Source organism: Cebidichthys violaceus, unplaced genomic scaffold (genome assembly GCF_023349555.1).
Source record: "Cebidichthys violaceus isolate CVI_PGR_0920_01 unplaced genomic scaffold, fCebVio1.0.p SCAF_32, whole genome shotgun sequence".
Classification (NCBI taxonomy): Eukaryota; Metazoa; Chordata; class Actinopteri; order Perciformes; family Stichaeidae; genus Cebidichthys; species Cebidichthys violaceus.
The window spans coordinates 2,855,970-3,000,148 of NW_027176506.1; the positions used below are offsets into that span (position 1 = coordinate 2,855,970).

General features: G+C 42.5%; 2 protein-coding genes across 4 annotated transcripts; one reads left to right on the top strand and one right to left on the bottom strand.

Moving 5' to 3' along the window:
* Positions 1-13,623: 13,623 nt before the first annotated feature.
* Positions 13,624-68,908, top strand: septin12 (septin 12). Of its 3 annotated transcripts, XM_068724755.1 has the most exons (11): positions 13,624-13,802; positions 32,250-33,815; positions 53,034-53,408; positions 54,878-55,006; positions 58,831-58,912; positions 59,170-59,307; positions 60,916-61,033; positions 61,263-61,358; positions 62,300-62,396; positions 63,536-63,587; positions 65,205-68,908. In XM_068724755.1, the coding sequence occupies exons 1-11, from the start codon at positions 13,748-13,750 to the stop codon at positions 65,368-65,370; spliced, it is 2,874 nt and encodes a 957-aa protein (XP_068580856.1). In that variant the 5' UTR covers positions 13,624-13,747; the 3' UTR covers positions 65,371-68,908. The 3 variants fall into 3 exon arrangements, with proteins under 3 accessions (XP_068580856.1, XP_068580859.1, XP_068580858.1); XM_068724758.1 differs by lacking the exons at positions 13,624-13,802; positions 32,250-33,815 and adding an exon at positions 45,836-45,935; XM_068724757.1 differs by lacking the exons at positions 13,624-13,802; positions 32,250-33,815 and adding an exon at positions 48,319-48,477.
* A 5,686-nt stretch (positions 68,909-74,594) lies between these two features.
* On the bottom strand, positions 74,595-110,621 carry fbxl16 (F-box and leucine-rich repeat protein 16). Its single transcript, XM_068724807.1, has 7 exons — positions 110,253-110,621; positions 94,739-95,453; positions 88,667-88,909; positions 85,787-86,052; positions 83,329-83,413; positions 81,925-81,988; positions 74,595-81,076 (listed from the first exon to the last, which is right to left on the bottom strand). Exons 2-7 carry the CDS (start codon positions 95,444-95,446, stop codon positions 80,928-80,930), a joined length of 1,515 nt encoding a protein of 504 aa, XP_068580908.1. The 5' UTR covers positions 95,447-95,453; positions 110,253-110,621; the 3' UTR covers positions 74,595-80,927.
* Between the last annotated feature and the right edge of the window lie 33,558 nt (positions 110,622-144,179).

A 144,179-nucleotide genomic window follows, 5' to 3' on the forward strand; every position in this document is an offset into this window, starting at 1 on the left:
CAAAATAAAACTGTAAATATAAAAAAGTGAAATTAAATAGAGTTCATGTGAGTCGTCACAATAACAAGCAGACAGACGGAAGAGAGGGGAAAAGAACACCCAACAGAGTAAGCCAACGTAAAACAACTACAGAGAAACCCAAAAACGTAACACAATTGGTTGTTTTATGTTCTTACTTGCTAAATTATAACAAATGGTAAATGGACTGTACTTGTATTGAACTCAACCACTCAAAGCAGTTTCACACTACTTGTCATCATTCACCCATTCACACACTGATGGAAGTGGCTACCATGCCACCTGTCCGTCACACACCGAAAGCACAGCTACACCGTAGGCACAACAAGAGTATAACACGTTTTCAGATCAAACCCAAGGCGCATTTTAGAGATGGCACAATTGCGTACAAGTTCAAGAAAATCAACATGGACTACAAAAGTGGTGCATTGGTCAAAGTATTGTGAATAAAACAAAAACTTTTGTGTTTGAACCCATCTACAATCAGTTCAGTTGGGATGTACTATGGGATGTACTATGGGATGGCCTATGGGATGGCCTTTCACTAAGGATGCGGTTAGCACGGCTCTCGCCGCTGGGATCAGCGCACATCATGGTGCACTGCGCCCTAACCAGATTTGCTCGACGCAGCGAAAAGCCATCTTGGCACCTAGGAGCCATCGAATATGATATTAGCATGTTATAATAGCATGTTAGCATGCTAACATTTGCTAATTATCACTAAGCACAAGATACAGTTAAGGCTGATGGGAATGTCACTAGTTTTGCAGGGTTTTTTTTCCAAATTCCATAATCAGTGGTACAACATTTTATGTCTTTCATATCATGTGAGAGTTGAGTTTAACAAGTGAATATTTAATCTGCTGGTAGCTCCAGAATAAATTTAAGGGATCACAAAAGTCTTAAGGATACTTAAAAATAGTGTAGGAGTGTTGAGGAAGCATGCTGCACAGGCAAACGGCACCAAATTCAAGTAAACTTCCAGAATATATTCTTCTATTCAAAATGTGATTCTGCAAATCTTTGCCATGAACCTCTGATGAGGTACAGTCGAGAACTGCCTTTTTTGCTTGGCTATAGATATAATTTACAAGCTCTTCCATTGACCTTACCATTGCTTGGCCAGTGCTCTCAGCAACACCTGATGCTTGTAGTTGTGCTACAACAAAAGCACACGTTTTAACACATGATGCTTGACAGGTAGAGCTGGTGGAGCATCTCCGGGACTGAACTGCAGTGTTGGCTGGACGATCTTTATCCTCCAGGCACAAAAACACATTTTAAGCACCACGGTGCAATGCAGAATAATTTAAGAACATACACATACTAAAATAATCCAATTGTAATCCACGCCATTCATTTACAAACTTTCATATCCATTTGTGGAGTATGGGTCTCTGAAGTGGGGAAATAGAGTGATGATGCCAAGAGCATATTTTGTCCGCACGTAGGTTGGTGGAATCCTTTTTAAAAGTGGAAAATATAATATTTTTATGTTTCAAAAGTACACAAGCCATTTATATTGTACTATTGCAATATTAGACTACAATAATCCATTTGCTTTTAACAATTGAACGATCCTCTGTGAGAAGTACACACCCTTTTCCTTCTTTGAAAAACTGTTTTCAAAGTGGAGACCTGCATCCCCTAATAAGGTAGAATTTGTTAGCATCAAGGGGAACATTCACTGCTTACCCATGAACTTCAATCACGTCAGCAACCAGAAGGTTTACCATCTGTCGCCGTGGAACTTCCATCAATTTCTTCGTTTTGTCATATAAGATTTTTTCTCCCCCTAGCTTTGACAATAGGAAACCTCTCACCATCTAAACAAAAAAAAGAATATATCAGAAAGCTATTCATCATGTTATCCTTTCCTGCAACAAAACCACAGCTCGTCTACACATTATCTGTGTTTGCGGATTAATATCTTTCATAGGTAGATGTATACCTCTTTTGCTGGGTCCCAATCAGTGTGGCTTCTTTTCATTTCACTTTCTCTCAAAAATCACTGTTGCATCTGATGAATCAGACAGCACAGAGGATGAGGTGTTTGACACATGCAACTCCAAAGAAGTGTTTGCTAGATCTTGATGAAGCACAACTGCAAGACAGTTAGAAGAAATACAGTATATCCTTAATATAATATACACATACATAGTTGAACAAAATAATGGTTGCTCAAGGCCGCCTGTAGGAGCTATTTATTTGACACTGTTTTGACAAATGGCCACTACATCCCCTATAGACCTCTTTTTGGCTAGACAACCAAATCGTCTATCACAGAAAGGCACAAGCTAGCCCCCAGTGACTGCGCTTTGTGATGTAGAAGAAAATTGTATATCTTCAAATTGTAATAACTGTATTAACTCTTCTTAGAATTACTGGTATTTGGATCCCAGTAAAATGCATTCAATATTTTGTGACCTTGTCTAGGCCTTTTCGTAATTGCCAATAGGGGTGTCTATGGGACACATCATCCCAAATGCTTCAACGCCTCACAAAAAATGCTGGTGATGAGCCAATGCTTACTGTATCTGTACAAATGTGAAAATATGCCGGCTCTAAACATTTTTCCCCCACCGTCTCTCTCTCTCTGCCCGCTGAGCGGTTCTTGTGCTTGGGAGGCAAACCAAATTAAATTAAACGTTAGCAAAATAAGATTATAAATATTACAAGAAAAAGCCCAATTGGTATAATAGTCAGACATTTAGCTCCACCTAACGTTAGCCCCCTGTATTATCAACCCTGTATATATCAACTACAACAAAATTAACTTAAAAACGACAATAATATAAAATACATACATCCTGAGCAATGCATTTACAATAGGTCCGAACAATATTGATACAGCAATACCCTAATGTTTCCCACCCAAATACAACATGCAGCTACGAACACCTGCACCTATGTTGTATTTAGCTAGCTAGCTTTATGCTAGTGTTAAGCGTAAAGTGTTAAGCTAGCTTGCTTGAAGTTTCGAAACCTCACAGAAAACTTGCTTGATCTGTTAACATCTATAGCCTACTATATTCATTGGGTATTGGAAGTTTCTAATGCATATATCTATACCAAGCAAATTATGCATATTCATGTATATTTCTGGGTCATTATTAGATATTTACTTCAAGAGGCCATGAATATGCAGCTAACGTTAGCTGTCCTCAACCTGAAAGTAACATTACTGTCCCACCTGGATTTAATTTAATTTCCACCGTAACAGTCAAGTGTTACATTACTGCTTATTCTAAATTTGCACCGATTCAGTTAGCAAAAAAAATATTACTGTGTTTATCCCACTAGCCACACATATATGACATTAGGCGTATCATTTTAAAATAAGTAGCTAGGCAATACATATGCTAAGGGACTAACTTTAGCCCACACTAGCTAACGTTACCAACTAAAAGTTTGGATATTTAGCGTTTGCTACCTACAGAAATAAATACTAATGTTACTGGGTAGAAAATAAAATTAAATACACATACTGGGTTAGATTTACTTTCACATGAATGCTGCTTGTCACAGTGATGATCCAGTCATGTCTAGTCAAAAGAAGAGAGCTGGCTGGTCTCCCAGCTCTTTTAGGCAAACAAAGACAGGACGGTTGGACTTCTAGGAGTTATGTTGTGAAATCAACACTGTAGAGTTGTTTGCAGAATTTGACTTTTCTCTGTATCAACACCAACTCTGTATGAGGAATATCAATATTGTAGTTAGACTAAACAAGAGTTGAAATTACTATATTTTTAATCTCAGCTCTAACACTGAAAATCTAACACTTTTGATTTTGCTGTGTACAGTGAAGTCATGTTTCTCTATGAGCTGGTTGCTGCTTTGCAGATTGTAAGACTGAGATTTAGTATAGCTAGTAATGTTACATGATTACGAATGGCTTTTGTGTAGTGTCTCTATGCGCTCAAAACATCCCCCTGCCTAAAGCTGCAGTACCAGTATCAACATGTTGTGTGCTGGAGAGGTTCCCCCATAAAAAAACAAAAAACATGTATTTGCCCTCAAGAGTTTAGTAGATATTTGGCAAACATTTGCTTATTGAGAGCTAATTAATTAACAATTGTAGTGTGTCTACTAGTTAGTAAGCAAAAAATCTGTCTGTCTGTCTGTTTGTGTGTGTCCCTTGCATATCCCAAGAACCGGTCATCCGCTCTACTTCACACTTGTTTATTGTATTGGTGGGTAACCGAAAACATGGAGTGTCAAAGTTGGTTCAATTAGGACAATGTCTTTAATGGCTTTGGTGACTCCTCTGGGATTTCAGCACCAGTGATACAAAATGTCTTATTTATTTTCTCCTTGTTCCTCAGTTTCTCAACACATTTTCTTCTGGAAAAGTGAGTCAGATATGACGTTACAGACAAAAGCTAAACATCGCTAATACTGCTTATATAACTGCTGATTTGTGGAAGCCTGGGTTTGTGTGTGTGTTGTCCATGTGTGTTTGCAGGAAAACAGGTCAGCGTCTTGTGGTCTACTGTGTGTCTCAAGTCTGATTGAGGTGGCAGATGGCACAGGCCTGAAGGCACACACACACACACACACACACACACACACACACACACACACACACATACACACACACACACACACACGCACACACACACACCGCTTTTACAGTACATCTACAGTATAAGAGTTGATCAAGCTGCCCTAATGTTTCAGAGAAAATGAGAATTATGACTCTCTTTCTTTATGTGTGTGTGTGTGTGTGTGTGTGTGTGTGTGTGTATGTGTGTGTGTGTGTGTGTGTTGGTGGATATGGTATATTTGGACTTTCACCTGACTACACACCAACATTATGAGGACATATATGGTATATACAGACCATGCCGAGGTCCTCATAGAACAAAGAGTGTAAACACCTTATAAGTGTCTAAATAACATACCCTCTCCTTTTTTACCACCTGACCTGATTTCTATGTATCCCAGTGTATAGAACAGCGCGGCGCAGTGGCGTGACCATGCTGGTGCAGTTTCATACATATTTTATTAAAATTTTGCGGGCTGCCTTGTGATTGGCTGGTTTTCCCGTAGGGGCAGGACTTCGGAGGGACGTACTGACATCAAGTCCAAGGTGCGTCCGATTGGCCGGTTTACACCTGTGGGAGGTAGCTACTTGAGAAGTCAAGTCCACGCCTCCCTCAGCTCTTTAAACATAGAGACAGGCATGGAACGCAAGTGAATGGACTCATGGACTAATGGAGGATTAAACACCATCAGGTAAGTATTTATATTTGTAAGTATTAAACGGAGCTAGCTGCAGGTGATTCCGTTAAGACTGGAGGAGATGAGACAGTGTGAGGTGAGCTATGATGGCATGCTTTGTGATTTTTAAGGGCAGTTTCTCAAGTCATACAAGCTAAACTGCTGCAATCTCCCATGGATATAGCAGCACCTGGCAAGATCGGCCTAAAATTATTAAAGAAGCACTGTTTTGCATTTTGCTGAGATAATTACAGGCTCAAAAACATTCAGCAAATGATCACTTTGATGAGGTACATTTCACAGATCACTTCAAACATTTGGGGCAGGATCGATTGGTTCAGTGATGAGCGAGAACCTGAGCTGGGGTCAGAGGTAAAGGGTCAGCAAGACAGCCAGGAAGAAGCAGTTAGACTGCACGGCGGCTGGATCCTCGCGATGTCACCAGATGTCACGAAAATCCATCTTGTCACCCACTATATGCTATATGCTATATGCTAGCTAGCTGGTAAACATAGGGGCATATTTAAGTTTTAGAAAGCTAAAAAAGTTAGATATTTTTCTCTGGAGGCAGAGGAGAGCTAAAGGGAGAGTGAATATTGGACTTACATTCAACAAGTTGACACAAACATACATCCAAATAAATGCTAATGGTGCTTGTTGTTTGCTCGAAGTGTAAAAAGGCAAATGTTTGCGAGCATGTTAGCCATATTACAACTTTATAAGAAGATAATGTGTAGATGTTTTGTTTACAGCTTGTTCTGCTGCCCCCAGTTGGACAATTAAAATCAATTAATGCAAAAAGTAGTGCACATGGGGCAAAGATTAGATATGTAGTAGAAGAAACGCCCACAAAGATAAAATGTTATCTTTCATTCCCCAATCATTCAGAACCTAATACATGAGTCCAAAGCTTCGACAGTTATGAAAGCAGTTGGAAACCAGGATGCCACATACAGATGAACATATCTTGGCTTGGGTAGTAATCAGTAATCTTGATGTGACAGATACATTTAAACACACAAACCGTAACAACTGATGGGTTTGGCGAATGTTATCGACAGTGTTGGAGTGGCGATGGCAAGCCTCAGCCTCATACGCTGCCATGGAATCTCTGTGCGCTGCGATATCACGAGCTGTCTGGTCAACTGACCCATTGAAGGAAACACAGGCCGAACACCACACATACAGCCATATGGCACTGTTCAGTGTGTGTGTGTGTGTGTGTGTGTGTGTGTGTGTGTGTGTGTGTGTGTGTGTGTGCATTGACAACCAGTGTGCCACTGTCAACAACAACAGCAAACAGTCCACTGGGTGTGAAGGTTTATGGGAGGACTTTGGCAATAAGGCTTGAACACGTAGGAAACAGATGGACATTAAGGTCTAACGGGCTGCTTTTGGTAAGACCCGGCGTTTCTCATGCTGCTGTCTTCACAGCTACAATGCAACATCCAGGCCAAGTCCAGCAGGAAGTCAGAGGAAACCATAGTTCATTTATAGGATACTACATAAAAAAACACCATTTTGATTGGAAATGAATGTAAGACAAAATACTCAATGTATGTCTTGTGTGTATAGTGATGCTGCTTATATTATGCACTTGTATACTGTATACATGCACACAATAATCCAATGAGCTTACCTACTGCACATTATCTATAGGCAATCATGTGGTCACAGGTTTTGAAGAAATGAGTCATTTCACTGTATTTGGGACTAGCAGATGAGAAGAAAACATGGATACATGGCCGTTTTCAAATCTGCCTTTGATTCTGAGACCCATTTGCATGGCTATTATCCATATGTTTATATCATGTCGATAACTCAGTGTCTACAGCTTGTTTCCGCTGCCTCAACGTTTCTATAAAATTAGTAAATCCAGGTTTTAGTTCTTAAAGCTTATCTGAACAATTTGAGGTCATAAACTTCATGAATGTAGAAACAACTTGCTCTTTCTGCAGATTGCAGACTGCGGCTCAATTTAACCAGGTTTGGCCCCATGGGAACGGGCCGGTACATTTACTGCAGGTCTACACAAGAGTTACTGCAGGACAGGACGGAGTGGCAGGTTCTGAAAGGACAGGGGAGTTGGTATATGGCAGGGAGGAGAGCAGATGGGAAATGTGGAACTAGATTCAAGTTGATGTTGTGACAGAATCAATGAACAGCAAGAGTTGTTGGTGTTGTTTTCGTCTTACAACTTACATTTGTTTTCAGTGTTTTTTCAGTTTATGAATGTAACATTTTGGCCTCCTAAAAATGTCTTGTTCAGCAATCGGTTGTACTTAGCTCCACCGCCACGTGTCACTTATGGTTCCAAAAAAATCAACATGGTGACGGCCAAAAACAAAGGCGAGGTGCCGAACTCAAGGCTTCAAAACAGTAGTCCACAAACCAATGGGTGACGTTCTGGCTTCTACGTCCACTTCTTATATAAACTGTATACATACAGGAGGAGAAGGAACTCAACCCTATATGATGCCCCTCTGGTAGCAGTGGCATGAGGTAGTTATGATGGGCCCCAGTGCACACTACGACGGGCCCTAGTGTGGGCTATTATGAAGCATAAACACAGATCGTATTGAACTGCTTTAGACAAGATAATGAGGATAAATAGTGGATAGTCTTTTCAGGAAAACACAAGTCTAAATGGTTCGAAATCTTCTGTAGATTCACTACATTGGTCCTTGGCCAGTGTTCGTGAAAGGACCCCAAGCTGCCTCGCACCGTGGCAAATGAGGCGCGTGACTCATCAGACCAAACGCCGGATTAGCTGGTAATGATCTGGTAATGATCTGGCAAATGGTTTTGAAATAATAATGATCTGCCCCTGTGCTGGCTCTGCACGAAGAGAGGAAGAAGTGGGTAGAGTGACAAAAGAGAGGAAGAAGAAGAGGTAGAATACAAGAGAAGACAGGGGGGGTATTGGTAGAATACAGCACTATTGGGGGCGACTGTGGCTCAGTGGTAGAGCAGAGTCGTCCTTCAATCAGAGGATCGGATATGTTAATTAGTCCTGATAGGCAGGTGGCACCTTGCATGGTAGCTCTTCCCATCAGTGTATGAACGGGTGAATGATGACATAGTGTTAAAGAGCTTTGAGTGGTCGGAAGACTAGAAAAGAGATATACAAGTACAGTCCATTTACCATTTACCACGAAACTTTAAGATGCACTAGTCACCTCACTGGCAGAGCATAGAGCTCAAATGAGTAGAGTCTAGAACACAGTCCTCTATGTGAGTAATGTCTAACAGTAACATAACTCAGAGCTGCCTCGTGTCACGTTATGGAGACAACAAAACATTGATTCAAAGCAACAAAACCATTGAATCATGTTGTTGATCTTTGCTGCCACCTGCAGGACACTGCGCAGAAGAACATGTTGCTCTCTGTGCGGTGGATAGACAATCTCTGGGGGATTGTAGCACAGAACAGAGACGGTGACCAACGATGTCTGTAGAGATCTAGAAGTAGAATCAGAGAAAGTTAGGAGCTCCCGTGTAGGGATATTTATTTCTGCCACAGTTCCAGAAAGCAAAGAACTAATACATAAAATGTAATAGAATACTATAGAATAGAATATTTAAAAATAAACAGTAAAACAATATAGTCCTGCGATACTCCTGGCTGTAGCTACTGCTACCATAAAACAATCAAAAGAAATCAAATATCTTTCTCTGCCATATCTGTGTTGACCTGTGAATAAGGGATACTAATATTAATAAATGATAACTTACACTAACTTTGATTGAAGTCCATCATATTACAAAGAGCTTGGGACATCATACTAAGTACATGAGTTGAAGTTGTTACACTGTTTCCATTGTTTTATCCAAATATTGTGTATAGCAGCAAACTAATGAGACAAAACGGAGAAAAGAAAGAAAAGTAGAGAATAGCACACACACACACACACACACACACACACACACACACACACACACACACACACACTGACTGGATGATGTTAACTGGTCTGTAGTCTCTGTTCTTGTCCTCTTCTTGTTCTCTTGTCTTTTGTCTTGCAAGAAATAAGAGATTCTTCTTTCAAAGGTTGTTGTCACTTTGTCATGGAGGTGTAAAGCATCATGAACGTTGAACTTATTAAACATTATGTCCACCACTTTTAATTCTTCAGAACCCTTAAAAAGACTTTCAGAAGCCTGACGAATATCAAACAAAGAAACAACTCCACCTCATCAAACTGCTGCTGGAACTGGAGGAGGACAGCACGCACACACACACACACACACACACACACACACACACACACACACACGTTCACGTCATCAATCTCTGTTTATTTCAACAGCATTGGGCTGAATCAAAGCCCAGTGTCCCCCTACAGCCTCAAACCCTGGACCCTCAAGGACTCACTGACGTCACCTGCTAAGTGGTTGAGTGTGAGAGGCTGTGAGGGCTTGAAATGGTGTAAATATGAATGGGACAGCACTCTGCTGCAACATATCACGTTACCATGACAACAACAACAAATAAGATGTATAATTGTGAGTATTTATTTTATACTTTGTACTTTCTGATTTGAACGTCTTCCAGACTCTTTCCTCACAAGATGAGAGGTGATTTCATTACATCTATTTACTTGTTTTAAAACATTTTTGATGACAAAATCAAATATTTGATGAAATGAAAGTTTATTTTTTGTTCCATCTTTAACCCTTAATGTTTCTGAGTAAATATAATAAGACAGGCTGAACATACTGAGCCGTCCTCTTTGTTCACCTTTTTTTTACTGCTCCATGATTCCACTGGTTACCCGTGTTTAACATCATGTTGCTATGATTTGTGGGTAATTCCCTTAGGCAAAGTCTGCATCTAATGCTGACTTACGGAAAGGGTTCATAAAGGGCTCAAAATGTCTGCCAGAGAGACGATCTGACAGTTGGACAGAACTAGACCCTCACGGACGTTGCGGACGCTCCCGCAAAGTTTGTAAGGGTGGGGATTGGGATTGGGCCTTCTTCTTCTTCTTCTTCTTCTTCTTCTTCTTCTTCTTCATCTTCGTCGTTGGGGTTTAACAGCATCCTTTACATTGCTTTGCTGCCTCCTCCTGGATCTAGATCATTACTGTGCTGTCTGCATACTACAACCTTTTTTTAATAAGACAGCGTCTCTCAAGAAGTGAAACAGCCATAATATTAATTTCCCTTTACTTCCACACTCTATACTTCTACTGATATTTCTGTCAATCCAATTCTCTTCATTCCAGTTAGCATGGCTTCTCTTTCTGCCCCACACCTCCCACATGACATAAGTACATGCTGCAGTGTGTCTGTCTGCTGGCTCTGCTCTCTGTTGGAACCCACGATGAATAGAGTGCTGTCCCACTTTCATTCTGGACAATTTCACCTGTTCCCTCCTTTTCCCTTCAGATTCTGATAGTTTTACATTGACCCGTATGTCTCTCTTTTTAACAGCTTCCTTTGCCAACTTGTCCACCTTTTTCGTTGCCCTGAATGCCAATATGTGCTGGGATCCATAAGAAGGTACCCTCACTGCCCCTTCTTGTTAAACTGCTGGCTGATTTCATGGACCAAGACAGGTCCACCCTGGGATGTACAGCGGCCTCGGTGCTCTGGATCGCAGACAGCGGGACAGTGCATACCGACACTTTACGAGGTTGAATCTGTTCAATCCACTGGACTGCCATCAACATAGCAGACAGCTCTACTGAATACACAGTCAGGTAGTTGGATGTTCTTTTGTAAAGACTAACACTAACCCTAACCCTACATCAACAAACCCGGAGTGACGATTGACTGCATACAGTTCTGTGTGAGGATGAAGCCATTCCAAATGACCGCCCCATCACCCAGTTATCTGAATTATCTAGAAGCTCTAACACCCAACCTGCTAACAATGAAACGAAAAGCAGTCTTACCACCTGGACTGTTTGAAAAGAGCGACCTCAGTACAGTACATCTCCGACCTTTTTTTGGAAGCGCTGGCTAAAAGAATACTTGCCTTTGCTACAGGAGCACCAAAGCTGCAGAGAAGAGAGACAAAGTTTTGTTCCAGATGCTAGAGCTCCAAGTGGTTCCTGGTTCTGAAGAGTTCTGGAGACACATCCAGACAGGAAAGGACCGATGCGATCTGCACGAGTGCAAACCAAGACTAGCACGCTAGACAGGCCAGTGACCAAACGTTTGTCTTCTCCAAGAAGCTGAAACACAAGTTATTAGTGATCTCTCCTACACATAGAGGAATGTTTAGTTAGTTTGTTTATTATCACATAGATGTATTCACTCCATTATGAATATGTATTGAATTGTTTATGCCCTCCTGCCGTTAACAACTAGGGGCCGGTGTGTTGGAGCCATAACGTAGTTTGTTTTATTTTATCTTTGAGGGAAACACAAGGTGAATTTCCATATGCAATTCTGACATTGAACACAGGGCGGAGCGTTAATGTAAAAGTGCATAGGTAAGTGCATGTCGTGTGGTATCTTGTAACTTGTTAGTGTACATGTAAGATTGAACAATGCTGATTTAATGCTATTCACTGGAGAATGAATTGTTTGTAGCCTAGAACACGCGTCCCGTCAGTGACACACATGAATGTATGTTTCATGTCTGTGTTACGATCATATTAGGAGCATGATCAGAAGTATAAGAAACCTTCTTATTCATATCCCTCGCTGTATTTGCCTTCTGCCTGGGTTTTCCCTTTTGTTATGATTATTACTACGTATCTGGGCATCAAAGTGTGGGGGTCAGCGTTGCAGGGTGTGCAGCCAGTTCTGGTCATTCAGGTCTGCTCGGCATCTGAGTTGTGGGTATATTTTTATTTTGCTTCATTATGTATCACTTTTGTATCCACATCTTTTTGCCTCATGATGGAGAGCAGTGTATACTCATGCTCTGAAGATAAACTGTTATCATATTCAATAGACAAGATAGACAGAAGGGTAACAATTACACCCAGGTTCCCTAAAGCTAATGATATGCTTCATGTATCATATTCCCACATGTCTATGAACCTTTCTGTCTTAATTGCTCTGGTCTGTGGTGCCTGAATTCTTTGGCCCTGACAAACCACTGCAGATATCAAGCGCTGTACGAGGAGATTCCTGCAGGCGAGTCGTAGCACGAGCAAACCCCCCCCCCCCCCCCCCCCACACACACACACACACACACACACACACACACACACACACACACACACACACGCGGTTGTAGTCACACTCACACATGTTTACACACACATATATGCACCGTCTGGAACTATCAAGCATATCAAGAAGCAGGGCGATCAAGCAGCCTGAGAGAGAGAGAGATAAGTCAAACCCATGTGACTAAATTCCCACAGCCACCACAACATTCACACTCTGACTGGGGGTCGGGGGGGGGGGCTCTCATTAACCCTGTGAGTCTGAACCAGGGAGGATTAATGCCACAGTGGCTTTTCATGATCTGCACAGAGGCTGGTGTGTGTGTGTGTGTGTGTCCTTCAGTTGAGATTTAGTAGGCTAACTGAATGCAACCCCCCCCCCAGATGTGCTGGAGAGCTGCTTTGAGTCTAGTTGTTGGTTGAAATACAGCGACAGTCACTAAAGAAACAATGTTGCACAGATTGAATGTGCATTATCGCTTCTGTATTACCTTCTTACTGTAGAAGCTGGGTACTGTATATGTTACTGAAGATTCACATTGCATTGTGGGAAAATATTACCTTAAATGATACAGTAACACTAATTGGCTTCAAATGAGAAACTGTCCTTGATTTGAGTGCGATATTCAGTTTTGACATCGGAGCTCGGGACATTTACCTAGTGACTTCAGATTAATAGAGGTTCAATAGAAACGGCTTGTTTTATATTATTATTACATATTATTTTATTATACTGAACTGCCTGTGAGGGTGACAAAAATAAGATGTCCTGGCGTGTTTGTTAAAGTGTGATTCATGACTTTTTTTCGTGTTAAATGTTAAATATTGAACTGCAAATGCGTTTTTTGATCGCCTAAATTGCCCGTAGGTGAATGTGAGCGTGACCTCTCTGTCAGCCCTGTGACAGCCTGGCGACCTGTCCACGTGACTTGTTACAGCGTGGAGCCACCTCAACGTAAAGGCTGATCAATGTGTAGGACTCTGAGCAGACAGGAACCTCTCGGTCCACCGGATGCCTTTGGCAGGAGGGGGAGGACAGACCAACGGAGACAGGACAGGACTTCTTTCCAGGTGTTGCATGCGGCTCCGCCCACCAGCCTTCCGCCCCGCAGACTGGACTCTGGGGGGGGGGGCGCGGGGGGCTGGGCCACCGACACGACACGCAGACGCTCTCCAGAGTGGACAGCGAGGACACTCGGCACGCGGAGAGAACAGCGGGGGCGCAGCAGCTCAGCTCACTCGGTCCCCTGCCTTCACGCAACCAGCGCGCACGAGCGTCCTTCTCTTCGACGGGGAATCCGTGTTCTTCAGAGTTCGGCTTTCTTTTCTCCTCCGGGCTCAGAGCGGCGTCGCGGAGCTCCTGCACTCCGGACAGGATGTCGGAACTTTCCGTCAACGACCACCTCGAAGGGATTTTATCCGATTTTGAAGGTATGTAGGCTGGTGCACGCAGCTCCGGGCTGGATACCGCAGCCTGGAGCGAGACTAGTGCAACTATGGTAGAAAGCAATACAAAGCATGTCCTTTTGGGTTGTTTCCCGTTAATACCGGAGCCGTTTATACACTTTGATCAACACACAAAGAATGTTGATCCAGTATCCGGAGGGTCCGGGCTGTGATTGGTCACCTCGGGACATGTTTCGCTCTTAACTGTCATTTTATTGAGCAGTCATTTAAAGTAGCTGGGTTGATCGTCAGTATGGGCTCACATCAGGCTGGTACTGTGATCCGAGAAGAACCGGTGTCTTTGTCACAGCGCGAGGTCACTTGATAACGTTTGGTTCTGTGCGCCTTTGAGTGAGACTTCCAGTATAATTACCGCAGTCAGATGGAAAAGGGCCCGGACAGGTAAGAGAGAAGCTCTAATAACATAGTGTAAGCAAAGCCCCTCTATCTCTCTCTCTCTCTCTCTCTCTCTCTCTCTCTCTCTCTCTCTCTCTCTCTCTCTCTCTGTGTCTCTCTCTCTCTCTCCCTCTCTCTCTGTGTCTCTCACTCTCTGTCTCTCTCTCTCTCTCTCTCTCTCTCTCTCTCTCTCTGTGTGTCTCTCTCTCTCGCTGTCTCTATCTCTCTCTGTCTCTATCTCTCTCTGTCTCTATCTCTCTCTCGCTGTCTCTCTCTCTCTCTCTCTCTCTCTCTCTCTCTCTCTCTCTCTCTCTCTCTCTCTCTCTCTCTCTTAGTCTCTGTAAGACTCCTGCTCTTTTCTGACTTGGCTGAATGCACACATTTATTTTGTATCGTTCTCATAAAAACATTCTAGTGATGTATGAATACTTCTATGAAAAGGTAAAAATGGGAAACATTCTACAGAATGAACTAACATCGCTAACATTACCCGGGTCTGGAGGTTGCATGTGGTAGTTACTAGCGATAGCTTGACAAGCTATCGCACTCAGCTGTACTTCCTCATGTCATCACTGTTTGTGAATTGTAAAAGGGTCCATCTGTCTAATCAACGAGGCTCAGTAAGAAATGATTTAACTCTATACTGGATTCTTGAAGCCAATACCAAAATTCATATTTTATAGTTAAAACATTTGACACACACACAACACAAAGAAGTCATTCATGATGAAGATTGTGGTGAGCAGGACATTGGACAGTGAACGAGCAGGTTCCCCAAAACAGCATGTGGGGGTCACCAAAATATCTTTATCACAGCTGACTGCTGGTCATTCCACCTGACAGCAAAGCGCTCTGGACCGTGACATAGTTCCTAAACCTTGAACCCATGTTTATTATTATAAGCAAAGGCTTTTTATTCCGTCTCATTCTGAAGTCAGCTAAATATTCAGCCGTGACATGAATGTCTTAGATAACAACGAGCTACACTTTCTGTACTCCAACACGACAAACTGTGACAACAACTCCAAAGGTTGAGAAAAAGCTTTTGTTTCTCCGTCACTCCCTCAATACTGGACCTGTTTCATAAAGCGATGTCCTCATTAGTCACTTAGACACAACAACATGAGGAAATAGAGTCCAGGTTGCAACAATTAGCCAATCAACGCCCGGGGTGGTTTGTCCTACTGCTACGAGATGGTGGGTAGCGACTCGGACACAGTTGTTTTTCTGTTGGTGTATCACCAACCCCCCCTCCTCTGCTCATCTCCAGCTGTTCTCATTTCTCAGCGCAGCCGTAACAGTAAGAGTAGTTTAAACTTTCAGCACCAGAAAATGACGTAATCACGGCCTGCGCGTCGTGTGCGAAGGGTCCGCAAGTGGTGCTTGGTTGTTTTTAGAAGTTTTAGAAACAGGAGGTCTTAAAATCTTTATATGACTTCATATTTTGCAGCCAAATTAAATTGTTTACAGAATGTCAACCTTTGTTTCCTTATCATGCATGTAATACGTGACTTTGTTTTTACCGGGCTTGTATAAAGACAATACAGTAGTCCATGAATATGAGATATATGAGTTTACAGATAATTACAATCTCTCCTCGTCATTGTGGAGCTTGGTTTATGCCGGTTACACCTACAGTCTGTGGGCATATCTCTGGGTTACACTCGTCTTTTTGATGCTTTACGTTTCATTTTGTTTTATATCTCTTTCGGAGAATAATGCAACTACCAGCACATTGAGCATAGACACCTCCGTTTGTTCTGGTTTGTTTTGTGTGTGTGTGTGTGAGAGCTGTAAATATGTCAGCGCAAACCCAGATGATCGGATTGTCATGTGATCAACCTTTCACAAGCATACGTCGTCCGACTTGAGCTTACTCTGACTCTGTCGTCTGTCTTCTAGCCGTGTTCATGACATTGTTTGAAACACTGAATCAGGCAATGATTGAGACAACATGAAAGAGGAGCTTCAATAACTATGAATGTCTTCAGAGAGAGGACGGTGAAGGAGGAATCAACCGATTGGTTCTTCCTCATGGTGATCCATCATGTCCCGGGACCCTGCAGGGACAGTAGAACAAAAGCCCCCCCCCCCCCCCCTTCTGCATTACTTTCCACATTCTTCTGTTTAGACAGGTGTTGATCTGTGCCTCTAAACAAATTAGTGTAGCCTTTGGCCAAAGACCGCCACTGTTGCTGCATTTTCATTGCATTTGACACTAAATCCGGCCAAAGGACAGTACGGTACCTGTACTCGTAAAGATGCAGAGTAGCTAAAGAAATGGAGGGGGGTCAGCTTGGATAACTTGATCTTCTGTGCCACAGACACAATTCACTTTGTCCTCTACAATTACAGAGGGAGTCAAACTTCTCTGTCTGACCTGTGTTACTTCCCAGAGTTACCCTCTGGCAGTGAACCCGGTTCCTCCAGCAGCTGGGTTTGAGCCCAGAGCCCCTCGGGGAGGAAGATCATCGCATGTGACGGATCTCAATTTGATTTTAACAGGGGAGCGATTGTTGATGCTGGGCTGGCCAGTCAGCTGTGGAATGCGGGTGAAAGATGGTGCCTCATTTCCAGTGGCCGCTTGTGTTTTGAATCAGATGGACGGGAGCCACCATCTAAAGGCTCCAGATGTAAGGAACACAACTCTGAAGAGAAGATTCATTCCATCCGCCGTGAACCATGAGATAATGCTGGCATTCAGAACTTTCAGGGTTTTGCAGAATCGTCCAACATAAATGTTCTGTTTGAGGAACGGAACATAATTACTTCTGGAAACGCCGTGAGTCAGAGCCTCGACTTTTATTAATGATAAAATATAGTGACTCTTACTGCGTGTAAATTGCTGACTTAAAGGTGCAAGATACCAGATTGGGAGCATTTTGATTGCCTCTCAACATGTAAACGGCGAGTCGGAGGATCACAGTGCAATAGCTCGTCAGACTCTCTGCTCAATGCTTTGCTGATAAACAGTATTTGTCTAGATCTATTCACTCAGTGTGCATTTTATCAGGTACACCTCCTGTACAGTCCAATCCAATCCAGCTGTTTATCTGCTCACAAAAAGATAAAAGGCCGTCTGTTGTTGATGTTCCCCTCAATGATGTGTCCTACTCATGAGTGAAACTTTGCCTTCATGGGAAGGCTGTAAGTGATGTCACGGACCTCACATTTAGGAATGTCACGATACCAGAAATGTATTAGTTGATACCAAAAACCAAATACCAGGATTCTCCAAACCCAATTTGATCCCACGGTAACGTTCAATATATAAAATACATCTCAACATACGCTCCGTATGGCCTTTTGCAAACACATTTTGTATGAATTTATTCTTAATCCCTGAAGATCCGCCTCAAGTTTCTCACCAAAAGTGAAATTTTACACATTTCAACAGATCATTTTATAATTGACCATCACCCAATACTCCTTTTTGCTGAATAGAGCTTTTACACTTCATGAGATAACTCAAAGCGACCTCTGTACGTTAGCTGTTAGCTCTGTTATTTAACCGCTGCCAAACCGGCCAACAGCTAACGTGACTAGCTCTCCTGCTAACCTAAACATGGATTTGTTGTTCACAAGGTAGCATCATCCGCTCAGTCTTCTATCGGCCCCGGGGCGAGGGCACGCCGTCCGCCTCCGGCACTGATCCCTGCTACCTGCGTTATTGAAGCGAGTAGCCTCATATTCTCAGAATTTAGGCATCTCGACACACATTAACATTCCAAGCGTCAACGTGTGTCAACTCTCCAGAGAAACAGCGCTTCATCACGCACACTCCCTCATCGGCTGCCGTGCCTGGAACGCTATGTCGCATGTGCTCCACTTAAGGATGGGAATCGAAAACCGGTTTCTAGTTGTCGCCGTAAATAGCGATTCTACTTATCGATGCTCTCCAGCAGCATATCCACAATGACCTAACATTTTTGGTTTTAAATGAAGATACTATTCCTTTGAGTCATTTTACGTGGTGATGCCAATGTGACGATTTCCTCTATTCATTGATATTCAGATGTTTACTGTGTTGATAACATGGACACCCAGTCAGGTCCTAGAACTTTGTATTACCACTGACTTGCTCAATGAAGGCATTTTGAGTAGCCCAACGTATCCTGGAGTTAACACTAAATGGTATTTGTGTGTAAAGATTTATATTTTGGGATTACATCTTTAGAGGAGAGGACAGACCTTGTGTGAATCAGCAGCATGAGAGAAGGCAGTGGAAGGTTTGTGTGCTAGATTTGGAGGGAGAGTCAGGAGGGCGTTGGGGCCTTTGGGTGACATGGGAGATTAGAGGAGGTCAGGGGGGCTAAGAGCTACCCCTCCCAGCCCTGTCACATCCTGGTACTGCAGTCCAGCAGGGCGCAGACCCTGCAAGGATCAGAAGGGTCCCATGACTTACTGACCCAGCGACCACACACACACACACACACACACACACACACACACACACACACACACACACACACACACACACACACACACACACACTAACAGCGCGCTGTCTTTGCTCATGAAAAGTGGTACATTCCAACCTGCATTAACGCAGTGGAGCACACACACGCGTTGGAAACAACAGTTGGTATGAGATTTCTGAAGAATGTCATTAATACAGAATCAATTCCATATAGAGATGCACCATCTCTCATTATTTTTTTAATTCTGACCAGCTGATTCAGATTTTCTTTCACAGAACTATAATTGACAGCAAGGCTTCAGACTAACTTTTTTACCACTAAACATCCCAAAAAATTAATTTCAGTCTTCCCCAAATCAGTGTTAACCGTCAACAATTGTATCCTTTTACTTAGTCATCTATAGCGGTTATTCATTTCCAACATCTATTTTAAACTGCTGTGAAAACATCTACATAAAAAAAACCCGATTTATTCAAGTTTCTCACCAACACTACATTTCACAAGATTGCTTTTGAACACGTAACGTGATCATTTACTTTCGTACAATACAAATGTTCGCCGTGTGTGTGTGTGTGTGTGTGTGTGTGTGTGTGTGTGTGTGCGTGTGCGTGTGTGTGGCTGAGACGTTAAAACTCATGCAGCACACACGTGTAAATGACACTGTCTCTGAATACATATAGGTTGTACTGCACATGAACAGGCATATACACACTTTCCCCTGATCTGTAATGGTACATTTCTACTCAGTATATCTTTCTACTTAAGTGCATTGTGTTCTACTTTTGCTCTGAACTCTTCACCCTTTGTGTTAACATACGTGCTCAAATGTATCTTGCTGTTTGTGTAATAGAAACGTGATATTCTTATGAGTATTTCATATTCTTATCAGTAGAACTGTTTTATATACTTGTTGTGAAGTTGTAATCCATGCAGCAGCTGACTGCCTGCACCCATATCCTCTTCTTCGTGTTGGAGAACAAATACCTATTGTTTATTCACATGTTCTATACCTAGAGGATAAAATGTATATGTCCGTGTCTGTTGTTACACAGATAAAGCAGCTCTTATACTCTAACTATGCCTGAAACAGACAGGATGTTCGATGTAAACAGGCTTCCACCCTAGATCCCTCTTGTATATCATCTGACTTCTGTGGTGCACACTTGTAGAGTCTGAGTGCCTCTTCTCTGCGCAGAGAATAAATACTTTTAAAAGACAAATTCTGTTTGACGATATTCTTCATTTCAGATCTCATTTCAGTTCTCACTAACAAGTGTTTCCACCTAATTAGCCTAAATCCCACTCTGCCCTGAGCCCATGATCGCGCACGCACACACACACACACACACACACACACACACACACACACACACACACACACACACACACACACAGGTAGTACTTGACTTGTCTTGTAGCCATATTAGATCAGAATTTGGCATGACATCAGTGCAGGCTGTCTGTACTCAGACATGTCTGGAGTTGTCAGGCCGTTAAGACACTGGATCCGTTCTAATGAACCACAGAGAGAGCCGAGACAAAACCATTACTGCACAGAAGGTATGAAGAAACAGATCAGAACCGTCTGAATTCAGTCATGAGTTTAGACTCATTGTTGTTTTCACTTAGCACACCTCTATTCCTTGGTGATCTAATTGCATGTGCAGACTTCTTTGTTTCAAATATTTACCAAATATATCTGGTTCTCCAGTGTGACAATGTGAATGAGTTGAATACATGCACACCAGTCTACGTTTCCGCATACAGTTTGCAGGATGTCTTGCAAAAAGTTATTTTTAGATTCTTCTCACATTCACCTGCAAATGTCCAGCAACACCAGCGACTTATGCAACGAATGTACCTAGCAGGGTTTAGGAAAAGATCATGGTTTGGGTTGAAAGAAGTGTTTGTTTTCTAAAATAACTGTTGTGTAACTCACATACTGTAGGTGCCGCTAAGTACGTCAATTACGTAATACAATTAAGTAAAAACTTGACTTTTTAAATGGAACACGAACAGTGGTGTCCAGGGTTTGTCCGTTCACTCTGACCTCCTCCTTCTTCTTACGACATCATCTGACTTTCTTAGAGGCAGCCCTGCACACCCTGGCTCCCAGTTATGGGGGTTATTTACTAATGACATTACATTACATTACATCACATCACATCACAGTCATTTAGCAGACGCTTTTATCCAAAGTGACTTACAATAAGTGCATTCAACATAGGTATTCAAGAGAACTGCTAGTCACCAGAAGACATAAGTACATCTCCTTTAAACAAGCATCTAAGAGCATGAAGCAGAGCATAACTCAGAGCCAAAGTACAGAAACAAACTAATATGAATATAATAAGTGCTACTATGTTTTGTAGGTATAAGCATGAACAGTGAGTGGTTAAAAAGTGTCCTTCACCGCCCCAAAACCTCTCACCTGTACAAGTTCATGTAGCTGCTTGTACTCTTTTAACTGGTTGACTGGTTCTTGGAAGGAAAAAAAACGATTTCTAGATTAAATTTGACCACAACTTCGTGGAAAATTAGACAAAAAGCTCTAACGACACCGGTGGAACAAACCATGAAATCATCCGTTAATGAATTGAAATGTATTGTCCTCGCCCTGCAGCTTTAAATTCAGTTCATTCAGATGTGAAGTGATGTCACCCAAAAAAGACACAATATCCATATTATTGTCATCTTCTAAAAAGAGAAGATTGTCGGTGTGTTTCCTGGACCGCCGGTTACAATAGAAGTGCTCCGGTTATAGGTCCGGGTCAGGACTGAACAGCATCTGGGTCCGGACCCGGACCGTGGTCTGACTATTAGTGACCCCTACAGAATGATTTTTGGAAATGACAACTGGATTCACTTTTGAGGGTCAGTGTGTTGTATTACTGCAGATAGTGGCGCCAAGGATCCTAAAAGTAATAAGTATCAAAGTATAATTTGTCTCTAATATCTATTTATATTGACTGGATTTATTCAAGTTTCTCACCAACACTACATTTGACCAGATTACATGTCAACACCAACAACTGTATGGTAACAAATATCATAGATGGCAACAGCTATAGCCTCAATAATATGAAGAGAAGCATTAACAATTCCTGGCAAACATAAGACTAAACTAGTTATGAAAACAGAGCAAAACTAACAATAATTAACGGACTACAATGTTATTTGAACTAACGTGCTCATCTGGAACGGGACGGTTGCGTGGCTCGGGTTTTGCCGCTTGCAACGTTGTTTGGTGGCAGTTGGTACCTCGTGGTATGGAACAGGTGGCCGTTTAGAGCCGGCCGACTGCTTGGTCCCCAGAAGTGCTCATTGCTCATTACTCGCTCGGGAGATGAAGAAGAGTTTTGGTTGTTTGATTGCAGCCCAAGTGAACTTCAGCAAATGAGACACGTGTCCAAATGGCACCGGCATTACAATCGCCAAGTGTAAAGTAAGTGTTTCCTAGAGCATACTGGTTATAATTCACCATACGATAATCATTTTCATATAATGCCGTCCTGAATAATGGTTGTGAAGAGCCTTAAGCCAAGAAGCCTATGAGCGCATTGAGACCCTAATAACTGCGTTCCCTTCTCACTCGTGGTTAGAACGTTGTTACACAATTAACAACCCACAAGTAACTCTCTTTAAAAGCATACAACACCATGGCACACATCAATTTGTAAACCTAATGAGTGTACAATTACAAAATGACATTACGGCATTCTGGGTAATGTTATAATTGACAGCTTGTTGCATAACAGGTGGGAGAGGCTCTGTCGACACGATGCATTCATAAATTTTTTGGTTTTAAAATAATCCAACATAGCCACTGTTGTTGCCAGTGGTGCTAACACTAGCCACGTCCTTCCCCTCGGCACGAAACATGTTGGAAGACGAAGAGTGCGATTACGGTCGTCGGGTTCGAGGCCGTCAGTAGCACCAGTGAAACGGCAAAGTCAAAGGTCAGACATTTGCCCGAGGCATCGCATATGCAGCGGTGGAGCGACATTACCAACGCAACAATAATCCACCTATGAAGGACATGGTCCTGCTAGAGATCAGATTGATGATTAAATCACCGGATTCAAGGTAACATTTATCTATCCTGACATTATACCAACAACACCGACGTACAGTCGCTCACTTTTCTACTATAACAGACCTGTGGTCAGTTTATACAGCGCTTATACAACGATTTTAAAATATCCTAACGAATGTTTTGTTAATATCCATGTTGATATTATGGTGTTTTTTGTTACTTTCATGCCAACAAAGCCACATTTAATTGCATTTTTGGCATATTTAATTCAGTTATTTTTAAGTGCTGATATTTACTACGTTCCAGTTTGCACAATATTCATTATTTAACATTCTGCAACTGTTTCATGCATTCCGATTTCTTGGTATATTGTATAATTGTGTGTGGCCAAGCAAACCCTATTGTAATTGAAGCCTTCACTTTAAACATGAATTTTAAAAGTTTTTTTTAATGTTCAATTTACTCCTGACTGCAGAATAAGCCACCATACACCTATATAAAAGGCCCAGTCATGCAAAAAAAATGGCCGTGAATGCGTCAGATTAAAATAAAAAACTACTGCTCATACCGCCATGCACTACATCTGCCTGTAACCACCATGCTGTTCTTTCCTCTCTCTTGTTAAAAAGGGATGAAGCACTGTCAGTAAAACTTGGGACGCACTGTCCCTTTAATAGACTCCGGCTTCTAATATTTTTCTGGCAACAGGTGCTTATGAGGCAAATGGTAGCAGACACCTCTCCCGCTGTGTGTGTGTGTGTGTGTGTGTGTGTGTGTGTGTGTGTGTGTGTGTGTGTGTTTGAGTCCTCAGGCACTGTGTGATTTTCAGTGTTAAGACATTGCAAGTGGCTGCTTGGAATGTATCTTCCAGATGTGCTTTTAGTAAGTGGAAGTTGTTAATGTGTTTGTCTGTGTGTGTGTGTGTGTGTGTGTGTGTGTGTGTGTGTGTGTGTGTGTGTGTGTGTGTGTGTGTGTGTGTGTGTGTGTGTAGGTGTAGGTGTGTGTTTGCACGGTGTTGTGGTTGCGGTTGCGGTTGGTTGGAATATGCATTTTACTTAACATAACTCTTTGTGGGTTTGCATGTGTGTGTTCACACATGCCAATGCACATGGTGTCTTGTCTGTCAGAGAGATTCTACCTGTGTGGAATGTGCAGACATGGGGGGGGGTTGGACATGCCCAGACTCAGCATCCCCTCATTGTGTGTCCACAGGACAGCCTCCAGTGCTCCCAGTGCTTACAAGTTCCCAAATCAAGCCATCTCACTGGTCTGTAGCTGGTTAATCATCAGAGGGGTTTGCTTTGTAAAGGATGGAGGGGATACTTTCCTTATTTCTCCGCCCCACCCATACTACAACATAACATACTTTTTATATATATATATATATAAAAGTGGACGTAGTCATCATGATGTCACCCATTGGTTTAAGGATAGCCATTGGTCTGTACATTAGCTGTTAGCTCCAGTGCTGCTAACGTTACTAGCTCGCCTGTCAATTTTACCTCAGATCAGCAACTAGAAAGCAGTAATGCTGATCTCCCGATCGCATATTTTACTGAATAAAACGACGATCGCCGATACAACTTCATTTCACACTACGATGTTATACTGTGTAATTAATATGCGGTTCACATGTGTGCCGAACCGTTAGTTTATACTCGCCGTAGTGAAGCCAGCACGAGGTGCGCTCACCAAAAAATCTATGTAATCACATCGTGTGTGAAGGTGCTGCAAGTGGTCGGGGACCTCAGTGCACTTCAGAACTTTTGTAACGTGAACAATCGGAGCTTTTCAGACACGGCTGTCACAAGCGTGAGTGTCGAGAAGTGGGCCTTCTTGTGTTTACTGAGACCTGGCTACAGGTGGATGGCTGCGAGTTGCTCGTTGCCCCAGACGGATTCTCTCTGGTGCACTCCAGGAACGACGAGGCGGGCAAGAGAAAGGCAGGAGGCGTCTGTGTCTTTGTCAAGCAAAAGTGGATCAGGGCTAGACTCACGCCGTCCTGGAGATTACAAACCTCCCTGATCATGCTACATAGTGAACAACAAACCTGTGATGAAATCCGCAGGAGGAGAGCTAGTAAAGCTAGCTGTTAGCGGCCGGTGAGCAGCTCAGTCCTGCTGGCTAAGTGAACGGGTTGCACAACGCTAGTGTTTGAGTGTGCTGTTGAATGGTAAATGGACTTGTACTTGTAAAGCGCTTTTCTAGTCTTACGACCACTCAAAGTGCTTTAACGATACATTTCATCATCCACCCATTCACATCCATGCATCAGTCCATGCAGGTGTCCCCTGCTCATCGGGACTAATCGTTCATGCACTGCAGGCGCAGCCTACAGGAGTTATTTGGGGTTAAGTGTCTTGCCCAAGGACATGTCGACATGGCCTAGCGGAGCCGGGGATCGAAATGCGGATCCTCTGATCGAAGGACCACCCTGAGCCACAGTCGCCATCTTCTCTTGAACAAGTCACGTAAAGAGCTGCAAAAATGTCAACAAGGAAGGTAATGACATTCCAGCCTTATGTCCACCAGAAAAAGGGCCTTTATGGTTTCTACAAAATGACCAGGGAGTTCTTTAAGCATTAGAAGATGGTCAAAAAGTGATGTAAAGGTTTCCAACTCTTCAACTATGTTCCAACATCTTAAAGATAATCATCTAGTCCAAGTCAAGGTACAACAACTTTACTATCTAATGTACTGAGCTGAAGCAAAAGAGTTTAAACTCTGCCGGGAGAGTAGTTGACTTTGGGAGTTTACGCACACACACACACACACACACACACGCACACACATAGCATTGATTTCCTCTTGGACACTATGTGATTCTGACCAGCTGAACTAGAGGCCAGTTGTTCCATGTTTTCCTTCTTCTGGGGTTCTGGCCTTTTGCCAAAAGCTGCAACAACTGCAGCTCTTTCCTTGCCAGTGTTTACAGACTTCAGAGCAAGAAGACACATGAGCTCCTTTCAGACATGTCACATGAAGGCCACAGGAACGTAAAGGCTCCATGGCTTAGTAATTGTGCCCGTCTTGTTTGGTTTCTGAAAGAATGTTTCACACCTCGTCGTCTCTTATGCACAAAGAAAATGAAACCCGTTAAGCGTAAACTAGGACACACTGTGGATGAGCTGGGTTGAATGTGAGCAGCGCTTCTCTGTAGTTTCAGCATTCATGGATGAGCATTCATGGATGGCGTTTGAATAACCAGCAAAACGATTTACATATAGCGGTAATTAATTAATAGGCTTTAAATGAGAATCCCAACTTAACATCGTAACATTCTATGTGCTACGTCAGACTTTTTAACATGCAGCAGAATTCTCTAATAAATGATCAAATTGATGAGAAGTTTGATTATGATTATGGTCCATTCACTGCCGATAACGTTGGTCATTAATTGGGACTTAAAGGGACATTTAAGCAGGCTACACTTTAGGGCGGAGCTAGCTTGTGATTGACAGGTTGATTACATGGAGTTATTGAGGCTGGGAGTTGTCCTTGTCAGCCAAAAACCAAGATGACAACGGCCTACATGCCAAACTCGAGGCTTCAGTACCGTAGTCCATGAGCCAATGAGTGAAGTCCAGGTGACCACGCCCACTTCCTATAAACAAGCAACATTTTAAATTCCATGTTTAAAAAGAAAGTTGCAGGCGGGTCACCATGCGCTGATGATGTCACGGCTTGCATGACTGGTGACTGTCTTGGTGTATGTGAAGTGACAAAAACACAACATTTTTTGTCACACAACTCATCTTTCGAGAGAATAGAGCCTTTGTTTCTTTAATACACTGATAATGTTTTACCAACTGAACTCTGTTGAAAAGGAAAATCACAAAAGAAGCATAATGAAAGTAGAGAAGCACAAAGCATGAGCATGTGCACATGCAAGACTGCTTCTACACGAAGTAAGCTCTCATCACATGCACACACCCACACACTTTCCCAGTTAACTGATCACACATCTACACACCGGCTACACACACTTTCCCAGTTAACTGATCACACATCTACACACCGGCTACACACACTTTCCCAGTTAACTGATCACACATCTACACACCGGCTACACACACTTTCCCAGAAACTCTGACATAGCTGTGAGTTATTTAGCATGGTGTGAGAGAGAGTATGAGCATCTCTCTTTATCCGATTGTGTAAGAGGAGAGGATTAGTGAGACCAGAGGGAGTGGGGCCAAACGTAGACTACATACACACACACACACACACACACACACACACACACACACACACAGGTGGAACAGAGCAGAGACGGAGTGCACCACTGCCACCGTAATTATTTCCCCACTGTTTGACAGGTTGCCAGCAATTACCTGATACCAGGACTCCTTATCTTTTGTATGGAGGGCATGTTCACACTTGTAGCCTCAGCTAACCCGTTCGGGTCCACACAACCCTCCCCCCAACACACACACACACACACACACACACACACACACACACACACACCCCTCCCCAGCCTGCCTGGAGCCTTCAGAGGCTGTGAGCCACTAGGTGCTCAGGTAGGACCTGAAACAAATGAGCTGTGTGGAATAAGGCTGGCCTAAGGATTTTTTCTGTCTGCATTTTTTTTTCTTCTTTTTTTTTTCGATTAAAGTAGCGAGAGACAAGTTTTTTGCTCTACCTTATCATTATCAAGTAATGTTCATTGCATGTAATGGCTGTAGAATAAGGACACCTCCTGTGTTTAGGCTGGTTCCCTATAAGCCTTTTCACAATGCAGTTCTGTCTGCCACTGGGAATGATCTCCATACACAGCACAAAGAACGAGCAAAGCACTGATACTGATACTGAGGTAATGAATAATAGGACAGAGAGCCGGTAGTCTGAACCAAGACAGTAAACTCTTTATTGCCAAAGAGCCTGGAGGAGGAGTGAGAGTGATAAAAGCAGCTCTCGGTTCTTAGCAGAAGTTACTCTTCATCATGGCACTGACATCTCGGTGTCCAGTTCAAATTAGGGTTCTTACTTTTGTTTCCATGCTTTGCACAGTATACCAGGCTGCTAGCGGTTGCCATGTTGCTAATTGTGTTGTTGGTAGTATCTCGGCTCTGAAGTGATCCAGTTGTTATCAACTGGTCTGTTTGACTCTAAATGGAGCATAATGTACTAAATGAACATCATGCTGTATTGAAGAAGACTTGAAACTAGAGACCATAAACTCATGTTTACAATGTTTACTGAGGGAATAAATCAAGAGAGAAGTAGAGTCATTTTAGACTAGACTTCTATACAACCAGAGGAGTCGCCCCCTGGTGGACACTAGAGAGAATGCAAGATTATGACACTGGCATCAATTTCCGTCATGCTTGTGTCAACCTGGTCAATGTAAGTCCTATATTCACTCTCCTTTAGCTCTGTTTTTGGTCTCCACCAAGTCTCCATCACGGAGATGGATGAAAGAATGTGTGCTGTAATAGGCGATGTTGCACTTTCAGGCATCGCAAGATGCATGTGAAGAACCATCCATCTGTCTGCCAATATCAGGCCGCCGTCTAAAGACAGCGCTCTTCTGATGCGCTAAGGCATCTAAAATAAGTAAGTCAGCCATGAATTTTGTCTTGCTGACAAATTGCTAACAATGATCCCAACACTTCCTGCAGATGCATCATGTGAAAAAAACACTATTTAACAGGTAAATAATAAGCAATTTTGGTTGTTTTGAATGAGATAGATAGATACTTAGGCTTGTGTGTGTGTGTGTGTGTGTGTGTGTGTGTGTGTGTGTGTGTGTGTGTGTGTGTGTGTGTGTGTGTGTGTGTCTCTCTAAGAGGTCATTGGTCCGGTCATACAGCAAATAGAGACCATGTTTAAGTCTTAATGACATGAGACGGGTCCTGTAATTACAGCTTAGCTCTCCAAGCTGAGCAGTAGGGATGCACACACTCACTCTCTCCTCATCTTCACAAGAGGGAAGGCCCTGCCTTGTGTGAAGCAGTGCTGCTCACCTTCTCTGTAGTTTCTCTGTATATCATTGTTTTTTGTTTTTTTTGGGGGGGGGTCTATATTGGCTTATTCTACTGTCAGGAGGACATAGAATAAGAGGAGAGCTTTGGTAGCGTCTGATTGCTATGATATGGAATGTCCCTAGAAGTCGAGATGTAGGCACAAGGAAGAGGACTTGCTGAAGGGAAGGCTGAAGCACATTGGGATAGAGGACACACCCACCGGTCCATGTGGGTTCATGAGATTCAGTGGGCATTTTGGCAAGCAGGCTACCATCGTTTGGTTCAAGAGCTGAAGTTGGAATGAGCCCGGTTCAATGAGTAGACTACTTTTATGGTATTTGTCCTGCCCCTCCTCTACTGTGATTTGACGGCCAGAATGAAACGCCAAACATGCAGTGCAGATCAGACGCTCAGCACTTCAAGCCACTGGTGTTTGTGGTATAGTATAAAAACGAGGAGCTCCCACTGCAAAGACTTGTAGGAAAAACGCTTTGGACTGTACTGGTGACCCGTGTTGTTCTCTATAATGAGCCTACAGGCGACTCAGAGTCTCCCTGCGGGCGACCAGGAGCTCACAGGCACTGTGTTGGCGACCCTTACTGTAGGGTTTACTGGGCCCACACCATCATCCTACATATGAAGGAATCGGAATGCATGAAACAGTTGCAGTATGTAACATAATGTTGTGTTTGTCGTGGGTTATGGTGAGAAGGGTGAGCAGTTATGAAATGAAAACTGGTATACCGGGCCAGCACCACTGGTTGGTTTGTGGTGTGAAAGACAATGATCCAACAACAGGATTTTATGATAGCAAACATGTGATTCTAACTACAAATACATCCATCTGCTGATTGTGAAGTCTGTTCAGGAAGTGATCTTATAATTGATGTAGATATGATAATGTATATAACCTATTTATGCAAATCAACACAAACGCTCCTCAGCTTGTTTTGCTTCTCTGATTAACAGGTCAAATGCTGTTAAAACTGCTGCGCTCGTATCTGACTCTGTGTACTTTGTCAGTTCAAGTACTGCATAAACCAAATGGTATTGCTAAATTTAGGTCCAACAGACAATTGAACAGTTTGTAGAGCAGCTGTAAAACTGTCCTTTGTAGTTTTATTGAAACTATTATGATCTTACAGATGGATAACCAATGGAAACAAATAATTGTGCTCTCAAAAAATGTTGTTTTATTGTTGTGATTTTCAGTTTTGCAGCCCTAATTTACAAATAATAATGTAAAAAAACAAAACATGTTCAAATAGTTTTGTCAACTTTGATGAATTGGTATCAAAGAGGAGCAGTTTTCACAGTCAGCTGTGGATGACATCTCAGCTTTCTCTTTGGAATTATAATTATGTCTCCCTCCTCCTGTGAACCACTCACCCTCTCCTTCTCATGGTATGTCACGTTGCAGTGGTTGGTTTTTGTAACAAAAAACCAACCACTGGATGCCCTGACTCCAGTTCCGACCTCAATCCACCCTTTGTGTTTGCAGCTTGCAGGAAGGTGTGTGTGTGTGTGTGTGTGTGTGTGTGTGTGTGTGTGTCTGTGTGTGTGTGTGTGTGTGTGTGTGTGTGTGTGTGTGTGTGTGTGTGTGTGTGTGTCTGTGTGTCTGTGTATGTGTGTGCGCGGGCTAAACAAAGGAAGGGGACACTGTTCCCATGCAACTGGCTAACATCATTCAGGACCTAGAAACCAAAAGAGACAGATAGATTTAATATGATTTTCTGAGCAGAGACACACATTCACATACTGTAGTCCACACTCAGAGCATTCCTGAGCTGGATCAGGAAGAACATCATCTGCTGGGCCTTTTTCCTGATGGTGTCTATGTTGCAAGTCCACGTGAGGTTCTGGGAGATGGTTGATCTCAGAAACCTGAAGGCTTCCACAGCAGACACAGTGTTGTTCAGGATGGTGAAGGGAGGCAGTGTATTGGGCTCCTTCTGAAGATTACTGTGGTCTCCACAGTTTCAGCATTCAGCTCCAAGTTGTTCTGACTACACCAGAGGGCTGCATACAGACCCGTCTCTGTCCCCAATGGGGCTGTTGTTTTTTAGGAGTTTAACAGATGTGTCTCTTCTGGGTGACTGTGAGGGAGCGGGTCGTCCTGCAATCAGAGGATCGGCGGTTCGATCCCCGGCTCCGCTCCATGTCAGTGTGTCCATGGGCAAGACACTTAACCCCAAACCCAAAATGTCTCCGGTGTTTAAATGGGTATGAATGTTGCATCTTGCATGGTAGTGTAAAAGTGCTTTGAGTAGTCGGAAGATCTAGTGGTCTAGAAAGTGCTATGCAAGTACAGTATTTACTCATGTGCACAAACTGACAGACTGAAAGGTGGAAGCTGGGACAGTGAGCTGGGTGAGTTTGGAGCTGTGATGAGGGTGTTGAATGCCGAGCTGAAGTCCACAAACAGGATCCTTGCATTTGTCCCTGCAGAGTCGAGGTATTTTCAGGATGTAGCTTTTTGCCTGGTAGGCAAACTTCAGGGGATCAAACAGGGGTCCTGCGTTGTCCTTAAGGTGGGTCAAGTAATCTGTTGAAGAGCTATGTGAAGATGGCGATGGGAGGGGGTGACATGAGGGAGACACGTTGTCTGGACCCGGCCCCGGTTCCACTACTAAGGATGTAGTGACCCACGGGTGACCGTGGATAAGTGGAGAACAGAGCCGCCTTTCAATCATAAGGTCGATGGTTCGATCCCTGGCTCCTTCTCTGCTAGTCTCATGTCAATGTGTCCTTGAGCAAGACACTTAACCCCAAAATTGCTCCTGTAGCTGCGTCTACGGTGTGTAGATAGATACTGAATTGTAAGTCGCTTTGGATAAAAGCGTCTGCTAAATGACTGTAATGTAATGGATGTGCACGATTACTCGACTAGTGGATTAAACGTCACCTTCGCTAGTCGGCAACAGAAATACTAATCGGTTAAACTTGTAATTTTATTAATGTACACATTTGAATGACACATTGACATATGCTGCCTCAGCTGTTGCTGTGGGGAGCCGCCGCTGCAGCAGGAGTAATGCTCCGCTCTGATCTGAAATCATCAGCTGCCCCTGGCTAACTTCCTCCCTGCCATGTTCTCCCAGCCCCCACCTGCCACCACAGCCTCTTTCCGATATAGCAGCTGGGTTCAGCAGTCAGTTTGGTTCTCTCCTGATCTACGGGAGGACATTGAAACTAGCGAGCACGAAAGCTACAGTTAGCAATCTAGCATCCTATGAATCAATATCGCCAGGTAGCTCAATTAATCAAACTTAGATATTCATGATATAAGTAATGCCAAACCATGACTCTTCTTAGACCACAGTCCCTGCAACTGGTCGATCAAATATTACAATACACACCAGGTTTGTGAGGCAATCTGTGTTCAGTTCTGACTGTTTTTTGAGTGTTTTCTTACTTTTAGACGAGTCGACTAGTCTAAGTGTTAACTTCCATCTAAACATCCCTAACATATACCTTTCTATTTCAACCGATGGACAGTGTGAGTCCCCACTGACTCCAAGAGCATTTGACATGTGTCAAGACTCACTGGTTAGATAATAGTTAGACATTCTATTAACGACTCATGTATATTTTGTCTTCCCACCTGCAGCTCTGAAGAGATCCTTCGACATTGAAGATGTGGATGACATACCATCCTTCTCCTCAGCTTCACCCATCTCCACCCCCATTTCTCCCTCATCCTCCCATTTCTTCCTCCACCACAACAAAGCCAGTGACGAGCTGGGAGGAGGTGGCCAGTCCCCATCATTAGCCTACAACAACAACAACAACAACAGCCTGGGCTCACCAGCTCACCACTCCCGCATCAGCCTCAGTTCCATTCCCAGCCCAGGGCTCAAGTCCCGTGGTGTAGTCAGCAGCCGGTCTTTCAACCGAGGAACCATGAACAAGTCGGCCATCCACAACAACGGATCCGCTGTGACCAGAGCTGCATCCTTCCAGAACAGGTTAAACCCCAACGGTTACTCCATTTTGTCTGGGCCAGGCAGTGACAACGACAGCCTTCACAGCTCCACGTCCAGCCTGGAGTACTCTGGGGGAGGTGGGAGTGCCCTCCCTCTTACTAAGCTGGGGTCATATCGCAGCCCTCCACCTCAGGGGGAGTACCACCGAACCCAGCCCCAGCTCCCACAACAGCACCGAGAGGGAGGTGCCAACTTGGGAAACAACCCTAACTTGAAGAAGTTTTCCTCCCATGGGAGTGTTTTCCACTCCGAAATGGACCAGGGGCCAGGGATGATGCTGGGTGTACCAGAGCATCGGGGGGTGAACCATGGCTCCATGCCCAGCCTAGATCTCCAAAGTTGTGATGGAGGGGGAGGAATGGTCAGTATGCAAAGAGGCGGAGGTGGAGGCAGGATGTCTCCGGGGTTAAGGTATGCCAATGCTAATGCAAACTGGAATGCTCGTCTTCATAATGCCAGTTCCTTTGGGGAGGAGGACTACTGTGGCCCCAAAAACCACTACCAACCTCTAGGGACCCAGGTCCTCAAGGCTCCTCTGCCCAAGGCCAAAGAGACTTTACGTCTCAACAAGTTTCCCTTGGATCTGGACAGCTTGGTAAGCAGCCCCTCAACCAATTCCCCAACCAAGACTCAAGGAGGATCCCTAAACCCCAACCCTCCCAAGCCTCCACCAAGGAGCACAGAAGGCTTTCAACACCACACCAGTTCAACATCCACCTCGGCCAGCCCTTCAGCCTCTCTAAGCAGCCTGGACGGTGCCTCTGACACCCCTCCCCTCTCCCTCCACCATCCCTTTTTGCCTTTCTCCCCAAGTTCCGTAACTCTTTTTGAGGGTTCCAGCCATGTCCCAGAGACGATTTGTTCCCCAGTGCCCCTTTCTCCTGCCCGGAGCCCCCAGCAGAAGATTTTCTCTGGGCCCCAAGTTGTTCAGGTGGTCTCCAATCTGCCTAACCCATCCAGCCCCTCAAGCCCCAGAGCCATTTGGTCTGTGGAGGATGGCCCTGGTGATGCCAGAGATAGTGTGGGCTCAATCTTACAGAGGATTGCTTCCTTCTCCCAGCATGCTGTTACTGATACCACCCCAGCAGCTGTGACCCAGTCCCCTACTGCCCAAAGCAATGGTGGGTTGTCATCTGAATTTGGGTGTCCAGCTGTGACCACATGGAAAGAGGGAAAGAAGAAACAAAAAGGTAAGATGTTTTAATTAAGTGCTTAAATTGGTAACCATAAATGATTGCAGGCAGAGGTGTCTGTCATCAGAAACAGAGGGTAGGAAGGTGGTGGCTAAATATCAAAACAGTGAAATAGGATCAGGGGCATTCACGAGGCCTCTGTGTGTGTGTGTGTGTGTGTGTGTGTGTGTGTGTGTGTGTGTGTGTTTGTGTGTGTGTGTTTTTGTTGTGTAGTCTGTATTTGCATGTTGTAAACATTGCAACATGCAACATCGGCCCACAGTCATGACAAGACCACTACACGCATTGAAACACTGATTTAATTCATGTAAGCTGCCATCATATTAACCAGATCACAGTGAGATCCGTGCTGTGAGAATATGTTCACACTCTAGTCTGTTCATTGTGGTAAACTCTTGTCGGCAGTAGAAACCACTGTGTGCAATCAGTGTGTTTACATGCACTTCAGGAAACGGGTTACTTCTAGCTTTCTGCTGTATCTTTCTTAAAAGTCGTGTAATTACAGGTACATCAGAATCCATGATATATGACATATAGATATTATTCCTACATTTGTGAGAATAACATTCTGTTATTCAATTCAATTTATTTTGTATAGCCCCAAATCACAAATTTGCCTCAGAGGGCTCTACAATCTGTACACATGTGACATCCTCTGACCTTTGACCCTCACATCGGAACAGGAAAAGCTCCACCAAAAGTCCCTTTAACGGGGAGAAAAGAGGAAGAAACCTTAGGGAGAGCACCAGAGGAGGATCCTCTATCAGGATGGACAGAAGTGCAGTACAATACAACGAATATTGTCACAACAGAGATATTTTACTTTGAAGGAAATGTGATGGTGACTACATTATGTTTTCTGTGTGAGTGTGTGTGTGTGTGTGTGTGTGTGTGTGTGTGTGTGTATATATATATATATATATATATATATATATATATATATATATGTGTGTGTTCTAACGTAATGAGGAAAAGTTGTGAATCAATGTATGTGGCTCGGAAAGTCGGAAAAAATGTTGCTACTGGATGTAGCAGTACAACGTTGACGCAGTATGCTAGAAGCTCATCTCAGACCCTGGTCACATGGCATCAACATGCCTCTGGACTGATCTGAAGTGGACTGCTCTAAGAGCACATAGAGGTCTGATCACTCTGGTCACATTCAGAGGTGGTCTGAGCAGCATATGGCCTCATTCCTTCAGAAGTGGAGTTCAAGCACCAGACGGACGGATTGGGATCACCCAAGACGCATGTTAATACCAGTGTGGGCAGGGCCCTTGTGGTAATCCTCAGTGTTTACAGTATTTATACTCCTGTTATTATGCTACTACAGTTTTTACTGATATGAAATACTGCACATAGAAAGTATCCATCTGTCAGAACATTTTACAGCCTTGGTAGCAAAACACTGATACACATTCTAGGTTCTGTTTTGTGAGATGGTACGTGTGTGTGTGTGTGTGTGTGTGTGTGTGTGTGTGTGTGTGTGTGTGTGTGTGTGTGTACACACAATGGTCTGTTTAACAAATGATGACAGGGAACTTCTGTAGGAAGACAAGTCAAGGTTAGCAGATGAGCCTTGCAGCCACACCCGTTGAAATGGTTTCCTGTTGTATTGAGCTTCATCACACACACACACACACACACACACACACAGCAATACACAAACCAACACGAACATTATATTTTTACCACTACACCTGCATATTTTCCCTATTTCCATTGTGTTTGTTGCTCCTGATGCAGAACAAACTTGTGTCCATGCGTTGTGTGTCTTTGTGTTGAAAGCCACTCTGACTTTTTCAACGAGCTATTTTTAGTCCGCCTCCTCTCAGCCGGCGTCCTGCTTCTTATAAAAACAAAGTCTGTGTCTCAGCACCACATTTACAGAAAACATGTTACAATGAACACCATTATGTTTGGAGGTCAAAAGCCTCCCTATTCATTGGTACTCGTGTTTTATTGGACAGCTTCTAGGTGGCGTGGGAGCTGGGAGCTCAGAGGATGATCAGTGAACACCATTTTGTCAACTAAACTACAGCTTGTTAGTTTGTGATTAAGGACTTATGTCACTAAGTGTAAAAGGGTGATGAATTTAGACTTTGAATGTATACATATTTCACAGTCTCCTTGGACAAGACACTGAACCCCAAATGATTCCCCCGAATGCCCGTTGTTGTACAGCACGTAAACCATATAAGACCTCCTTGACTCCCATGCAAATCATTTGTACTTCTTTAACATGTCAGTTACATGGATGTGATGTCTTGTCTTGTTCCAGTCCCAGTTTGATTAAGTCTGACGAGGCACCTGGGTGTTTACACCAGAATCTTGTCCAGTGCAGATTCAAAAAACCCGAGCGTGAGAGTTTGAACACACAGGAGACATCTGTTTCAAGGCACCTGGTGGGATTTCCCCCTCGCCTCTACTCTCATCAGAGAATTAGTCAACGGCAGCGACACAGTGTGCCGATCCAGCGGGATGTCGGGGCAGTGTCCCAGGTTCAGAGCTCCAGTGCTGGAGTCTGCACTGGCTGAATGCAAGCTAACCGCTAACAAGCTAAGGTCCGTACCTCTTCTAGCTCTTGTCCTGGCGAAGTAGTCTCCTGGTGGCGGTGAGGATGAAATGGAAACATGCAGTGTTTCCTGGTTTCTGCCACTTTAATTGAATTTAATCCAAACGTTTGAAAGGTACACCCTGAACCTTCAACGTGACGGGGCAGCTCTCTACGTCCTCTCGTGTTGGACTGAGGACAGACTGGACGCTACAGTGACTCACTATCGTCTCTCCAGGTGCAAGTGGTACAAGACAAGACAGGGTGGGGCGGGGCTAGCTGGTTAGCGTGCTCATATCAGTAGGTAGCTCTGCAACCCAATACAAAACTGTAAACTTTTCACAAACCGTTGATAATCTTAGCTCAGACCTGCACCCTTAAGGCTCCAGAACAAATCATAATGCCGTAGAATGGAAATGGGCCTTCACTCTATTCATAGAGAGCATCTGCTGGTGTCAATAAATGGGGGTTCCAAACAAAATACAACCTCCACTTTTCAATACATATTGAAAGAAATATCTGTTTGTATATTTGGGCCAGTTTGCAGCTCCGAGCCCATGTGAACCTCCCTGCTGTCATCAGCGTTACCGCTGTAAATACCAGGCTTATGAGTAGGCGTTCACAGTGAAATGATTGTTTTGCTCTATCCTTTACTCAGATCCTTTGTTTACCATAGAAAGATGGAAAACAACTCGACCTTCCTCTGCTCTCAGAGAAACCCACAGAGGAGAAGTACTCAGAGACACAACTCACACTGAAGTGTTCTGAAGTGTGAAGTCCTGTGTTTGATCGTATCGGTGGATGCTGTTCCTCATGGTGTGCTGAATAAAGGCCGCTGTTGTTCCCCCATAGATTATCTCCCTGCTCATATCTCTCACATCTGCTCCACCTTGGGAAAGCACCGTGATAAATACGCACGATGGTGTCCAAACAGCACAACCAGCCTGGCATTCCTCGTTGTCTCTTTCTACTCCATTCTGCCTAATTCAGTAATTCCTCTCTGCTCTTTGGATCCTTCCGTCTCCTCTGACCTCCTGTCTGTCTGCAGCCGTCATGTCCAGGCTTGTCCCCCCCATCCCTCTCTGTCTCTGATTCAAGCCTTAATGACAGTGATTTAGGGAATGAATTCCTCCCCAGCAGATGTCTAAGCCATCATCCTGTTTCACTCTCCTCCCTGTATGCTCTCTGTCTGAAGGACTTTTATTCATGGTGCAATTGTTTATGAAAAACAACAACAAAGTTGTCATGATTCATTTATCATTCAGATTTTACACACCAGTGATTACTCGTCTCCTCTGAAGCTTCCTCTTTCCTCGTCTCCTCTGAAGCTTCCTCCCTCCCCGTCTCCTCTGAAGCTTCCTCTTTCCTCGTCTCCTCTGAAGCCTGTTCTCGCCTCTCCTCTTCCTCTCTCCTCTGAAGCCTCCTCTCTTGTTTCCTCTGAAGCCTCCTCTCTCTCGTCTCCTCCCAAGCCTCCTCTCTCCTCCTTATCTCCTCTGAAGCCTGCTCTCTCCTCGTTTCCTCTGCCGCCTCCTCTCTCCTAATATTTTCCTCATTAATAATCCACCATCTGCTATTAATCAGAATATACATTTTTATGACCTGTGGATAACTGCATTCCACCGGTTGCCACAGCTGATCTCGTAAAGTAGGCCTGTTTACTTGTTTCCGTAGTGATACCTATATTTAGTGTTTTTCCAGCCTTCGTTCTTGCCTGTTGTCCTGTTATCATATTTCCCGGGCAACAGGAAATAGTTTGGATGTGTTTCCTGGGAATCCTGTCAACAGTAGACTTTAGGGTGCTCCGGCAGAGATCTGAAGGGGTCAGTGCGTTATGCCTCACACTGTTTGGTTAGAATCAGTTTTTTTCCAATCCACTTCGTGGCTCCCTGACAGGTTGGGTGATCCAGCACACACGAATAGATGAAAGATCCGGCCAATGGGACCCTTTCATCAGGGAACCTCCTCTCTGCTGCTGTTTGTTGCTGTTTCAGCCGGCTGGTTTGTCCTTCCCTTCAGCTCAGATTGGAGCCCCGCTTCCTGTCCAGTTGTTTGGTTCAAGGCCCTGAAATGTGTTTCCTGCACCGAATAAGATTAGCTCACCACACACACACACACACACACACACACACACACACACACACACACACACACACACACACACACACACACACACACACACTCTAACCCAAAACATGCCCCTTGTACAAGTAAGGGTCAGTCAGAATGACCCCACTTTGTAAAGTGTCCTCAGAAGAAGTTCCATTGTAAATACAGGAATACACTGAGAGGAATCAGGAAAGATGGCCGAATGAGGCCTGTGGCTCAAACGTGTGAGACAGCAGTGAGAGGACAGGGAATCAACAGATGCTGGATCAGAGGCTGTCCACATGTGTTTTTATGAACATTGTGTACTGTATGCTTCACGAATGGATGCGGCTCGATCATGACGTATGACGTCTTTGTGTTCGGATCTGACTGATGATCATGATGCCAGTTTGAGGCAAACTGTTTAAGTTGAACTGGGAAAGCTAGCGAAAAATGTTTTGTATGTGTTGAGCTATTCATATCTGGTTCCATACTTTCATATTGATTTTGGATGTGTTGACGGTTGGTTTGTACAGGAAAACAGTGGTGTTCAGGGAGATGACGGGGTCCTCGCTGTCTGGTGCAGTCCTTTACGTTAGTCATGTCAGTCCAGCGGAGGAGTTGAACTAATTTGTCGTCACGTCATGCAGTCTCAGTTATATCTCAATATGTAATCCCTCATCCAGACGCTCCATGTTAAATGTGTGGCCTTCAGCATTGACACTGATATCGGCCCGATACCGACTCAGATAACTGGAACGGGTATTGGGACAATGGGGCCGATCTATTCAATTCAGTTCTATGTTCATGTGTGATTATATGTCGGCTGTTTGGAAGTATTTCACACCCGCTACGGCAACAAGTTCTACGGCTACTTGTGAAGCCAATGTTTGGAGCGGTGGCAGCAAGTTATAACACAACCGACAGTTTTGACCAAGTTGTTAATAATCAATAGCAATTCAGTACATTATCAAACGTTATGTAAAACGCCAATTACAAAGCTAGGAAAGGAATGTGTAAGTCAATGGTAATGTCTCCTTACAGATAAAAGAATGATCCCAAAACACAATGTTTCAGGAAACACGTCACTATTTAAACAACATTTCAGAATAACCTGCAGCACTTTCACTCAGTTTCACACACACATCAACTGCAAACAGTCCTGCACAACTGATCGTATTTGCCTATAGATGGCACTATAGGAGCCTACATTCCAAGGGCCACTACTCAGTGGTCATGGCGATGACTCATTTATTTTGCACAGTTCATAGCTTGTACAAAAGCCTAACGTGCACATTCGAAAGAAAAAAAATCAAAAGGGTTGTGCAACCTAGACGGAGCTGTGTCCTGAGTGCCTTCAGTGATCCTAACTGCAAACTGTGTGGAAGTCATCCAGCTGTGTGTGTGTGAGTGTGTGTGTGTGTGTGTGTGTGTGTGTGTGTGTGTGTGTGTGTGTGTGTGCGTGCGTGCGTGCGTGCGTGTGTGTGTGCGTACTTATCTTCACATCAACAGGAAACTGTAAAGCTTCAAGGAGCACTCTGAGCACAGCTTTAGAGCCTGACTCATCTTTAATAGACACTTGTTTGTGAGACAACCTCTTTGGTATAATAATGGCTTTTAAGTTCAATCTGTACAGAGACATTTACAGGTCAAGCTGGCCCCGCTAAGACGTCCACAGCAAACTTAAAGGCATGATATGCGACATTCAGAACATTAATACCTCATCAAACAAGGGTCATCTCTGTAAAGATCTGGAGGAGTAAAGTCTCCCTTTACCACAGGATGAAGTCTCTCTCTCTCTCTCTGTGTGTGTGTGGGTGTCTGTGTGTTGTTATCAGAGCTACTCCTCTCTTTGGTCACATAGCCGGCGGGCTGTATGTCTTTTAGTGCATGTGAGAGTGTCTGCTAGTGCATGTGACGCCCCACTGGTTAGCTCATGGGCCGGCTCAACTGTCGCCATGTTGAGAGACGTTAAGATGCAATGGAAGCCGTCCTGTGTGGACACAGAAGAAGCACTAGGATTCAGTGTTTGGAGCTAGACAACAATAAAAAGTCTAACATAACAAAAAAATATATGCAATATAAACAATGCCAAGTTGTGATTGTGGATCATAAAACTCTAAACAGGTTAACGGCAGGTATCTATTTATTTGTATGTACAGTATCCGATATAAAGACGCAAGTAGTATACAAGTTATTCATTATTTTGGTTACACTTTGTAATAACTACACACTATGAAGCATTAGTTAAGTATGAGTAAACCCCTAATTCATCATTTATAAAGCATTGATCCTACATTAACACTCATTAGTATACAGTTTATAAACAGTTATACATGTTTTATTGTTGATTAATAAGCTAATCTATTATGTGTTTCATGATTATGTTTTCATACTTTATAAATGATGGATTCCCCATTTGTAAATGAAGTATTATATATATATATATATATATATATATTAAAAAACAATTATTATGGAGTTGTAGATGATTAACAACATCCTTTATAAAGTGTTAGTAAATGATTAAGAAGTTATTTAGATGTACATTATTCATGCATTTATATACATAAGGATTTAGATATGCACTAATGGTTAGGGTCTATGTTAATATATGCTTTATAAATGCGTATTATTACTGCAATTCATGATTCATTCAGGTAGTTACTAGTCGTTAGTTAAGTATTTTGTGTGACCTCATCTAAAGTGGGGGTGCTGCAGGACACCAGCCGCACGTACTGTGGACGGTTGGTGAGGTAGTGCAGGACCCATGCTGTGAGGTGGTGGTCCACCCCGGTCTGCTCCAGCTTGTTCTTTAGAAGCGGGGGCTGAATGGTGAAGGCATTGAAGAAATGGAACAATGTAACTCTCACAGTGCTTCCAGCCTTTTCCAGGTGAGAGAGGCGTCTATTTAGAAGGTAGATGACGGCGCTGTCCACCCCGATGCCAGGTTGGTAGGCGAACTGAAGTGGGTCCATTGACGGGCTCACCAGGGGGTGGAGATGGACAAGGACCCTCTTTAGGGTTTTCATCAGGTGCGATGCCAGTGCCTCTGGTCCTTGGGGTGCGGGGTCTTTGGGACTGGTACCACAGGATGTTTTCCACAGCTGGGGCATCACCCCAGCTTCAGGCTCAGGTTGAAGATGTGCTCCACAATCCCCCACAGCTGGTCTGTGCAGGACTTGAGAAGCCTTGAGCTGATACCATCCAGACCTGCAGCCTTTGATCTTCTTCAGATCTTTCCTCGCCTGGTTTATTGCGAGGGACAAGTTGTGGGTTGGGGGCTGTGTGCTGATTTGGGGCTTGTTGCTGTGGGGTGGCTGTCAGGTACTGACAACATACAAGGAGTCAGACACAGTGTAACAGCTTTTGACCTAATAATCAAGGAAAATACCCAGGCTGACGTATATACATGGCCATACAGATCAGTTATAAGGTCACTTTCTGAACAGATTTCACAAGCAGCAGATGGATTTATTATTATTTGAAATCATGCTAAAATCTCATGTCTGCTATCATAAAATCCTGACTTCAGCTATGACTTCAAGCGTCTGCTCCGTAGGGCTTTTAACGCCGCTGGACACATCGCCCACAAAGGGCTCAAATGTTAGCCTGCGTCCTGTGCATGAAGGCAGTAGTAGTGGTTCTGGTTCTCCCGTGCCTCCCTTCACTCCAGCAGGCCCAGCAATACGGCCTGAGTCTCCAGCAGCATGGCGTCGGCTCCCAGCGGGGATCGACTGTCAGGTATCACAAAACGACAGACAAGAACCCAATAGCACGACACAGAAAACAGTTCAGGTGTAGAAACCGGGTTTAATAACCAGCAGATGTCAAACCAGGTAGTAACCCGCGTGGCAAACAAATCCAGTGGGAGCAGGCAAAAGAGAAGGTCCAAAGTCCAAAAAGGCAGGTCAATACACGAATAATCAGGATCAGAATCGGAATGACAGGTTGCTGGATAGCAAGGGAAACACACTAGACAATCTGGCAGAGAACTGAGGGAAATGGGCCGGTACATATACACTGAGGGGCTGATTGCTGATGAGGAGCAGGTGAGTATGGAGGTGGGGCAGGCCAGGTGAAATGAAATCAGCAATTAGTGCAGAGCGGGGGGGAGTGGCAGATTCTGAAATGACATGAGAGTTAGTGTGGCAAAACAGGAGACAGACAAATGAAAAACTAAAGCCTGGCTGAAGTTGTGACATCGACGGACCAGAGAGGAGGAGCTCTGCTCCTGGAGGAGGAGGAGACGCTGGTGCGGTGAGCTGAGCTCTCCTCCTCCCTCTGGAGCTCCGACTGCAGGTCTGCAGAGAAGCCGGATCTGTTTCTGTCCACGGTGGACCGGTCTCTGCTGGAGTCTGAGCCAAAGGAGTTTCTGGTGCTCCTGCAGGATTGTTGTGTTCCTCTCTTTCTCTCTGCCTCAGCAGTCGTAAACCTCCTCCTGACTCTGAGGAAATAGCAAGATAAGACCTTTGTGTTTTGGTCTTGTGTGCCTGTAGGTCAGCAGTGAGGTGCAGCTTCATGTGTACACACTGCTCTCTATCTGCAGGGTTCTGGGTGTGTCTGTTTGCAGTGTGTGTGCTTTCCTCTACAGCCACATCAGCTCCCCAACCCTCACAGCCCTGCCGTCAATGCTTCTGCGCTTTATAATTTGCAAACATAAAATGAGCACTTGTTTTTCACCATCTGGGCGGCTGTGGCTCATAGGTAGAGCGGGTCATTCGTCAATCAGAAGATCGGCGGCGCGACCCCTGGCTCCACCAGTCCTTCACAAAGTGCTCCTGATGTGCCATCAGTGAACGTGTGAACGACATGTAGTGTTAAAGCACTAGGACGTTTTACCATCTTGAATTTGTGCAACCAGTGAACTGAAGTGACCATATATGGACTGTGGAGGAGTCGCAGAGACCTGTTAATCACTGTGTAGCCCCGCCCCTAAATCATCCCCTGCTTTATGGTCTGTTTGACTCTAAATGGAGCATAATGTACTAAATGAACATCATGCTGTAGTGAAGAAGACTGTAAACTAGAGATTGAGACCATAAACTCATGTTTACAATGTTTACTGAGGGAATAAATCAAGAGAGAAGTAGAGTCATTTTAGACTAGACTTCTATACAACCAGAGGAGTCGCCCCCTGGTGGACGTAGCCCCACACACACACGACCACAAACATGCATGGTTTAACCATAGGCAGGTGGATACTGCTATGGTAGTAAGTAAGCTACATGACTGTGCATGGATGTTAGAATTAAGTGTGCATTGTTGAATGAATATACAATACACATTACAATTTATATTGTATCATTCATTATATTATATAATTCATATAAGCGTATGTATATTTATTATGTTATATATTTGTGTATTAGTAGCATTCACTTGAAATGAAGTTGCTTCAATAAAAGAAATAGCTGTGATGGAGTCTTAATGTATAGCAACTGGTAGCTTAGCTCACTGCAGAGCCGCCTATTGATGGGCTTGGTTGGATATTCACGACACAAATACTGCGGCTAAAAGAATTCACAACAGAAATTTTTTTCTGTTTGTATCGTATGTTGTTGTCTCTTTTTGGCAAATCAATTACTCTCAAAATCAGAACGCAGGGAGGTGGAGAGAGAGTCTGTAACCATAACTGTACATATACAATAATTTATCATGTGTGTTATTAACAGGATATCAATATTTCATTTCTAAAGTATCAGTTATGGTTGATGCTGGAATACTCTCATGTTGCACCGATGACTGATCTAAGAAGTGGACGTTTTGTTCGCAGAGTGACAAGTTTCAGAGGCGTTGGTGGTGGCAGACAATCAGGAGACGATCAAACAGCAGTTCACATCACTATTAGGCCTACTGAACAAAACACACGTAAAGCAGCCGCTGTCCGTCTGCGGTCGCTCTGTATTGCTGCTGGTGGAGGTCGGCAACCATCCGCACACATTTAGCAGGAAATGAAGCCGTCTAAAAGACGCTCACGTCACGGCTGAATAGTTAGCTGACACGGACGACGTGCTCCTTATTAGCTAACCGCCAACTGAAGGTCCGTCTCCTGGAGCCGCTCACCAATTGCACCTTTAATTTCTTGGTATCTGCCTTGTCACACACAACAGTCAGTAAGTATTTGTCGAATTGATTGTATTCATTCAGCCCTGAGGGGGCTTTGCATTCAGCGTACGACACCCTCTGTCCTTTGACCCTGGCTTTGGATAGGAAATGATGTCATCGGTGTGTAATCGTTTATTCAGCAGCTGGGTTTCTGTCGAGTGGGATGAAGGAGTGGGATGGGAATGTGAAGAGTCTGGGAATGGTAGTAATGCTATCACCTCTCAGTGTTCAGTTAGCAAAGTCTTTACATCAGCAGGTCACGTATGGGAAGACAACAGAGCGGTCGGCCAAACACTGGACATGTGCTTACAGTCAATTTTGAACAACCTTCCAGAGGACGAGATGGGAGACAAAGTCCACAGACCTGGTTTTGAAGCCAGAATGAGGCTTCAGTGGTTCGAATTGGATCAAAAGTTTTGATTTTAGTGTGAAAATCTCTCTTTGGCAGTTACTCCTTTGATCTGTCTGACTCAGACAGTCACACCCCCATAATTATTTCATTCCAAAATGTCCTAACTGACGATTAAAAACCAAGCGGCTGTTTTTGGTGGAAAGCTTTGATGAACATCATGGTGATGGTGACATCTGTATAAGCTGATAATATAGCAGATGTTGAAGAATAATTGTATGGTATTTATTACTTTTAGTTTTAGTGATTTTATGTTAAATTCAAATTGCGTCCACTGCTTGCTGTAAACAGCTCCTGCATTGAAAACATAAAGCAGTTCATGTAAGATTATTGTCATCCAAAGCCCCTTTGTCACTGCACACAAGCCCACATCTGGCTTTAGGTTAAGATGGGCATTCACTCCCGGGTCAGATGACTCTGCAGCATCACAGGTGTTTATCAGATCCGGCTCCGATCACCGGTGATGGAAACGCGACACCTCGGTGGACATGCTAACGGTCGCCTCTGTTCCGTCGAGTTCTTTGTCCTCAGCCACGACTTCTGTTCGTCTCCCACTCCGCTCCCAATGAAGTAACCAGCATAACGTTTTCACTGGCCTCCATGCTGCTTTCTGCTGTTTACTCACCCTGTTTCCCAACTCGTTTGTGACATGGAATGTGACACATCAGAGAAAAAGTAGAAAGGCTACTCGCCTATCTTCTTGTGTTAAAAAACCTTCATAGGTGCTCATTTTGGTGAGGAGAGGTTGTTACAGCATGTTGTTGTTGAGTTTTACAGCCAGCAGAAGACCTAACCAGGAAACAGTTTCCCCCACAGGCCAGGAAATGCATCATCCTCCGACACACATGCACACACACACACATTACACAATACCACGCCCCTCTGCACACACTGGCAGTGATATGACATCCTGCACTGTCGTAGATTTGTGTCAGCGCTGACTGCTGTGTCTCCACATCAGGTAAAGAACAGCTCTCTCCTCCTGTTTTCGGCCCTTGTGTTGCCTGAGCCCCGGTCTTTGTCTCTCGCTCTGCGTCCGTCAGCCTCTCTGGTCAAAGGGTTTCACCGTTTGGCTCTGTCAGCTGTGAGTGTGCTGGCATCTTAGCACAGGAAACACAGAGCCCAGTATAATGATTGGCGGAAATAAGGGTTGTGATTTTCATAATTCATAGTAACATATTCATTGTGTTTGATGTTGGTAGTTGTTTATTACAAAGCGTGTTATGTCTGACTGAAAAATCAAACTAGTCATGTGTCTGCATTAAGTAACACGGCATGCAGTGCTGTTACAGTACTTTATCGTTATCAGTATCAAAGCTATCAGTGGATCACAATTATGTTGCAATGGATTGCCCATTGTCTTCTACACACTTCACACATATATATTTTTATTTTCGCCCTGTATTTTGTATCATTTGTACAGCACCTTTCGTAGAGTTGGTGCGATTGAAAGTGCTTCACAGATGACACTGTGATAATAAGACGGTAACAATGCTGAAAATATTATAAAGAAACCAATAAAATAGATCAAGAAAACTAAAAACAATCAAAAGTAAATGAAAAAGGTCAAACCATTTGGTGCTCTGGTATTTCAGGCAGCAGGGCGGTGTGTGTGTGTGTGCGTGTGCGTGTGCGTGTGCGTGTGTGTGGCATTGAGTCATCCAGTGCAGTGGTGTGGCTCATTGGTGTGTTTTAATGGAGCTCTGGCACAGAGGAAGAAGAGCTTTCAGGCTTCACACACGCACACACACACACACACACACACACACACACACACAGTACCTGTTAGGATAGTTCATCGAGGGTTTGGATCTGGCAAATTTTAACAACGTGGGAATAAGGAAAAATATGGAATAATGACCGGCGATATCTTGTAAAGCTACAGTTAGAAACTTTAATAAAAATCACTTTTTGTCATATTTGTTCCAACTGCCACTGACAGTAGTCCATCAGGTTCCTGTGCCTCCTCTCAGGGCTCCTAATGACATCAGAAACATTCATATGGCCTCATATGTTTTTAGATACACATGTTAGTTACTGTTAAGCTTTCTGTGAGTGTTATGAGTGTGAGTATGAGCGGCTGGTCGTTTTGCAGCGACACACTTCCTCATTTCTACTCCCTCACATGTCACTGTTCTCGCTCCTTCTCTGCCTCTCTCTCTGTGTGTGGAGACATTTCCTTCTGTTTCTGACTTCTTAAACAGAACACATCCAGCAGCTGCAGTGTAATGTCTCTTCATGCAACTACGAGAGAAGACATTTACGTCATGTCGATACAAACAGAACTGTTCAAAGTAGTAGTTAGACGCAGTGAATACACCTCGCTCCTGTAGCTGCTCACACCTGAAAGCACACAGCAGCTGTGTGGAAGCAGAAAGCCTGTCACATGACCGGACCAGGTCAGTCAACGCTCAGTCCACCGCTGACCACCGACAACACAACACATGTTTGATAATGAGAAGGCATTCAAGGATCATCAGAACATCTTGTTAAGCTTAAGAGGTGTTCCACTAAAGTTTCACTTCAAGTTTTATTCTTTACAGTTCAGACCGACTCTTATTCTGGACATTTGCATTTTTAGACCCTGTCTTTGGCTCTCTTGCGTGACACAAATGTTCAGGGATGATTGGATCCTCAAGCTCTTAAAGAATGTATTTGAATTTCATCTGGACTATTCAGCTTGTCCTATCCGGTCCTTCAGTGCGGCCCAGGACACACCGCTAAAAGAATGTGGCCACCTCTGAACGTGGTCTGAAGGATGCATTCACACCTGTTGTGTCAGATCCCCCAGACACATGTTGATACCAGGTGAATAGGGCCTGAGAGGCAAAGCACCAGGGCCAGTGAGTGCTCAATAGAAACCAGATAGACGTCACATTATTTTTCTCCACATCTGGATAGTAAGAGTGCACTGTGACACGAGATTTTAGTGCCTAGGCACTAAAATCTCTTGTCACAGTGCACAGTGGTCTAGGCCCTAGACCAAATCCCCAAAATGTTGGACGGGCTAGAATGGACATGTGTAAAGGTGGAGAAGTGCTCCAAACATGTCCCTTTAAGGAATCACAGTTTGGTTTTCGTTACAGAGCTACTTGGCACTGCCCTGCACCTCCATCCCACACTGACTGACAGCTCAGCCGAGGCTGGGTAAATGATTGTGACGGGGGAGGGGGAGGAGTGGGGAGGCGTAGGCCTTCTCCTCTCAGGGATTAGTGGAAGCTTCTTGGGCCATTTGCATGTGAATGAATCCTGGAGCTGCTTTTAGCCACCAACAGCCTCCCCCCCCCGCCCTCTGTCTGGCTCTTCTTGTCCCTCTCTCTTTCTCTACCCTCCACACTCCTCCTGCCGTCAGGGAGAACCAGAGAGAGGGAAGGAGGTACTAGCACAGAGTGCAGGTCCAGCACGGCGACGGTGGACTAAAGTTTGCAGAAAGAGGAGTTTAGAAAGCATCCCTTCACTGACGACCAGGGATTCATACGAGTGGCTTTTGTGAATGAGAGAAGGTAGGATGTTTCCCTCGTGTTTTTGTGTCTCCTGGGCTAACAATGAGAGCTGACAGGACTGGTCCACTTTGGCGGTCAGGATGGGGGTGGGAGGGAGGTTAGGCCTCGGCTATTGAATCAAACACATCCTAAACGGAGCTCTTTTAAAATCACATGTGCAGACTGAACGCTGTAGCATGTACCGCTCTTTGTAACATGTTCCATCTGTCACAAAACTGTACAACTGTTTACTGATAAAAGATCAATATTTGTGCTTAAGATATTGCAATGTATGCATATTGATCTTTTATGCATTTCTATGCTGTCTATCAAGCATAACTGCTGCTGTTTTCAGAGCCTTCATGAAGGTTTTCCCCGAATATGAACTAGATACTTTAACCAGATTCATCTTCTGTAAATCATCTACTGAATGAATCAGCTGATTGGAAACACAGACATTTAGAACATGGTGTAACCGGTTCATGTGTCCCTCATCAACCTCAATATTCATGATAACATTTGATTAAAGCAGAATTTAGAATCAGAATCCGGTTTCCCTTTCTATATATATATATATATATATATATATATATATATATATATATATATATATATATAGTGATAGTGACGATACAACAAGCTTCATGATTAGCTGAGGTGAGGAAATCAGGTCAGGTTTGAACTTCTTCCTGAAGCTCTCTTTTTTCCATCCATCCATTCATCATACTAGTACTAGTCATAGTCATGACTATACTAGTCAATACTAGTCCCTGTGTGTCCAGCTGAACACCTGAATGGTGGAGACTGTCTGAAAGTGTGAGCCATTTACACACTTCATCACACCTTGCCTATCTATAGACTGCTTCCTTCTCGGACAACACGTAGTACAAAATAGTTTGTTTAAAATATACATTTTAAGCTGAATATAACTAAAGAAAGGCTTGAAGACTTGAGCAGACACCTAAGCTGTCATGGTAGTCTGACCAAAGCCCCACAGACAGGGAGAGAATGACACGATGTAATGGGGAACATAATATCCTCATCTCCATGGTCCTCATCAGTCCTGGTTCTCTGTGGCTTTAAACCATCTCCGTCTGAGGCTGGGGGGACAACAGATTAAATACCTCTCTGGTACTCCAATAGTATTACTTACTATCAACCTGCTGATGATCGATGACGTACCACTGAGCCTTCCCACCATGATGCAGGACAATGTCTCTGTGAGCCCTCCAACATGCGGAGTTTCATTTGAGATATCCATGCGAGCATTAACACCTCTAAAGAATGCAGGGGGCGGGGCCTGTTGATGAACATCTTCTGATCCTTGTCATGAAGATGTCGAGGAAACATTGACAACTACGGGTTAAAACATGTTATATTGTGAGGAGACAACATTTGTCCTCTCTCTATGATGATGTTCATATAATTCTGTGTGGATCAGTGCAAAAACCTTCTAATTCAAAATCCATGTTGACACCTTCAGGGGAAATTGGATTGTTGCAACTGCAAATGTTAAAAGAAGCAGCTAGAAGTCATATTAGATCGGTGGCTTGATTTCTGGCTACGCTAGTCATGGTCCATGTGTCCTTGGGCACTGTGAATGCTCCGTTGGTCCTGATGTGCAGGTGGCAATCAGTGTATGAATGGTGTGAATGATGACATGTAACGTTAAGCATTCTGAGTGGTCGGAAGACTAGACAAGCACTGTACACGTCTATTTACCATTTACCAGTTCAATTCCAGCTGTGGACTCTTTTGTGTCTTTTCTGTAAAAGAACAACATAAACTAAAAAGAAACAATAATTTTTTTTTAAATAATGTTAAATTTCTCGAGCCAGAAATTCACACGTCGCAAAAGCCTATCCGCCTTGAGATTTCTCTTCCTGTCGTCACCGACGTCCTGCCGTTGAATCGGAAATGGTGGGAAAAAGTCGTTCCAGAGCTCTACTTCCAATGTGTACGGGGACCAGAAACACTCTGTGTATGAATGTGTGCGTATGAACCCTATCTGTCTATGAAAGCAGCATGGAGGCCAGTGCAAACGTTACGCTGGTTACTTCTTTTTCTGTCTGTTGCTCACTCGCTCTTTTAAACCGGGTGTGGAGTCATTGGGAGCGATGTCGGAGACGAACAGAAGTCGTGGCTGAGGACAAAGAACTCAACGGAACGGAGGCGACCGTTAGCGTGTCCACCGAGGTGTCGCGTTTCCATCACCGGTGATCGGAGCCGGATCTGATAAACACCTGTGATGCTGCAGAGTCATCTGACCCGGGAGTAAATGCCCATCTTAACCTTTCCCACTGAAGACAAAAGCTAGATGGGTTTTTTAGTGGGTTTTTGTCCATTTCTGTACATGACATTACCCATCGCAACGATACAATCTCTTACATGTTTGTGATAGAGCCTGCAGTACTTTACTAATATACATTTCTGCAATATTTTAAGGTGTGGGAAAACTGCCTCCTTCTGTCCTTCTCTTTTGTGTTTTTGCTGCCCTGAACAAACGCCGCCTGGTCTTCTTACAGTCTCTCTCTGTTTGCTGTGGTTGGACACACTGTTTGCTTTTCACATGCATCTCTAGTCACCTCCAACTCCATGGTCTTCTCCACGTCTTTACTGTTACATATTGAACGACGTGCTGATCAATTAGTACCCGATTAGACAAAGATAATGCCAAAGTGACGTGTTACATCTTTTACGGTATGATTCTTTTATTGACATTTAGTATAATGTTTAGAGGTACAAAGGAACGAGGCAATGAGTCAAACAGAACTATAAGTGGCTATTTGTGATCATTTAAATTGTCTATTTATGTCTTTAGAACAATACTGCAACTACTGTGTTTCTTCTCTGTGTGCATTTTAGATATTCGCAGAATGCAGGATAACCACCGCTTCACTCGGCTTTATCTTGAATAAGGTGCTGGAAGTACCAAAAAGCTTAAACTGGTAGAATAAATATTCGCAGAATAAACTGCAGTGTTAAACCTCATTATCTATTCAATAAATACATTTAGTAGAGTGTAAAACTGAATGATGCATAAAGACGCTGTCTGTCTCTCTGTCTCTCTCCTGACTCATGGGGATTACTTCTGTTCCAATGCAGTACAGTTGGATATTTATAGCTGATTAAATCATGTGGACTAACACTAACCAACAGCCTGTGAGCAGCCTGTGTGTGTAGGTGTGTGTAGGTGTATGTGTGTGTGTGTGCGCGCACACACACACACACACGCACACACACGCACACACACACACACACACAAACATGCTTCCGTCATGCTGTTTCTAGACGTCTGTGTCATAATTGCATTTGAGGGTATTTGTTCGTTTGTACACACAGCTCCAGGTTCTCAGGGGGGTTGTCAGTGCTGTCCAATGCTCTTACAGCACACACACAAGAGAAGGATACATTTCAGTTACATGTAGACCAGCGAAGTCCTACAAAGTGTGTGTGTGTGTGTGTGTGTGTGTGTGTGTGTGTGTGTGTGTGTGTGTGTGTGTGTGTGTTTGTGTGTGTGTGAATACATGGAGTTCCTTGTTCCATGTGTGTGATAGTTACACATATGACTTTTACACATGGAATATTTTGTGGCGCCCATGTTTGCCAGCCTTTCAGACAACATGAACAACAGGCTCTCCATGGTTGCCAGATACATCCAGTGGTTGTGTGTGTGTGGATCAGAGATCTGTGCATGGGGCACTGAGGATAAAGGAGGGAGCTCCTACTTTGAGCCACACACACACACACACACACACACACTGTTTGTAATAATATTACTCCAGCGAGGCTGCATGACAAAGTCCTAGAGAGGGGTGTCAATGTGTCCATGTGTAACTGGATCTTTGACCTAGTGACCAAAAGATCACAAGTACTTAAGTCCTGTTCGGTCTCTCCTGTGTTCATCGTACACTGACTCAGTTAAAACACCGCTGTGACAGGTCTGATCTCTCGTCTAAAACTTAAATATCTCCAGATCAAAGAGGTAGCTTGTGGTCTTCCGCAAAGAACACAGATGAGCTTCAACCCTGAGGTACCAATGACGTTGTAGAAAACTTCAAACACCTAGGGACCTCCATTTCTTCTTCTCTTGAATGGACTATCGCTGTTGGCCTTATTGTGCAGAAAGCCCACCAACGGTTGTTCTTTCTGTGACAACTCAAGAAGTTTGAGGTTTCAAAGGCAGGGATGTGGATTTTTACAGAGCTGTGATAGTGTTCTCACATGTTCTATCGCCGCGTTCCATGGAAACAGAGCGGGTCGTCCTTCAATCGGAGGATCGGTGGTTCAATACCCAGCTTTGCTAGTCCATGCTGACGTGTGTGCAGGCAGGTGGCACCTTGCATGGTAGCCCCTGCCATCAGTGTATAAATGGGTGTGAATGGGTGAATGAACATGTAGTTGTAGGGATTAAAGACATTGGGTCTTGGTAATAGTCATAGTAATTACAAGTCCACCAAAGACCACTTCTCTAGTTGTAGAAATGAAGATATTGATTATTGTTGCAAACGTAAACTATGCGCTGCTGCAGAGCCAAATCAGTTGAAACTATGTCTGAACTCTTCCTTTACCGACAGAAACTGCTGCAGAGCTGGAGACGGACCTGCACAGCCCAATGGAGGAGAGAGAGGAGAAGGAGACGGGCATCATGGGACAAGAGCAAGAAGATCAGGGCAAGTGCCAAGAACAACCGGCCAGCATGAATACCCAGAATTCTCTGAAAGCAAAAGAGGAGAAGGGAATGAAGGAGGGAGAAATGAAGAAAGAGATGGAGGTGGAGATGGAGCTGGAGGCCGAGGTGAAGGTGGAGCTGTGCCAGTCTGTGCCAGGCCTGCAGATGAGCTTCATCCGAGGAACTGACCTGTTTGGCTACGTGGGCATCGAGGCGGTGCTGGACCAGATGAGGCGCAAGACCATGAAGGCTGGCCTCGAGTTTAACATCATGGTGGTTGGTGAGTCTGACGCACAGCGCCTGTACGCGATCACATTCCATCATCATTGTGCTGATGAAAGGTGCACACTGGCTACAGTGTCAGTAGAGGGTGTTGTCTGCGGACCTCCTCCGTCTGATCAGGGAGCTGATTGAGTGGCTGTGACGTTGTTGAATAGAAATGGTCATTCATAGGACAGATAGATTGGAAAGGGGAAAGACGGGGGGCCGACATGCAGCAGAGGGCTATTTCCTTGACATCCGACATGTAACCAACCGGTCGTGTCATGGGACTTCAGTTTCCTGCAGTGATTGAGCAAACATCAAAAAAAGAAAAAAACGGTCTTCATCGGGAACAACATTCAGAACAATTCTGAGCAGAGGATTGTGTATATAAACTGGTGCTAGATGAAAACCTGAAATCATCCAGTGACGTTTTGATCCAGCAAAGCATAGCATAGCTGGCAGAACTGAATCTGCTCTAACTATCAGGTCCTCTTGTCCTCTCTCTCCACTGGTTTGAAAAGGAACTGCTCTCATGATATCCAGGCAAACCTAAACAGTCTAACTGTCACTATCTGCAGAGACACTGTCCTCTTTCTGCATTGTCTAATTTTGCTGTGTTTGAGACGTTTCTGGGCGTCAAACTCCAAACATAGCAACCAGGTGGCAGACCTTAAGCACACATTCAAGAGTGTGTGTGTGTGTGTGTGTGTGTGTGTGTGTGTGTGTGTGTGTGTGTGTGTGTGTGTGTGTGTGTGTGTGTGTGTGTGTGTGTGATGGTGTGGGTAATGGTAATGTAGTATTGGAAGAGGAAGTATGATTCTGTGAGGAGGAAGTGGTTTTGAGAGTTGGAGCTGTCTGCTCTTTCCTGCTACACACACGCACACACACACACACGCACACACACACACACACACACACACACACACACACACACAGTTGATATACACTTCCCCTGCTGTTTGATTGAAAACAGGACGTTTCCCTCTATTAATAATAATAATATTTTTTTGTTTTTGTTTTTACACCCTAAACCTAACCCACCAATGACCCACCTCTTGTTACCTTGAATTCTTGAAGATAACTTTGTTTTTCTCTCATGCCTCCACGGTGAAGAAAGGATCTGGGGAGTTGTGTCTCTCAGCTTCTAATTCATCATTGATCGTATAGTTGGTAGAGTTTGTTTTGTCCTAAGGAGACATGACAGAAATAAACTAGAGTTGTTTTCAGATCACTATTTGTTCCTTACGATACCCATTCAATTAACTGAATTATCAGTATCAGGCGATGGTACCATTCCAATACCATTGTGTTCAAAACAAAAATATATGTGTAGACTCGTGTACTCGCTGATATCTGATCCCACATTTTAGGCTGTATCAGAGGAATTTCCCACACTGGTATCGGTATTGAAACAACTCTAAATACAACACATTCTTACACACTTGGTTTTGAATGCTTTAAAGCATTGGTTCTATGTGTCTGCAGGTCAGAGTGGTTTGGGTAAATCCACGCTGGTCAACACTCTGTTCAAGTCCAAAGTCAGCCGGAAGTCCTGCACGCCTAACTACGAAGAGAAGATCTCCAAAACAGTCAAGCTGCATTCAGTCAGCCACGGTGAGTCCACACACACCCTGTGTGTGTGTGTGTGTGTGTGTGTGTGTGTGTGTGTGTGTGGGTGTTTCTGTACTCCCAGTCTTCCTCTTGCCTCTACAACTAATCACATTTGTTGAGGCCAGTGTGAAGAAGTTAAGACTAATAGGAGCAGTGCTCACATCCTACTTTCATATCACTTTTCCTTTCACTTCTTGTCTCATGACCAGGACCCCCAGCTTGGGCTGTGACGGCTGGTTGTATGAGCTACTCCTCCTTGTCAATGTATTACTACTGTAGAAACAAACAGGCATGTACAGCTGTGAACGTATTTTAGACACCTAAAAATCCCTTTAAATGTATTTATCTATTTTAAATATTTTCACTGCTTTACCTTGCAGTCAGACAGGGAGCTGAAGCCATTGTATCCATCTATCCAAGGTCACACAATAACGCAAAGCAACTAATCCATCGAGCAAGCAACCAGCAACTTCCAGGTTCCACGAGAACTCAATTACTGTTCCCGTGCTGGTACTTGAGTCTTTTCCCCTTAACTCTATCTACTGTAGAAACAGTGTACTGTAGTACAGTGATTATGGAGGAGTACCTCATACAACCCAGTGGTGGGCCGTCAGGGCCAGCAAAGCCTTCTCTGCTGGCCTAAACAGAATCACAAAAATTATAGCTATTTTATAATTCAATAATTTTTCATAAATACACTACATGTATTATAATTATTTTTCTCCATTAGCTTATTTTCTCATTGCACAGCTCCTGTCTTCCTCTGTTGCTCTGCTTCCAGTGCAGCTTGTTTTAAGTAGAGCTCTTATCCAATCAGATTTAGCATCTATGTCTCTATGTAAGGAGAGAGGCCCGAGGTCCTCTAGGAAGCCTTTGCAGATTAAGTAAATGGGGACGATATTGTTGATTGTCATCGTCTTCAACCAATCAGATCTTTAGTTTGACATGTTGGGCGTATTCTTTGACGTGTCAGAGCTACCCAGGTAGTCTGCTAAGTACGTCAGCATGAAGGTGCGCCGTGATTGGTCAGTGGGCCAGCGTGACTTTTGTCAAACAGAAAGCTATTTAGCAGATCTTAGTGTTTAGTAAGAGTTCAACTTGAAACATATGTAAGAAGTTATGACATTTTTTGCGCTTTGCTTGGTGTAGAATCTATTTTCTTTGTCTTTAAGTGAACAGCAGCTTTGGTAAGTGAACTGCTTTTGTGTTTTTACATCTGCAGTAGCGTTACTACTGTTAGATTTTGTATCGTGTCATTTTTATGATATGGTTAATATTGTTCCCTCTGATGTGAATAATATTTGAATGGCTCATGCTCTTTTGTGTGAGGCGGAATACGCATGTTAGAGCTGCAGTGATGCTGGATTGATTTGTTGCTTTGTTGTCTTGTTTTGTTGTCCAAACAATCGTGTTTTCAGATTTTTATTCATTAAATTTAAAGACTCCTTTAGCTTTAAGATAAGTCACTGTTGATGGTCACCTAATTTGCCAGGTGGTAAACTCAAGTTCTGAATAGTGAAGCCAATGCTGAAGTGTCGTAAAGCTGCATTCTCTCTAATGTCCATCAGGGGGCGACTCCTCTGGTTGTATAGAAGTCTATGAGAAAATGACTCTACTTCTCTCTTGATTTATTACCTCAGTAAACATTTCAAACATGAGCTGAACATGCTGGCTAACTACTCACTGAAGGTCAGTTTCCCGGAGCCACTGCCTGCCCTACTCCAGGCAACGTAGTCTTTTGGCGGTGGGGAGGACGGAGTTGTTTTCTCGGCCCAGTCACTTTGGATTTAATCCAGTAAGCTCAAAAAGCACACGGACCATGGATGTATCATTGACAAGCCCTCAGGGCAGCTCTCTATGTCCTCTCATGTTGGACTGAGGACAGACTGGACGCTACAGTGACTTACTATCGCCTCTCCAGATACAAGTTGTACACGACATGACAGGGCAAGGCAGGGCTAGCTGGTTAGGGTGCTCATATCACTAGATATCTCTGCAACACGTCATAGACGTCACTGATGTAACTCTCCACGATCTGTTGATAATCTTAGCTCATTTGTTGAATGATTTAAACTAACATTCTGGCCAGATCTTACACATTGCACCCTTATGTCAACCCAGCAACGGTTACAACCAACATATTGATGATTGTTCCCTTCTTAGAGCCTTACCGAGCTCAAGGAAAAGTCATAATGTAATCAAGATAAAGGTCAAGCCAGTGTGTGCGTTATATTGTGATATTTCCTAATTACAAGTGGAAATAGTGACTTGATGGTGAGGCTGTAAAAGTCTTAAAATGACATAACTATCCAGAGGTAATTATATAGTGACCTGGACATTCGCTTTTTAGATGTGTTGTTCAGTGCAGAACCCAGACCAGAACATGGCTCAAAGACAAAATTTCAAAGAGCTCTCTAAAATCAGTAGGAAGCTCACTTGCTCTGGACCACAGTGCAGGGAGTACAAAGTACATAAGGAAGTGGGGCTTACCTCCACAGTCAGAATGAAACTGGATCTTAGGTCTGTGTTTCTGAGAGCTGACATTTAGTTTGTTATCACAGGTCAAACATTATAAGGTCATTTTTACAGTATATCGTTATTCTCATTAATTTGTTTGTGAAGGCAATTATCCGTTTCGGAGTTTTGACATCTATCAACACTGCTGCAGGGACAAACTGAGAGGCGTTTACAGTCTTCATCTCTACCAGCTCAGGTTCTGTAAAAATCCTTATGGTGGAAACTTCCCGAATCTTCAAAGCTGGAGTTAAACATTTACAGTTACTCCTGAACATTTCCCAAAACTCAGTCTGAGGCCATGCTGACCTCACTGTCGATAGATCCAGTAGAATTACGGAAGTGAATAGCTGTTGTGAACCTTCAGCAACCGTAAAGCCCATTAGAAACCCAGCGAAAGGCAGACAATGATAAATATATTCTGAGAGTTGCAAGTTTACTGAAAAATAATATACAAATATCTGTCCACAAAACACATAAAGAATTAACACTTGTTACGCTTGTTTTTCAGGTCGTCACCATGCCCTTATACTGTTTATGTCATTAAATAATAATCCCAATTAGAAAGAACTTTTCATTTATTTGTCTTCACATAAATGAATTACATGTTGAGATATAGGCCAAAAGTATATAAGTTGTCTTATGCTCTTAAGATCAAGAAGGCCTCATGACCCCCTGTGAATCATTGGTCCCCAGGTTGGGAACCTGTGGTTTAGAGAATTGTGGCTGTACCAAGAATTTTGTCCAAATCGACATAACCAGCACTTCAGCACTCCCATGTATTTTCTACAGGCACAAAATATAGTTAGCTCTTCATCTCTGGTTCAATTTGTGTGAACCAGTGTTGTACTGGTCAGTTCGCTGGCTTAGCCTCAAATTGTTACTTGTTTGCCGGTTAGTGAAAACCTAAATGATCAGGTTAAACTCAGAGGAAATTCCTGTGTGCTTCTAAAGGGCCATCACAAACACACTATGGGATCCTAGAATGGATTGAAAACCATGACACTGTGGTTCCACAGTATATGCCTTACCCAACTGATCCTGCAAGATAATGGTGATAACGCAGCCTGGTTCCAATCCCCTGCTACTACTCAACAATATGATGTGATCAGTGTAAGACACAACAGCACATGTTTAAATTAAATAGACAGTTTGCACCAGCTTTCTGTAATATCTGTGTGTACCTTAGTGTCTTTGCTGTTTTCTTCATTGGAAACCTGTCTGACATTTCAATGAAAGTTACTTTAATGTTCTAAATTATAACTACTGCACATGTAATATGTAATCCCTCCCCCTCTGTCCTTCTCTGTCAGTGATTGAGGAGAAGGGGGTGAAGATGAAGCTGACAGTGATCGACACTCCGGGATTTGGAGACCAGATCAACAACGACAACTGGTGAGTTGTAAGAGGGTGGAGACAAGAATGGAGAATAGTGCTTTCCAGATCTAGCTGCCATAGTATTTATGAATAATTGAGTTCAGTTTTAGGAAATGATGGCGTCTTTGATAGAATGGAAGTACATATTTGTATGTCTTCAGTAGGAACTAATAGGCTTGGGGTGACATGAAAAATGATTAAAATAAAGGTTGTTCATTTTAGTCATTAACAATAAGAGAAATATAGAATGATACCAACTCAGTGACTCTTTCCAGCTGGGAGCCCATAGTGAAGCACGTCAACGAGCAGTATGAGAAATACCTCAGAGAGGAGCTTCATATCAACCGCAAAAAGAGAATACCAGACAGCAGAGTCCACTGCTGCATCTACTTCATCCCTGCCACTGGACACAGGTCAGTATGCGGAATCCACCTTAAAGGGTAACTTCTGTATTTTTCAAACGCTGCAGACGACAGACGCTAAACAGGCTGTAATGTCATCTCTCAGGGGAACTCCTCACTGTCAATGTACGTCCAGTAAAAGAGCTTGCTGTTGCCACTGACGGCTCACATTGTGGTTAAAAGTGTCACAACACTATGGAAATACAAGGTTTTACTTGAACAGAACAGTTAAACATAAAACAAACAAACAAGGTTACAAAAACACACTATGGCCTATCTCTGCCCAGACATTAGCCTCCTACTTAAGGCTATTGTCTGGGCACCGTAACACGCAATGGGGAAAGCAGCAAATGTCAACTTGAAGAATCCGGGAATTCTGTAATCTTCCTTCTGCAGGTTTAAGTGGAGGAGCACGGGACAAGTTATCCGTTTCTCCTTTTGGATCCACGTGTTCGTGAACACAAAAACAGTCTATTGCTCGTCCAGCAAGGTGGGGACTGTTGCCTAGGTTATTTTTCACGTACCAATGTTGTTACCTCCTTTTAGCAACGTATGTCACAATGGAACTCCGTGCCGGTCTATATACCCTTGGTGATGTCATAGCTGTGTTACATGGGAGTGTTACAGGGACTCCCTGAGGTTCCTGTGGGTTACATTCAATGAGGCACCAGTGTTGTGGTTTTAATTAAATCTCACACGCTGGGGATTTTTAACGCCTGATGGAGGGTTGGCGCAGTTCCACAGTTTAGGCTTTCAATTTTACATTTAGGCCTCTCTCTTTGTTTCACCCCACATGGTGAAGTCCCAACACTAACAAACAGGAAGTAAAAGGTAAAATCTTTTATTTCCATAATGTTGTCAGACACTTCAAACAACAATCTGAGCTGTCAGTGGCAACAACAAGCTCTTTTACTGGACGTACATTGACGGTGAGGAGTTTCCCTGAGAGATGACAGCCTGTTTAGTGTCTGTCGTCTGCAGCATTCTCCCTCAATACTGGACCTGTTTCATAAAGTGATGTCCTCATTAGTCACTTAGACACAAAAACATGAGGAAATACTGTAGGGTTGAAAAATACCAAAGTTACCCCACATTCATGCTAGTGGCTCTGTGGGACTGACAATAAAAATGCTGACATGGTGATGTTTACCAGTCAGAATTGATCATGTTTACCATGTTCACCATCTTAACATAAGCATTGAACACAAAGTACAGCTCAGGCAGATGAGAATGTCATTAGTTTTGCAGGTATTTGGTCATAAACCAAAGTATCACCAAAGTCTTTAGAATTTGTTCTGAGGGATGAATGGAATGACTGTAGCACCATTTATGGCAAACCATCCAATAGTTGTCGAGACGTTTCACACAAAACCTCATGGCGGCACTAGAGGAAAAATCATGGGGTCTTTCATGTTGAGATATTTTAGCCTGGATCATGTGGTGGACCGTCTGACAGGCAGGCTGACAGACTGACTTTGCAATGCATTCATGGCTAAATGCTAGCATGGCTGGAAATAGCTTTTGGCTATGACGATGTCCACTTAATGCACCTTTTTAAACTGTTGTGCCATAGACCTCCATTACAGTCCAAACTGACCAGAGATCTGTGTTTGTTTCCAGGCTACGCCCCATCGATGTTGAGTTCATGAAGAGGTTGGGAAAGATAGTAAGCATCGTACCCGTCATCGCCAAAGCCGACACACTCACCATTGAGGAAAGACAGGAGTTCAAAGAGACGGTGAGGGAACACACGTACACACAAACTAAAGCTGGTTTTCTTTAGATCACTTGCGTGTCCTTCAAATTCTGTTCTGATTGTGCAACAAAATCCATTTGTTGCTTGAGCACCACACTACACTGCCTGAAGTCATGCATGTGCCCAGCCCACATATTTCCAGCCTTACCATGTAACCTTCAGTGAAAACCAATCAAACAGAACCATTTGACATGTGTTTAACCTTTGACAGATAAGGCAAGACTTGGCAGCCAATGGGATTCGTGTTTACCCCCAGAAAGAGTACGACGAGGACTCCGAGGAACGCATCCTCAATGACCGAATCAGGGTAACGTCTCCTCTCCTGTCACCGAGTCGCAAGAATTGTCTTCCAATACTCTTCATTCCACTAGATATAGATTGCGTGAAAGTTACTGTTAACTGGTTATCAGTGTCAAATTAAACTGATGCCTCAATATGACCAATATAAGTAAACAAGATCTATTTCTACATAATTATACTTAATGCTCATCATCGGTGCTACTGGGTCCAAAATCAGATGTAATCATGGGTAATCAAGGTTCACCAGAAACTCCTTCAGCTCAGAGGCCAGCGAGGCCTCCAGTAGCAACCAGACCCCAGATCCGACTTCACTGCAGCCTTCGACCTGCAGTCGGAGATCCAGGAGCAGAGCTTCTCCTCGCTGCTCCGCCAGGAGCCAACACCGACACCACTCTGCTGGAGGCCCAGGCCATATTGCTGTGCCCGCCCTGGAGGGAAGGGGGGCACATGAGAACCAAAACAAGGACTGCACCAGGAAGCCTGTGCTGCACTAGAATGAAAGATTTTATAAAGGGAGCTCGTGCTCGGAAGGCAGAGGCCACTTTGCTCATTACAACTCACCAGCTAATGTTGTTGTCTTTTAGGGAGACCCTGTGTCAAATTTAATTTTTAAACCTTCATTTTGTTTAGTTTATATAGCTATTGTGTTGAACCTAACCCTAGCCTGCTGAGTCTGCTTGGTCACTTTACTTGAAGGGAACTTGGATGCACACAATAAGAAGGAGGTTGGGATCAAGGTCAATATACAAGTTGCTCATAATTCCTCGAAACGATTATTTCACAGTATCCATAGTGGTTCATTATTGAGGTTAATTGATGACTCTAAATTGCCCGTAGGTGTGAATGTGAGAGTAAATGGGTCAGTGCTTTGGTAAATTCGTAGTGTGCTGATACTGTCGATCTCATGTGTTAAATATACTAATCATTGTTCATGTTGTGTGTGTCCAGGAAAGCATTCCCTTTGCTGTGGTGGGAACGGACAAGGAGCACCAGGTGAATGGAAACAAGGTGTTGGGCCGTAAGACAAAGTGGGGAATCATTGAAGGTAAAGCATCAGTTTTGTTTTGGAAAAACATCTAATGATAAATCGGGAGAAGAGTTTTGTTCACAAATTCAAAGAAAATAATGAAGTCTTCAAATGATTCAAAGTTGTCCTGTTCTATTTTATTTCGCTTGCAAGGGAAAGATGCACCACAGCCACCTCAGTCAGTGTCTGTGGTGAAAAGTTCAACATCGTACAAGATACCAAACCATTTTATGCACACGAGTTCACGCCTTGGGATAAACATAGACAGGGAGTAGATGTTTTCGTACCCTGGCTATCGTTCTTATCTAAACACATGCCAGGTGCGTTAACTGGGAGTCAGTGATGGTTTTTTGGTCTGTCTCAAACTTGCCAAACAGAAAAAGAAGACACTGTGTCTTCACTTCCTCTTTCTGAAGTGGGAGTGTGTGACCAGCCGTGAGAAACACGACACTGTGTTCAATAAAACTGATGTACTACTTCTGCAGGACTGCTGTGTTTTGTCAGTGTTTGTGTTCCTCACTTTCCCTCTCAGTTGTACATCTTTTAAAACATTTCATGGTACTAAAATATAGTTTTCCCATTACAGTTTACACATGGGTGAATGTTGTGAAGCTCTTTGAGTTGTTGGATTAATAGGAAGGAGCAAGTCCGTTTATCATGAACCATTATGTGGTGTTGGTGGTGGTGATGGAGAAGCATCATGGTCGGGCTTAAAATAAGCACATAAACTGAAGTCTTGGCAATTTGAACACATTTTGTGCCGCCACCATGTAATGTCTTGTTTAGAGGTAGTTTCACATATTTCTGTGAGACAAATGCGAGATTAGACGTGGACAGACACAGAGGTGCACACTCACTCACTAATGGACGCACATTCTCAAATGGTGGAGATAACAATTAAGTTAATAAAGAAAAGAGTAACACAATAACACAGGACCTGTGTTACAGTATAACAGCACAGACGATGCACGTTCACATCATTCCCATTGGGTACGATTGCTGCCGGATTTGGTCATGTGATATTTATTGAAACATACAGATACGCAAGTCTCCTGATGAGCCCAACACAAGGTCTTCTTATTCTTTTAACGAGTCTACTTCTATGTGAATGGCTGCTTTTCAAAGTCAAACGTAAAATCATTTTTTTCTTTCCACAGTTGAAAACGTGGCGCACTGTGAGTTTGCCAACCTGAGAGATCTACTCATCAGGTGAGTTTGACCGTGCTGCTACACTTTGTTCTACATAAAAGAGACGGGATGTGAGAGTAATTTGTAATAACCATAAATGGCATGTTCCGGCTCAGTTTTGGCAGCCAAACTAACTAAAGTTCTTGAAGTGTAACCTAGGGATGTCACAAGAGCCAATACTGACAACATGACGATACTGGTTTTTCTACTGTAGCGCAGTAGGTAGCAGGGATCATGGCTCGAGACAGTATCCCATCGTCTTGGGGACAATAGCAAATGTCCCTGATAATGCTACATTACAACCAATCTAGTAGCTTTAGCTGTTAGCGGGCAGCATACAGCACAGTCCTACACGTACAGGCAGTGTTAACATACGGAGGATGCATTAAGTTACATCATGACTCTGTTCAGTAAAAATGAGTATTAGGCCAAGGGAAATGAAATGTTCATCATGAGAAACTTGAGATGGATCATCATGAATTTATAATAAATTTGAAGAAAAACTGCATGCAAACAGTAATAAAAGAGTACATGAAATTTATTGTTTGTTTTTTTACCATGGTATCAAATTGGGTATCGAGAATTGTGATATTGGTATTGGTACCAAATTTCTGATACCGTGAAATCCCTACTGTAACCCTAGCCTCATTATGACCTCTTAATGACCTCAAACACTGTAGTCAAATTGATGTAACCATCATTGTCGTTAATCAATTTCTACTGAGGTGTGACTTTTTCAAGGACCCTTGTCTTCGTCACAGTGCTCCCTCTAGTCTTTCTAAAAGTCATTGAGGTGTTATGCGACACACATTCACACATGGTGGAGTTGAAGTGTTGTAAGTCAGCGGTGTCCAAACGTTTGTGAAATGTATCCAACTACTTCTGTCGGTTTTCTCAAAAGACCTCGGTAAGTGCATGATAATACACAGCTTTGTTGAAGAGAGACAAGAAAAAGGTTAATAATGCACCTCTGATCTGACATGTCTGAACCAGAAAACGTAGATTATGGTCACGCACTGTGCCGTCTGTTTCCTTGGATTTTCTGTCTATTGAGTCCTTATTTCTCTTTCCATTTATTCCAATTAAATGATCATTCTGGTGGCGGAAAGGAAACTCCGAACCGTGGTCAAGATTTAGGAGGAGCAAAGTGAGATCCCTTACTGGCCGTCGGACAGTGGACCAGTATAGTTAATGGATGGTCAAATAGCTTCGGAAAGCCCAAATGATGAAGCGAAGACATTTTGGACAGACGTGGATGTAAGCTGCAACTGTACTGGTTGGCAGAGGCATACAACCACGAGGCCGTAGTTGTAGTTTGGAGATAGTATGGTTCTGCTGGCCTTGTGTGCCAAACCACAACGCTCCTCAATGGTGTTCTTCGCTTCAGTTGCTAAAGGTTTGGTATCAATACCACCATGTCTACACAGGAGGCATAACAACAGCTCCAGTGTCTAGGCATGTCCTCAGGCAAGGCGTTGAGTGTAGGCCACCCAACACACAATCACTGTAGTGACGTGCTTACTACAGCTGGGGCACTGGGACTTTCAAGAATTGTATATTGGTCTGTATAAGATTAATGAAATGAGTAGTAAATGAACATCCAACTGTCAATCTTTCTATTTTTTTTTTTTTGCAAAGGTCTCACTTGCAGGACCTGAAAGACGTGACACATGACGTCCACTACGAGAGCTACCGTGTGCAGCGGCTCAATGAGAGCAACATGAGCGTCAGTGAACTGGGACTGTCCGCCTGGCCACTGGAGAACAGATGTGCTGACAAATGTGAATCAGACAGCCACCTCTGATCTCTCCATCAGCCGCCTCCTCCCTGCTCCTGCTTCTACTCCTCATCCAATCACGATGAGAGAGGTGGAAAAAGAAAGCTATTTTTCCTTTTCCTCAAGTAAAAACTGAGATGGAGAATTTTTTTATATTGTTTTTTTATTCGGTTTTTTTCGTTTGTTTTTTTCATTACGGGACAAACTAGCGGATTGTTTTTAAATAAGAAATTAAGTTACAATACAAAATGAATGCATCAAATATGGATGTGTGTGAAACCAATGTGAGCTCATATATATATTTTCTGGAAGGATGGTGACGTATACAGGGCGCAGGAGTCTCACAATGGTGCCTAAGCATCTTGGTATCGGCTATATAAACTCACCAATGTGTGGACAGAAGTATGTGGACAGACCATTCCTTTCACCCAACATCAGTGTTGGACCTCATTAATGCTCTTGTGTCTGAAAGGGAGCAAATCCCTCCAGCAGCCAGGTTCAACATCTGGTGGAAGGACCGAAACCAGAAGAGTGGAGGCTGTTAAAGCAGAGCATCAAAGCCCCATGAAAGGTGTGAAACGCTCCGGTGTCCTCATACTTTCTGCAGAATATTTGTCCATGCGGTGTGTCTTTCTTGCTTAGGTTGTGTGTGTTTGAAGACGCTGTTTATGTGTGGAACGTTTTTGGCAAACACAAGTGTTAAAGATACCTTTTTTCATAAAGCTTGCAGGTCCACATTCTAAGTGCCAAAACAACAGAAAAATGCTTAATTTGTCCATCCGTCTCTTTCACTAAAATGTTTTGGGGTAATTGGCTTCTGTTTATTATTTGACATGGATGGAATAAAGCTAGTTATTATGTGGTTGAGTGCATAATGCGCTACCATCTTGCTCAGGATTGAACCCAGTAAAGAAAGTGTGCAGAGGTGCATTAGTTTGAAGACAGGCCTAGTGATGAGTAACGTCTGTCTGCTGAAGGTGTGGTCATTGATCATGATCAAATCTCATTTTCACATTTCACTGAGTCAGATCAGGTTAAGGAAAGGATAGTCGATGCAGAATTATAACCTACAGTTTTTATAATTAGTGGTGTTTTTCATGTAGCATCAGTTTTTAGTGGATTTGATCTCTGCAGTCCAGTTGAACAGCCAGAAGCGTTCATTAAAACAATGGGCATCAATAGAAATCTATATTTCCATTTCATTTCAACAACATTGACTGAAGAAATTATTATTTCAATTGTGTGAGAGGCTGCTGCACTGCACCTGTTGCATTATGATCATATGCAAAATCCACAGTATTATTTTTGATTAGGTTTTCTTGCTGAACCAATTCATGCTTTTAGAATTCAGCCACTAAAACATTTGACAATGTTTTTGTGCAAGACGTTCGTAACGCACTTTCAACATAGTTATCACCCGTGTCTAAACTCAAACCGTCCTGCCTAAACGCATCAACGACAGCCCGAATACACAACACTCTAGAAGCTGTTACAGGAAACCATCTCGTCAGCTTGTGCTGCTTGCTTTAATGCAAACAAAGGATGTTGTGGATGAGAATGATGAGAATAATAAAGCTCAGTGAGGTAGGGGTGCTCTGAACTCTGGGTGATGCCTGGTCGTCGGTGCCATAATCCCAATTCGTTCAGTTCATCGCATCCCGCCTCTGTTGTTGTTCAGAACAGACAGATGCCTTTAGATGTGGTCCGATTACATTTGCCTTCCCGCCTCACCCGCACTCTACTGCGGCGTTGTTTTGATGTGCTGGAAGGGACAGTCCTGGTACTGACCCGCTCAAGAGTAACAGAAGTGTTTCACTGCCTCTCGGGTCGAGAGTTCGAAGTGTGTCACATGTCTGAGCACAGCTGCTGGCAGTGGTTGGCTTTGCTCGGAAGTAACAGAGATGCCGTCGTGTTCTGACACACCCTGGAGTAAACCTATGGTGTTCACACCAAACGTGAAGCCAATTATCAATGCAAAGGCCAACTGGAGCGAGACATTTGCATGACACTGTAAAGCAAAAGTCAATCGCCGTTGAGATTCTCCTCATGTCACTGACTCTGATTCAGACATCGAGGACAAAAATTATCGTGTGTGTGTCTCTGTGTGTGTGTGTGTGTGTGTGTGTGTGTGTGTGTGTGTGTGTGTGTGTGTGTGTGTGTGTGTGTGTGTGTGTGTATGTAAACCACAGATACAGCTGCTGTATTCATGACTCGGGGGTGTTATTCTGAGTGTTGATGGTGCAGGTACAATGTTAGCATAGCCTAGCACTGATTGATACAAAGTCCATTCAAGAGACATGATAATGGCATGATCATTTAGTTATTTCGGCATTATTGTGATGTTTATTGCAATTAAGTCGCAGCATATCCCGTTCATTTTGAGTTCACAACTAGTAAACCAGAGGAATTCCCCCGACATGTGACTTGTTAGACGCGGTGAATTCTGTCAGATTCACGGAGCTGTGAGCGTGTCGCGTTTTGGTTGTGAACACAGCATACGATGCTGCAGTATGGCGAGAAGTTAAACCGCTGGAGTTCCTCAGAAACCAGATGTTCAGCTGTTCTAAAGTTGTTCTTGGATGACAAAACGACAAAAACGTGCCTTAGTGCCATCTCCTGATAAGGTGTGTCATTGAAAAGCTGCGTCTCCAGTGTAGCCCAGCAGCTAACGGGCAGTGTCGAGGAAATTAAGCAAATTAAGCTTTGGGTCTCGGGGGTTTGGCTCTGAAATTTGGCAGCACAGTCGGGTTCAGTCAGGTTGGGTCTTGAAGGTGCAGGTGCGGACCAGGTTCAGGTCTAACTTTTGTGCTTGTGCAGACCTTCACACTGTTCCTATTACCAGCTAGCTAGCTAGCTGTCATGACTTAAAGACAAACCCTTTGAGAGGAATTGAGAGTTTCTCTGGGGGAGAAAAAAAGCGTGTAATAAAGCCATGTGTTCTGTAATTTTCTACATAGACCCACATATACTGCAGTTATTCATGTTATGTACACCTATACTTTTTCTACTGTGACCTGTCAACATGTCGATCAGCTCTATCAGCTGATTTGATTTAAACGATGGTTAACGTTGAGACGGTGACGCATCCTTCAATGGATGAATGAAGACGAGAAGATGTTATTTTAGAAAAGCTGAGTAGACAGTTTCTGCAGCTTTACTGCACATAATCTTGAGTGAGAGTAGGCTCCGTGGTAATATGTTAGCAGTTACAGTGTGAAGTAATAGTGGAAATTATTATGAACACTTGAACATGATCAGGCCTAGTGTTGGTCTCACCTGATCTTCCTTTTTTTTATGTAATGGCTCAACTAACTGGTTTCAAAATGTCCGTTTCCCTCCGAAGCCTCCACAGTCACAGTCCACTCTGATTCTGATCACATGTCACACATTCTCTGTTTCTCTGCTCTGTATTCTGAGCCTCTGTGTCAACCTCCCTCATTGTATTTTATACACAGCATGTACTAATAGTTCCTGTATGATTAATGTCTTTGTCTTTTTTTTATAGTATTGATGATACACATGTTAACACTGTTGATTTACAAATAAATACTTGTCACCTTCTGAATCCAGTGTGAAGTCATTGTGATAAACCTACTGCGTCAGGCCACCTTGTTGTCTTTCCCACTGCACCACCTCTGAGGATGTAGTACCAACTCAACATTAGGCAACTATTACAGGGGCCCAGGTCACCAGGGGCACCACAAGTAACCTCAAGTAACAGTACACAGGAGTAAGATGAAGCACAGAACCTGGTGGAACTCTGTGACCAACGGTCTTCATCGAGGTCGCATCGTTGACACATACAAAGATTGATCCGAAGAATAGGACTTAAACCAGCTTGTTGGTGACGTTATGAAAAATAACTATTAAATCATTTGTTTTGTTTGACCGCCAAATGGTGCGTCACTTTAAATGTTATCTTATTTCCTTTCACAAAGGATGGTCCAGTGTATCCTATGCTAAAGGATGTAAAAAAGAAAGCATTGAAGCATCTTTCATTTGAGCCGTTCTTATCATGGCTGCCGCTTAGATATACGTCCAGGTCACTTCACTCAGATAGGAACCTTCCTAAGCAAAAGAGACTTTTCGACTGCAGCTTTAGGTCTAACGTGCTGACAGAGAGACAGTTCACTCACTGTTGCTGCTGTTTAAACTTTAAAAAATGTAATCCATCCCAGAGCTCCTCTCACCAGCAACCGGCTCCAGAATGGGACTTGTGTGGTCTTGAGACTTGTGCGGGTCGTTTGGGTCTTTATACCACGCCATCATTTTAGACGCAGAGGGCCGTGACAAAACACTAGTATTTGAGCCCCTCCTCTCGCCTGGAGCTGTCCGTCCGGCTGCCGAGCAGGAGCTCCTCCCCTCCGCCACATGCATTATGGGATGTCTCAGCCGCAATCGCCGGAGAAAATGACTTCTAAGTTTGTCATTAGTGAAATGTCTTTCGTTAGGACGAGATTCATCCGTCCAACTGGACTACACATCTACACCAATAACAGTAGTGATTGTCCAAATCCAGAACCCGTAAGGGGCTTGGGTTTGTTAGCGACCATTCTCGCGGCCGTTTTAGTAATAACGTTATATAAACTGCATTTAGAATTCCCAAGACGACTGGTAGGCAGAGATCTCCTGGTACCGCAAGATTATTTCTAACTTAACCAATATGAACAAAAACTTTTCCTTATCCATTCCTGTGCAGTGTGTATTAACCATGGTGGTGTTTTCTAATTGTGATTTTCCCTTTTTCTTTCTAAAGTCATTGTGGTCATTGGCAACTAGGCTGAATTATGTTCCTGTCGTGGATCAGGTTTCAGCGGGCTGTGTTCTTAACCCCCATGCAATGGTTCAGTCCAGTTAGGGTGAGGCCAGGAGGGGTGTATAAAGCCACTAGGCGTTGCCTGTGAGAACTCTTGAGGGTTTTTGGTAACAGCTTGCTGTGCGCTGTTGTGTCAGGTATTTGTTCAGCTTGTCTGCTTGCTGTTGATGTCATCGTGACGTTTGGTTAATATAACCAGTGCCTTTTTTGCACAGACATTCGCCAGTTGGGCCAGCCACCAGGAGCAGAGCCACCATTCCAAAATTGGATGACGAAGATGATATTGAACAATATCTAGAAACATTTGAGCATTAGCCACTGCCTACAGATGGTCCACCTGACTGGTTAACCTTGAATGTTGCTACAGATTTGAATGAGTCAATGGACACTGATAATGGTAATGTTAGAGGCCATGTTGGCAAAATATGAGATAAATGAAGAAATGTAACGTCAGAGGTTGCGAGAGCCACACATCCATGCTGGATTACAAAAGACAGTAAAAGGAGCGGGAGTGCCTGATCCTGGAGCAGTTACTCGGCACAGTGTCACTCAAAGTGAGAGTGTGGGTGAAGGAACACAGTCCTCAGAACGGTTAGAGAGCTGCTCAACTAGTGGAGGCCTTCTTGTCTGCAAGGAGGGGACAAAAGTCTTCCGACCACACCCGAGGGTGAGTCTCTGGAGTTTGGTGGGGGTGGTCCAAAGTCTAAGGAAGTTTGTCTGTTTGTTACTTTTGTGGAAAGGAAAGTCACACATTTTGAATGTCCAGCCCTAAAGGTTAAAGGTGCACACGCTATCAGAATGAGAATCAGAAACAGTTTATTGCCAAGTATGTTACACATACAAGGAATGTGGCTGGTTGATTGGTACGTAACAGTAAACACAGTGCAATAGTATTAAACAGGGGTCACTAATAGGCGAACCTTTTCCGGACCCAGACGCCGTTGTATCCAGACCTGGTCTTGTAACCGATAGATAAATGAGATTTATTACATTTTGACGGAGAGCTTCTATTTTAACTGCCACAGCTTTTCTAGCCTTTAAGGTACTCGTTCAGCGGTCCAGGAAACACACCGACCAATTACATGCTTTGTAAATCACATCACGTGATGCTACTCAGCCAATCAAATACGTGTATTCTGATATGCGTCACGGCTTGAGTGAGATATAAACAGGAGGGAGAGACCGTCGAGAGGCTGAACAGTACGTGAGTCAGAGGAGTTATTTCACATGGCGTTCTCCAAAAAGAGAAATGTGGACAGCTTAACCAGAGCCTTTAACCAAGAATGGACAGACTCCTATAGGTTTAAAACCATTATGTCTCATATGTTCAGAGACGGTGGAAATTATTGGCCCAATCCCAGTGTCCCCCTACAGCCTCAAACCCTGGACCCTCAAGGACTCACTGACATCACCTGCTAAGTGGTTGAGTGTGAGAGGCTGTGAGGGCTTGAAATGGTGTAAATATGAACGGGACAGCACTTTGCTGCAACATATCACGTTATCATGAAAACGACAACAAATAAGATGTATAATTCTGTGTATTTATTTTATACTTTGTACTTCCTGATTTGAACGTCTTCCAGACTCTTTCCTCACAAGATGAGAGGTGATTTCATTTCATCTATTTACTTGTTTTTAACCTTTTAAAAACGAGGCCTATTTGCAGGCCTCAGCTCGAATAAAGATAAGAAATACCTAATTAAGTGTATAATTAAATTTAAAAATAAAAAAATTAAAAAAAATTATATATTTTTAAGATGTGAAAAGTCATGGAAATATCAGTATACATGTTACAGGTTTACATAAGATAAGGATGGAACACAGCACAACTTGGAAAATTCAAAAGCTCGCCCTTGAAAAACAGCAATTTCAGGATATTGTTTTTTGGAAATTATGGAAATCCAAGATTTAAAATATTCCCAGCTCTTATAACAACTGATAAATGCTCTCTATACACAGTTATACATAGATACAGTGAAACATTTATAACATATAGAGCATATAAAATTAAAAAACTGATTAAATATTCCAATATTTGAATAAAAAAGTATTTTTTAAATTCAAAAACACTCTATATCACTTCTATGTATCACTCCTGATGTTCAATGAATCAAAACACAGAAGATTGGACCTTTTTTGAGTGTTTTAAGCTCTTTCTAAGCCCTTTTTAGTTGTTTAGTTTATGGTCACATACTGCTTCAGATTCAGCCCACTCTCTCTGTTTAGGGCTGTATCTCAGCCCCCCTTTCTCCGATTTTCACCATTAAGACCTCCTTCGAACCGTAGGAGCCAATAGAATTGCCTGGAATTGAAAGCTAGATGATTGACAGCACTATTAGCCAATGGAAATGATAAACGTCCCATCTGATGGCAGATCTGAAATCTAATTTGCTGAGCTTCCAACCCTCCCAAGAAGCCGAGGAGTGTCGGAGAGACACGAATCGAACGGATTCACACGGAGCACATGCAGCTGGACATACCAAGCAGTGGAAGTACGGAGATATTTCATTTTTTCGCTGAGATTCGACCAAAAGTGAGTACAATATTCGATGAAAGCTGTGTGACTTTTTGTGTTCGAAGCTGAATATCTCTGCGATGGTTTACCGGAGAGAGAAATGGAAGATATGTCCGTAATCTCCGTCAAGCGGACATGCTTCTCTATGCTGCATGTTCGTAGGTAGCACGTTGCTAACGGAGCGTAGCAGCTGTTTTCTCCGGTCTTTTTCAGTCATATCGAGTATGATTTATGATATTTTGTTATTTGTTTGCTTGGCTGATGGGAGATGTGTTTGTCTCATGTAGAAGTGACCGAGTTCATGTTGTTCCCAGGACGCTGAGGTTTCTGCAGAACTATAACATCATTATATTCGTTCTTCGTGGGTTCTCTGCCAGTTACTTTTAACACAAAACTCTCTTAAGTTTTTATGTACTCTGCGTCCAAATGGGGGACCCTCGGGCTTAAATTAAAACATCTTCGATGACAAAATCAAATATTTGATGAATAAATTAATTAATATCCTCTGATTTCACGTTTATTTTTTGTTCCATCTTTAACCCTTAATGTTTCTGAGTAAATATAATAAGACAGGCTGCACACACTGAGCCGTCCTCTTTGTTTACCTTTTTTTTTTACTGCTCCATGATTTCACTGGTTACCCGTGTTTAACGACACATTGCAATGATTTGTGGGTAATTTCCTTGGGCAAAGTCAGCATCTAATGCTGACTTACGGAAAGGGTTCATAAAGGGCTCAAAATGTCTGCCAGAGAGACGATCTGACAGTGGGACAGAACTAGACCCTCACGGACTTCGCTGGAGCGCCTCAGAGTCCGTGAGTCCGTGAGGGGGGCATTGGGACTGGGCGAATAAAAGCGGTAATGTGAAGCACAGCTACAAAACAAAGCACCATTCTGTGAGCAAACGTACCCTCTCACATCCGAAATGAAGGCACAACAAATAGACAATCTAAGAGCCCAATATGATCAGAACCCTAATGCAGAGAGAATAGAGCTGAAACAAGTGGTTTCATAACCCTGTACACACATTTCTCTTATTGGAAGACGAGAAGCTATATTATACCGTGCCTTTTTTGACACCTGAATGAACTGAAGTACTTTATTTTAAGATCAACACTTTTCAAAAACTTTCTGTAGTGTTTTGTTTTATTTTTAGATCCAGCCCTTATTGTAATTGAAATGAGAGAAGAACATTTATTTATTATTCGAGTATTTATTATTCATAATTCATTCATTTAAATTTGAAAACTGACAATAAATATTGTTAAAATATTATTCAATTGAACTTTCTTTATTTCATTTGACAGTCTTGACTACACACAGACGTTGATATAGCTGTTGGCTACGTCAATATATATGGGACTAAAGCGCGAGTTAGACATTACTGTCATGTTTGCATGAGCACATTCCCTCTAACTGGACCTCGTTGAATCCCCCTGTTGTACACTGTGGTCCTCATGCTCCCAGCTTCCCATCCTCACTGGTCACTGTTGTATGATGATAAGTGAGTAAGCTCATGTGGTTGAGAGCCCAGGTGGACCGTGAGTTGGGAGTATTTTGTCAGTAGATGCATAAGGAATGTAACTGTTCTCTGCTCCACCCTGGTCTTTACAACGAGCCGTCTGATAATGACACATATTGTTTTCGTCCTGACATACGCATGTGTGATCATGTGTTAACAGACATCCAAACCACTTTTTGACAACATCTGGCTCTGACACTTCTTGTCAACAGACATGTTGGTGTGATTTGGTGTTTTATTTTCTTTTAAATTACTTAGAAACATCTACAGGTACCAAAGCTTAAAACCCACTGGTCCTTAGTGCAAAGATTGTCTTCAGTCAAAGTAAGCTCAGGCACAGGTTGGCTAAACACAATGGAACTGAAAAAAACACACAAATTAAGCCAATTTCAACATCATCAGTAAACTGTCAGTATTTATTGTACTGCTTAAAGTTGTGCTGTACAAGGGTTGTAACAAAATGGTGACAGATGTAGACCAAAGGCTGTAGACAGGTAGTAGAAGTGAACGGAATGGTTGACCTCAGGTAATGGACCGCAGAGAGGCTGGCTGTTCATTGTTTGTGGCTGAGAAATGCACGACTGCATGTCAGAGTTCATGATATGTAAACTTACATTTGAATCCTTTGGACGCTCATTTAAAAACAAAAAATACTGAACAAGATCAGTGATCCAATTGTGAGTCATGGTCTGAGAGTGCAGGAACGGTGCTGCTTGTGCACAATGCGTCATCTTTTATGCTGACAGGGTAGGGCGGGGGCCAATTAGTGACTCTTCAATTCATTATTGTTGACTCTGAAATAGTGATATTACTTACATTAAGATAAAGTAAACAGTAGTTCACAAGTTGTTGATAAGCGAATGTCGTTTCTCTGTCTTAAGTCTCCCAAACCAAAACTGTTTGTAGAATTGTACCCAATGCAGCCAATTACTGATAATGAAGAGTTGGCCAAACTAAAAACAATGAAACTCTTGGTTGTACAGGTCTGGTCCAATTACTCAGAGTAGCCCCAGAGGATGTTTCCTCCATGTGAAAGCATTCATTCAGCATCCACTTGGTGTGGATAGTTACAGTATTAACAAACTCGGTATATCAGCATGCTCGCCGTCCTCAGGTTGACTTCTATGTGAAATCCCACCCTACCTGTTTTCACTCCCAACTCGACAAAATACCGACGCTTGGTCAGTGCTGATGCCGACACACCGAGGCCCCCTCAAGTGTCTCAATGAGACGCACCGGGTTTTCTGCTGCCTCCAATGTAAACCCGTCCTCGTCATCATCACATGGTCAGAGGTGTAGTTCAGATAGCGGGATAGTTAGGTTTGGATGGGTCAAATAAACAGTCTTTCAGTTTGTGAAACGTAACTGACGTACTTGGGTAACACCAGTTACGTAACAAACGTAGTTTTGTAAAATCCAAATCCTGTACTTTTCCTAAACCTAACAAAGTCCTTTGGACCTGAAACTAAGTTTCTTGTGAACACAAACGTTTATTTTGAAAAGACAAACGGACACTAGAGGGGTGGCTAGCGTGTAACAGTGGAGGGCCACTGACCAAGCAGTGGTGTTAGCCGAGTTGGGACGTGTTGGCCACCTTTAAACTTGAACAAAGTCTCAGGCTTGTGAGCTAAGAGCTACTGCTAAATGCTCAGCACTGCTTTCAATTAGTTTGCTTTTCTAGTCATTAGTCTTGTCAGAAATGAGCTTCCATAGTCCCCCGTCCTCTGAGATCGTTCCTTTGTCATGTTAGTAGACAGCGTAAACATTGCTTAGGTCAATCTCTCACTTCAAATGCTTTATGTATATCCTACTCTCAGGACAATGACAGTAAATATAACTTGTCACCACCTTATTCTTTCTGACGGATCCAACAGCAAACAAAGTTTAGACTCGCCAGCACAGAAGAAAATATACTCTTGTGCATTATGACAAAACTTTAAGTCAGTGTTAATGATGTTAATGGTCACTGGTGTCTAACGAGTGTATGTTAAATGTGTAATCAGTACATCATTTTCATGTTGGGGTCTGAAATGTCAGAAAATAATGATAAAAAAACAAAAAAAACAGCAATCAAAGCATAAGCTAAGTCAGGCCCACATTTGAAGCAAGTTCCATGAAAGAAAATCCTTTGAAAAATGTCTCTAAAATAAATAAATCGCATGAATAAGACACAAATTAATTTAAATAAATAGATAAATAAATAAATATACTTATGTACAATGAAGAGATTCAGAGCAACCTCTAAAATGAGCCATCTTGAAACACAACACAGACCAACTAAAAACATGCATGGTCTGCCATGTCCACACAGTTCACACACAGCGATCCGCTAGAGGCAAGCAGACACATTTCATGCGCTGCTGCAGATGCATTTGGCACAACCTAATACTGGCTGCACTGATCCAATCCCTTCAGCTGGCAGTCAGCACATCAAGCAGCACAGCGGCTCACTGTTGGGCTGTTTCAGTTCCTTCAATATCACACGATCATTGGAAAGACACACGACTACTGGCTTCAGAGTTATGTGTTGCTCCTTTGTAACATCAATAACTTATTTCCATGTTAAATAAATACTTTGGTTTATGGGAAACTTTTCTATTTCACCTTCGTACCCAGAGTCAGAAACCATGATGACGCCTTTTTGTATGGGTTCAGCAGTATGAAGGCGGATGGCTTAGGTCAGTCTATGGGATCCAAAGGTCTAACCTGGCTCAACCTGGTTCTGTATACAGCCTGTAGACGTGTTTCCATCAATTGTCAAGCAAATTTGAATCAAATTCTAGAAATATCGTACAAAAAAATATACAAATCAAACTGGTTCGGAGGAAACAAAACAAAAGTCAGTTTGGCCATTTAACCCACGTATAATAATCTTCATGAATTAGTTTGAATTATTCGTTCACGTCTGCTAGTGTCGGCCATGTTTCATGCTGTCTGGAGACGAAGGCACACATTGTGCGAATAGCCGAGAAGAAGCCAACAACAGGAACAGCTGATCAGTCATACGAGTTCAAAGTTCACTATGTCAGAATTTATTCATACCAAATTTATCCCCCAAAACCCCCTCAAGTGATTGAATTTAGACATTCCCATTCAGCTTTTCTACTGCGATACTTCCAAACGTGCTTCAAAATATGTGACTGGAAACACAGCTTGTCTGGACATCTGAAGCTTAGGTTAACATACACTGTATCAGTTGATCCTAACCTCTGACCCTTGAGTAAACTGAAGACCCCCGACTGACATGTTTTATGGAGATTTCACGTTATATTAAATGCATAACAATAACAGTACAGAACAACTGATGAACTGCTATAATAAACCCAAATACTAAGCAGTGTAGGTTAAACAACATTTGGATGAATTTTGAGCAGATTGTTTCCCGTGAATATGATATCAGAGATGAGAGTTTTTAGGAACTTTTGATACACTGCTGTTCGTATTAAGTATTTTATTTGTATAGCTTTCCTTCTCCCTGACATTTGGCCATTGTTCTATTAGCTCTTTGGTTGTTTTAACGGTGTACTTTTCTAAGGGGTTGTCTCCACCAAAGCATTTCTTTACCAGCTGGAAACTCTTCTGAAAACGCCCAGCCGGGAGAACTTTGGCGTTTCTTTGATACAGAATATCCTTGAGCGTCAAAATGTCTTCACGAGGTAGAGTGGTGGCTGTGGCCCTGGCTCTGGATGAAGCAGGCAGGGAGAGAGGACAGAGCTGCTAGTCTATGTGGCTCATGAGATCCTGTCGGTGAGGAGGTTTTGCTTAGATTCAGATCACCATTATTATCCCGCATGAGGGAACTGGTTCGGTCCAGTGTGCCCGACACGAGGACACCTTAAAGTCTACAGTAAAAACCATGAAAACAACAGCATAGCATAGGCCTACACAATGCAACCACGTCAGGCTCATTTGATCAGGTCTTTGTGGTAGCCTCTTGGTCCCGCCCCTCCACTGTGATTGGACGGCTGGGTAAGAAGTGACGAGCGCAGGGTTTTACACAAAGTTTAACGTGTTTCAACTCTCTGAAAAAGAAATGCCAAACATGCAGCGCTCGGCGTTTATTTTTTAGGCCAACTGTGTATTTTTTAAAGGTCTTACAGTGAAGAGGGCCTTGCGGCCCACGTGAAGCTTTTACGACCCCGAGTGGGGGTCGGGACCCCCAGGTTGGGAACCGGTGCAGTATATCTTACTGATTCAAACCGTTTTCTGTGACGTTTGGAACGCTGCCGTGTTTCTGAACATCAGCGTTGGTTTATGACCCTGGATGGCTCGTTTCCTCCCAACACTAAGCACATCTTAAAGGCTTCTGGAAAAACGCTGTGCAAAATAGAGACGAAACATTCCATTCAACTCAGTCGTTGTTACATCACACCATGTGTGCCATTTAGCCAGTCAACAAATCAAATGTTTGAAAAGCAACAAGAGCATACTCCTGAACAATGGCAGCTTATTATTCTGCTTTGTTTTTTTTTTTGCTCACGTTTTTATTTACTTCAAAAATACTGGTTTTCCTTTAAAAGGCAATTTTGCAGTTTTAAGTTTCATACAAACTCACTTCTCAGTTCGCAGTGATATTAGGAATATATGACGTAAATGACGATTGTAAAATGTCAATTACAGCCCAAACATTTATACATTATTTTTTCCCACCAAAATAAGTGTGTATATGCACAGAAAAGCTGACTCAATGAAAATGTTTTTGGCGGTTACTTTTACAATGTCTGCTCTCAAACCACAGTTGGCGACTGTTGGAACAATGGAAATCAAGCTGTTGGTGACTTTCATTCTGTTTCTGTCGAGTTTGAATGAAGTGTGTCTCGACGATCAACGAGACACAGCGACTGTTGTCTGACTAGAGTCTGATGGCTGGAGAGAAAATGTGTCGTGACTGCCAAACCTAACCGTTTCCACTGAAGACAAAAGCCAGATGTTAGTGGGTGGTGGTGTGTTTTTGGGCCTTTAGTGAAGTTAGACCAGCCATTGATTGCAGGACTGAAAGGAGCTGTTACGAGATCCCCCTCACACCAACTAGTTGAGCTGAGCTAGGCTGAACATGATGTGAAAACATAAACGTAAAAAAGGACATTCATAAGGTTCTGTGACTCTGGGTCTGTAGGAAAATTTCTGAAATTCCTGCAAACCTTATTAAAAACTGGCACAATACCAGGGCCCTCAGCTCCTGTTTATTTCTGTCCCAGGCCCTAGTGGACTCTGTAAGAACGGCTCTAATATGAAATACTGAAATCCTACAGCCTCCCTTTTTTTTACCTTTTTGAAGCAACCTGTGACACAATGCATTAGCTGCTTCAGAACCATCACTAAACATCATGTGTCTCTATCGGTATTTAAAAGAGGACAAGAAGAGGAAGAAGGGGTCAATGCCAAAACCAGTTATCGCCAAATTTGGATAAACCTACCTCACCAACATGCCCCCTGCTAACTGAAGTCATTCAGACCAGAAATACCATCGCTGTCACTTTAAGGCCCAAAGTCGCCTTGTTTTCTGCTCACTGTATCTTCAGCAGAAGCTCTCACGCCTTCAGGTCAGATGCTTCGTGCACACTTTGCTCTCCATTTGACTGAATGCTTGTTCATGTTGCACGGCCTCTGCAAAAACACATTTCCCCTCTAAAAACACAACATTCACAGTTTACGACAACTCGTCCTCCAGATCTGTAAATTAAATATGTGTACAAAAAAATTGAAGAGAGAGGGAGGGGGGGGGGGGGGGGGGGGGGTGAAGCGACGAGCCAATCGACTTCAACACACACACACAGAAAAAGAACGTAAACTGATGCTTTTCAAATATTCTCCTTTGTTTTGTATTGACACGGAAATGGAAAAAGGTAGTGGTATCCCAAAAAGGCGGGAACCTGTGAGTCCATGAACGCACACTTCACACACAGAGGAAGGGAGAAGAGAGAGAGAGAGAGAGAGAGAGAGAGAGAGAGAGAGAGAGAGAGAGAGAGAGAGAAGTTCCATCCCTGTCATTCACTTCCTGAACTGCATCTGTAGTTCTCTCTGATTACTGTTACTCCAGCTGGCATTATGGTGTCTCTCTAAACAAGAGAAAACGAAACCTTTGACACCTTCTAAGAAATAAATATCAGCAGTTATATTACAGAGTGATGGAAATAGAAATGTCAGTACTCGTGGTCGTGAGGACTTATATTTGTTTGACTTACCATATACAGTATGTGTGTGTGTTTACAGTGTATGAGCGCATGTGTGAGTTCCACTGTATCAGCTCAAACACAAGTCTTTATTTCCCTTTTTCTAATTCCTCCACGCTTCATCTGGATATGTCACTCCCTTCAGTATCCGTTCAGCTAAAGAAAAAAAATCTGAAGTCTTTCGAGAAGCCCTCCTCTGTAAACAAAACCCTTTGAGTTGATTCTGAAGAAGAGACTTGCTGTCAGACAAGACGTCACACCAAGCTCTTCACTCCGGCATCTTCTTCAATGAAGCTCGAATGCCACGCCATCATCCTCTGGGTCTGGGCGTGTGCCATCATCTGCCCTTCCTGCCTCTCTGTCCGCCTACGGGTCAGTCTGCTCAATGGGGTGTAGGGAGGAAGGCGGGCGGGGAAGGGGGCAGGTCATGAGGAACGGCGTGGCGCGGTAGTTCAGTCTCCGGGCTAGCGTTTGAGAAAAGAGTGAGGAAGAGGAAGGAGGAGGAAGGTAAAATCATGGCGGTCGGGTCGGTCGGTCGGTGGGGCGGGTCGGTGGTCTTACTCGATGACCATGCAGTGGGGCAGATGCTGGGAGTAATATTTGAAGAGCTCGGCGGTGGCTCCGGGGCAATTGGTCAGCTCCAGCTCCTCCAGTTCCTGCAGCTGGATGAGGCCTGACAGGCCGGTGGTGGTCAGCAGGGGGCATCCTGGGGGGGGGGGGCACACAGCAGGAGAACAACATTCAGCTGTGGGCTGGGTATACAGCCAAAAGTGTAGTTGGAGTGCATCTGACAGTTCTCCTCATTATGACTGTGTTGATAATTGTAGTAAAAGTTTTCTGAAAAGCTAAATGTGCAGATGAGGCATTACGTCATGCGACCTTTAGGTGAATTTAGGAGAAAACTACAGACGCAAATTGACAAAGTAGTAAAATAACATCTAAATGGTTTGGTTGTTTTCTTTCCACCAGTCTGAAAGAAGACATGGTAAGAGAAATAGCCCACATTTTTTAAATTCACCATTTCATTGCATGAAAACCCATGTCTTTGCCATGAATGTCTTGCTTTATTTTTTGGTCGTAAAACACAGTTTACAATTAGGAAACGTTTGCCGTTTTGCTTGACAACTGACTAGCAAATCTTAGTTTTTCATATATAGCTGCAGCTGTTGTTATTGTTAATAAGCTAATTAATCAATCAGCTCTAAAGTGTATCCACTTTCCATGAGCATCTCCTACTGGTCACAGTTGTTCCTGGGTTCATGGGTTCATCACGACATATCTGCTGGCACGCGAGGCGTTTGTCATCTAGGTCATGTAGGGATGTTTTTTTCTGTGTCGGTGGAGCGGCCACTAGATGGCACTATAAGGCTCCAGAACACAGCACAGCACAGAGTAGAAGTACATCTTAATCCACTGATACAGTGTGACATGGTTCACCCGGTTGAATTGTATGACGAGCATATTAATGGACTAGTCGCAATGTTGCAAGATTGTTATGAACACAAAAAGATACCGAATGAAATGTAGAAGCACTTTTGGAGTTGTAACTCATACCTGCAAGAGACAGTAGACGAAGACTTCTCATTCCGAACAAGTGCTGGAGACCGAAATCTTGCACCTGCGCGCACACACACACACACACACACACACACACACACACACACACACACACACACACACACATACGCACAAAAGCACTATATAAGAAACCCTAATCATTGTGAGAATAAGAGCAACTGACCCCTGACTAAGCCTCGCCCCCCGCTGCTACTCCGTGTGTGATTTTAGTTATGTGTTTTTAATGTTTTTGATGCCTTCTGATTCACGATCATCAGCGTGATCAGACGTTAGTTTGCCTTCTGTGACTTTGTTTCATCATTGTTTGGAGAGCCTCTCAAACAGGAGCGAACCAGGCCCACTTTTCACCACCTATAGTCGGCAGGAGCTTCTTCAGCTGCGGCGTCCCGCATCAGGCGGACAGGATCTTGACTTGGATTTGTCGGATACCAGGCCCAGAACCAGGAAGAGGGGCCACGGAGGAGGGGTCAGGAACAGTCAGCGGGGGTACAGACCTGTGCCACGCTCCGCTATTAAGGGGACACGATCTTAACTAAAACTGGAGCACCACAGGGAACGGTTGTAGCTCCCTTTTTATTCTCACTTTACACAGCTGACTATAGGTATAGTCAGGTGTCCTGTAAAATCCAAAGGTTTTCAGATGACACTGGTCTACTTACCAAATGCAATGACCTGGCCTTTTGACTCTTTTGTCGGCTGGTGTGATGACATTTTTTTTTAAGTAAATGTTGGAAAAACCTACGAGTTGGTTATTGATTTCGCTGCATCACTGTGGATGATAAAAACAGGATCAATAAGATGATCAGAAAGGCTGACTCGGTGATTTGCCTTAACCCCGGACTCACTTGAGGTCACTGTAGAAGAGAGGCCGGGGTTAAAACAAATCTCATTCGGTGAGCAACTGAGGATGCCTCAGTGTTCTACTGAACGACTCAGAAGGTCTTTTGGATTTGGTTTTTAGATTTAGCATCTTTCTGATGTTAATCATGTCTCATATGGCATTTCTGGTGACATTTATTTCTCGTAATGTGTCAGTAGCATGAAAATGCTCAGCACATCCATTGCAATCTGCTTGTCACATATTATAGTATATATAGTTTATAGATATAGTAGATCCTGCCTGTAATTTCACAGATACTGTTCATGTACATGGCTAAGTTGCTTTCCACAGTCTAGAATCTTGGTTGCTAAATGATCGTAGAACATCGGTTAGTCTAAAATGCGAGAAAATGGATGGACTTCTCAAGACTAACTCTCAAGACTTCTTCTTCTATCTTTGTGTGTGTGTGTGTGTGTGTGTGTGTGTGTGTGTTTGTGTGTGTGTGTGTGTGTGTGTGTGTGTGTGTGTGTGTGTGTGTGTGTGTGTGTGTTTTGTGTTACCTGACAGCACCAGCGCAGATAGAGGCTCCTTAATGATGACATGGTGGACAAGTAGCCCAGCCCAGTGTCTGTGATCCGCACACACCTAAAAGTAGACACAATACACAACACAACGGCTGAGTAAACCATGACCTTTCCTTGTTACCAACTCAACTCTGCTAAAATGGAATGTACAAGATGCAACATCTCAATAACTTTGAAGTACCCCAAAAGACACCAGCTAGGTGATTTCCTAATGGACACAAAGGGTGCATTGTGCGTTTGCATCAAGACGAGGGCCACTGACCATATTTGACGCTCTACGCAAATCTAGGATTGAGGGATTACGTCCGCACAGCTCTCAACATGGCAACGGCTGAGCCAGTGGCTAGCAGCTAACCGTGCTAACTGTGCTAACAGTGCAAACAACAGCAACAATGCTGACGCAGCTAACAGTGTTTACCCGAAGGGGAGTCGTAGGGTGGGCGCTACACTTTAAGCTATCGGCTGAAGCCGCATTATGAGAGCGGTGCAGAGCAGCAGCCCTGAGCTAACCAGTGAGGCACGCTCACATGCGCTAGCATTCACTAAAATACATGCACGGCTGGCCTGGCTATGTAAACAACGTCACACACGCTCTGGTAGACATTACTCCTCTATATCTTTACATAGATGATAGTTGTTTGCTGATATATTGATGCTCTGAATAACGTATAGAGAATATTTAAGCAAATCTGACAAGCAACAGAATATCATAACATATATGAATATCTACTGATGTGAAAAAAGTCATGTGATTACATTTTTGACATATCCACCAGCTCTAGTTCAGTGTACTCTAATGGCCTCCAGTCTCCAGAGCTCAGTCTAATCGAGCATCTTTAGGATAAGATGGATGGATGAAAGGCGTACCTAATAAAGAGAGCATCAATGCTGATGTCATTAGTCATTAGTGTCATCTTGAGAATCACTCTACCACTGGGCCATCATGCTGCATATTTCAATATTTATATAATATTTGATGCTGTTAGATCTCAAACAATCAAATCATCTGCTTTTGGAAAGAAAAGGTATTTGAAAAACATATAAATACTTTTATTTTTATTATTATTATTGCATTCCACTCTACAACCTTGTTGCTAAAGAAGGCAACATTTGTAAGTGTTAGTATAGTGTAGTCCTCCGTGTAACTGGACGACTTTAGCATGAGTCACTCCAGTACATGAAGGGTTGTGCAAACACTCTACTTTGAAACACATGAAAACACTCAGTGGCCTCATTATTAGGCACACCGATACGATCAACCAGTTCTCACTCCCGACTCATCAAATACCGAGGCTTGGTCGGCGCCCCTCGGTGTCTGATATTGACAAAGGAGGCAGCCTTTCGCGTCTGAATGAGACGCACGGTGCTTCCAACTAGCTCTGCTGTGAACCCATCTGTGTCGTTATTAGACGAAGAGAGCAGGTTCATGTAAGGTGGGCTGGAAGTGAGGTTGAAAGGGAACAGAACTTACACATGTCTCTGAATATAATGCAGTCCAACACCATCTCCTTAACCAGAAGGTCTCTCCCAAACCAGACATACATGCCCTCTGTTTGTTTGACTGAAGGTTACACTGAACTGAACAAACTAAACTATTGAGGTTTATCCTGCCGGCTACAATGGATATCTTAGTAATGGTTGGGTGTCAATAGATGCATACATTTTGGGTCCAGCTCCAGGTTGGAAGCATATTAGGGTTCACTAGCTCCTGTGCTGAAAAACACTTTATGGAAAGTTAAATGTATGTGAGTGTAGAATGCCCAGAATGCATTATTGCTTACTTTGACGCTCATATACTTTCTCAATTACTATCTTCATCAGATGTCTTCTCACTCTTAGTCGGGCTGCGAAGATACGCTTTCCTCCCAATTAATACTACGACGATACTTGGGTGCAGGTTGGATATGTATTGTGATTCCATATTACGATTTATTGCGATAAATGGTTACTTTAACACTAGACCAGGGGAAATAGTTGAACCATACACTCATAGGGCCTTGAATGTCTAAATTGATACAGCAAAAAGTTCTGCCTGAATGTATTTATCATGAATATCAGTGTATGGGTGCACTGCAGTTAGTGTGGCTGATTTGACCGCGGTCGAGCATTATGGGTACTCGTGTTGGAGGTATTACCGCAATTTGGTACCTGTCCAAGCATTCGGCGCTAGCCATGTTGTCTGCTTCTGCTTTTCCTGGCAATGTGCGAAACACAGTGTCTCCATACTCTATTGTATGTGTAGTGTCTACCATTCTTTGTGTTTAAAATGTGACTGTGCAGGTCGTATCCCTGTGGATCTCGAAGAGTTTCTTGAAGTAATTGTTGACTTGAGTACAGTTTTTAGCTCCTCTAGCCCCTTCTGCACATATCAGGCTCTATCACAGGCCTTTGGGGATGAAGGGGGATGAGCGCACTGGACCACAAACGCACTGACCTGTCCAACACCAGTTCTTCCAGTTTATGAAGGTCACAGGCAATGTACTCCAGGGCCATGTCAGTGATCCGAGGGCACCAGGACAAGTCCAGACTGCGGAGCTTACGCAGATTCTCAGCAACCAGCTCCACGCCGTCGTCGGTGATCTTGGAGCAGCCAGAGAGGCTGAGGGCAGTCAGGTTGGGAAGGCTGTGCACCATGTTGACCACACCGTGATTGGTGATCTCCCAGCAGGAGTGAAGCCGCAGAGTGTGGGTGGTGTAGCCCTGGGGGTGGAAGGTCATTTTAGTTTATTTGATTATGTAAGTGAAAGCCTTTTAGTGGAATGAATTCTACTTCTGCATGGCTCTCTAACATAAAATATATGAATATGCTACGCTTGTGGCACCATCCGTTTTTCATATATAAACCATCCACCCATTAAACCTTGGTTTCTCAAAATAAATCTGATGAAAACTTTTCGTGGACACTAAAATCAGAAACCTTCCTCCAGATTCATTTCATGCATCATTTAACTTGGCCTCTGTCAGGTTTGATTAGGGCTGAGCACAAAAGTGCCATGGGCCCTAGTACTGAAAGTCAGAGGAACATATTGTTTTTGTAGATATTATTATTATCATTACTATCCATCTATCCATTATATGTAACCGCTTATCCTGTTCAGGGTCGCAGGGGGCTGGAGCCAATCCCTGATGACATTGGATGAAGGCAGAGTACACCTTTTCTGAGGGGGTTGGGATGCTCAAAAATGCACAAAAAATGGCGCGGACTTAGGAACTGTGACTGGGCTCAGGCGCTGCTCATAGCTCCCCATAACAGTGAGATGTCGTTCAGCACTATTTAACATTCAGAGCACTAATCTCTCACCTATCAACTATCATCTATGTAAATATCTAGAAGAGTAATGTCTACCTGAGCAGTGTGTGTTGTTATCACAGCTTCTCCTCTCTTCATTCACATAGCCGGCTGACCGTGCATGTGAGTGCATGTGAGTGCATGTGAGTGCATGTGAGCTTGACCCATTGGTTAGCTCACGGTCGCCGCTCTGCACTGCTCTTATACGGCGGTACCAGCTGATAATGCCATCATGACCAACAAAACATCCCCACCAAATTTGAGGTATATCTACAAATTTGTAACACCTCCAGACTTTAAAAAAAAGCTTCTTCAAGCCATACCGTGAGTCCAACAGGAAGTCAGCCATTTTAAATTTACAATGCCGTTTATTTTGCAAAGTGACCCCTTTCACAGCTGTTGTACTTTTAATGAACTCCTCCTTGAGGATTAACCTGAGCAACTTCAAATTTGGAAGGTGACATCTTAAAATGTTTGCAATGCTAAATTGCAAATCTTTTGAGTTCATGGTGTCACACCTGTATGTCAAGTTGGGTTTTTGTCCTGTCTCCACGTTTGTTTTGTGACTTCCTGTTTTATTTTGGAAATTAACTCTCCTCTCGTTTCAGGTTCCTTGCCCTTCCTCATGTGTCACCAGTCTGATTGTCTTCCCTGATTCCTGATTGTCTCCACCTGTTCCCCCACTTCCCTCATGTGTACTTATAGTCTGCGTCTCCCCTTGTCCTGTGCCAGTGTGTCATGTCCTTTCGTCTTGCACACCCGCCTTATGCTATCAGCAAGTCCAAGCCATAGTATTGTCTGTCCCGTTCTTGTTTCTTGTTTCTTGTTTCCTCTGTAAGAGCGATTTTGTTTTGCATTTTGCCATTTTGACCATTCAGCTCTTTGAGTTGAATCAGAGCTTTTTATTTGTAGTTTTATACCTTCCTTGAGAAGTGATTTTTGGTTTGGCTTTTGCCGTTTTAACTTTACAGCTCCTTGAGTTAAATCAGAGTTTTTTTAGTTCTGCTTTGTTAGTTTTTTTTTCCTTCCTCGCTAAGAGAGGTTTTTGTTTCCAGGGATTTCCCTGAGCATTTTTTGTTGGAAATAAAAGATCGTCAGTTGAACCTCAACTCTGCGTCCGAGTCCTCATCAAGAGTTCCCTCCGTGACACATGGCCCTCGATGTGGCGTGGCTGTCAATATTTGCCCTAAACATGAAATGGGAAGTCGTCGTAACTCAACTTTACATCGTCCAATCTGCTCCAAATTGCTGGATGAGTCAAGGCCTGAAGACGAATACATGCCCATATTGAGTCATGGTCATAGCGCTACCTACTGACCGCAGGAAGTCAACCTTATGTGAAAAAGATCATTTACCTGGTGTGGTCAACACATGATATAAAGCAACATAGTGTATGATTAATGTGTGTCCTCTTGCATCACATAGTGGACACTGGATGTGGTACACAATTTGCAGTTCATGTCCAGAGCCACGCACTCCATGCGTCTAAGTCATGCTTGCGGTGTCCAAGTCGTGGAAATGCATACCCACGGCAGCCGGCATCCCGCCAGTACTCGAGATAATTGTTTATTAAAGAAATGAACTTCATTATTTAGTAATTTATTTACTTATTCATATTATATTTATATCTAATTCATAGTTTTTTACTAAACTAAAAACGGTATAGCTGAGGAAAACTAATGATAATGCTGTGTAAGATTATCACTATGACTGCTCCTTATCACTTTCATATAAAAAATTCACTAGTGCGTCTTTAAAAGAATAATACAATTATTATTTTTTCCAACCAAACCAGTACCTCCCTCAATGTCAGCTGGGATGGGCTCCAGGCCCTAGCGACCCTAGAGGATAAATGGGTCTCGCTAATGGATGGATGACTAATAATAGGAATACAAACGTCAAGGAAAGGAACATATACTGTGTGTCGACTGAAAAACAGAATTCTTGAGATCCACAGTGAGATGTGAGAGGTGTGTGAATGTGAACAGTAAAGAACCAAAGCTGGTTTCTCTTGTGACACGTTACCTGTTTGGCTGTGAAGTAGGCCATGGCCGTGTCGGTGACGTGGTAGGCCTGCAGGCTCAACTCCGATAGGTTGGGCAGGAGCTGTGAGATAGCAGCGATGGCGTCATCCGCCACATTGATGCAGTCACTGACACTGAGGGAAGTTAGTCGGGCGTTCAGACTGGACCACAGGCCGGCCTCTGTGAAGTCGTTGCAGCCTGACAGTTCAAGGTGCATCAGGCCTTGCATTTGCTCCAACATGACCTGCAACATCAAGGACACCAGTTTGACTTCCTGATGTAGCTGCTGAGATGTGGTTACAGAGAGATAATGAGTACTGAGATAACAAGAGGATTGACAAAATCGAAATAATGAAAAAGTAAAAGCAGCATTATACATAAACAAGTCTTTTAACGTGGTATTTGGTCAAACACAGGAACCCCACTTAAAGCTACATTTGGTAACTTTAATGAAAATAACTTTTTGTCACATTTGCTGCCACTACATTCTGACAGTAGTACATGAGACGCATGATCTATGAAAAATATGTCAAATGTCACGAGGAAAAGGAGGCAGACGATTGTTTCACAGTTGATCTGTCTAGCAGGATATAGTTTGAGTTTGAGCAAATAAACTTAGCGTGTACAGTTGTACAATGTTTGTATCAGCATGTACTGCTGTATTCACACAAAAAAATGTCTAGCTTCTATTTGATGAGTCAGCGCTCTTACTCTTACTCTTACTCGTACTCTTTTTCGGGGGCGGGTTGTGGGGAAAGCAGGCTATCTCTACCTCTAAGGCTGAGCCCAGCCACCCTATGAAGAAGCTCATTTCAGCCACTTGTATCCACGATCTCATTCTTTTGGTCACTACCCCAAGATCATGACCATAGGTGAGGGTTGGAATGGTAGATTAGGAGATTTAGCTTCCTGCATCATCCTTCATACAGTAACCTGTACTAGTACTAGTCATTCATTCATTTAAACAGCGTCCTTCATACAGTAACCTGTACTAGTACTAATCATTCATTACAAACATCATCCTTCATACAGTAACCTGTACTAGTATTAGTCATTCATTTAAACATCATCCTTCATACAGTAACCTGTACTAGTACTAGTCATTCATTTAAACATCATCCTTCATACAGTAACCTGTACTAGTACTAGTCATTCATTCATTTAAACATCATCCTTCATACATTAACCTGTACTAGTACTAGTCATTCATTCATTTAAACATCATCCTTCATACATTAACTTGTACTAGTACTAGTCATTCATTTAAACATCATCCTTCATACAGTAACCTGTACTAGTACTAGTCATTCATTCATTTAAACATCATCCTTCATACATTAACTTGTACTAGTACTAGTCATTCATTCATTTAAACATCATCCTTCATACAGTAACCTGTACTAGTACTAGTCATTCATTTAAGCATCATCCTTCATACAGTGACCTGTACTAGTACTAATCATTCATTTAAACATCATCCTTCATACAGTAACCTGTACTAGTACTAGTCATTCATTTAAACATCATCCTTCATACAGTAACCTGTACTAGTACTAGTCATTCATTTAAACATCATCCTTCATACAGTAACCTGTACTAGTACTAGTCATTCATTTAAACATCATCCTTCATACAGTAACCTGTACTAGTACTAATCATTCATTTAAACATCATCCTTCATACATTAACCTGTACTAGTACTAGTCATTCATTCATTTAAACATCATCCTTCATACAGTAACCTGTACTAGTACTAGTCATTCATTACAAGCATCACCCTTCATACAGTAACCTGTACTGGTACTAGTCATTCATTTAAACATCATCCTTCATACAGTAACCTGTACTAGAACTAGTCATTCATTACAAGCATCACCCTTCATACAGTAACCTGTACTGGTACTAGTCATTCATTTAAACATCATCCTTCATACAGTAACCTGTACTAGTACTAGTCATTCATTACAAGCATCACCCTTCATACAGTAACCTGTACTAGTACTAGTCATTCTTTATACCATCATCCTTCATACAGTAACCTGTACTAGTACTAGTCATTCTTTATACCATCATCCTTCATACATTAACCTGTACTAGTACTAGTCATTCTTTATACCATCATCCTTCATACAGTAACCTGTACTAGTACTAGTCATTCTTTATACCATCATCCTTCATACAGTAACCTGTACTAGTACTAGTCATTCTTTATACCATCATCCTTCATACAGTAACCTGTACTAGTACTAGTCATTCTTTATACCATCATCCTTCATACAGTAACCTGTACTAGTACTAGTCATTCTTTATACCATCATCCTTCATACAGTAACCTGTACTAGTACTAGTCATTCATTCATTTAAACATCATCCTTCATACAGTAACCTGTACTAGTACTAGTCATTCATTACAAGCATCACCCTTCATACAGTAACCTGTACTGGTACTAGTCATTCATTTAAACATCATCCTTCATACAGTAACCTGTACTAGAACTAGTCATTCATTACAAGCATCACCCTTCATACAGTAACCTGTACTGGTACTAGTCATTCATTTAAACATCATCCTTCATACAGTAACCTGTACTAGTACTAGTCATTCATTACAAGCATCACCCTTCATACAGTAACCTGTACTAGTACTAGTCATTCTTTATACCATCATCCTTCATACAGTAACCTGTACTAGTACTAGTCATTCTTTATACCATCATCCTTCATACATTAACCTGTACTAGTACTAGTCATTCTTTATACCATCATCCTTCATACAGTAACCTGTACTAGTACTAGTCATTCTTTATACCATCATCCTTCATACAGTAACCTGTACTAGTACTAGTCATTCTTTATACCATCATCCTTCATACAGTAACCTGTACTAGTACTAGTCATTCTTTATACCATCATCCTTCATACAGTAACCTGTACTAGTACTAGTCATTCATTCATTTAAACATCATCCTTCATACAGTAACCTGTACTAGTACTAGTCATTCATTACAAGCATCACCCTTCATACAGTAACCTGTACTGGTACTAGTCATTCATTTAAACATCATCCTTCATACAGTAACCTGTACTAGAACTAGTCATTCATTACAAGCATCACCCTTCATACAGTAACCTGTACTGGTACTAGTCATTCATTTAAACATCATCCTTCATACAGTAACCTGTACTAGTACTAGTCATTCATTACAAGCATCACCCTTCATACAGTAACCTGTACTAGTACTAGTCATTCTTTATACCATCATCCTTCATACAGTAACCTGTACTAGTACTAGTCATTCTTTATACCATCATCCTTCATACATTAACCTGTACTAGTACTAGTCATTCTTTATACCATCATCCTTCATACAGTAACCTGTACTAGTACTAGTCATTCTTTATACCATCATCCTTCATACAGTAACCTGTACTAGTACTAGTCATTCTTTATACCATCATCCTTCATACAGTAACCTGTACTAGTACTAGTCATTCTTTATACCATCATCCTTCATACAGTAACCTGTACTAGTACTAGTCATTCTTTATACCATCATCCTTCATACAGTAACCTGTACTAGTACTAGTCATTCTTTATACCATCATCCTTCATACAGTAACCTGTACTAGTACTAGTCATTCATTACAAACAGCGTCCTTCATACAGTAACCTGTACTAGTACTAGTTTTTCCTTACAAACATCATCCTTCATTACAGGCTAGATTTTATAAAGCCTGAACACGGAGAGGAAGTACAGAAGTTTAGTTTTCTCTCAGACCACTCAAATTACAAAAGGCTGAATCGTTACTATGGGATTTTTGACCACTGACGCCAAAAATAAATTGCCTTCCCCAGTCCTCACTATCATAAAAAGTACATAAACATTTCAAAAATATTCTCCATCCGGGCACCCAAAAGTGGAGCCTGGTGGATAAACTGAATGACAGCATAGTAAAATAATAGTAATAAACACTTAAAAATGTCATATCTGCTTACAACTTTATAAACCATTCATTATATATATATATACAATATCTGTTTGTATTATCTTGCACATTATGCAGCATAAATGCCTCTTGTCTGTGTTATGGTAACAGAGCATTTACATCTGAAGACAATGATTTTTCCTTCTTATTCTCTCTTGAAACAGTTACATTACTGGCTCTGGTCTGGTCTTGTCTCAATTGACAGGCAGTTCTGTGAAGAAAGGTGGCATCATCCATTTATGAACATTATTGAAATAAAAAAATGCCAGAACAAAAAAATAATTACCTGCAAAACATCTGTTTTTGTGAAAACAAGCAGGATGAAATAGCATTACATAACACAAAGAGAGCTGAGTTTGAATTTCACAATATTGTGCACTCATCTATCTTCTACTTTTTCTTTGCATTTGCTTTTTTTACTTCTTTTCTTTTTCTAAATGGAATTCTCTTGTTCAAGGTGCAAGAAAATGGTAATGCACAAATCATAACCCTGCAACAGCAAAGTCCATATATATAGATCATGCATTCAACAAATCCAGCTTTCTCCATGGCAACCATCCTCTCATCCCAGAATAGCCACCTAGCCTAGCAGGTTTGAAGAGCCATCTGACAAACAACTCATCTGAAAGGCACCTCATGCCTCTTTTGTTCTTATGGAATATGACAGCATAAAGGCAGAGATCTTGAGAATTGAAGTCACAGAAAAATCATAGTGTATTCACATGTTTTGCCACTGCTGTATAAAACTATGTATTATCATAACAAAAACAGCAGGTTTGTGGCTCCTACTGTATACAGACTGAAGGAAAACAGGTTTAACTCTCCTGTGTTCTGCGAGCTTTCATCCCACTAGTGATTACAGTGAAGTGGAATAACATTGACATTGAGGAGGGTTGAAATAAGCTGTAGGCCTATCTTAATGGCTCACATTTTTTCCACTGCACTATTAATTCCATCAGTACAACAGTCTCTCTCTTTTTCTCATCAACACCAACATCGTTTTAATTCTCAAATTATTTCCTATTTACAGGTAGGAATTTACAGCTAACGTTAATGAAACTCAACATTTCCTTTATACATTCCAAATTAAAAGCCTAAGAAGAAACATAGTGTTTGTGCCACTGGAATGCTTTTATTGTGAAACATCTGTGCATTGACCGTAGTTTAACGGCAAAAGCTAAAAATAAAAGTCAAACTGAACACGGTCATGCTCCCAACTCATCAAATCATGACGCTTGGTCAGTGGCCCTACACTCTACGTACATTAATGACGCTCTAGGTACACCTATAATGCTCTAGGTAACCCTATGACGTTCTAGGTACCCCTATGATGCTCTAGATATCCCTGGCCCTATGACGTTCTAGGTACCCCTTTGACGCTATAAGTACCCCCATGACACTCTAGGTACCCCTATGCTGCTCTAGGTAACCCTATGACGCTTTAGGTAATCAGTTTCCGCTCGTCGCATACATACAGTCTCTATTCAAAATAAACTTCCAAGGTAGGTTAACATAGTTTTTAGGTATACTTATGCAACCAAACTGCTAGTTTATACTGGAGTTAGTTGAAAGCCTAGTGCATCTCATACCAACGCTAAAGGGTGCCTCAGTGTGTTCACATCAGATGCCAAGGGGTACATGCCAAGCATTGGTATTTGTTAAGTTGGGAGTGAGAACTTGTTGGAAAAAAGATTGGAAATAACGAATGAATGAAAACAGTATTTGTGTTAACGAGAGAGTCAGAGCAGTAAAGTGGTGAGTATGTTATGAATACGATGTTGTACTGCCCTGAAATAAGGGCTGAAGAAATGGAAACTTTACAACTTTTTCAAGGCAACAGGAAACATGGAGGAAGTTTTGAGTTGCGATCAGAAAGCAGAAAGGATGTGTCTCTTTCAAACAAATAACCATATTGGTGGCTGCTCACATTTGTTCCTGACCTGCGCCACTACTTTGTTGTCTCAATTGCTGCTGACACTGTAAGAACTTGAACCAGCTGCCATGTATAACTTAGAATCAGCTCAGATCTGGGGAAATTCACATCAAATAACCTCTGTCTTTTCCACACACACACATCCTGACTTACCTCCAAACCGGCATCTGTGATGGTGGACCTCTTGAGACTGACTGAGCGAACACCTTTCTTGGACAGCGGGTAGTTGTCGATAAACTCACAAATGTCCAGGTCTGAGACTCCCACTAGGCAGAAAGACTGGAAGCCACGCAAGGCGAAGGCCTGCAGACTGACAAACTCCTTCTCCCCATTAGGCAGTAGGGTATATAGCTCCTTGGCATGCAAGATGGGTGTCACACCCTCCCAGAACTTGGGCTGGTAGAGCACCTTGCGCCATGTCTTGCATACCTGCGCCAGCACACATTTTTCAGCTGTAGTGAAGTACCAGAGCAATCGGTTGAGCAGCTTCTCATCCAGGACAAGCTGGCGTTCCAGCAGCATGGGCTTGGGCAGACTGAGAGGGGGAAGCTGACGAAGGGACGGCTTCAAGCCCACCAGAGGCTTTCCAGGCTCCATGTCAGAGCCCAAGAGAGAGGCTGCTGAGTTGAGCATGCCAGGGCCGTCCAGGTGATGGTGGTGGTGGTAGGGAATGGAGGACGGTGGTGGAGGCAGGATGGAGGGTACTGAGGAGGACTGGCACAGACGGTTCTTGGCAGCAGGTGTCCCCTTGGTGATACTCGCACTGCCTAGACCGTTAGGCTGGCTCGGGGGCAACTTCACCATGCCGTTGCGAGTCACGCAGGGAGACTTCAGCTCGCTGGGGGTGGTCATGTTCAACATTGGGAACCTGGTGAAAGAGAAAAGTGAAACAGCGTACTGTAAAACACTGAAAATTTGTGTGCTAAGTCTAATTTACAAAGAGCCAGGGTGTGAAAAGCAAACAGCAAAGTGTGTTTCTTTCTACCACACTGCATCTTAGTTTTATAATTTCAGGAATTCTCTTTAAGACAGTTGAGGATCATTTGCCCAAACTTCAGTGCCATAGCATACGTATGATTTCTTTGGTATTTCTAAAGAGTTTTGTGAATTGTGACAAACATGTTTTTTAAAAGCAGGGTTTCCCCAAAACAATTAGATTTTGTCACCGCGATAGCGTCCCAACCATGCAACATGCATTCACAAATCTTGACAGGTGTGTAGTTGAGATCAAAATGAAGGCTGACTTTTAAGATTGGTGTGGTCTAAGCAAGGTGGAGAATGATTCATTAAAAAAGTTGTTAGACAAAAACTGGACAACTCCCAGAGTAGAGCTACCTTGTCAATCACAAGGTAGCCCCACCCTAAAGCATACCCTGCTATATGGTCTATTTGACTCTAAATGGACCATAATTTACAATATGAACATCATGCTGTATTAAAGAAGAAACTAGAGATTGAGACCATAAAGTGAGAAGTAAAGTCATTTTCTCATAGACTTCTAGACAGCCAGAGAAATCGCCCCCTGATGGACATTAGAAAGAATGCAGGTTTAAGACATGAATCATTGGCTTCACTTTTCAGACTTCCTGGTCCATCCCTTGCCTGGTAGCCGTTTATTACATTTATTGCTCTCCTCTGGTTACATTCATCAGGGTAACCTTTTGAACTTCCGACAAGTAACTAGTCAAACTTGTTACCATTTTCATAGAACCATAATATTTTATTGAGCTTTTAGTTCGGATTAGCAGGAGACGAAGCGATTTAACGGGCCGGAGCGGCCATTAAATTGCCACAGTAGGGATTTCAAACTAAACTTTGATCAATACATCTGGCGAATGTCCACTCAGTAGTCAACAAGATGGATGAGCTGCTGCTTCTCAACAGACCAAACAGAGACTTTTGCAGACCTGTCGCCCTGTGCTTCACGGAACCCTGACTTGGTGAGCACTTCCCGGACACTTCACTCCACCTGCTGAGCTTGCAACTCCTCAGAGCGGGCCTCAGTAAAAAAACTTTCAAAACACATACATATTAAGTGTTCCACCAGGGATAATAACACACTGGACCACTTCTGGACTGGATTAAATGACGCCTATCAATCTGTCCCCTGTGCAGCTTTGGGACTCTCTGATCAATATTTGGTACCAGCACCCGGACTATCAGCACTGGCGCCCCCCAGGGATGTGTGCTCTCCCCACTGCTCTTCTCCCTCTACACCAACGACTGCACCTCAGAGGACCCGTCTGTGAAACTCCTGAAGTTCACAGACGACACAACGGTCATCGGCCTCATCAGGGACGGTGATGAGTCTGCGTACAGAGGGTGAACAGCTGGTCCTCTGGTGCGGTCAGAACAACCTGAAGTTAAACAAGCTCAAAACTGTGGAGATGACAGTGGACTTCAGGAGGAGCCCCCCAACACTTCCACCCCTCACCATTCTCAACAACACTGTGTCCGCTGTGGAGACCTTCAGGTTTCTGGGATCCACAATCTCCCAGGAGCTGCTGATCCTGTTCTACTCCACCATCATCCAGTCTGTTCTCTGCTCCTCCATCACTGTGTGGTTTGGATCGACCACCAAACAGGACAGGAACAGACTACAACGGACTATCAGGTCTGCAGAGAGAATCACTGGTTCCAGCCTGCCCTCCATCCTGGACTTGTACACCTCCAGAGTCAGGAAACGGGCTGTAAAGATCACTGCAGAACCTTAACACCCTGGACACAAGCTGTTCAACTCCTCCCCTCTGGTAGGCGCTACAGAGCTCTGTATGCCAAAACCACCAGAACCAGGACCAGCTTATTTCCACTGGCCGTCACTCTGATGAACAATAAATAAGCACTACTACCTCTGTTTGCACTATTACCACCACTTGCACTATCACCTCAATTCCATTGCCATTGTTGTTTATAGGTTTATGTTCACATGTGTGTGTATATATATATATATATATATATATATATATATATATATATATATATATACACACACACTTTTTTTGGGATATATATTTATACTTATATTGTATATAGCTGTTTAAATGTTTATACCTACATCTGTTCTACTTTTTTGCTGCCCTTTTCATTCTTTATATTTTCTTTTTCTTGTTTATTGTAAAACAGTGTATGTACATTGAGAGCGGAGTGGAAACCGGAGCCAAATTCCATGTAAGCTGATTCTAATTCGGTATATATAGACGTTTTTGTAAAAACTATGTTTTTTATTTTATATATATATATATATATATATATATATATACAATATTCATACAAACACCTATTTATTCACTACCTGTGTAATAACAGCACATACCAGCCCTGTATATTCTTTACCTTTATTTGTTGTCCTTGTGCCTAGCTTTTATTTTCTATTTCTGTGTAAGTACATGGTGAGAGATGCAAAAAAAAAATGGAGCCAACTTCCTTGAATGACAGACTTTGCTAAATACAGCTGATTCTGACACTTCTATTTTGTTGTTTGCATTCAACAGAGCTGGACATTGTATCCAAGTGAAAACACATCATAGTGTAAATGAATGCTGAGGCCCACAGCCTCATCGAGTCTGTTCTCTGTGATCTCACTGTATCAGCAGCAGGGGGACAGACAGCTCACAGGCTCAGAGCGCTCAGTTATGTAACATGTTGACTCCAGGGCTTCACACACAACAGCATCTCTCCGGCACACTCAACTGATACAAGCAGCTGCCCTATTAACACCTGCTACATCCCCTTACACATACAGCTACATACACTGCATGTGCATACTGTCTATAAGTTACCAAGAGCGCTTTTCAATTCAACTACATCTGGCAGCATTTTACGATTTATCACTTTCAAGTATTTGTTGTCGGTCCCTTAGCAGATGGTGAGTGGCTCTGCCTCTGCTGTAGCATCAGCGAGGTTCATCCATTACATAATACAACACGGTTGTCAACTATACCGGCCACAGCTAGCAATGAGAAAGGTTTCTAAAGAGCAGACATGTTTCAGAGCAAAGTCGGGCTGAATCATCAGGGAACAGATGACGAAGATATTCCCTCAGATGTCGCAACATGTTAATTCATTGTAAAGTAGTGAATGCACAGCTACAGCAAGATCTATATTTACCGTTCCTCCATCTGTTGTCATGTCTGTGGTGTCTGTGTCAGGCAGGGAGGTGGAGGGATGCTGCCCGAGATCCACCAGAAGCAACAATAACAGGGCAAGCGCCTCCTCACAATGAACCCCTATCTCCACAAATCTGAACTGTTTTCATGTTGTTCTGCTTCTACTAACACCATCCGCAAACACTGCAAGGACGCAAGTTGTTTCACACTTTAGCGTAGTAGAGTAGTCTTTGCGGGCCCAGGGTGAAAGTGAGCTGTGGGCCCCCAACCAGACCCCTCACCCACCATTAGTTTAAGCAATTTGATTGAATGCAAATGTCCATCGTGGTCGTTACATCAACTGTCATTTTACAGCTTTTAAAAGTCGATTTTGACAGTGCTCCTATTCAAGGCTTGTGCTCAGAATAATGATAGCCCTCTTCAGGGCCTTATCCTGGGGCAGTTCCATGCTGGTATCCCCCGTTAACAGCCTGCCAAACACCACAGAGAAATATGCTTTCTAGAAGTGTAATGATAACTCACCAAACACACAGTGCATCACAGACTGGGTCTAATCAGAAGGAATTCTGCGAAAAGGTTGAGCAGCTTTGATATTTCTTAGTCAGAAGCAAGAAACAACTGATGATGAAGGATACACATAACCAACACGGACTTGATATTAAGCACTATTCTTTGTTATATCCTGTTGATACTGATCAAATGTGTGGCAAAAATCTTTACCAAATCAGAATCAAGTATCATGTAGGAACTGCTGCCCCTCTGTCTTCAACCCCTAGATTCCATCCCTCTGTCATAGCATGCTGTCTGTCAGATCCCTGGTCTGAATAGAAAACCGCCATATGCTTTGATTACATATATATAAACTGTTGGTTAACCTTTCACTTTATAAATGTGCTACTTATATACTTTGAAAATAAAATCATTTATAAATGTCAGAACAATGATTTTTTTCTTCCTCGGAATTCATTCATATATTTATGCCTCGTCTGTTATATTTCATGTTTATACTGAACTTACACATAGGTTTCTGTAACTCCTCCTTGACTGGCACCTGCCAAACCCATCTCTAGCATTTCTGTGGGTAATTCCTCAGCTAAATGAGTTCTATGTCGAGACAAGCCAAAGACTTTTATAGCTTCAATCACCTTTGGGAAGTCTCTTTCTTTTCTTCAGCCAAGGTTTTTCCAGGAAAGGCTGAAACTTGTGAGATCCTCTGGCTTTCCAAATTGGAAAATTGGCCAGGAAAACTGCATTACTTGCACGTTTACGGCATCAAGGTTGAGGCAGTAGCCGTACAGCTGATAACTTTATGAAGTTCTATCATCGATCTTTACTTATCTTGGGACCACTACTTAGAAGGTCTTGAGACCAGAGCTCATAGCGCCTGAGCTAGCTTTGTCATTCACATGCTCCAGTTTTGCTCTTAAAGGTGCAGTGTGTAGGATTTGGTGGCATCTAGTGGTGATACTGCAGATTGGAACCAAGAGGAACTTCTCCCGTGTGCCATGCAGGTAAGGCACAAAAGGCCTTATCTAGGGCCAGTGTTAAAAGCACGATGATTCATATTTACAGGTTATTTATTTATAAGCTAAAAAAACATACCTGGTAATATTATATTACATGTATGCTAATAGGTCCCCCTAGATTCTACACACTGTTCCTTTAAATGATCACATTTATAAATGGCACAAAAGCACATCTTCATGCCCATATTTTTTTTAGCATTTTGTCATAAAAACCCTCCAATTTAAGAAAATGGTGACACCCAGATGTCAGCTTTGGCAAATAGAACCATCATTGTGTCTGCATTTATTCACAGTAACAGTGAAACAACAGCGCCATCATGAGGCCAAACAGAAAAACACGACATTACCCGCTCTCACTTGCATTCAGCCCATTAGCCCGTTAGCTAGCCTGCTAACAGCTGGGAGAGGCTCCGTCGTACATTAAGAACAGAAAAGAGCGATGCAGGAGGAACTAAGAGACTTTTGCTTTTTGGGGTAATTTGGTCAGAGACATATGCAACGCTGAGTACCGTGTAATATGTGTGGTATTTGTTATAAATGTACAATTGGTACAGAGAGGGTGATAAGAAGCTGTAACAGGAGGGTCTTAGGACCCAGGTGAATGTAGGTGAAGGAAGCAGGAAGAGATGGAAGACACGCCACACAAACAGCTGTTCACCGCTCGCTGGCCGGTTCTTGTGTTAAAAATGTCTGTTTAATAATAATTATTAACGCGCGATAAAATCATTTTCGCCGTTAATTAATTAATGTGTTAACGCGGAAAAAAAATACCATGATATACCGTGAAACCGACAGAATCTTACAAAATACTGTGAAACACATTTTTGGTCATACCGCCCAGCACTAGGGTAAGTGTTAAACACTCCAATACAGCAAACGTCTGAACACGACTTTGAATGACTTCGTCAAAAATTTGGTGCGATGACCCAGATTCTAATACATTCAAAATAGACACACCGGAGACATGCTATTCCAAATTACAATAAGAGGAAACCCAACTGTTGTTGCTCTGTGTTGCTGGCGGTGAAACTTTTGTCCCGAAGAAGTTGACGCTTTCCAGATTTGGAAATTGGAAATGGAGAAAAGACGAATGTAGAAAATGGCCTCTGAGAGAGGCAGCCTTAGTGTTTGATATGTGCACATATGGAGTTCCATTGACTCAGTCGTGACCTTTTCACCCTCTTGCAGAAATAATAAACAAGGCAGGGGCATTGTGTCAAATTTGTACAAATAAACAACATGGATAATGTAACTGTATGGAACATAGAACTCGGGGTGACTGTGGATAAGTGGTGAAAGGGCCGCCTTTCAATCAGAGGGTTGGCGGTTCAGTTCCCGGCTCATGTCAATGTGTCCTTGAGCAAGACACTTAACCCCAAAAAGTCTCCCGTAGCTGCGTCTACGGTGTGTAGGTAGATACTGAATTGTAAGTCGCTTTGGATAAAAGCGTCTGCTAAATGACTGTAATGTAACTTAAAAGCTAAGAAGGGATTGGAGGAGAGTTTGGTATAATATTTCACTAACTTGATCATTTTATGTAATTGTAATCATCAGTTGCTCAATCATAGATTTTATTTAAATATGAATACATCATTTAAATTGAATCCAAGCCCTGTATGTTCATGAAATCAGAATGTGTAAGCACATTGTGGGAATGTCTGGGGGTTAACACCTTCTGGATACCGGTAACAACAGCCATATCAGATGTATGTACGACATGATGCGTGGCGAGGTGTCCGTTATCAGGAACATGGTCCTTCGACATATGGACGACGTGGAGCACAGAACCGTCCAACGAGCACCTCAAAGGACATTATGTCACTGGCCAAAGGAAAAAAATGAAGACCATTCATTTTTATTTTCACGAGTTTTGCAACAAAGATGTAAAGTGTTTCCCTGCTAACCCTGCGGGTTACAATCCTTACCATTCTATAAGGTTCTTATGCAGTGGAAACGTTGTTCACTGCTCCAGTAAATAGAACAGACCTTAGATTGGACTTAGATATTTCTAGTCCGCTCAGCTCACAGAGCCCTTTGGCTTAGCTATATATATATATAATATAATATTCTCTCTGACAAATGAGGGGCCGTGTGTTCTGTCGGGCCCAGCCTGAGGTAGTGAGCTGAACAGTGAATGTGATTAGAGACCCAGAGGAAGTGACTTATCTCAGCTCGTGTGTTCAGAGCAGAGCCACTGAAGGACGACGCTCAGTGTTGGAAATTAGATATTACAATTGGTTGTTTTTTGTCTAATGTATCCAGCGCATTAATTTTGAACAGTAAACAGGCAGTTGAACCAGAACTACTTTGTAGGTTTCTATTAATGGGAATTAATGGTACCGTTCATTCATTTAGTAGGCGTCAAATGAAAAATGAAATAGGATTTTACCAGCACGCCGAAGTATGCTCAAGGAATGATGCTATACAATTTATCATCCATGACGTACGGAGACACTGTCTTCCCCGCTGGGCTAGCAATAACACATCATGATGACCTGAAATGATATTAGTAAGGAGTTAGCGTTCCGAGACATGAACGACAAATCAGCAAACGATTCAGTTCAGCGGCTCTGGAATGAAAGAAGCTCTGCGGTGGCTTTACAGTAATGGGCCACTCATCTGGCAGTGGTTTTCCTTTTTCCATCTGACTTTTCCTGTTTTTATGTCCCTTATGTTTATTTACACTTGTTATGTATGTACATATACGTTATATACATATTGGCCTGTTAGCGGCTGACAGCACAGGTCACTGGTAGAGTTGTTGACCAAAATGTTTTTTCCTGACATCAGAGTCGACCTCCTCGTATTCACACTGAACTACAAAAACCAGCAGCGGGCGGTGCTGGTCTACTCTACGCTGAGCTTTTTTTTTCTGGCTCTAACAGCCTGAAAAATATTCTACTTGGGTAAAAAAAAATGCAGCGTTCATCGCTGTCACATTTTACCCAACCGCCCAATCACAGTGGAGGAGGGGACGGGAACAAATACCACATAATCCACATTCCACTCCTCGAACCAGGCGCCGTCCAACTTCAGCTCTTTAATCAAACGATCTAAGTCAGGCGCACGAACAGGCCATCACGTCTGTCACTTGATGGCCTGTTCGTGCGCCTTTCTGCCACACGGTGTGTGTGTGTGTGTGTGTGTGTGTGTGTGTGTGTGTGTGTGTGTGTGTGTGTGTGCTGTAAGGATTGTGCTGAGAAGAGGCGAGGTTTCACTCAGTAACACCACTAAACAGTGGACAGTGTTTCTGTAGTTCAAAGAACTCCAACAGACTAACACATCTTCCACCTAACTGACTGCATGATGCCAATTGTACAATAGTTAAACATTACTCATATCACATCAATAATTTAAAAGATAAGATTTAAAGGGATTTGTGTAATAGGCCTACAAAAATGAGCGATCTTTCCCTGAAGTGCTGCTGGTTCTGGGGTGTTGCATTTCAAACCCGATGCCTGCACTACACCAGAGAAGCATCACTTGACGTCAAATAAGATTCACACTATATCAAATTCTCACTCTAAGAAATACATAAAAAGATAATGTACCACAACCCATACCAAGTCCATATGGGTTTGTGTTATTTTCAAAACATGTCTCCTTCAAACGAGTTTCTCGCAAGAAACATGGTTACAATTTAACATATCACGTTAACGTTATAACTAACCTTCACTAAAAGTCTCATTTGTACTGAATGGAGCATGAACCCACCATAATGTAAATGAAGATCGACTGTTACCTCCTTGATGCTGATCACCTGCTCGCATTTGTTACTGAATATTGGCTCATTACGATCTGCAGAAAAACCTCATTTCACAATTTGGCGGTTGAACTGTGCATGGGGTCCGTACAGGCTGAATGCACATGTTAGAGACCCTCACCCTGTATTTACAGAGAAAGCCCAAATAAATGGACTTCATAGCGCCTCTCTAGTCACACGGATGGAGCAACCTTTGGGAGCAGTTTCGGGTTCAGTGTCTTACCCAAGTATACTTAGACGTGGATCAAACTGCTGATCTTCCATTAAAGGACAACCCGCTCTAACTCTGAGCCACGACCGCCTCATACAAACATAACACACCAGCCATCGAACTCACTGGGAAACTAAACGAGCCAGTATACCAAGCAACCACTCAACTGAGCCGAGCAACTCAAATTGTCATTAACATTATTATTATTATCATCACATCATAGCTAGGGCTAGCATAACATGGACCCAACTAATCGATGATGACATCTGTTGCCAATTCTTTTTAGAATCAATTTCAATCAATCCGTTGTTGCAGCCATAAACACCACCGTATTTCTGGTATCTTGATGTGTTTCAGTTTGTCTTTTTCAGTTTCGCCCTTCCCTTCTCCCTGCGTAGTAGTTCATCTGAGGACATCTTGGTTGTGTACACCTTTGTTACCTTTATCTGTCAGGGACCATGAACAGAAAACATGGAATCACAGACAGCATTTAGTACTGAGGAATTCAATCAAGATTCAGCAGGATCGGCTTGGAACCTGTTATTTATTGGCCACCAGGCAGGAAGGACAAGACGTGGAAGAGACGGATCTAGACGTCTGCTGCCACTTCTTCCTTGTTGGTTTCACTGCCGTTAAGACATAACGCTACCAGCTGATGATAACTACTCATTATTTCATCATTCATCAGGCTCAGCTGGATTACTCATACATGATTTAATTTGATCAAGGATATATGTAAAAGGAGGTGAAATTATGTGTTTCAATATGAGTAAAATATGATAATGATAATAACAAGCTTTACATCCTACTTGGCCAACAGGTGTTTGAAGTTGGTGAGGCTCTGACCACAGTTATTGAGATCAAAAAAGTCAATTTGGCACCAAAGACAAGCTTTAGAAAAGTGACACGAGTAATATTATTGAATTCAAAACCAAAGTCGAATACCTCGTAGTAAAGTAAACATACGTTGCACATCTAACATGGCAGAAATTATGAAGAACACATTCATCGACCTGAACTACCATTCAGGTCGACCGTACCGCTTCTAACACATCCCAAAGGTTAGCCAAGTGTCACTGTTGGCCAGCACCTCTGTGGTACCTTTTATTTTAGCAAACCGAGATAAGGCCGAGTCATTTTCTTTTGCAATGCATTGAATTGCATTTTCCTAGTTAATATTTTTTTCCATTTTCCATTTTTTCAAGGGCAAAAGGAAGATTAATTGGCAGAAATGGAATATAATATTGATAACTATAAATGATGCAGTTTTGTGACCTGAAACTAAGAATCGTTACGTTTTATTTAGCTTACAAAGAGCGATTTATATCTTCATTGGGAGCCGGTCCTCTTCTCGGAGTTCACCAAGTTGCACTGCCATGTTTCTACAGTAGCCCAGAAGGGACAAACTTAACCCTGGCTCTAAAGAGAGACGTTCCCTGAAGGTGGGGACTGAGACTCAGTATTAAATCACTAAAGACCAGAGTATTAATAATCAGCCACAACGTTACTGCTGCCTGTTATTACTTTAGAATGGTTAGTGTCATTTATTATCACGCTGCAGCATCTCTTCTGCTCTCTGTGTCAGGGCTCCAACTACACTCACATAGACACACAAACACACAAACACACAGACACAAACACACAAGCACACAGACACACAAACACACAGACACACAGACACACAAACACACAAACACACAGACACAAACACACAGACGCACAAACACACAGACACAGAGACACATAGACACAGACACAAACACAGAGACACAAACACACAGACACATAGACACAAACACAGAGACACAAACACACAGACACAAACACACAAACACAGAGACACAAACACACAGACACACAGACACACACAGACACACAGACACACAAACACACAGACGCACAAACACACAGACACACAGACACACAAACACACAGACACACACAAACACACAGACACACAAACACACAGACACAAACACACAGACACACAAACACACAGACACAAACACACAGACACACAGACACACAAACACAGAGACACAAACACACAAACACAGACACACAAACACACAAACACACAAACACAGAGACACAAACACACACAAACACAGACACACAAACACAGAGACACAAACACACAAACACAGACACACAAACACACAAACACACAAACACAGAGACACAGACAGAGAGACACAGACAGAGAGACACAAACACAGACACACAAACACAGAGACACAAACACAGAGACACAAACACTGAGACACTAACACAGAGACACAAACACAGAGACACAAACACACAAACACAGAGACACAGACAGAGAGACACAAACACAGAGACACAGACAGAGAGACACAAACACACAAATACAGACACACAAACACAGACACACAAACACAGAGACACAGACAGAGAGACACAAACACAGAGACACAAACAGAGAGACACAGAGACACAAACAGAGAGACACAAACACACAAACACAGAGACACAAACACAGAGACACAAACACACAGACACAAACACACAAACACAGAGACACAAACACACAAACACAGAGACACATAGACACAAACACACAGACACAAACACAGAGACACATAGACACAAACACACAGACACATAGACACAAACACAGAGACACAAACACACAGACACATAGACACAAACACAGAGACACAAACACAGAGACACAAACACAGAGACACACAAACACAGAGACACAAACACAGAGACACAAACACATAGACACAAACACAGAGACACAGACACATAGACACAAACACAGAGACACAAACACATAGACACAAACACAGAGACACAAACACAGAGACACAAACACATAGACACAAACACAGAGACACAAACACATAGACACAAACACAGAGACACAGAGACACACTGAGTGAAGTCAGCAGCAGAGAGGTGGAGACCCTGAAGTGAACCAGGTGAAGTGAAGATTACTGCAGTTTGGCTCGTTACTAAACAAAAGAGAAACCTAATAGACTCTGCTCTGTCCTCAGTCTCTCCTCCACCATGTTCACTCTCACAGAACACCAGCTCAGCTAACAGCACATTGTTACCAACAAGCTCAAAGAACAGTTGTCTGTCTCACTGCTTGTCTTAGTTTGTTTTTGTTAACTTCTCTGCTGGCTGAGACAAAGCAGCCAGGACAGAGAGAGGACAGAGGGCAGGAGGACAGGAGGACAGAGGACAGGAGGACAGAGGACAAGAGGACAGAAGGAGAGTGGGCAGGAAGACAGAGGGCAGGAGGACAGAGGACAGGAGGACAGAGGGCAGGAGGACAGAGGACAAGAGGACAGAAGGAGAGTGGGCAGGAAGACAGAGGGCAGGAGAAGAGGACAGGAGGACAAGAGGACAGAAGGACAGTGGGCAGGAAGACAGAGGGCAGGAGAAGAGGACAGGAGGACAAGAGGACAGAAGGAGAGTGGGCAGGAAGACAGAGGGCAGGAGGACAGAGGACAGGAGGACAGAGGGCAGGAGGACAGAGGACAAGAGGACAGAAGGAGAGTGGGCAGGAAGACAGAAGAAAGGAAGACAGAGGAAAGAAGGACAGGAGGACAGAATGACATAAACTTAACTCAGAAATGTTGTTTACTTTATCGACATGTTACATTTGTTTCCAGTGAGATATGAATGACTTCATATTGTGACTTTGCTGTTGTAAACATTACTGGTGAAACAATATTTATTTATATTTAAAATATAAATAAACTCTAATCCTGTTCTGAATATATTTGTCTTTAAAAGCAATTATTTAGTCATGAAAGAGAAGGGATTATCAATAAGAGTAGCTCTTAGTAATACAGTCAGACATCCATCTGAAGGCCACCGTAGTTCTCTTAAATCTCACACACTGTTCCTTCAATGGCAACCCAGATGATGTTCAGTTCCTTTCTCAGCCAGGTCCTGGTATCACTGTAGCCTTTGACCTTTTCATGTTGCTAGGCTTGAAATTGAAGCTGAATATGAATATCCTTCCCTTCAATTTGTCTGGTCCAAGAAAACCGGCACCTTTCCTTGCTTTCTGGCTGCTTCCATCCAGACTCAAACTGGCAACCTGGCAAGTGACCGTGTCGACCGGTGACCTTCAGCCGAATGCGTCCCGGTTGTTAAAAGTCACCAGTTAACACGTTAACCACTGTTTAAATGTTGCTGTGAAACAGACGTGATCCTGTCGGGAGTCCATAGAACCCGAGTCTGCTGTTATTCGATTATATGATGATTGTGACACGTGAACATGCAACAAGCAGACACTTTGACGATGGTAGCGGCATGTTTAGAGCTCGCTGACTCCGCTGGATGGCTGGGGCAAAGCACCACTTCAGTTGCCAACGTGTGCATGTATATTTGTGATGACTTTGGCTGTAAAAGGGTCTAGATTAGGATGAAAAAAAACCCACATGAAATGATAATTAAGAAATGAAAAGGTGGAGCGGGAAAAGTCCAGTTTTAATTTTAATTTTAATAATTGCCGTTAGGGTGGATGATGCCAGTGCCAGGCAAATTCCTGCTTTAGCTGCAGCAGCAATGACATCAACAGTCACTGAATGAAGAGTAGGAGGAGAGAGAGCTGTAGCAAGAAGAGGAAATCGCTAGCAGCAGCACTGCCAACGCTGTCTCTCTATAGCGGCTGAGAGCGGCGTCCTCTCACAGCCACCTGCTGGCTCTGACTGAGTTTACCTGTGCTGTAAATCCCGTGACTTTATCTCTAGTTGTGGTGTTGTTGGTGTTCCTCCACCGTACATCCTGTTGACGTTCAGGAGGGTAATGCATCAACAGTTGTGTTACATTTGTTCAACTCCGCCTCAGTGGGCTGCTTTAGTTGAGCTCACTATATATATATATCAGGGCTGCTCCATTACTTTGACTTTGGTCAAAATTGAGCTCATTATAATTCAACACAACTATTCACTGACTTTGGAAAGATTGCGCATGAACTGTTGGAAAGAATCTATTTAACAGTGGATTTTCTTGAACGTCAAATTATTTCTTCAAATAAAGAGGTCTTGACTCGAGCTGAACTACATTTTAAAGTGGAATGCATCAAACCAGTGCACTTTGATCTAGTAAACAATTCATCATAAACACAGTGGTTATGTAGATATGAATGTTGGGCAAAATAGTGCCACCCCAAAAAAAACATGGTAAACGAGACGGGCTCTTGTGTTTTAAGACAGGTTTGGGTGGGTTGCTGACAGAACTGCAGACCCCTGACGCCCTGAGGACCAGGTCCGGGGGACGAGCCACGCACCGCTGTGAAGGAGAGGGGTGCGCTCGATTTATAACACGAGAGACGTAGCTAAACGTGACACGTTTATCTTATCTTGTTTTCATCATTATTGGAAGCCGTAACTGACAGTAAAATGTGATTATCAACCAACACCGGTCGCCATCTTGACTCAACCACCCACCACAGCACCACCACCGGCGGGTCAGTCATCACTAAGTTCTGCTTCGCAGCCAAAACACTGTTCAAATCCACAGATCTACAGGGAATCCCTCAGTACGTCCACCAAGATGCCCTGTCCCACCCTCAAGGCTGCTAGCGGGGACAGGGGGGGTTGTTGCAGCCTACGTTGAGTCCAGATTGTTAACGAGCAAAAGACACCTGGCGAAAAGGAAGAAGTCTCGTTGCTGCTCAAACGAGAACGACAGATGTTGCGTCATTGAGAAACGCTGACGTCATCGTGTTTGCTAATAACACGCAGCTCGATGCGGCTGATCGGCTACAGTCTCCCCGCAGGCCCGCACCGTGTGCACACAAAGAGCCGGAACACCCACATCATCAGCCCGGTCTTTGCCGTCTCCTCCGCCTCGTCTGAGCGGAGCAGAATGCGGTGTGGATGCTGCTGCTGCTGCTGCCATACACCCAACACCCCCGTCATCCATCTAAAGCACAGACATGCTACACACACACACACACACACACACACACACACACACACACACACACACACACACATCCTCTGCACCCATGGACGCATCCTCCTCGTCCGGCCCTTTTTTTTCCTCCTTCCCTCGCAGCATCCCTTACCTCTCGGATGAAAATTCACGCGTTAATCCATGATCAGCACGATGTTATTGCTGCCTCTCGATCGCGTTTCTCCCCGACGTTGCTGGCACGCAGAGAGCGAAATAAACAATTATTAGAAGGCAGCCCAGCCCGTTAGATCCTACAGGGAGGCGAAAGATGCGCCAACCGAGCCCATACATACAAGAACAGCATCCAGGTCCAAAATCAGAACGAGTCCAGCTTAGAGAGAACCGATGCACAGCCTCCTCTGCTAAACGGCGCAAATCGAAGCAAAAAATATCCTCTCTGTTGTGTTTTCGATCGCCTATTCCTCCTCCACAACAGAGTGGCCCTCTCTTTTCTCGTAATGTCTCCTTCCTCCACACACATACGCACGCACGCACGCACGCACACACACGCAGGCAGGCAGGCACGCACGCAGAGCGGAGTAGCTCTGTCTCATTTAAAGAGATAGGATGGGGCAGCTGGAGCAGAGCGGTGCTCAGAGCCGCTCTGTCTGCTTCTTATGTAACCTCTGATTGTTCTGCAGCCCAGCAGACACACTCGCAGCATACATGAACCACAGCTACCTGCTTAACCTGTGGGTGTGTGTGTGTGTGTGTGGGGGGGGGGGGGGGGGGGGGGGGGGGTAAACTAACAATGGGCCCCTATTCTGAACAAGATGTGGCTGAGAGTCTGCGTGTGACTAGGTTGATTTAAATAAATACAAATGAAATGCATGAATTAACAAAATCAATTTAAAATGAATGAAGCCAATGACTGTAATGCATTTTAGAGACATGACAATTGTAGCCCAATAAATCAGTGGGGCCAATGTATCGGTCAGGATTAGCTTCCTGAAGATATATCAGTATTAGCATGTATGTCAGACAATAAATATCAAGAAATAATAGTTATGAGGAGAGAAACGTCAAAGATATTTTTGAAGGAAATGTTAAAACACAGTGTAGTACACTGTGTACACTTGCATAGTGTGTGAATTTTGACAGTGTAATGTTGTCCCAAATTGAACACGGTTGTTGAAATGACAACCGCAACATTTAACTGCTTCTTCGTTATCTTGATGGCAAATTGCAACCAGACAGAGAATTACTGCCAACATTTCAGCGTGATTGTGAAGCGCGGTTATGTGAGACACAGCTGAGAAAGAGCCTTGTAAACAGCTGGCTGCACAAATTAAATGAGAGTGGTTAAGGTAACGCGTGGGAATTGTTGAGAAACGGTTAGCGCTGTAACGCGTGATTAGCGCTGTAACGCGTGGTTAGCGCTGTAACGCGTGGTCAACATTGTGAAATGATTGCTGTTAACATAACATATATACATATACACATGTGTACATAATAACGACTGGCGGTGCATGTGTGCAGTGGGACGAGAGGAAGTGGACTCTGTGTTTACATTGTGATGCTTGGTCCTCAAACACCATCAAAGTTGATAGACAATGTTTTCCTCATGTTGAATTTTTAATGTTAATATGTTGGCCATATTATCTACCCAGAGCAGTGTTTTTGTTGCTGCTGTTCACATTCCATATTATGCTAATTAAAAAAAATGCACCACAAAAAAGGAGATTCCCCGATTAAGTTTTTGCCGGCATTACTGATTGCCAATTGTCGATGAGCCATATCGGCCAATACGTGTAGTTTTTGTTTTGTAATAGCAGCTATTTTTTCATTGCATTGTGAAAAGGTCTCAGTTAACATTATAACACCTGGTTAGTGTTGTGAAATGTTTAAAATGAACATTGCTGAACATTGTTTAGAGTTGTGTAATGGTCGTGGTTAACATTGTAACACGTGTTTAGAGTTGTGTAATGGTCGTGGTTAACATTGTAACACGTGTTTGGAGTTGTGTAATGGTCGTGGTTAACATTGTAACACGTGTTTAGAGTTGTGTAATGGTCGCGGTTAACATTGTAACACGTGTTTGGAGTTGTGTAATGGTCGTGGTTAACATTGTAACACGTGTTTGGAGTTGTGTAATGGTCGTGGAAACATTGTAACACGTGTTTAGAGTTGTGTAATGGTCGCGGTTAACATTGTAACACGTGTTTGGAGTTGTGTAATGGTCGCGGTTAACATTGTAACACGTGTTTAGAGTTGTGTAATGGTCGCGGTTAACATTGTAACACGTGTTTGGAGTTGTGTAATGGTCGCGGTTAACATTGTAACACGTGTTTAGAGTTGTGTAATGGTCGTGGTTAACATTGTAACACATGTTTAGAGTTGTGTAATGGTCGCTGGTTAACATTAACAACGGTGGTTAACATTGTTGTATCGTTATGTAATTTAAGCTATGGATGTAACGTCATGTAACTCAGTGACGTGGCATAACGTTGTCAGTAAAAACAGCTTTGGGTTTCACATGAACAACGGTCCCCTGGTAAAAGTCCTTGGCTGTGTCGGTATCGTGACAAGATTTGATTTGAACAACCATTAGTTATGAAGTTATATGATTCAAGGTTGATGCACCTCGCCTGACCCAGACATATCCGTTTAAGGGCCATATCATGTTAACCTTAGACAAACCTATTGCTATGACATAAAAGAATGATAATCCATCTTTCACCACCATCTTTTTCAGGGAAACATAATTGTGACATATTGTGCTGTATGGCTTATGAAAAATAACATTTAAACAGAAATGTGCGTCTTTTTGATAAACATTGTGCTGACTTTTCGTAATATCAGGCAAAAGATTCCACATTCAGTAGAAAAACGCCACCTTGTTTCGTAGGGCTATTTTGGGGAGTACATACTCAATTAAATGTTTTATCTTTAATTGTTTTTTTGTCTGTCAGGGGTACTTGGGATGGCTAGAGATGAACCGGAGAGAGTTGGGATAGACAGGAGATACATCATTTCCTGAATGTTCTCACTCCATCCCAACAACAACATCATGTATATTTTGGGAGAGGAAATAAATAAAGCTCAAATAGCAAAGGAGATTAAAATACATCAGCAGTTAATTAGCTGTTGAGGAAATGCCGTGCATGTCCGTCGCCAGTATGGACTTTTAGAAAGTAAAGCAAAAGCTGATTAATAATAAGTGCAATTAGTTCAACGAATTAATGATTGACTGTAAGACTAAATTAACTATCAACCATTAACTGAACTCATGAAGCCATCGGAAAGGAGAAATAAATCACTGTTCATTGAGCCGCTAACAGCGAATACCTCTGCTTGTGACTTGAGGTCACAAGTTGCCGTTGATTCATTTTGAAGGCTGGTTTGGGAACCACTGCCATAACCGTCCTTCCGGGGGCTTGCCTTGTTATGGGCATCACCTCGATAAGGAAGTGACGGCATGGCTCACTGCTCACTGCGTCTCCTCCTCTGTTTGTTCTGTACCATCTAGGCGAGTATAGCGCAGCCGCCTCTGACTCTCTCTTTCTCCTTTTCTTTCTTTGTGTGTGTGTGTGTGTGTCTCTCTCTCTCTCTCTCTCTCTCTCTCTCTCTCTCTCTCTCTCTCTCTCTCCAGTCCACAGAAGCAGGGAGCTGGAGAGCTTTCTATTTATAGAATTCTACCCTCCTGTTCAGCCTCCCACCCCCTTCGGCACAAAGAGATACACACACAAAGCATCCGTGGACAGCATGCATGCAAGCACAACACACAGAGCGTTGCACAATAATGTACAAAGCACGCACATACACACACACACACACACATTCTGAAACTGGAAGAGAATTCATGCATCTACCTTCTAGATACAGAAACAATGCGCAGTGTTTGTGTGTGAACAAATGCAGGCGTAAAAATGTGAAGTGCAAAGCAAAGCTCATAGAAATCCAGAAATACCCACCATAGTGCACACACTATAGCGTTAATAATGCAGGGATTCCTAGTGGAGAAAGAGGAACACTCCCTGTAACGGATAGTGGGGGAGGGGGCTTCCACTCCTTTGCAGCTTCTACAGGGTAGCATAACAATTACCCATCCATTTCTTTATTATTCTTTATGTCCTGTTTGTGTGCGTGTGTTTAGGTGTGTGTGTGTAATTTGGTATACATCACATTATGGGGACAACAACCTTTTTACACAGTCACCTCTAATGTTGCGTGCAATTGTGTAGTAATAACAATAATCTGTCTCTCATCCAGGCACAACTACCACACATAAACACGAAGGGCCTGCTTGTACCTGGCATTAAAGAACATATCTCATCCAACAATTTGTATCACATCTTACAAAAAGTTACGTTGTTATTTTTTGGCCATTTTCCTAAGGATGTACAACGATCAGTGTGCCTGCGCAAGCTCCTGTATTTAAACATTGACAAACATGCAGTCTCTCCTCGCCCCCACCCTGCAGCCCTCGGTCACCAGTCTTGGTCCTGATGGACTGTAGCCTCCGGCCAGAGGGAAGGGACTCAAACAGTTTGTGTCTGGGCTGAGAGGGGTCAGCTACAATCTTTCTTGCCCGCCTCAGGGTCCTGGAGGCGAACAAGTCGTGGAGGGACGGCAGATTGCAGCCGATCACCCTCTCAGCAGAGCGAATGATGCGCTGCAGTCTGCCCTTGTCCTTGGCGGTGGCTGCAGTGTACCAGACGCTGATGGAGGAGCAGAGGATGGACTCAATGATGGCTGTGTAGAAGTGCGCCATCATTGTCTTTGGCAGGTTGAATTTCTTCAGCTGCCTCAGGAAGTACATCCTCTGCTGAGCCTACTTGGTGATTCAATTCAATTACATTTATTTTGTATAGCTCAAAATCACTAATTTGCCTCAGAGGTTTTTACAATCTGTACACATGTGACATCCTCTGTCCCGGGACCTTTGCATTGGTACAGGAAAAACTCCCCCCCCAAAAAAACCTTGAACAGGGAGAAAAAAGGAAGAAACCTTAAGGGAGCAACAGAGGAGGATCCTCTATCAGGATGGACAGAAGTGTGATTGATGTCATGTGTACAGAATGAACAACATAACAGAGTTACAACACATTCAATGCATATGACAAAAAATTATTCATATAATGAGAGTAGTAAGCATAATAATGATGGAAAAATTAGGACTACTAGTAATAACAGCAGAAGGGGATATAGTAGAATAACAATGATAACAAAAGCAGTAATGTTATTGGCAATGGCAAGCAATGTGACTACTAATAATAAAGATACTAGCAGTAGGTGTCAGGCAGGACCACGGCAGGAGGCAAGTGCAAAGAAGCTAATAAAGGAGTAATATGATCTCATTTCTTTGTTTTTGTTAGTACACGTGGCGCAGCATTCTGAATCAACTGGAGAGATTTAAGAGACTTAGAGCAGCCTGATAATAAGGAATTGCAGTAATCTAGTCTAGAGGTAACAAATGCATGAAGTCATTTTTCTGCATCGCTTTGAGACAGGATGTGTCTGATTTTTTAAATGTTACGTAGGTGAAAAAAGGCTGTCCTTGAATTTAGTTTTATCTGGGAGTTAAAGGACAAATCCTGATCAAAGATAACTCTGAGATTCTTTAGGTGCTGCTGGATGCCAGCGTCATGCCATCTAGAGAAACTAATTGACAATTGATTTCGAGGTGTTGGGCCTAATAGAACAAATTCAGTTTTGTCTGAGTTTAACATCAGGAAGTTGCAGGTCATCCAGATTTTTATGTCCTTTAGACATACAGAACACAGAACACACAGAACACAGAATACTGAACAGAACACTGAACAAAACACGGAACGGAACACGGAACGGAAAACACAGAACACACACAGAACACGGAACGGAACACAGAACAGAACACTTAACACAGAACAGAACACAGAATGCAGAACACACACAGAACAGAACACAGAACAAAACACAGCACAGAACAAAATACAGAACAGAACACGGAACAGAACAAAACACAGAACAGAACACACAACAGAACACGGAACAGAACACGGATTCCGCCACACACTCGAGAGCACGGGCCATTCAAATATTATTCACATCAGGGAACAATATTAACGATATCATAAAAACAACACCATAGAAAAATGAACACAGTAGTAACGCTACTGCAGATGTAAAAACACAAAAGCAGTTCACTAACCAAAGCTGCTGTTCACTTAAAGACAAAGTCCATCCTCCTTTCTTTGATTACAAAGAGTTCAATACCACAGTTGTACAGAACATCGGTGCAGTTCACTTCCAGCAAGAGGTCCTTCTAGATTCATGGACGCCAGTGATGACAGTCGAGCCTCCCCAGTTGTATTTCTTGAATACGTTTTAATGCGGGCTTTAATGAGGGCTGAAAATGTCCACTCGACAGAGGCAGATATTGGGATTGTCACTGCCAAACATGCCAAAACGCTAAAAATGTACATATCTTTACCACTACTAAGTTCTGACTGACCAATCAAGCCGCACATTAATGTTGACGTACTTGTAGACCACCCAGAAGCTCTGGCACGTCAAAGAATACGCCCAACATGTCAAACTAAAGATCTGATTGGTTGAAGACTATGACAATCAACAATATCGTCCCCATTTACTTAAACTGCAAAGGGATTCACTTGTGAGGAAGACAGTAGCTGTGCAATGAGATAATAAGCTAATGGGAAAAAGTATTTAGAATACATGTAGTGTATTTATGAAAAATAATTAAATTATAAAACAGCTATAACTTTGTGGTTTTGTCTAGGCCAGCAGAGAAGGCCTTGCTGGACCTGAAGGCCCACCACTGGTCATCCGCGATCTTCAGCAGCTTGACGGAGTAGTGACTGAAGGTGCAGGTGTTGCTATACAATGATAAGACGACACACCACCTCAAGCTCAACCTAGACAAAACTGAGCTACTGTTCCTCCCGGGGAAGGGTTGCCCGCACCGGGACCTGTCCATCACCATTGATAATACCGTGGTGACGCCAACTCGGACTGCGAGGAACCTGGGTGTGACCCTGGATGACCAACTGTCATTCTCGGCAAACATTTCATCCGTTACACGCTCCTGCAGATTCCTGCTCTACAACATCAGGAGGATTCGTCCCTTCCTGACTGACGAGACGGCACAGGTTCTCATCCAGGCTCTTGTCATCTCCCGCCTGGACTACTGCAACTCTCTACTCGCCGGAGCCCCGGCGTCGGCCATCAGACCTCTGGAGCTTGTCCAGAAAGCCGCAGCTCGCCTGGTGTTCAATCGCCCCAAGTTCTCCCACACAACTTCCTTTCTCCGTTCTTTACACTGGCTACCTGTAAGAGCTCGCATCCAGTTTAAGACTCTGGTGCTAGCCTACAGGGCAGTGAAAGGAACAGCTCCTTCCTATCTCCAGGCCATGGTCAAGCCTTACACCCCCGCCCGACCACTTCGCTCTGCTGCCTCGGGGCGATTGGTTGCCCCGTCGCTCAGAGGTCCTGGCGGCCGATCGACCCGGTCACGGCTGTTTTCTGTCCTGGCCCCACAGTGGTGGAATGAACTTCCCACTGATGTCAGGACAGCGGAGTCGCTGCCCATCTTTCGGCGCAGGCTGAAAACCCACCTCTTCAGGAAGTGCTACCCTGAGCCTTCCACTTAGCACTTATTGTTTTCATACTAGCTTGTTGCACTTATTGTATTCGTATTACTTATAGCACTAACTGTTTTTCTTGTTTCTGCACTGTACTTTGGCTCTGAGTTATGCTCTGCTTCATGCTCTTAGATGCTTGTTTGGAAAAGGAAATGTACTTATGACTTCTGGTGACTAGTAGTTCTTTTGATTACCAATGTTGATGCACTTATTGTAAGTCGCTTTGGATAAAAGCATCTGCTAAATGACTGTAATGTAATGTAATGTAAAGAGCAGAGGGGAAAGAACACAGCCTTGGGGGGAACCGGTACTGATTGTCCGAGAGACTTGTTTCTCCAGCTTCACATGCAACTTCCTGTTAGACAGGAAGTCTGTGATCCAATTACAGGAGGAGTCAGGCACGTGCAGCAGGGAGAGCTTGTCCTGCAGCAGAGATGGGACGATAGTGTTGAAAGCAGAGCTGGAGTCCACAAACAGGATCCTGGTGTAGGTTCGTGAGAAGTCCAGATGCTGGAGGATGAAGTGAAGAGCCTTGTTGACTGCGATCTGCAGACCTTTTTTCATATAGTTGTAATCAAATATGTTTTGCAGGGTAAAAAAGGCATCTCCTTCAATCACTTCCATTCATGAAATTCAACCACAGGTCTACTGAAACCTAGCTGTTTTGAGTGTGGTACATGGTTGCTTTCCATATAGGAATGGTTGAGTTTTTTTATACCACAAACTTTGAGCAGCAGCTCCTGGATACTTATAACTAGGACTGTACTTTTTTTCTAGATATAATTGCCATATTTCAACATTTCTATGACCTCCTCACCACTACGTGAGCGTGGCCTACCAACAGCACAAGCTTATGCTGAAGTGGCTTTAGACGTGGTCCTTGGCTGAAGCTAATTAGCCGCAAGGTGCTCCACTTCTTCGCGAAACGACTACCACAAACTTCTACAGAACATTGCAGTGAAACTAAAATTAAATGTTTAGGGAGCTTGGAAGTGCAATGGACTAAGTGGGAACAACACCCCTTGTCCACATTGACTCAAAACAGTGGACAAGATCATGCTAGCACATGGCTAATTAGCAATAACAAAACTACCAAGAAAAGGGGGGCTGCATAACGGGTAATAAATCCACAAGGGGTAGTCCTCCTCTTGGTACAAAGCCTAAGAGTAAATCATTTCCCTGGGAATTGGGAGTATGAGGAACAGGATAAGCCTGAATTATCATCCAGGCAGAGCGCCTTTTCAACCCCCTGAGCTAGTAGGACACAGCCATGGACCACTGTGAAAGGCAGCACTAGCAACAAACCTCCCCAACAACCAACAGTGCAACTGGAGAACAGATGTGCAGGACCCTGGATCTCCGTCTGATGACCTGGATAACTTTACACAGCAGGATAAGGACTGAAATTTACCCAGAATGTTGAAGGCCGCAACGAAAGCTACAGACTGGGCCTCAAACTCTGATAGTGGGTGACTTTGATGTAAAAGATGTAAGAAACATGTGCATTAAAAACCATACCAAAATACCCTGTTGTCCCAAGGATATGGTGTCTGACTTGTCAGAAACGATCCTTCACCCAGCTGTGAAAAACATCATACTGCACATAATCTGAAGTGCTGAAACGAGACAGCCACAGCCTGTCCCCAAAAGATTGGGAAGATTTTGCTTTTAACACATTCAAAATAGTTTTATCATATGAACCGAGGTGGAGTTGCTGTTTTGTTCAACGATGAAAGCAGATAATGTATGGAAATTTTGCTTCTTTTCAATATGTGGCTCTTCACAAGCCATCTTCCTAAATGTCCACAGGCCACCTAAATACTGTGCAACCTTTTTTGATGACTTTTCTGAACTGCTGTCTTTAAACGGTATTGACTTTGACTTTTTACTTATTATTGGTGATTCTAACATCCATGTTGGCAACCCCCAGGAGAGAGGCACTAAAGAACTGTGTTGTATTCTTGTTTTGTTTTTTGAGGGCACTCTCTAAATGTACACAAATGTAAAAGAGGTAATCACAAAATGGTTTATCAATAAAGACACCAGTGAAACATTTGTTCAGTCTTTCTCTTCCACTCCCACTCTTGGGTCTCAGTCAATGAGCTTGTAGATAATATATATTTTAAAATTCAAAATGTTATTAATGCTATTGCACACATTTAGGTGAAGGCTGTGTCTCGTAGAGAAAAGATCTCTCAGGCTGGTAAAAAAACAAAACAAATCCTCTGGTTCATTATGAAGTCTATAATTTGGAACTGAGAAATGCAAGCCAGTTCTTCTTCATCATTGGAAAAAACAATAATGCACTGCAATTTGCTACCGTCGACAGGCTAACAAAACCCTCCTATGTCAGTAGCCTCTGAACTGGTCTGAAATGAATTTGCCTCCGTCTTTACTGACAAAATTCAGAAAATGGAATAAATCAATGGCTGAACAACGTCTTGACACTAAACAACTGTTTTAATGTCTTCCAATCAGGTTTTTGAACAAACCACAGCACAGAGACTGCTCTTGTTAAGGGCTTCAATGATATCCACTTAAACACAAACAGTGGTTGAAATTATGTCTTAGTAGTATTCGATCTCAGCGCTGCATTCAATGTGGTCGACCACAACATACTACTAGACCCACTTGAAAACTGTGTAAGACTTCCTGGCCCAGCACTAAACTGGTCTGAATCATACTCATAGGACAAGGACTACTTTGTGTCTCTAGGTAACTACATAGACAAATACGATATGCACAGTTCCCCAAGGCTCCATCCTGGGGCCTCTTCTGTTTAACATCTACATGCTTCCTCTGGCTCAGATTATGGAAAACAACTAAAGTTACATTGATAATGCGGATGATACTACATTTAAAGAATCACATCACCAGGGTACTATGGTCCTGTACAATCACTGAGTAAATGCATTGAACAAATCAACGATTGGATGTGCCAGAGTTTTCTTCAGTTAAACAAAGATTAACTGAGGTAGTTGTTTTTGGGCCAAGCAGGAAGGATTAACAGTCAGCGCTCAACTTCAGCCAGCAATGTTAGAAACCACAAACCAAGCCAGAAATCTAGGTGTATTTCTGGACTCCAACCGGAATTTTTATAGCTACAAGACAAAGACAATTACAAAGTCAGCCTACTACTACCTTAAGAACATATCAAGGATTAAAGGACTTATGTCATCTTCAGCAGACTTTGTAAAGGTGTCTTCGCAGGTCTCCTTTACAAATTAAATAGAGAAAACGCTGCTGCTCAAGTCCTCACTAAGACCAAGAAAGTGGATCACATCACTCCAGTTCTGAGGTCTTGGCTTCCTGTCTGTCAAAAAATTGATTTGAAGATAGTACTCTTGGTTTATAAAGCACTGAACGGTTTAGGGCCAAAATACATTTGTGATCTTCTGAACCATCCAGACCTCCCCTGATGAAGCAGCGTTCAGTTGTTATGCAATCTGGAACAAAACTCCCTGAAAACTGCAGGTCAGCTACAACTCTCACTTCGTTTAAATCGAGGCTGAAGACTTTTCTGTTTGCCTTCTGTCTTTAATCAAATCATTTATTATACTGTTTTATCCTATTGTAGCTTTTTTTATTCTCTATTCTCGTGGCTCTTGACTGATTGTGATTGTATTTACATGACCTTTTATAGTTTGTGTTCTTTGGCACTTTGTCTTTTGATGTTTTATGTAAAGCGCTTGGAATTGCCTTGTTGCTGAAATGTGCCTCATGAGTTTTTTTTATATTACCTGACATCAATGTTAACAGACATTTTGAAGACATGCCATTATTTGTGTTTAAGAATTCTAATCATGTCCAAAACCCAGTGAAGATGAATGAATGAACACCAATACACAAACAGCGGATAAACACATGTTCGCTCGTGAGAGCACGCACTGCAGTGAAGATGACTCAGCCACTAGCGTTACCATGGAAACACTGCCTCTTTGCAATCAGTCTCTTAGTAACTGTGCGGTTGCCGAGGCAAGAACCTGAGTGTAGGGGAGTGTGTGTGTGTGTGTGTGTGTGTGTGTGTGTGTGTGTGTGTGTGTGTGTGTGTGTAATGTGAGACATAGCATTTTAAGTAATAAGCTAGTTCATTGAGTGGATGATACAATTAGTGCACTTGAGTTTTTTAAAGACTTCAAGATTCAAGAATGTATCAGCTGTCTATTAAATAACTTGTTTTTTAGAAAATACTCATAGGACAAAGAGAATCTGGAGAGAGGGAACTCACAACATTTTGAGAGCAAAGACAGACACACTGTCAACCAATGCATCATGGTCCGTGCCAGAGGCTTTCATTGACATGAACTGTATCATCATGTCGTCATTATCATGTTACAGCACGGGTCAGCGGCACTATAGGAATTCTCTAAATTGCTTCTCACTTTTTCTTCGATGAATCTGCTCTATTGTTGATGTGTAAATGTATAGGGTTCTACAGAGAACCTGGTGTACTGGTTCCACCCAGAACTCTCTCTGGAAGTTCTATCCAGAACCTTTCCCCATTTTAACAGTGCCAACTAAAATCCACTAGGGGGTTTTACCGAGAACCCGATTATATTCCAAAGGTTTCATCTAGAACCCACCCAGAGGGATCTACCAAGAACCCTTTTATATTCCAAGGGTTCCATCTAGAACCCACTCAGGGGGATCTACAGAGAACCCTTTTATATTCCAAGGGTTCCATCTAGAACCTACTCAGGGGAATCTACAGAGAACCCTTTTATATTCCAAGGGTTCCATTTAGAACCCACTCAGGGGGATCTACAGAGAACCCTTTTATATTCCAGAGAAATCAACTAGAACCCAGTCAGGGGGATTTATAGAGGACAATTTTATATTCCTGGGATTCTAGAACTAGATCTAGAACTCACCCAGGGCTCCTCACAAGGCTCTTAAGGGCCAGAGCTAATGTGGTGCAGGGCAACCCACAGATATTAGGGTTCCCAATCACAGTTTTTGGTAGTGTGTGGGCAGGGAGGATCTATTAACACCCATGCTTTCAACAATCTTTGAAGAACTCACGTTTTGTCGATCATGGTTGACATAACAACTGTTGCTGCTTTTATACACGTATTGGAAGTCCTAAATATCCTGGGAAACTAAACGCCGTCGTGGATCATAACATCCGGAGACGCTCGGTGAATTTCACCAGCTGTATTCACTGTATAGCAAGCCACACGTCGGCTGGTTTATTACAGCTGTATGAACCCAAAATAAACAATTTAGATGTGATTTAATTACAATAAACGGATATGAAGGATTCAGAAATAACTACATAATGATGCAGTTGTTACACAATGTTGTTTCTGTTGACAGCTAGATAACACGGTCAAAAATGTTATTTTTAAAGGATCAACACCATAATGATGACTCCTTCTTTATTTAGTGGAGAGATGTTGGCTGGACTTTTTTTCTTCTTTCATATGTAGCAAATTGGGACTACAATCTAAATGTCCCTGTGCAAACCTGTCCTACAATGATGAATATAAACCTTGTAAACTTATTTCAGTGCCAGAGCCGACCCTGTCAGCATCGGCTACCATAATCTGGTCGCTGCACTAACCTATGGTTACGCACATTTAGTTCTGTACTGTCGATTTAGCTGCCTCTCTGCCTATATCAAGTTTAATGATTGCTTAGTTTATAATCATAGTGAGATCGGTTTCTGCACAAGAGTGGATAAAAGAGGGATCCAAATAACTCTGGACCTTTATCCAAAATGTCTTGTTGTTCACTTTCTCTGTTCTGAGACCACATCAATCCAGGTTCAGGTCTATGCACAGCATTGTTTCTGCTGTCACTTTAGTTATGAGTGACATTCTCAATGTCTTGGGTGACAAAAAAATATTTGTGTTGCCATCTTTGTGAAAATCTACAAGGGATTAAAACCTGTTGATCATTCCTTGTTTTGACATATTTGAAGTAATATTGGTTTTGATTCAAGTGCTTGAGCATGGTTCCTGAATTACCCGTCTGGCAGCAGTCAGGGAACGTAGGAACTATCCATTCAGAGTTGTAACCAATATCCAAGGGTGTTCCCCAAGGTTCAATCCTGGGTCCAGTTCTTGTAACACTTTATATCAATAATATTATCTCACTATCTGAAACTCAGAGAGGTATAATGAACATCCGTATTTGTTTATCTATCAAGCTCTCATCGGATAGCTACCGTCTTACATTATGAAGATGCAGGATGTAAACTTTGGACCTTATCTAAGTGGCTGTTGTGACTGGCTTGTACTTAAGATCCTACAAACACGTTCTGCTCTTGGAAAGTCAGCCTTTTCAGTCAGTGCTCCCAGCTCATAGAATGACCTCCAACACACCAGTGGCCTTCCAACCCAGGAACAGTTCAGGGCTTTAATCATGGCCACTGTGTGTCAGTAATTGTTTTAGCTGATTTTGTTTTTATCTTTGTGTTATTTTTTGTATTATCCTTATATAAAAATGTTGACTAAGTTTTGAACTCTCTCAGCATTGTAAATGAGGGCCTGCTTTAATTGATCACTCTGAGATATCGAAAAATGAACAAGTAATAAACTAACCGACTAAAACTCATGGAAGAAATCAGGTACACACATGGAATATTTATTTGAAGACTACTGACTGATACCACCTGAAGAGCTAAGACAAAGGTATGATATCAGGGGTACTCACAACTCAAGTACTGGCGAAAAAAGATGAAATCATCCTTTCAAACACTTTACTTCAATCACATCCCCCGATTGATCAACTATCTCTCCCTTCCGATCCATAACAGTTGTTACAAAAATTATGAACTATTGTAAACAAATGTTCTCTGTTATCTTTGTTTTTGTTTGTCTGGTTTCCTTATTTTCCCTCTGATTGCATGTAAACATTGTGGTATATGGTGCGTGTAAACCTTTCTCTCAGTTTATTTCTATTAATTGTATGTTTCTACCCCTGTCTGTGTTTATGCACTGTCCCTTTGCACCAATAAAAAAAGAATATGCAGAAGGAAATATACCCAATCGAACGTCACTGGAGAGGAAAATGTCCACCGACGGTCCCCAGCCAGAGCATCAGCTAGAATATTGGATATCCCTGTATAGTTACTCTTAATGCCTGTCATCGGGTCGGATACCCTGCAAGATCAGACAAAATCATCCAGGTTCACCAGAAACTCCTGCTCAGATGTCGATGGGGCCTTCGGCAGCTACCAAAAGATGACCAAAAGTGTAATGAATCAACAAAGCATGACCAAATATCACATGGTTGTCAAGTGGGTGACCATACTACGTTTTCTAGAGGCATATAAATACATAGCGTTGGTGATTATTAATAACCAATAGCAGCAGTTGTATATCAGAAGAACGGAACATTTTGATTTGTGCAGTATGAAAATGGAATACAATTCAAAACCACTCTTCTTCTCCCTCATACTCCTTCCTCTTTGTCCCACATTGACACCCCACCCCACCCGCCAGCCCCTCACCTTTCCAGCATTCAATGCTTCGTTTTTTTTCTCTGCCATTCACTGTGCTATGCTACCAAGCAAAGCTACAGGCATGCAGGCAGCAGCTTACAGGCCGAGCTAACCCACCCACAGCAGGCTTCTCCTCCACACAGAGCCCTGTGTGTTTGGATGCATTGACGTCATGGCTGACGCATGGCAGCCTGGAGTGGCGCTATCAAAGGCCTGTATGCTGAGGCTTGAACAGAGGTATTATTAGCCAGCAGAGGGAGAGATACACAGAGAGAGTGGACGGAGAGGGGAGGGATGGAGGTTTTCTGGGGGAGGTTTTGAGTGTCACTGTTTCCCCCAGTGCACAGGGTGCAGGTAGTTTTTTTACTTGTTAGTTTGGCTATTTGGTAAAGACATTTTATGATAAAAATGCAACAGATGACACGTATACAGGGTGTCAAGCTAAAACTTCCAGCTCAAGATCCACCCAATGGACGGTTTTTAGAGCTGAATATATAAATACATAACTAATTATGTAATTAAATGCTTTAATACATGTATAAATAATACATGAATCATTTTGAGATTTAAGGCTTTAATTTATGGTTCCTACCACCAGTTAACTTGGCCAAAGTTAGCATTAAGCAGATGCATTGAACGCCTGGAAGGGTATAGCTAATCAGAGCCATAGTAGGGAGGGGTTTCTCAGAAGGCATAAGGTCTGTAATGTCCTGTCTTGTCCTGTCTTCTAAGTGATGTTTTCCGTGTTTTATCAGTTATCATTATTTCCTGTTTTATTTTGTGTTACTTGCTCCTTTCGTTTCAGGTCACTTCACTTCCTGCCTTTGTGTGTTTTCCCGCCACTGTGATTGTCTGCCCCTGATTGATCCCACCTGTGTCTACTGACCTACACCTCTATGAAGCCAAATCCAGGCCAATAGTTTTGATCATTTGAAAAAAATTTTTTTAACTGAAATTAAAAATTTTGGTCTTGAACTTTGAAAAATACAACGATGTATTCAAACTATAGATAAGTGAAAGAAAAGTTTTTGGGGGTGAAATATAACTTTGATTCAGTTCTGGAATTGTTTTGAATAAAATATTTATTTTCATTTTTCACTTTAATATATATTTTGATATTTGAGGTCTTATATTTTTCAGATTCAGATCAGATTTTTTTACAGTTTCAAATCGTATTTTTTCACTTTCAGATCGTATGTTTTTTTTCAGACTTATGGTCCTGATCTGGAGTGGGGGGCGTGGCATCAACTGAGAGGGGCGTGTCATCATGAGTGACAGCATAAAAAAGAAGGCTGAGGACCTTCCTCAATCATGTTGCCTTCAGGAAACGTAGGCACCGCGAGAATAATGACTCAATACTTTCTATACACCAGCCTATGGCCAAGATTCATGTAAAACCTAAAAAAGAAACCAGAAATCATATGTGTTCAGGAAACCTGGCTTAAACCAGAATTAGACTTTGGCATTCAAGGATATGATAGCATTCGCAGAGATAGAGTCGGAGTAATGGAGGAGGGTGTTTAATGTTTGTAAAGCATGACATACAGTATAAAGTTTTAGGGAAAGGAACAGAGCTGGAATATGTGATAATTGAAGTTTGGACAGGACAAGGAGCTATCAGAATTGCAAACCTTTAGAACCCACATAAGACACTTTCAATCGATTTACTGGATGAATTAGCTGTACATTTAGAAGGGAAAGTGATGTGTAGTGGAGATTGTAATGCTCATAGCACATTATGGGGTAGTGGCAATGAGGACAATGGAATGGTGATAGAAGAGTTGATTGAGCTAAAAAACCTAGTGTGCTAAAATAAGGGAACTGGAAGAAGATTTAACAACAGAACAGGCACAGAGTTGGCTATAGATCTTCCTTTAGTATCTGATTCATTGGCAGGCATTAGCTCCTGACAGGTAATAAGAGGTACAACTTTAGGAAGTGACCATTATCCAATAATGATTGAAAAAGGGCAAAGTTTAGAAGAATATGAGACAGAAGGACTACAGAAAGGGTCTTTCAGCAGTGCTTTCTGGGAGAAATGAGAAAAAGATAGATAGATAGATAGATAGATAGATAGATAGATAGATAGATAGATAGATAGATAGATAGATACTAACTTTATTGATCCCGCGAGGGGAAATTATTTTGTTACAAGCAGCAATAGGTTACAGAGCAGCAATAGGTCACAGGTAAAAAATCTTAATATTATATAAAAAGAAAAAGAAAAATACAAGAAGGGAAAAAGGGTCAGTGATCAAGAAATGGAGAAAGACTGACGTTTGGAGGAAATTAATTTGATACAAAAAATGATAATGTATGGTAAATAGAATGATAAAAGAATGAACCCAGTCCTAAATGATGGTGAAACAACAGCATTGAGCGATGAGGAGGAAGCGGAGATGTGGGCAAAATCTTTTATTAGAATAATAGTTCAGACAGTATTAGTGAAGAGGGCAAAAGAGGAAGGGAAACAACAGTAGTGGAGATTGAATATTTATTACAGCAAGGTGAACATACCAATGATCTGCTAAACAAGCCTTTTAAAAAGACAGAACTTAGCCGATGTCTCAAGAAAAGCAAAATGTCGGGAGGGTGGGAAATTGCCTGAAAGCTGGATGGAGGCCATTGTAGTCTCGATACGTAAACCTGGTAAAGATAGCACAAACCCAAAGAACTTTAGACTAAGAGCTTTGACATCAAACATCTGCAAAATAATGGAGAATGGTGAAAAATTAAAGATTAACATATTATGTAGAAAGTAAAGGCTATATATCCAAATATCCGAGTGGTTCCAGGAAAGGGAGAAGTACAATAGATCCAGCTTTAAGTTTGAAACATGAAATTAGGAAAGCACAGCTAAACAAAGAAAGTGTTGTGGCTGTCTTCTTTGACATAGAGAAGGCATATGATATGATGTGGAGAGAAGGGTTATTAATTGGACTTTGTAAGTTGGGTATTAAGGGTTGAATACAGATGGATAAAAGATTTTATATAAAAAAGATTTATAGAAGTCAGAGTAGGAACAAGCTATTTGGGAAAGTTTGGTATTGAAAATGGAACACCTCAAGGGTAGTATAGTCAGTACATTACTATTCTCCATAGTGATAAATGATGTGTTCAGTGAAATAGGAAATGGGATGGGATTGTCACTATTTGCAGATGATGGGTCAATTTGGAAGAAGGGAGAAATGTGGAATTCATAGTAAAGAAACTGCAGAGGACATTTTGAAGGTAGAAGAGTGGTCATATACATGGGTTTTTAATGTTCAGTAGATAAGACAAACACAATGTTCTTTACAAGGAAACAAATTGGTCGTGACGTAAAACTAAAACTATATAATAATGATTTGGAGAGACTAAAACATATACATATACTGTACACTTATATGTGTACAGTACATGTAAAGCCCATGTGACCCTTTCTGTACATATTAAAAGCGTAGTGGACAAATAGAAGAAAGTATGGTTGTGTGGTGTATGGATCAAGCAAGCACATCTCTAAAAAATTGGATAATATTCAATATCAGGCAATAAGATTATGCTCCGGTTCCTCTAAAACAGACCTGCGGGACATCAATGGGAAATTAGGATTTTTTTATTTTGAAGGCGAATGCTGCTGTTTTTTATTAAAATGTACGTATATTAATACGTTCGTGGATGTGTGCGAGCAGCAGCGTCACTGCAATCCCAATAATGGCAGTGTTGGCGGCCGGAATCGGCCCGCGTGTTTCTTCCGGCATGCCGAGCTTATGCCGGAGCTGGGCCAGGTCATTTTGACTACCTGGGCTGTGTTGATGATGCAGAGCGACACGGACATCTGAGGCTTTGTAGCTAAGCTGCTAAAGCAACACACTCAGAAGATGTTGGTTCTCTTTTGATCGACCTCCATATGTGAACAAACCTTCTCCGTGATGGAGTTGAACTGATCCAGATCCAGATCCTCTCTCACTGACATCAGCTGTCAGCTGTCCTTCACATCTCACCTCACACATTCAACCTGACTTCAGTTCATCCTTCACTGACCTGACAAACAGAACATGAGGTCATTGGACTACAAACAATAGTAATACAAGTACTAATCTATCAGAAACATGATCCCTGTCAGTGTTTTACTATGATATATGGATATTACTATGTATATTGTTTGGATCATTGTTCCTGCAGCAGATGTTTCAGGTGGAGCTCATTTTAACTCCTTTATACTCTGTTGTTCAGTTTGGGGAGTTAGGAAAGGTTTCAATGATAATGGTGAAAGTAACTAGTAACTAAAGCTGCCAGACAAAAGTAATGGAGTAAAAAGTACAATATTTACCTCTGAGATGTAGTGGACTGGAAGTATACAGTTGAATAAAATGGAAATACTCAAGTAAAGTACCTTGAATTTGTACTTAAGTACAGTACTTAAGCAAATATACTTAGTTACATTCATGACTATCTACAAAAAGTTCCCTACTCCTTAAAATCCTTCTCAGCTAAATAATGACCGAAGTGATTATCTTTCATTGATTAACCTGTCTGATCAAACTCTGTATGACATCACTAACGTTACCTGACGGCTACTCCACAAACACATTGATGTTCTGCTTGTTGGTCACATGTTGTGATAAACTGCTGCTGCTTCCTCTCTTACTTGTGAGGGTTTTATTGTGAATATATGAAAAACATGCAGACCTTATAGCAACATGTCCTGTGATGTGAAGGGATCATTTTTATTCTACTTATCGACAGCTTCATCTGTCAGCTTCTAGTAAAAAAAATGTCTTTAAAAACACAAATATGTAGTTCCATTCTTTCAAAAAAAGGCTCACACTTTATGTTTTGTACTGATGAGTTTCATGCACATCCAAAGAGGAGAAGGCGATGAAGAAGAAAGACAAGGAGGTCAAAGCTGAGATGAAAAAGAAAGTGAAGGAGGAGACGAAGGAGACTGGGTTTTTCAGCTGGATGCACAAGAAGAAGGCGTGAGAAAGGTGGACGAGGCTGGAAATCAGTAGCTACATCTTCCTCCCCCCTTCACCTCTCCAACCTCCTTCCATCCCCACCTCCATCCTCCATCTCCCCTTCCTTCGTCCACCCTCCCTCTCCCTCCTCCCATGGGTTTTCTCCTGGCATGCAGGTTTCTCCCAAATAAAAACAACAAAACAAAACAAAATCAAATAAAAATCATAACCACTGATCATAATATTTACTCTTACCACTGGTTTTATCAAAACCATACAAGTCACTTTTTATAAAGAGGTGGAATAACATAGAGCAGGATTGAGTTCAGTCTATTGTCCAGCCCTCCACAACAGTCCCTGTTTCTCATATGGCCCCTTGGGAAAAATAATTGCCCACCCCTGCCTTAGAACGATAGGCTAAAGCAATAGCCCCCACAATCCAGTGAGAGAGCCGCTGTTTGAGACTGACTTCCCCAAGTGTTTCTTTGCCTAAGACACAAAGAGCTGGTCACTTTTCCTACAGCCTTTGGTTCGGTCAATTTAGATAAAGTACGCATCGGACGGACACACCATATGTAACCGCTGATGCTCATCTGAGGAGAATGGCGGGAGGTAGAAGGGCACCAGATCAATTATGGAGTAATTCTGTGTAACAGTGTGAAGAGCTTATGAGACATGCTTTGGGACCACTGAGGGTTCCCAACTGCTGAACACTGTCCCTGCATCTCTTCACGGGGGCCCAAACACCCTCCACGACTTTGACATGCTTAGTTCCAGCCAATCCTGGCTGGCAGAATGCAATAGGAGCTTCTGATGAGGTCACGCCGTAGGCGTTCCCAATGTGAGACACAAAACGAATGCAATAAAAAAGAACTGTTGATTCACCAATCAAAGCCTTCAACACGCCACGGACTTTTGATGGATGAAGTATATATATATCTACAAATATATATACGGTTCGCCTGTCAAGTGCAATAGCTTGATCCGAATGTTATGATGAAGCCAGGTTTCTGTAAAGATGTGTGCGCAACAGTCTCTGATCTCCCGTAGCTGGGTCAGCCTAAGTCTTATTTCATCCATCTTATTTTCCAGCGACCGGACATTAGCTAGAAGCAGGCTGGGTAGTGGAATAACCTTAGGTCCAAGCTGTTTAGTCATTATCCCGGCTCTCTTCCCCCTCTTCCTTGGTCAATCTGGGCGGTGATGGTCTCAAGATCTGCTGCACTTAATCCAGTACTTTCTTTTCCGATGTTGATGAGTGTATTTTTGTCATAAATGTAGCGACCTCTGTGGTTGCTACCAGCCTCTACATCTGCACACACCGCCGTTGTCATGCTGATTATTTCACGGTTTAGCTGTACAGCTAGCTGACATGAAAGGCTGGCTTAAAATTAACTCATGGTTGCTAAAGTTGAGTAGGCTAAATTGTCTGACCAGTGTTGTTGCAATATAACAAATTACAGACAGATCAGTGCTTGGACCTGATGTTGGAACCCTTCAGGGTTGGGTCGTATATAAAGCTATATTTTTTCCTCAGGTCAGGTCATTTAAAAAATCCTAACGTTGCTTTTAGCCTATCTCTAGCATTATATGTGTGTGTGTGTGTGTGTGTGTGTCTGTGTGTGTGTGTGTGTGTGTGTGTGTGTGTGTGTGTGTGTGTTGGAGGATATGGTATATTTGTACTTTCACCTGACTACACACCGACATTATGAGGACATATATGGTATATATGGACAGTAAAACAAAGAGTGTAAACACCTTATAAGTGTCTAAATAACATACCCTCTCTTTTTCGTGGAAAGTCCTCTTTTACCACCTGACCTGATTTCTGTGTATCCCAGTGTATAGAACAGCGCGGCGCAGTGGCGTGACCATGCTGGTGCAGTTTCATACACATTTTGATACATACGGTTAAAATTTTGCAGGCTGCCTTGTGATTGGCTGGTTTTACCGCAGGGGCAGGACTTCGGAGGGACGTACTGACGTCAAGACCAAGGTGCGTCCGATTGGCCGGTTTACACCTGTGGGAGGTAGCTACTTGAGAAGTCAAGTCCACGCCTCCCTCAGCTCTTTAAACATAGTGACAGGCATGGAACGCAAGTGAATGGACAGTGTGTTTACTCTGTTTCTTCATATTTTATCCTAGTATATTACTGGTTTACACGGCTATAGAATGTTTTCTGATCACGCATGTCCTATAAATGAAGATAATAATCCTGACAACCATCTTCTTTGGTAATTTCAGCAAAAGAATATGCAACGGCGAAGACTCATAAGTCCAAAGGATGATGCAAAATACATTTTTCATTGCTACTGGAGGGGACAAAGTGGGACTTGACATCAAATACAGCAATGCCTTCAAAGGTGAGTTGAATGTTCTGATTTTGTAATCATGAATAAAGTATGAATAAACTTAACAGATGTTTTTTCTGTGTGTATGAACTAGGTCACGGCATCCTGTGCTCCATTTGAAAAAGGAGAATTTCTGCTAGAAAATAGAGGTGAACTAATAAGCCAGCAAGAATGTGAGAGGAGACAGAGACTTTACCAAGACTGCCTTAAGGTGTTCATGTTCGAGTTCCATTTTAATGGACAACTATGGTGGTGCGTATTATGTCAATGCTTAGTCTAATCAAAATGAAATGACACATTGCCTTTATTTTATATATTTACTGTTATGAAACTAATATTTACTTCTGTTTTTGTAGTGTTGATGCAGCAAAAGATGATGGGACGCTTGGAAGGCTTGTAAACGAACTTAACCATCCAAGGGAAGCCCCATCTGGTTGTTTGCAGCACGAGACATCAGTCAATGAGAGGACATCACCTATAATTATGGTGACTCGGACTGGCTGTGGAGATGCAAGGTTGTTCACTTTGTGAAAATGACAGTTCTCCTAAAGGAAATGCTCTTACCATATCTGGTACCTTTATTTTTACAATATTAAAATGGTTATTGACATTGTTAGTTGATTGGGGGGAATAAAATGCTGCTACATACAAATATCAAAGTTTCTGCTGTATTGATTATTCAGTTTTTACTTGAACCCGTTGGTTTGATGTTCATTGTTAATATCTTCAGAAATCTGGAGGAAAGTCTTCGGAGGGGGAGCATGGTGAGGGTCCACCCACATCAGAGCCTTCTGAGAGTAATCAAAAGGTGTCAACAAGTCAGCGGCAAGGAAAGGCATCTCCAGGTGCATCAACTAGTCTGCTCAAAAGATACGAAAAGGTAAGTCCTATTAGTTGTTTTAAAAGGTTTAAAGCTACATATTACGGGTGGAAATCTCTATGCACCTTTCAATTCCGATTCAGAGGGCTACGATGCGATTATAAAATGATTATCGATTCCTCTTTATGCATCAACATTTTTCTACATGATTTATTTTTTTCTCTCTGTGACTATCTGATGATGATTCATAATTAAAAAACAGATTAATTTACTTCCATTATCTTTTATTAATTCAATATTAGCAACAAATGGAAGAGATGTGTCAAATGGAGGGTTACATTTCCAAGCTTTGCAAAGAGAACCATCAATAAAATTGGGCCTGTAGCAGCATCCTCGTAGTAAAAACACAGAATTCAGCATGCTCTTAATCATTTGACATTGTTATTCACAAAATAATAATAAAGACTTTTCTTTTATAACAAATCCCTTTGTTATAGGCAATGTGCATTCAGCTCTTAAATAACGCTTTCTGGAACATGTGACACAAAAACTATACATACATCGATAAAGTGCACGTTTATGGTGACACTATACTGTGGCAATGGTTGTCACGCATAGTTTGTTACAACCATCCTACCCGCTTTCCTCAGTGATTCCATGACTTCAGCTTATGGATGGTTGCAGAGTATCGCTGTGTCCGTGAAAACGTTGAGATGAACGTTGTATTTCGGTTCCAACGTGTTCAGCATAGCTCGAAAGTTCTGATTTGCTTCGCCCTTTCCGAGTTGGTCGGAAGAAGAAGATAAATGCTTCCATATGTTAGCTTTTAAGCCAGGGGGGGGTACCGGTCGGATTGTATCCATATTCGGCTGCTCAAGCTCAACCGCCCTCACAAAAACGCTGCTAGTATCTAGCCTCGTTTAGAACGTAATCAAGACGCAAATGTATTACGTCTGTTGCATTCAGGGGCAGCGGTGAGGAACGGACATCCCGGGGTCACAGGTTTGTTACAGGAGATCATAACGTTGACAATTGAGGTTTCTGCATCTTGTCATTCTTTCAAGAGACAATCGCGATGCATCTAAGAATCGATTTTTCTTTCCCCCACCCCTACTACATATAGGTGTAGGGTGTCAGCAAATTTTACTTTTCCATCCCATGTAATCTTTTAATTTTGTTAAAAAAGTTGTGCAAAATTACACAAGGCTGAAATTGACAACTGGACAGTTATTTGTTTGTAGTAAACTCAGCCTTTTCAGTCAGGTAATATGGTTTTGAATTTAAATTGTTGGTCTATATCTTCCAAAATTATCTAGTTATATTCAAAACAAAGTTTTCCTCTCATTCTTTTGGTCAACAGTAGGATGGTTCTCTCATTCAAACCCCAAATATATTCTCTGTAATGGTCCTGGAGTTGGATGATCTCTATTGCTAGATCCTCTTAACGCCCTGATAGATTGCCAATACATGATGCGATTGCCAGTGGTGGCGGGCATATTCTTTGTATTTTGGAATAGAAGGGGGACTTGCGCAAGAAATGTTGCTGTAAGTTATTGATGATAATAACAATTTCAATGTTAATATACTGAGTAAAGCTTTGAAATGTTTGGTACAGCCCAATTTATTAGATATAGGTTATATCTACAACCAGACGGCGTGTGTGTCGGTGGCAAGTGGCAATTATATGTGGGGCATAGCACTATGAAACTATGACGGGGAAAATTTAATTCAGCCTGATGATAACAATAATTATGATAATAATAATGATAATTTAATACACTCTAGGGAAGTGAGCCAAATGCAGTTTCACACTGGCAAAGGCATCGGCAATAGGTGTTCGCTCTTACCTTCATCATTCCCTGAGATAATCATCTATTACTACAACCCTTGATGGTACATTCCCACATCCTCTCTATTCATTTTCCTGAATTCCTCCCGTCTGTACGCAGACTCATCACCGTCCCTGATGAGGCCGATGACCGTTGTGTCGTCTGTGAACTTCAGGAGTTTAACAGACGGGTCCTCTGAGGTGCGGTCGTTGGTGTAGAGGGAGAAGAGCAGTGGGGAGAGCACACATCCCTGGGGGGCGCCAGTGCTGATAGTCCGGGTGCTGGATGTGTTTTATCTCAGCCTCACCTGCTGTGTCCTGTCTGTCAGAAAGTTTGTGATCCACTGACAGGTGGAGGCTGGCACAGTGAGCTGGGAGAGTTTGGGTTGAAGTAGTTCTGGGATGATGTGTTGAACGCTGAGCTGAAGTCCACAAACAGAACCCTGGCATATGTCCGTGGGGGGCCGAGGTGTTGCTGTGATGGAGGATTTATTGTTTTTTTTCTTTAATTTCCAATCTGGTGTGTTAGAGTACTGAACCAAAACAACTTAAATGGTTTCCCTCATGCACTGTAATGAGTTATTCTATTGAAATATAAAAAGGTTCAGCCACTTTAAAAGGTTAAAGATGTTATCACAGTAATTTGTTGAACGTTTGACTGCTTAACACATTCCTAAGTGTCCGTACTTGATTGCTTCATTTTGCCAACATGTTGTTTTCTGTTTGTGTGATCGCTTTTGTCTACTTTGTATATCTTCCAGGAAAAGATGCTGGGTCCAGAAGAGGGACAAAGAAAGCGTGGTCCAAGGCTGAGGTTGCAGCGGTAATGCGGCATTTCAAAGATCACATAGGTAAAGTTCACCTGGCCACCAAGAATGAATGCAGTCACTGCAAGTTGGTGGAAGGACATGTCTTTGCACAAAGAACTGTGCAAAATGTAAGAGATTTCGTTCGGAATCGGGGAACAACTGAAAAGAGTCCCTGGTGAAAAGAGTCATAGAAGCTGTGAACAAACATTTGTTTTTGTTTTTTTATTTTATTTTTTTGGCAGGAAAGTTAATGTTCAAAATCATGTGTTCTCTTTTGCTTTGTGAATGTTCTATCCATGATTTCTCTAAATCTCTATATCACTGTTTCTCTCTCTCTCTTTATATATCTCTATCGCTTTTTATCTTTCTCTCTCTTTATCTTTCTCCCTCTATCTCTCTTTATCTTTCTATCTCTCTTTATCTTTCCCTCTCTCTCTTTATATATCTTTCTCTCTCTCTCTCTCTCTCTCTCTTTCTCTCTCTCTCTATTTTGGACATCTCTGGTTCATTGGGCATTAAAACTGGTCTCATTTCGCTAGACCAGGAAAAGGCTTTTGACCGGGTTGAGCACCTTTACCTCTGGAAGACTCTAGAGAGTTTTGGCCTAAGCCCGGGTCTTATAGCTATGATCAAGGTTTTGTACCAGAACATTGAGAGTGTACTGAAAATGAATGGAAGTCTAAGTGCCCCCTTTAGAGTGTTTAGAGGGGTGAGACAGGGCTGCTCTCTCTCAGGGATGCTGTATGCGCTGGCTATCAAACCCATGTCGAATAAAAACAATTCTCTACATTTTATTGTTATTTTCAGTGACAGTATCACCTCAAACTCCAAGATAAGAGGTGTTCCCTTTGAAAGATTGTCCACTGTGCAAAAAATAAAATAAAAATAACTGTTATTTATTTCCATGTTATTTTTTTGTCAAAGCCTCAGGCCATGTCCACACGACTACGTTTCCATTTCTAAACGCATATGTTTTGCTACGTTTACACTGAGCGTCCACACTACACCGGAGTTTTCAAAGCACCGAAAACGGAGGAGTTTGAAAACGCTCCTGAGGACAGAGGAGTTTGAAAACTCCGAGGTTGCTTTGTCGTGTGGACGGCGTAAACGCATACATTTGGAAACGATCACGTGTTCACTACTTGAATGGTTCTTAGCAGTCATGACGTGTCTTTCCCTGATTCGTCATGCCCTTATCACGTGACCCTTTCCCGGAAGATCTCAAACAACAACAACATTGATTACCAATCGACTACCAGGTTAATTTAACATGGAAAACTGAGTACAGGTGTTGCTGACCTTGTTGTCTTTACTAGCAGCTGTTGTTCAGCTAAAGTCTGCAGTATTACGGAGGAAGCAGCTTAGTTATTAGTTACAATTAGTTATTGGAGCGATTCGTGAGTGGCGTGACCAGCCGTCTGAAGTCACGGTTAGTGGCTTTGAGGAGGACGGACACAAAACGGAGGACTTTCCTTTTCTTATTATTGTTTATTCTTATTATTTCTTAACTATTGTGAAGTCCACACATAAACTATAAAAGAAAAAAACATCGATTGCTCTCCAGTATGACAGAGACTTCAGCCACCAGCAGAGCTACGAGTGAGAACAGACAACGAAACTGAAGAAACGAGTGAGACACTTGTGTTGACCAAATTTATGGACCCACATCTAGTAAACCATTATGTTGATTTTAAAGTAAATTTGATGTGTGAGAGAGAGAGATATAGAGCAAGACCTGCAGCATTGTAACTAAGTCTGAAAAATAAAACTTCTAAAACTTTCCACGAAATGTGTCTGTTTGAGTTTATAGAGGAAGATCTTAAGTATCAAACACTAACTTTCATATTAAAGACTACTTTATTACTCTGTCGTATTTTTTTAACTAAGCAACCAATCTACTTCCTGTTTACACCGGCACCCACCCGCATGCCCAGTGTACGTGAATAGTCACGTGATATGTGTTTTCAGGCATGTTAGTCTGGACGGAGATCATCTCAAAAACGATGCTGAAACGCCTTGTGGACGGAGATCGTTTCTGATTGTTAAAACTCTGTTTTAAAACAAAAACGTACAGTGCCTTGCAAATGTATTGACCCCCCTTGGCGTTTTTCCTATTTTGTTGCCTTACAACTTGGAATTAAAATTGATTTTTATTTGGATTTCATGTAATGGACATACACAAAATAGTCCAAATTGGTGAAGTGAAATGAAAAAAATAACTTGTTTCAAAAACTTCTAAAAAATAAATAACGGAAAAGTGGTGCGTGCATATGTATTCACCCCCTTTGCTATTAAGCCTCTAAATAAGATCTGGTGCAACTAATTACCTTCAGAAGTCACGTATTTGGTTAAATAAAGTCCACCTGTGTGCAATCTAAGTGTCACATGATCTCAGTATATATACACCTGTTCTGAAAGGCCCCAGAGTCTACAACACCACTAAGCAAGGGGCACCACCAAGCAAGCGGCACCATGAAGACCAAGGAGTTCTCCAAACAGGTCAGGGACAAAGTTGTGGAGAAGTACAGATCAGGGTTGGGTTATAAAAAAATATCCAAAACTTTGAACATCCCACGGAGCACCATTAAAGCCATTATTAAAAAATGGAAAGAATATGGCACCACAACAAACCTGGCAAGAGAGGGCCGCCCACCAAAACTGACGGACCAGGCAAGGAGGGCATTAATCAGAGAGGCAACAAAGAGACCAAAGATAACCCTGAAGGAGCTGCAAAGCTCCACAGCGGAGATTGGAGTTTCTGTCCATAGGACCACTTTAAGCCATACACTCCACAGAGCTGGGCTTTACGGAAGAGTGGCCAGAAAAAAGCCATTGCTTAAAGAAAAAAATAAGCAAACACGTTTGGTGTTCGCCAAAAGGCATGTGGGAGACTCCCCAAACATATGGAAGAAGGTACTCTGGTCAGATGAGACTAAAATTTAGCTTTTTGGCCATCAAGGAAAACGCTATGTCTGGCGTAAACCCAACACCTCTCATCACCCCGAGAACACCATCCCCACAGTGAAGCATGGTGGTGGCAGCATCATGCTGTGGGGATGTTTTTCATCGGCAGGGACTGGGAAACTGGTCAGAATTGAAGGAATGATGGATGGCGCTAAATACAGGGAAATTCTTGAGGGAAACCTGTTTCAGTCTTCCAGAGATTTGAGACTGGGACGGAGGTTCACCTTCCAGCAGGACAATGACCCTAAGCATACTGCTAAAGCAACACTCGAGTGGTTTAAGGGGAAACATTTAAATGTCCTGGAATGGCCTAGTCAAAGCCCAGACCTCAATCCAATTGAGAATCTGTGGTATGACTTAAAGATTGCTGTACACCAGCGGAACCCATCCAACTTGAAGGAGCTGGAGCAGTTTTGCCTTGAAGAATGGGCAAAAATCCCAGTGGCTAGATGTGCCAAGCTTATAGATACATACCCCAAGAGACTTGTAGCTGTAATTGCTGCAAAAGGTGGCTCTACAAAGTATTGACTTTGGGGGGTTGAATAGTTATGCACGCTCAAGTTTTCTGTCTTTTTGTCTTATTTCTTGTTTGTTTCACAATAAAACATATTTTGCATCTTCAAAGTGGTAGGCATGTTGTGTAAATCAAATGATACAAACCCCGAAAAAAATATTTTAATTCCAGGTTGAAAGGCAACAAAAAAAGAAAAACGCCAAGGGGGGTCAATACTTTTGCAAGGTACTGTATTAGTGTGGATGTAGCCTCAGGGAGCCGCAACAGAGGGGCTGAAGAGCCGCATCTAAGGGATCTAAGGGAACATAGGGCTGAGGATACATAAGTTTTAGGGAACACAAGGCTGAAGGAACATAGGGCTGAGAACACATAGGGCTGTGAGAACATAGGATTGAGGAAACATATGAAGGAGAAAACAAAGGGCTGGGGGAACATAGGGCTAATGAAACATGGCTGAGGGAAGATAGGGTTGAGGGAACATAGGGCTCAGGGAACATCATGCTTTCAACTTCTCATAGTTGCTTTTTCTGCTTGTACTCGTCCTTACTGCAGTATTAGAAGACTTGTTTTTATTGAATAAAAGCTGGCATTCGGCTCCGCTAATTCAACAATAAACACATTAAAGGCCCCAGTTATTATGTTATTTAAAAGCTTTTCTTTTGAGAAATGTTGGATTCTTATCAGCAGCAACTTAACATGACTCCTAATCAACTGAATGACAGTAAAATAAACCAGATATCTGAAAGTACAAACAGGGAGTGAAACTAAATTTCAAACCACAGAGATTCTGTTTGAAGCTACAAAAGTACTGAGAGCTGAACACACAGACTTTTAAAAACATCTTTCTCTCTGCTCTCCCACACAGACATGAATTGAGTCTCGCAACATATGCTGGTTTGAGGGGAACTCGGCGAGTTCAAACTGGTAATGGAAACGCAAATCAAACATAGCATGGTTTGACTCGGCGCAACCAAAAGTGCTGCTGGAAAAAACAACACATTCTCACTCCCAACTTGTCTAATACCACCACTTGGTCAATGGCCCAACACTTCCAACTGTGAGGCAATAGGTTCACATCTAGCGTCGGTTTTGGACGCTGGTTAAATGGACAGTCTCTTTTCAAAATAAACTTCCAACGTAGGTTTATTTTTTAGTAGTTTTAATTGTTTACTTATGCAACAAAAGTACTTGGTTAGGAAAAGATCTCGATTTGGGTGAAAATATCTCTTTGTTAAGTAACTGGCTTTGTAAAGCACATGAGTTACGTAACAAATCTATGGTTTAATAAGTCAGAGTTGACTCGATTTCGCCTGGGCTGCAGACGCTAAAGGGTTCTTCGGTTTGTTTGCATCAGACGCAAAGTGGCACTGGCGGTATTTGATGAGTTGGGAGTGAAAACGGCTTGAAAAATCACTCACTTTCTCTCTTCCTCCTGTTTGATTTCAGGCTTCCTCTAAAAGTTCCTGTGTAGACAAGGTCAACTTTGCCCACTAACTCAGTCCCCTGAGTTAAATGACTGGCTGACAGCAACTGTACATCCAAGAGCAATTTAATCATTATATATATATATATATATATATATATATATATATATATATATATACATATATATATATATATATATATATATATATATATATATATATATATATATAGACGCCTTGTGTGTGTGTGTGTGTGTGTGTGTGTGTGTGTGTGTGTGTGTGTGTGTGTGTGAACTGTGGAGCTTTTTTTCTATGGTGCTATTACTGTGGTCAGTACTTGAGGACAGTTTGATAATTGACAAATCGATTAATCACAGCAGGTTGCAATGATTGCATATAACAGTAGTTCTAGTAGGTTCTTAACATAGTGACAAGCTTGCAGTAACAAGAAATGGGTACCGTTGTTGTTTTAACTTCTAGGCCGATGCCCATTGGTCGGCCTTAGAGCACCATCTAGTGGGCCAAGAAGGTACAGCTAAATGGTTGGGTTAAATAGAATAAAAAATGTCAGTTATTTTCATTCTAAATATGCTCAAGAAGTCACGTGAATAAAAACGAAGTAATTCAAACAAAGCATCATTTTTGAAAACCAGTTACCCTTGAATATCACCACTGTCATGTCTTGTCCTGTCTCCTAAGTTATGTTTTTTCTTATTTTATCACCAGTCAGTGTTTCCTGTTTCATTTTGTGTTACTTACCTCTCCTCTGTAATCAGCATAGAAAGGACTTCTGGAGATTTCTCCAATTTAGGGACTGTCTGTCTAGGATAGGGCATGCCCAGCGGGTGCTGAGTTGGCCAATTTCCTATATACTCTAAATTGAAATTGTTTAGTGGTCTTCAACATCTGGGAGGTTAAATCTACAACTATTGCATGATGGATTTAATGGCACAATAGGCTTAAAAGCTTAAGAATAGCATATGATGATCGTGACTAGAATGATCTATAAGGAGCTGCTTAATCCAATGAGAGACACCAGGTCTAAACTTGTTCAATTTAAAATACTCAACAGATTATACTGGACACATGTGAGAATGAATAGGCAAGGACTGAATCATTCAAACCTCTTCCAGTGTTGTCAAACAGAACAGCGTGATATTGTCCATATGGTGCTAAATTGTCATAACCTTGCTACCTGCTGGCAGAGGGTTATGTAAAAGATGAGTGGTAGCTTAGGTATTGGTGTTGGTCTTACCCCTGCTCTATGCCTCTTGAATAGCATTAAAGGAAACAAACGAATAGGGGGGAAGAAAGTGCACCTGTAAGGAAACTCTGACCCGTGCGTACAAACATTTTGGAGATGCAGATGGTGAAGCGGTGAATAGAAGTCGGATTGTAGAAATTGAATGTGTGAGAGTCATCAATATACATATAATGATGCCTCTCACATATTTGATTTAACTTCATATCACGTGTTACTTTGCACTTATAGATTCTCTTTATCATAAACGTTCAAACCAGCAGTGTTACTTGTGCTTGTACTAGTGAGCCATTACTATTCCATAAGCACATTTCAATTGTAAAATATATGAACCAACTCAAACCTCAAATTAAATTTGAGCACAGTGCTGGATACCACTGATTGTCGCGATCAGTCTGACTGCTGTAAACATAAATACTGCAGTGACACTGGTATAATGTCTAACGCTGCATGATAGATACTATCTATTAGGACTGAGTAAATGGAAGAATTCGGAGGAAACAAGTGTTCAGGGATCACCTCACCCACAAGCCCTTTGATTTCTCTGTCAGAAATAAAATAATTTTCTTAGTCTGGAAAAGCTGTGTGTCACGTCAGTGTTTCCTTGTTCTCAGCTCATCTGGAAGCCCCTCTCTCCTTGTGTCCTCAAGATGAGTTTAAGGGATTGGAAGATCCTCCATGATGGCCCAGGGGGAACAAATTTCCGGGTCACAGGAGGAGAGAGTGAGTTAAGAAGCATAAGTTTGCATATTGAAAAGCACCCTTTGAAACTATCAATCACTCCATCGTCCTCACCTACCTTGAGTCCTGCCTCTGTATCACTGGCATTACCCTGTATAGGTTCAAATCATACCTCTCTCACAGTTCAACAGTATCACTAAATTCTACTCCAACTATTTAAATCTGCCCCAGGCAATCCTTATTGTCAAGCCCTGGAGTTGTGAGTAATTTATACTTTTCATAAGTGCATGTAAATACATACATAAAAACACACAATTCAAGTGATTGGGAAATAAAAGATTGTATTTTTATTGATTAAAAATAAAATAAAAATATATATTTATTTTATGTTGAAGTGAAAACATCTTCTTTTTGCCTCCAAAAATTGCATTTTACAAGATTGCATTGGAACACATCATGATAACGTTATAATTTACTTTTCAATACTCTGCTCCGTACTTTATAAGAACAACAAGGACATATATTGTTATAGCAATAGTCAGTACTTTGTAATATTAGTGAAAGTGGTACATGGAATTCAGATCAATTCAGATCTGTCTCACTTTAGAGGTCCATTTGGATTGTTTTACATTTCTATATAAACTGTTGGAATATTCAGGGTCTCAACTCCTCAAACTGAAGAAGAAACCCTGAATTCATGAATACATCAAAACCGTTGATTTAACTATACAAACGGAAACATGGTGTCAAAATGATCTGCTCACTCACTATCCTCCAGGACTCTATAACATTTGAGGGGGATCTTGGTATAAATGAGATCTTTGCTGCCAGATTTCACCAGTAACACTGAGTAAATCACACACGTTGTCGCCATCTTGGTTTTGATTTAGTTTGTTTCCTGTTTTATTTTGAAATTCCCTGCCTCCTGTGTCCTGTGCTGGTTTGACTTCCTGTCCTTGTGGTTTTTCCCTCCTTTTGTCCTGTGATCACCTGTGTTGTATTAGTCTCATCAGCCTTGCTCCGTTCTTTTGTGTTTCTTCCACCAATCAGCTTCCAGGCTGCCCTGGCGTCTGCCCACCTGTGTCTCGTTGTCTGATTCCTTTCTTGTCTATTTATAAGTCTTGTCTTCTGCTGGTTGCAGGTTTGTTTGCTATGGTCCTGTTGTCATCCCTTGTGCACATTACCTGGTCCTGTATTGTTTTGCCTGTTGGATTTTCAGTTACTCATTTTTGGACTCACCTGCTTAGTAAGTTTTGTTTTAGATATTTGTTTATTAAAATCACTGTCTGTCATCTTTCTGGTTCCCGTGTCTACCTGCGTTTGGGTCCATCCCCTGTTGCCTTTTGGCCCCACTGTGACGCTTGTGGTTAACGTTAGATCAATCCCTGAGCATAACTGATATAAATCTATATC

What these genes read in the sequence shown, in the direction of transcription:
- septin12 (XM_068724755.1), top strand. Translation starts at nt 13,748, where the DNA reads ATGTCGGAACTTTCCGTCAACGACCACCTCGAAGGGATTTTATCCGAT. An exon ending in GTTTAACATCATGGTGGTTG is followed by an intron (nt 53,409 to 54,877) that starts GTGAGTCTGACG and finishes ATGTGTCTGCAG; the next exon opens with GTCAGAGTGGTTTGGGTAAA. An exon ending in CAGATCAACAACGACAACTG is followed by an intron (nt 58,913 to 59,169) that starts GTGAGTTGTAAG and finishes GACTCTTTCCAG; the next exon opens with CTGGGAGCCCATAGTGAAGC.
- fbxl16 (XM_068724807.1), bottom strand. Translation starts at nt 95,446, where the DNA reads ATGTTGAACATGACCACCCCCAGCGAGCTGAAGTCTCCCTGCGTGACT. An exon ending in CCTACTTCACAGCCAAACAG is followed by an intron (nt 86,053 to 88,666) that starts GTAACGTGTCAC and finishes TTCCACCCCCAG; the next exon opens with GGCTACACCACCCACACTCT. An exon ending in GAAGAACTGGTGTTGGACAG is followed by an intron (nt 83,414 to 85,786) that starts GTCAGTGCGTTT and finishes GTCTACTTTTAG; the next exon opens with GTGTGTGCGGATCACAGACA.